This window comes from Paramisgurnus dabryanus, chromosome 2 (assembly GCF_030506205.2).
Source record: "Paramisgurnus dabryanus chromosome 2, PD_genome_1.1, whole genome shotgun sequence".
NCBI classification, from domain to species: domain Eukaryota; kingdom Metazoa; phylum Chordata; class Actinopteri; order Cypriniformes; family Cobitidae; genus Paramisgurnus; species Paramisgurnus dabryanus.
The window spans coordinates 49,781,200-49,925,378 of record NC_133338.1 but is presented as its reverse complement, the minus strand read 5'-3'; the positions used below and the strand labels follow the sequence as shown (position 1 = coordinate 49,925,378).

The window sequence follows — 144,179 nt, the reverse complement described above, 5'->3', positions numbered from 1 at the left end:
TATATATATTTTTTTAACCTTAGCAAAACAAATTTTATCAATTCAAGAAGATAAGAATTGTTCTTGTTCGACTGGCTGCCTGGAGTTGTTGCAAATATGGCCACCGAGTGCAGAGACTTTCCTATAAGGGACTTTGGCAAAGGTGAGCTTCTGTAGTTTTGTTTATTACCACTAGATGTCGATATTCACCAGCAGGAGGAACTGGCTTTGGCCTTACAAAATCTTACTATGTGTACTGTGACAACAAATGCATGACTGTTAACAGGATGCATATAGTGTAAGATTACATTTTACATTTCTACAAATAACACGTGTCAACTAAATCTGTGCAAAACAAACAAATCTATATTTAGCACTTAGTTAGGCTAACACTGAAAATTGACACTGACATTTGTGTCAACATTTTCTGAACAACTTTGCCCTGCGAGGAGATAAGAAATAAACAAAGAGCAGACGCTCAAAGCAGAAGGTTATCTCTCTGTGACATCCACAAAGTGAAAAGGTTCAATAACTGTTGTTCCTAGTCAACATAACAATGTAGCCACATGCCAAAATGTCAAAGACAAAATGTTTTTCAGGTTTAATATCGTTTTCCAATTTTCATATTATTTCCTTTTCCCCGTCTGCTTCTTTGTTGATCTTGTCATCTAATTCTTTTTTATTTAAAAGCATTTCTTATGTAATCTTGCTTGTAGTACACTACCGGATATGTTTCATGTCTTTCAAACGACATGTGCTACTCAATCCAATTATGTGATATAGGGGCATGCGTTACAGACCCTTTTAAAACAGAACAGTCTTTGCTTACGCAATTCCTGAAACTAGATATCCAGTTGAGAAGCATTTGGCTCAATAATGCCAGCTAGATGATCTGTTTTGCATTGATAAGTGGTGTGTGAGCCGTCCAGCATTACATGCCTGGAGACTGCAGAGAAAAAATCGCTCCGGTAGGTCACTGTTATGGAAATATACCTGTCTCTCTGTGAATTGCATGAGTTGAGCACATTGCAATCTGTACAGCTGTTCTTCACATACAGCAGATTAGACATTTAAAGGGACAGTTTAGTTAAAAATGTAAATTTATATAGCTTTATTTACAGCATCTGTCTATATTCATGTTTTGTATTGTAAGGTAAAGAGCAGTATGAATATTCTGCATTGCGTCTCATTGTGTGTTATGAACTGGCTTTTTTCATTATTTTGTATCTCTGTGGTCCACTAATAGTTTTTTCACATGAAAATGTCATAATTAAAAACTAATAGGCTTTTTTCTACCCTGCTTATAACAGTGAGGAAAACAAATAAGCGATTCGTCTTAGAGATTAATAATATGAAAAGTGCTGTACAAAGTTACAGAGATCCTTAGCAACGTGTGTATGTCCTTAGCAACACAAATTATCAATGATAATATATTAAGTTTATAAAAGATCTTTATGGAACATGATCTTTACTTAATGTCCTAATGATATATGGTTTTAAAAAAAGATAATTTTGACCCATAAAATATATTGTTGGCTATTGTTACAATTATAACCTTGCGATTCTTGACAGGTATTGTGGTCCAGAGTCACATATGTTTTCAAAATTACATGTTTAAAAAGTTTGAAAAGGCGCAGACTACAGATTTGTAAAACTTTGGTTGTACTATCAATGGGAAAAGTAACACTCTGCCGATAGAAGTCCCGCCTTTCTTTAAAGAGCACCAATTATTCACAATTTTACATTTCCTTTGGTGTGTAGGTGTGTATTAGTAGATGTTAACAATATGCAAAAGGTACAAACCCCAAAGTAAACGATGATGCGAGTTATCGTCTCCAATGTAGATCTCTTTTCTTGGACTACAACAAACACACAGATTGTAGGCAACAGTTTACTTCCTGGAATTGGTGATGTAGAAAAGGCCGACATTATCATAATTCCTCCTGCATGGACTCAGCTTAGTCATGTCATTTTTAATACACATGATTTTTATAATCCTGTCTACTGTAGCCTATTGTTATCATTTCAGTCCATTGTCTGTTGACTTTAGACAGCGAACCTTAGGAGTGACATAAAGTCACTCCAACACAACAGCAATGTACAAGAGTGAGAGCATTAAAGGACATGTGAAAGATGTGATTAAAAATCAGGGTTATTCCATTAAATAATCACTTTCAAATTGTTCCTAAAAATTTTCTTTGGAGTAAGCCTATTCAAAATCGAAATCTTTTTTGACATTTTTTCATATTTCAATTTTTAGTAAATAAATGCAAATAGAAACATAATTTTTTATTACAAAATTTGGCAGAAGGGTTTTTTGGTATTTGATAGAATGAAAAAAATGTTTTTTACATAAACACATACCAATAACTGTACATTTAGATAAACTGAAATGTCTTTAAATGGTCTCTATTTTTTTCTGCGGCTGTATATTTTACTTTCAAAGATGTAACTTTTTAAAGGTATTAACCTTGAATAACACTAAAGATAAAGTTTAAGCCTAAAAGTCCCCATTTACATCTTTCATTTTAAATGTTTTTTTTTCTGTTTAAAATGACACCTATGTGGTTTGGGTTGTCTATTGGAAGCAATGACATTTGTCGTTCATCTACAGAGGTACCACCAAGTGTACCTTTAGCGACTTTAATGAGGCGAAAGGCATGTCACAATGCATAGTTTTCCTGTTATTCTGCATTGATACTATCATGTTTAGAAAGGTGGTCCTCTGTAGTCATTGGTAGACCGTAAGTTGCAAAGGGTTGAGAACCCCTGTTGTAGTGGACAGTGCTCCGACATATAGTGCAGACACACTTTCGGCGACCCAAGTTCGAATCCCGGCTCGAGGTCCTTTGCCGATCCAATACCCCTCTCTCCACTCTGTACTTTCCTGTTGTCTCTTTGAATACTGTCTATCAAATAAAGGCCAAAATGCCCCAAAAAACTTTTAAGTATATATTTTATATAAAAATATATAAAAATGAAAATATTTTAATATAAAAATAAAGACGTAAGTCTACTTTTGATCCAATTTTCAAGTTCAAATCACAAAAATCAGGTTTTTGCAACCCTTTAAGTGGTTTTACCAACAAACGCCATTATGTGTCACTGATTTTCTGCACACTCTTAAATTAAATTAAAGGCGGGGTGCATGATCTCTAAAGCCAATGTTGACATTTGAAATCCCCTAACAAACACGCCCTACTCCAATAGAATCTGGACCTTCTTTTGATAGACCCGCCCCACACATACGCAACACAGGTAACGATGTCGTTAGTAGACACGCCCCTTACTGGTGATTGGCTATAAGTGTGTTTTGGTAGTCGGCCTGACTCTCTTTTCCAAAGTGTTTTTCAAAAATCATGCACCCCGCCTTTAAGAAATTGCTGTCACGGCATTATTATTAACGCAAAAATATAAATATGAAATAAAATATGAATATGAATATATAGGTTGTTAAGATTTTTTGTAGATTTATAACAGGATATAAATATATACAAATTAATATTTATTCCTATATAAATAAACTGTCATAAATGCTGTTGAAGTATTGTTAGATCATTTTAGCTCATGCATTATAAAAGATTGGTCTTTAGGTGTTCAGCAAGTGTACGTTTCAGTCATCGTTGTGTTAATTTATCTCTATTCATACATCAGAAACATGCTGTTAACAGCACAATGTTTGGTCACTTCAGCTGGAAAGTATGGATTTGACCTTGAGGTACAGCAGATATTTTCTCTGTAGTGCTTTAGCGCAGCAGGTGTCGATGGCACAGAACCAAATGCGAGGGAGGAAGGGGGGAGTTGCTGTTCCTGACCTGGGCCAAGGTGACCTCAGCAGGGATGCTGTGAAAGGCACCGAGGCGGCCGGAAGCCATAAGCCATGATGTGAGTCTCAGCAGAGCGCTAAAGCTCTGTGTCTCTATGGTGTGCTTTTCTCACTGTGCCGCCCTGCGGGGTCTCACTGAAGTCAAGGGAGAAAATAACAGATCAAACACATCTACAAAGGCCTCCGGAGGAACAAAAATACTGTGTTTCAAACATACCAATCATAGTATTCTCAAATACTGGCCTTTCTATGGGCTAACCTTACCTGCCGTAAACAATTACCTTTACTGAAGGTGTTGATAAGAGACTGTTAGGCATGATTGAACAATATAATTGTATTATTTTAAATTTGTATAAATGCTGATATTATGATTCTTAAAGGAATATTCAATTTTCTTAAAAGAAAAATCCAGATAATTTACTCACCACCATGTCATCCAAAATGTTGATGTCTTTCTTTGTACAGTCGAGAAGAAATTATGTTTTTTGAGGAAAACATTGCAGGATTTTTCTAATTTTAATGGACTTTAATAGAGCCCAACATTTAATACTTAACTCAACACTTAAGAGTTTTTTTCAACGGAGTTTCATAGGACTCTAAACGATCCCAAACGAGGCATAAGGGTCTTATCTAGCAAAACGATTGTCATTTTTGACAATAAAAATAACAAATATACACTTTTAAAGCACAACTTCTCGTTTAAATTCGGTCGTGATGCGCCAACGTGACCCCATGCAATACGTCATGACGTCAAGAGGTCACAGAGGACGAACGCGAAACTCCGCCCCAGTGTTTACAAGTGTTGAGAACGAGGACCGTTCCTACGTTGTTGTATGTCAACTGATACTAATTAATGTCTTTGTGTTAGTTTATTGTTTACAATGGTCCGCAAATGTGCGTTTTATATATGTAACACGTGACCTCCCAACGTCACTACGCATTTACGTTAGGTCGCGCTGGAACGGATTTAGACGAGAAGTTGTGCTTTAAAAGTGTATATTTGTTATTTTTATTGTCAAAAATGACAATCGTTTTGCTAGATAAGACCCTTATGCCTCGTTTGGGATCGTTTAGAGTCTTTTGAAACTCAGTTGAAAAAAACTGTTAAGTGTTGAGTTAAGTATTAAATGTTGGGCTCTATTAAAGTCCATTAAAATGAGAAAAATCCTGCAATGTTTTCCTAAAAAAACATAATTTCTTCTCGACTGATCAAAGAAAGACATCAACATTTTGGATGACATGGTGGTGAGTAAAATATCTGGATTTTTATTTCAAGAAAATGGATATTCCTGTAAAGATGACGCACATTCCTCTTTTCATATATATTAGGTCTACTGGATTTTTTTGTTGCTATAAATAAATCAAGTGTTAATAAGGGTTTGCATCCCTTCACGATGGCAGAAAATGGCATGTTTGTGACACACGTATTGACCTGAAAATGTAGGTCAAGAGCTCACAGACCGACCCCTCGCTCTCGTTCACCAAACTGAAAATAATACGACGAGAATGGAGGGCTGGTTGTGTAGCGTAATCCGAAAGCTGTTCGATAGTTTTGTTTTTTATAATGTAAAGCCATAGGGCCAGGTTTGCTAAATGGCACAAATAAGTGTGAGAGCGCAATTTCAAAAAAGAAACCAACACAATCTATCAAGATTAGCGTACACTAAGTGTCGCAAGTTAGCGTACACTGTAAAAAATGACATCAACGTATATTTTTATGTTACTTGAACTTAACAAATTAAGTTCAACAATTTCAACTTGTTTTTCTAAGTTATGTCAATGAACATATCACAAAAAAGTTGATTGAATTGACTTGCATAATTAAGTTGTTTAAACCTTAATCTGCATCTCTTTAGGCTTTATAAATATAATATATGTGACCCTGGACCAGTCTTAAAACGAATTCACACTTTGGCCCCAGAAAATTTCCATAAAATTGGCAGAGAGGCTTCTGTGTGAACACAAACACGTCCCGTAAATGTTCTGGGATCGCTCCCATAAAGAGGACGTAGTACCATTGGCGTAACAATAACAGAAAGCATTCTGTGGAAACCAAACGCAGAAACACGCCATAGTTTTCTAGGCTGATATGGCTAGGAACAGCCTTATCTCATGAGAAATCAAACATATTTTGAGTTGGCTAATTCGTATAAATTCATACAAAGTTAATCGTGCAAAATCGTACCATTATCATTAAAAACCCCTAACCCTGCACGTAACCCCAACATCACATGGGTCAAGGCAAATCGTACCAAAACTTACGAATGTGGTCATAGGAATTCATACGAATTAGCCAATCTAAAAAATATGTACGAATTCTTGTGAGATAGCGTTGCTAGGAACTATACTCTCATTCTGCTGCGATAATCAAGGACTTTGCTTCCGTAACATTGCTGCAGGAGGCGCAATGATATAGCAGGGGACTAACTTTCAATAGCATGGGACTATTTTCGGGCAATGCGTGATATCATTGCACCTGCTGCAGCCATGTTACGGCAGCAAAGTCCTTGATTATTACGCCAGAATGAGAGTATAGTTCCTAGCCATATCGACCTAGAAAATCGCAACTATTAATTTTCCATTTGTCTTAGTACAAGATTTAGCTACAGAAGAGTTTAAATAGGAAAAATATCCAAACACTTTGGTTATTTTTTAGCGCGATGCTAATGGTCTAATCAGATTCAATGGATTGTGCTCAGCTATGCTAAAAGCGGTAGCGCCAGACCCAGAGATCAGCTGAAAGGATTTCAAAACTGTAAAAATCAAATGTTAAACTCTAGGAGAGCTGGAAAATGAGCATATTTTTAAAAAAGTGTCCCTTTATGATCTTGTCATAAACTAAAATGCACACACAGAAATCACAGATTATAGCAAACTTAAAGGCAGGAATTATCTAAAAAAAACTTTTTTACACATTTGTTTAAACTGTCTTTATATACCAATATATATAAGTAAAATGTAAGTACTCTGAAAAAGAAAGTATTAAAATCGAGTGTCTGTAGACCTCTCACGACCTTAAACACAGCTCATTTTTCCATTCACTCCACCCCCTCCCTTCTGGGTTTCTTCTAAAGCCACGCCCCCAAAACACATGAACGGCTCTGCTGGGAGAAGCATTTACCTCAGACGAGCGGAGAGGAAGGAGCGCGGTGCATATAGTTACATCATGTCACAATCACATGTAATAATACACCTAACTTTATAACCATGAATATAAACAAATAGGATGGCTTTTAGTACTCACTATTAAGCTAGCATATCGATACTGGTAAAGTTTAAAATATATTTTGTTTGATTCGGTAACAAACGAGCTAGTTATATTTATAAGACAAAGCTAAAAACAGATTGCATTGATACAAGTTTTTTTATTACCATCAGTTACACTGTGATGAAGATGAATTTCGTGGAAAATTCATAACATATAAGGTGTTTTGCATGGAAGAGTTTCCGTGATGAAAGCATTGTTGACTCTGATGAGGACTAAACTCCGGAGACAATACCGCTACCGCGTAGTCGACTCGAGGGAAAGTCACGCGATATTTACTCTCGTTTGATTTCTTCGTTTATTCCTTTGTTTGTCTTCGCTGACTGCATATGCAGGTACTGTGAGTTCTGAATGCTCTTTCTCTGCCGTACTTTTGCTCTTCCTAGAGTACCTCGTGCACGTTCAAATCAATCGGGTGTGCGCATGTGTGGGCAGATCCCATAGCAACAGGGGTGGTGCCATGGTCGCGAGAGAGAGTGACAGTCGCGCAAGCCAATCATTTATTTCATCCCGAATGGAAATAATTAGCTGTGTTTAAAACAGTTGTGAAAGGTCTACAGACACTCGAGTTTTATATTCTCTTTTTCAGAGTACTTACATTTAAATTATGTATTGCTATATAAAGACAGTTTAAACAAATTTGTAAAAAAGTTTTTTAGATAATTCCTGCCTGTCCTGCCTTTTAAAATGCTGTGTAAAAAAATACGCTACATGTCTTTACAGGATCTTTACGGTTGGTGTGTGTGTGTGAACGCATGCACAGATTCCAGAAAATCATTGGCAGTGTGAATAACCCCAAAATCAAACGATCCCGGACAAATCCCGGATGCATTCTCTGTGTATTTTCCGCAATATCCGTGTGAAAAGGGCTATAGGTCGCACAGGTATATTTGTAGCAAAAGCCTAAAATACATTGGATGGGTCAAAATCATTGCCAAAATCATTAAGATATTAAAGCAACACTATGTAGTTTTTTTACCTTTAAATAATGTCTCTAAAATTATTTCAGTGATAGAACAACTTTTAACTGGACAAATTGTACTGTTGCTGCAACCTGAGCAGCCTCCTAGCTGCTACAAGCACACTCTGAAAGTGGCGGTGGAGGGTAGGAAACACAGCCCCACGCCTCCCCCTGCCTGCAGAAGAGTGTCTGATACCAGGCACTGTTGTGCTTTTCAACCACATGGGGGAGCTGTAAGCCATTTTTACATGGAAACTACATAGTGTTGCTTTAAGTAAAGATAATTTCCTAATGTAAATATATCAAAAATGTATTTATCATTAGTACCATGTGTTGCTAAAGACTGCATTTGAACAACTTTTTTCAATATCTTCAGTATCTTAGCCAAATATTGTCCTATCCTAACAAACCATACATAAATGGAAAGCTAATTTTAAAATAAAATGACCCTTATGACTGTTTTTGTGGTCCAGGGTCGCACACACACACGCACACACACACACACACATATATATATATATATATATATATATATATATAATGATGCAAATACCAGTAAATTGATGAGTGCTAACCTTGTGAAACCTAATGCAACTTGACACAACACTTAAATGTGCATTCATATCATACTTCATTGTCTATGAGGATTCCTATGTGAGAAAATGACTTGTAGCCACAATCTAAGAGAAAAGACCATTGTGTGTCACGGAAGAGCAGTGGGTTTGTGTTTCGACATAGTGAAAGAGTGGACATTTGTGTGTATGATTTTATAAAACATAGCTGCATGGAAAATGTCTGTTTTAATGATGGCCCAAGGCAAGGCTGCTGTCCATTGTGCTTACTGTTTGCATGGCTTTGTGGCAATAATTTTATCAGAAGGAAAGAGAAAAGGCTTAAGAGCTGAATGGGGGTCTGTGAGGGAAATCTTCTCAATGAACTAAAGAGTGTGTAAAATGAGTTAATCAGCCATATACTGTTGCTAAATCTAATGATCACGACTGGAAGCGTGTAATGGAACTACACATTATAATACAATATGACCGCATTTAAAAATGCTATATGAAAATGTTATACTTTAAATCTCTTTTGGTGGATAAATTGCTCCTGTGTAGCTTAGTGGTAGAGCATTGCATTAGCTGCGCAAAAGGTCATGTGTTCAAACCCATTGATAACAGATACTGATGTGTACCAGGTAATACTGTAAGTCACTTTGTATTAATAGCATCTGTCAAATGCATAAATGTAAATTTAAATGATGCTGTCTTTTATAGTTAATAAAATAACATCTCTATTTATCTTCTCTCACACTGAAACCAAAATAGCAAAACTAATCTGCATTTAATGTACATTTACAGTACATTTATGCATTTGGCAGACAGTTTTATCTAAAGTGACTTACAATGCATTCAATCTATACATTTGCTTAGTGTGCGTGTTCAATGGAAAGCAAGAATAATTGATTTTCTTACTGTCGACGTTTACCAAAGTGCACATACACTCTTGAAATGAAGGTGCTACATGAAGCAATAGAAGAACCATTTTTGCCTGTAAGGTTCCTTAAAGAAGATTTAATATCTAAATTACCTTTAGGCATAAAAATGTAGGAAAATAATGTTGTGATTTTGTTAGAGACCAAAAATGGTTCTTCTATGGCACTGCTCTTAAAGGGGACATATCATGAAAATTTGATCTTTTCCATGTTTAAGTGCTATAATTGGGTCATCAGTGCTTCTGTCAACCTAGAAAATGTGAAAAAGATCAACCCAGTAACTTAGTTTTGGTAAACTCTCTGCAAGCATGTGAAAAAATAGCTAATTGAAATCTGGCTCCCCTTGTGATGTCAGAAGGGGATAATACCGCCCCTTAATCTGCACTATCCAACCACAGAGCTGCCATTTTGTGCGGAGATCAGCTCATTTGCATTTTAAAGGACACACCCCAAAATGGCACATTTTTGCTCACACATACAAAGTGGCAATTTTAACATGCTATAATAAATTATCTATATGGTATTTTGAGCTAAAACTTCACATACGTACTTTGGGGACACCAAATATTTATTTGAAATCTTTAAAAAGTATTGTGAAATGTTCCTTTTAAAGGTTCAGTGTGTAGGTTTTAGCGTGAGATTGCGAATTGCAACCAACAGCTCAGTACTTCTTCCTTTCGAAACGCATAGAGTAGCTACACTGTAAAAAGTTGGATCAACTTAAAGGGATAGTTCTGCCAAAAATGATATTAAACCCATGATTTACTCACCCCCAAGCTGTCCGAGTTGCATATGTCCATCGTTTTTCAGACGAACACATTTTCGGAAATTTTAGAAAATGTTTTAGATCTTTCAGTTAATTAAATGTGAAGTCACGGGGTCCACGACCTTCAAGTCCAAAAAAAAGTGTGTCCATCCTTCACAAATTAAATCCAAACGGCTCCAGGATGATAAACAAAGGTCTTCTGAGGGTAATCCGCGTGGTGTTGTTGTAGAAATATCCATATTTAAAACTTTATTAACGAAAATAAATTCCTTCCGGTAGCGCCGCCATCTTAGACTCCTCTGTATTCAGGAGAGAGTATTAGCGTAGTGTATGCACTTTTCTTAGTGACGTATGACAAATTCAGAGGGCGGGGGCACAGAGCAGCAGCAGAGTAGCCTCCGTAGGCTGCGTAAGCTCTCATCCTGAATGCGGACGCGACTAAGATGGCGGCGCTACCGGAAGGTAGTTATTTACGTTAATAAAGTTTTAAATATGGATATTTCTACAACAACACTGCCCGGATTACCCTCAGAAGACCTTTGTTTATCATCCTGGAGCCGTTTGGATTTATTTTGTGAAGGATGGACACACTTTTTTTGGACTTGAAGGTCGTGGACCCCGTGACTTCACATTTAATTAACTGAAAGATCTAAAACATTTTCTAAAATATCCGAAAATGTGTTTGTCTGAAAAACAATGGACATATGCAACTCGGACAGCTTGGGGGTGAGTAAATCATGGGTTTAATATAATTTTTGGCCGAACTATCCCTTTAAATTTTTCACTTAAAGTATTTTTTATTTAAACATACAGTATACGTTTTTGTAAGTGTAACCAACTGAAGTAATTTTTTTAAGTTGGTTCAACTTTTCACTTTTTACCCCGTATGGTAGTCGCCACAGGACAAACATGTCGTCTGAGACAACGTAAAGTGACGAAACGCGCTCTGTAGAGCAATTTGTCCATTTAGGGCTACTGTAGAAGCATGGCGGCGCGAAATGGCGACTTCCATTTCTGTTAAGGGGACCGTCTGTGTATGTAGATCAAATGTCTCATTGTACGGTAATAAAAACAAAACAGTTCATTATAAAAATAGTTATGTATATTGTATTGCATTCCTTTCAAAAGATCCTTCTAAACGTTACACAATTCACCTTTAAGATTCTCTTGTAGTGTATTTGTTTTTACTAGCCGTTTGTCAGGTTTGACACACACTCTTTTAGTTTTGGAAGAATGAGCTGTAAGCTGACCTCGACTGACAGTGTTTAAAGCATGCTCGAATCAGCCATGGGAAGATTCAGTGTTGATTAAAAACCGGATGTCGATATCTCCGGGGATCTGTACCGATAGTTCTTCTGGACTGCCTCTCACAGAGCCGTTCAGGAGCATTGCTTTAGTGATTGGCCGGTATCGACGTGGCCGCCGGGCAGATGGAGACAGAAGGGGTGTTGAGAAGATCGCCTGCGTGAGAACTGGTTAGGACACCACATGTGCTGATTCACAGGGTCAATTAAATGAAAGATTCAATGGAAGAGCAAGATTTAATCTATAAGCATTTAGCTCTAAGTAATCTGTTAATAGGTTTGAGAGTTAGACATCCTACGGCCACAATAGGAAGCACATTAATGATACTTCTATTCGTGGGTGTGTAGCATGTTATGTAATATAAAACATTATTTTTAATGAAAAACATAAATCAACATGTACGAGCCTTACAATCAATTTTTTCCTTTTTTTCCAAGCTGAATCAGATTTTTGATACAAAAAATATGTAAGGACTTGATTTTGACCTTCAAGAACAGATCGTGAGAAGAACATGCAGCGAAAAGGCATTAAGGCCATCAACTAAATGAATCAAAATTAATGTGCCAGCCAAATACACTAAATGTTCATCTTTTTCTGTTTTCGTGAATATTGCACATTGTATTGATCGAAGGTCTTGTAGTTTTTTGTTAACTTGGACGTGTTCAGGAAAGAATACATACGATTAAATGAGACACTTTAAATAACCTCCTCCTGGTCGGGCCAATACTGCACAACTGACCTCCAATGATGATAAAATACACAGATTTAAGTGTTGTGTGCACAAACCAAAGATGAACCGTTTCTTTGCTGTTAACTTATTATGTTACATTTTTACAGATCTTGTTTTATTTCAAATATTTGCACTTTTTTGTACATTTTGTTTGGTTCTAAAAGCATGCTGGTAATTTTTTTTACCTGCTGCTTACTCATAATTTCAGACCACTATCAGATTCAGACTGCCAGACCATTTGCCCATTCAAGTATTTTTTTTTTAACCATAATGCATAGCGGATTTTTCATGTGCTTTATGTACACATGCACTCCTTCCTGCTTTCTCATTTTTCAGTAATTTAATTTATTGACTCGGCCAGAATGTTATGGCAAATACAGATCAGCAAAAGCAACACAGAGTACGGCACATTTTGTTTTCTTCTGCTTGTAACTCATTAATGTTACAAAGAAATTTTAATGAAAACTATAATTTGCTTTTTTATTTAAAAAAAAGACCTATCTGTGAGCTTCATCATAAAAAAATAATGTGCCCTCATAATCTGTAATCAAAAACGCAAATCTCATTCCCTCCTTGAAACGAAAGGTGTGTACGACTTCATGCTGCACTGCGCAGACCGATCGGCGGCATACCCATAGATATACATAATAAAGGCTAGATGTCTCTTTCCAGCTGCTCGCCAATAGAGGTCGACATCCGCACCTGGCGGCCATCTTGTCACAGGCAGCTCGCTCACTTGTAACATTGGGTGTGTCTCAATCAGCTCCCTTGTTCTCAATCGCAAAATCCTTCCAGTACACTGAAACGTTCGTTCCCTAAAAATTCCCACAATGCAACGCAAAAGTCAGTGAGCATCGATTGTCCCTTAAGCAGCCACGTAATAAGTGAACAGTGTCCCAATGTCAAGTGAGCTATGGTCCTTACCAGTGCCCGAACCTGTGTACATGATATACTGATTCACGACCTCGGGATCTAGGGAACGACTTGAGACACAGGGATTTAATGTTGCATGCCCTTTTTAAGTAACCATAGCTTACTCAATTTTCTACTGATTTTCAAACAGTTTGGTTTGTTATAAAAGTCAGAGATGTACTTATGATACTGCATACTTATGAATAATGTTCATGAAATATGTTCAAGCATGCAGAATTATAGCCACGTTAATAACGTGACCATTTGTAAATCTGTCAAGATTTCAGCGAGATAAGAGTATTTGGGCCCTATTTTAACAATCTGAAACGCAAATGCGAAGCGCAAAGCGCAAGTGACGTTGTGGGCGGATCTGGGGCGCTGTTGCTATTTTCCCGGCGGGAGATATAACTCTTGCACCATGCAGGCGCAAATCAACAAGGGGTTGGTCTGAAGTAGGTTCATTATTCATAGGTGTGGTTTTGGCGTAACGTCAAATAAACCAATCAGAACGTCATCCAACATTCCCTTTAAACGCAAGAGCGCAAGTTCCATGGCGGGTTGCTATTATTATGACGGATTTACCAGGCGCACGCCAGGAGCGGTTCACAGCCGAGGAGACCGACGTTCTTGTAAGAGCAGTCAAAGACAGAGAAGTTGTTTTGTATGAGAGAAACTCGCCCAATCAGCGTCGGTTAATCAGGCGTGAGAGGAAATAGCCACAATTGTCTCATCAGCTGGCATCCCCATCATTGCGCCAAGCGCTACATTGATGTCAGGAGACGGGGGAATCCCAAGCTTGCCAGCATAAATCGGGCACGCCGTGTAACGGGAGGTGGATCTGCCTCTACACAGGACCTGACGCCAGCAGAGGACATCGCTGCGTCCACCCTCACCGCTGAAAGGGTTTGGGGGCTTTGAAATCGGACCCAAGAAACCCAAGCAAGGTCCAACCCCAAAGTACACTTACAAAGCTATACACAAAGCTATGCACGCTATACATTATGGTCAAGCATGCGCCCTTAAAATAGCATAATGAACCACGTGCAACGCGCCACTAACTAGTTTTTTTTGGTCAGTGGCGCAATTGTTTTTTGAAACTGCAAAATAGCATCAGGGATGGTTTGCGCCGGAACACGCCTCCTTTTTTGCGCTGAACCGCCCAGGGAGCGCAAGATCATTCCCTAGTTTGCTGACGTGTGTCTGTGGAGGGAAAAGGCTCTGTGTGCCGGTGCAAAATACGAATGATACATGAGTCACTGACAGAGTCAATTGCGCTGGGTGCAAGATAGGGCCCTTTGTGTTCGTGCAGATCACTCACCTTACATCAGGTACCACAGAGCACGCCGGAAAGCCTGCGTGTTACAAGATGGCCGCCGGTGATGAGGTTAAAGCTCCGCTATAAGATATCTAGCCTTTATTATGTCTATATCTATGGGCATACCGGTTAGACATTTTGCCTGACAAAGGCTGGTGCTAAAGGCATTTGACTGTGACGTATGGTTTTAAAGTACTGCAAGAGTGTTTCGAGAGTAGTAGCTGGCTCAGCTGGCAGCAGATATATACACTAGATGTTGCCAAACTTTATTGGTATTTTATGTTTCCCATTATTTTTGCGTATACAGTATAAGCAGCAATCAAAATATTCGATATACAGTGTTTCTTGTTGCAACTTTAAAAAAAAAAATTTGTTTTAAACAAATTCACCATTTAATTCACTTCATTCGTGGTAAAATAAAAGGCAACACAGCACACACGTCACTACGGCAAGCAGCAGGACTTGACGGCTCCCTCGACTGCAAGCGGCAAACCTCGCCAATCGGTCTGCGCAGGGCGGCATGAACTTGAACACACCTGAGGTGTTTTTCAATGTCAAGGAAGGATCCTCGGAAGCCAGAATTTCGAGGATGCTACGTCATCGGCATTCGTCGAAGGACTGTTCAAATGTCAAGGATCCTCGGAATTTTAACTAAGGACTGAGTCAAAAATATCCCATATACAGGAAAGGATGCATATATGTAGCCTTCACACTCTTTGCCCTCTTCGCGCTCTTAAATCACCCATTCTGTTTCATGGCGACTTTGAAGCACAACTGTGCCTATATAATATTCAATCTTATAGGGATTCTTTGCAGTGATGCATCAAATTTGATTTCACATTGATCTTACTCAGTCAATATTAAAGATATTAAGGTCATGTTTTCACAGAATATCTTTAGATTATGTAGGATGATGTTATGTATCACCAAAAATGACTTTAGCTGGGTTTTCACAGACTAGGTCACAAATGTAAATGTATCTAGTGTGGCTGGCTTTGAGCAACACATCATCTTGTGGTGAAACATTGTAAACCTGCAGTGACATGCCAGGCAAAGAGCGGTAGCGTGTGTGTGTTGTGTTTCTGAGTAGCTATGCAGTGAAGTGATAGAGGATGAACACCAGAGCTGTTCTTCTGCCAGCTCTTTACTGCTGCCGCTGGTTAACAGCGCTCCGGTGGGCTCAAAGCAGCTTGGGAGATAAGGAGGAGAGCGGCTCTTTGGCTGCTGTCGTGGACTCGGGCAGCATCTGCTGAAGCATGCCTCTGCCCGGGCAGAATCGACAGCGGAGACGAGGGACTGGTGGGCAGACGTCCATTAGGCCAATATCCTGGATCCCTGCTCTGTTTGATAGATTCACTCCTGAGGCTGAAGCATCCCCTTCCGAACTTCCTAATCATTTTGTTTGCCTTTTATCCTGGCTCTCCTGATACACCTTCTGAATTAAGTTATTCCTTAACCATCACATGACTGAACGAGAGACTTTTAATACGACTTAGAATCTTTATTTACATTTATCCTTATGCACGCATTTTGATATTTGAAACACAAATAGTAATGTTAGGGAGAAAATTTCTTTTCGATATAAGGATCGTTGTTAAACTCTTAAAAGAGAAATTAGCACCATAAATGTAAGATGATACAAACAGTGGCCGCCGGTGACTTCTCTTCCAAGGGCCATAAATTCAAAATATGTGTTCGCTGCGTCATGTCAAAATAAGTGCCTGCTGCACACACGTCAAAATTGTTTATGATAAAAGAGACACTCATTAACACTAAACTCTAATTACAAATAAGATTAAGCAAATATCTGGCAAACGCGAGCGTCTCTTTTATCATAAACTCCTTCGAAGCGTCTGCAGCAGGCACTTATTTTGACATGACGCGAGATGCACATAGGTTCACATGATGCGCCGAACACATATTTTGACATGACGAACCACATAAATGATGGGCTAAATACATGTTTTGACAAGCTTTGTATCGCGCATCCTCGAAAAAGAAGTCACCGGCTGCCACTGGACACAAATTAAATAGAAAAAGTATATAAATAAAAGTTTTTTGGGAATCTCTAAAAAAGTTATGTTTTCCTACCTGTTATAGATTACTTTTAGGTGAACATGAACATTCAATAATAAAAAAAAAACATTCCAATCAGTGGATGTATTAATTTGAAGGTCATAAGAATTTTTATTTTGTAGTGATGATTGTAAGGCCCAGCTTTATAAAAAAAATGTATTCCTTTTTTGGTCATGCGATTTTATTACTCTGTCTCATTGTGTAGCTGTTCAAGAAATTATTTTTGAATATATGTTTTTGAAAAATTTGAAAAGATAATGATACAACATTGACACAAATTTGAGTGCCTCCAAAAAGTATTGGGTCACTTAAGTGTGCTCACCATATGTAACTCTGTACCAAAAAAAACAGTCTAAGTCAATAATTAGGATATTACTTAAAGATCATGTTCCATGAGGATATTTTGTAAATTTCTTACTGTAAATATATATAAAAATCATTAGTAACATGGGTAATATGGACTTCATTTGGACAACTTTAAAGGCAATTTTCTCAATATTTAGATTAAAAAACTAAATTTAGGAACAAGACCACCAGTTTAAGATTGATGTTAAAAATTGTGTTGTTTTCATTTGTATTGAAATTGTTATTTTTTTAATTAAAACATTTAAAAGTTGTTTTCTTTCAATCATAGAAGTAAGGGTGCATTCAGACCACCCATGGTAGAGGCGTCAAGCGTGAGTGATAGTAAAGTGAATGTAAAGACGCGTTGACGCGCGTCTAGAGGTCTCTTGGTGCAAATGAGGCATTTAGCATGGCGCAGTATACTCGTATAGGTTGCGCGAATATAGCGTGACTGGAGCGTTGCCACGGGAAATGCGCTTGTTAAAAAATGTGAACTTTGGCGGAAAAATGTGCCGCATTAACCAATCAGGAGCTTGCTCTAGTAGTGAAGTGATTACAGAAAGCAAGCGGAGTCGCAGAAGTCCCTCCCATGATGTGAATTTCCGCGTGAATGTCTCGATAACTAGAATTTCACGCACGTCTTTCACGCGTGAATGAAGCGAGTAAACTCAAAATGTTCAATCGGCAAACTAGACACGGTAGACGCAAATTTAACGCCTACAAAGCGGCTGTTGTGAACCCAGGGTAAGAATAGCAGGCTTTTAATTGATATAAATTGGTAGCCTACATGATCTGTGTAATCTCAAAAAATTATTATTAAATTATTGCGTCACGCATTGCGCTGCATTGCGCCAGGTGTATGATAGGGCCCCATATGTTCAACTGTGCAAGACAATCAGATAAAAAACAACAGTATATGGGTCAGTTTCCAGGGTTTAAATTAATCCAGGACAAGAACATAGGTAAATGTGGACATATAAGTAGTTTTTACAAACAAACCTCACAAAACAACAAAACTGTTGTGCATCATGAGACAAAACAATGGCACTGATATATGTTAAAATATGTCAGTGCAATATGTTTTTAAGTTAAGACAGCTCAAACATGCATTTTAGTCTAAGACAAAGATAAGTCCTGTCCAGGAAACCGCCCATATATCTACTGTAACATATAAATCAATTTAAAAAACATACTTATTTTTGCTAAATGTTTGTCTTAAATTGTTTGTGTGTTTATTGTTTGATATTTGTTTTTCTAATGCAGTAAAGTTTCAAGAGTGGCTTACACAGTAAGTGCCCAAAAAGACTTTTTGATGGCACTCTAGTCTATATCTCATTTATCAGACCTGAGCAAAACAAATTTCTATGAAAATCATTTATTAATCCATTTCTAATTAATGTTCGTGTGACAATGGTTTCAGCAACAATGTGCACTTCTGTTCAATGAGGCCTATTGTGTTTAAGACATATTTGCCTCATTTCAAGGATTTTTGTGAACCTTCCGTTGTACATATTTCAGTTCTTCTTGGTATTTTTCCTTTGATTTTCCACAGAATGTCACTCATTGACGAGCGCTGAAGTACCGGGGTAGTCATGAAAAATTGCAGGTTGTCTGCCTGTTGGTCCTTTTTCCTTAAATTGCAGGCCCGCTTTACACTCAGTCATATGAAGTGTTTGGAAAAATAATGTGCTTCATATCATATACTTTGTCTGGTGTAAAGTGCAGGTGTTAAATGCGAAACGTGTGTTTAGAAGAATCTGCAACAATCGCCTTTCGATAAACCTTTGTTCTGATGCATTTTCTGCCACCCCATTATGACTGAAGGAAGGAGATTAAGTGCAGTGCGTCTTCATCAAATAGTTGCTTTTCAGGGCCAAAATAACCGAGACCACCTGTGCGATCGAGCGTCCGGAGATGCTCTGAATTGTGGTCTTCTTACCATTAGCTGTCGCCACTACAATTACCTTCCTTTATAATATCATATAAGTTGAGCTTGTTTCAGCATCGCCGTGCCAGAACTGCTGTTTACTCCCAAATACAAAGGGGTGAGGCACGAAGCCTGCGAAATAGCGGATAAATGCTTGACTCTCACTGGCCAAGCATCTGATCTGAGCTTGTATTGATTTGTACTAAAGATCCTGGTCATTACAAGTAATTGATTCCACCATCTAAACAGTGTCTTTAGAGGCCACGGGCATTTAAACCCACCAGAGTGCATTTTACAACATTTCACGGTGAATTAATTTCTAACTTTTTTAACTTGCGTGTTAAAAAATATATAGGCCAACTGTGATGTGCTAGCAAGCTTTTTAGTAATCACTTAAGCGGACGTGCCAGGCGGATGCCAACTGTGGGCAGTGTTTCTTCAGCTAAGCACTTTGGTTGCTATGATACTTTTTTGTCTGTTGTTGTGTTTATCAGTCGTTCAACGGTGCACTGGTTGGTTGTTGAAATATTTGTCCCACCCCTCCTACACTGATTGGACGGCTGATCAAAAAGTGATATTGATGAGCTGAGCGTTTCACCCAAAATTGAATATTTTTAAACTCTGAACAAAACCTGCCAGCTGCTGCCATTTTTAAAAGCGCTGCACTTCGATTGGAAACAATTGAAAACATACGCCGGCCGCAGGTGAAAATACCTTGGTGTACACGGCCCCTTATACTACCAGTTGTATTACTGGATATTAATTGGTCAATACAGGATTCCAGTTGTGCTAAAACACACAATATACACAAAACAACATCTTACAACATCTGTTTTGCAAGCTCCTGTGTTTATCACTACACAGTACAAACAAATAGAGACCAACTATTAAACTTAACACACAACTTGTAAACTGTCAGACAGTAAGGTACTGCGAAAGGTACAATTTTGTTCCTGGAACACAATTGCTCAGAGGTATTTTTAAGAAAGCCACACTGACAGGATAAAGTCAATAAGAGAGCCACTTTTACAGCAAACTAAGTATCAAGAGCTACATCCAGTCATAATAAATAGCATGTCTGTTTATCAATCCGTCGTCCATGAACATACAATATGCAATTCAATAAATATAAAAGGGGGAAGCATTATTTATAATTTTTCAGTCAAATATGTAACTTAGACAATTATAGAGTAACTATTGTCCGATTCACGATTTTATATTACCTTTGGTGTGTATCTAAAAGTTTCTGGGAGGGGGGCCTCGAGGACCAGGATTGGGAAGCACTGATGTAGACAAGAGGGACATTATCATAATTCCTCCCGCTTGGATTCACAGCCTGTAGGTTAACTCCTGTTAGCATTGCATTGTAAGCAAATCTTCCAAACATGGTAAGGAGCATCACATTTCTGGCTGACGTCAGAGGTATTCAGGCCAATCACAACGTACAGATTACCTGTTTTCCTGGACTATAGGTCGCTCCGGAGTATAAATTGCATTAGTCAAAAATGCCTTTTGAAGAGGAAAAACATATATAAGTCGCACTGAACTATACATTGCGTTCATTTAGAAAATTATTTCACAAAATCTAAGCCGAAGAACAGACATTTAATCTGGAAAGGCAACTTTTTCAACTAAACAATAGCAAAATAGGCTGAATAGGTGTCTGTACATGTTAAAGTAACATAAACAGTTGCCGTAAAACTTCAAATAATAGCCGAGTCCCAAATAGACGCCTGTCTCTTTTAGACGCCTGGTGTGACGACAGGTTTGGGTAAATAAACGCCTGTCTCAAATAAAGGCATCTGATAATAGCCGGGCTTTCAGTCTTTTGTCATGCATGCACTCCCGCCACACATTGTATTTCTCTCGCGGAAACACTATTTATCATATTTAATATGCTGCAGCGCCCAAAATGTATCTGGCCGCACTGCTCTCTCTATCTATCAAGCCCATCTTCCCTAGAGTTCTAGTCGAGCGAGCCAATACAAAAAAAAAGAGAGAGAGGCTACACAATAGCCAATCAGAAAATAGCACTGTTGTATCTGGGTAAGATTTCACGCAACAACCAATAAAAAACATATCCTTGTTTGCTTTATTTATACTGCCAATAATTTAAGACTGTTGTTATTACACGAACTACTTTGTTAAACACATTCAAATTAAAAATAAAACGTAATATGTGGTAACCTCCTGCTGTCATGCTGGAACAATTAAATTAAAAGCCTGTCTCTTATAGACGCCTGTCTCTTTTAGATGCCTGGTGTGATGATAGGTTTGGGAAAATAAAAGCCCGGGCTATTATTTGAAGTTTTACGGTATTTACATGATACACGAATAGGCTAAATTAACATGATAACCCAAATCAAGTCCAAAAAGGTCCCGAAGTCATTCCGCATCACTGAATCCATTGAATTACATAAATAGAGGGGCAGCATAGTGGACTCTCGTGGCTGTAGATGGTAATGGTTTCTCTTGGTTCATATGAAATAATTTTGACGTATAAGTCCCACCTGACTATAAGTTCCAGTACCCGCCAAACTATGAAAAAATACTATGCGACTTTTACGGTAGCTGGCCAATCAGGGACACAGCGCTTTTCAGATCAATGAGCTTTGTACAAAATCAGAGCGTTTGAGGAAGGCAGGATATCTGGAGCTACGGAAATGTACGGTATGTGGAAAATAATGTGTTTTTTAACCATACACCACACAAACAGCTTGTATTATACCCAGGGGCGCTGCTAAGGATTTTGGGCCCCATGAAAAGAATTTTGACAGGGCCCCCAACACAGCTGAGATTTTTTCATATTAATTTATATAAAATCATGCGCTTTTATGGTATTTTGACTGATGGGGTGAGAAAATTTTACTTGAATTAAGTGTTTACACTGTCAGAAAAAAAGTACAAAACTTTTTTGTCGCTGGGGTGGTACCCCAAGGTATCCTTTTGTAGCTTTACAGGTAGATAAATATAATACAATGTTGTACCTTTTGAGGTACATTACTGTTCCTTAAGGATCTATTGTGTACCTTTAAAGGTACAGTTAACTGTTTTGTACCCCTAAAATTTAACTGGTACAAAATTGTTCCTTAAAGGGACACTTCACCCATTTGCATTAAGCTTTGTATAGTTAGAACCCCAGTCATGTTTTTGAATGGTCATGCATCATTTCCTCAGTTGCCGCTGAGACAGGAGAAATACAGATTTCAGTGTTGCACTTCCTTCTTTCAATGATGTAAAAATCATCATTTTGCATCATTGAAAGAAGGAAGTGCAATATCTTTGTTGAGGGAGTGAGACTACAAACACCCCTTTTCTCTGTCAAAAAGGGAACCAAATTCTAAATGTATGTTACATTTCGACTATAAATATGACACACTTTCAATAAAGATTAATGTTTCTACGGGTGAAATGCCCCTTTAAGGTACACAATTGGTCCTTAGGGTATAATATTGTACCCCATCAGGTACAACATTTCAATGTGTTGTATACCCATAAAGGTACAAAAAAGTACCTTTTAGGGTACCACCCCAGCGACAGAAAAAGGAACAACTTTGTACCTTTTTTTCTGACAGTGTAAGAAAAAATAAATCTTATTTCACATTTTTTTTCTCACCCCATTGGCATATAATTTTGATTGTTTTAAGGACAAGTTCACTTAAATTTGTATATTAATTTGTATTAAAACTAGTCTTATTTACTTTGGTTATTTTGCTCATCAAGAAAAAGCATCTTAATTTAAGAAAACAAGACAAGACAAAAATACTAAGTAAGAAAGTCATTTTTTGCAGTGTTATACTATTAAATATTTTTTTAGCACCACAATTTTGGGGGCTTCTGTGGGCCCCCTCTTAGTTGTGGGCCCGGAGAATCGTCATTGTTTACCCCCCCTTTACAACGCCCCTGATTATACCAAATACACAAAATAAAATTTTTAGCAATGAAATAGGGGCACTTTAAAGCCACAATATGTAAGATTTTCACCATTAGAGGTCGCTATTATACAACAACAATAACAAAGGCGAAGCTTAAAGGTATAGTTCACCTAAAAATGAAAATTCTGTCATCGTTTTCTCATCGTCATGTTGTTCTAAACCTGACTGTATGAATTTTTCTTTTATCTGATGAACACAAAATAAATATTTTTATAAATGATGGTAAGCACACAACTGATTGTAACCATTGACTTCCATAGTAGAAAAACAAATATAATGGAAGTATTGTGATAAATGATGAAGAAGATATTTTGATAAATGATGGTAAGCACACAGTTGATGTGACCATCATTTTTGTTTTTCCTACTATGGAAGTCAATCAGCTGTATGCTTATCATTGTTGGCCGGTGACTTCATTTTAAGGGCGAAGCTCATCACAACATGTATTTAACCTAATCATATGTGTGGCTCGTAATGTCAAAATATGTGTTTGGCGCGTCATGTGAATCCTGTGCATCATGTATATTGTCAAAAATGCGTCTAAAGGGTTTATGATAAAAGAGACGCTCGCGTTTGCCAGATATGACGTTATGAAGGAGCGTAAAACGATGGGAAATCTTGTTTTCACCATCCAGAGATGAGTTAATCACACCCTGGGTCCCAATCTGCATACCATTCATCCTAAATAGTATTTAAAATTGGTACAGTATGTCCCAAATCATAATATGTTAAAGAGCACCTATTACATTGCTAAAACAACAGTATTTTATGTATTTGCTGTAATACAATGTGTTCGCGTGGTTTATAGCAACAAAAAAAATTTTTTTTCGAAGGGTCATGAAAGTTTTCTAAATAAAGTGCTTTTTTATGTTTGAGTTAGTGTTTTGTAAACATAAAACATGTTTAATATATGTAATTTTACATGATTCATTTTATTTATATTGCACGGCAAGCACTATAGAAAAATAGGCTAACCCCTTTTTTTGTTTTCCCACTGGTTTATTTCACACACAGTTCCTAAAACATAATTTGTGCCATTTTTTGTAGCCCTTTGTCACTGATCTAATCAGCCCTCACATCTGGTTTTAATCATATTTAATGGAGAAGTTATGCCAGAAGCTGTTTCCAGTTTAAGATACTTTCAAGATTTAGGGTTTGTTATTTTATTACATTTTATCACAGAGAGTGTATGATGATTTATGTTTTAACATGTCCTCCATTTAAACAGTAAGTGACATGTGTTGGATGGACAGTCATTAGCTGTGTATCTCCCTCAACTATATTTACTCTTCTTTGCCCCTCTTGCATTAACCTCATAACAGGGCAGCTCTCAGAGACAAGGACAACACAAAAGAAGAGAATATGATGAGCCGCTTTCAGCGGGCAGGTCTGTCGTCGTAGCATGTGTGGCTAATCCTTTTCTGGCAAGGATTGGCTATTAAACCCCGGCCCTTTCATTTCTCGAGCAACATCAGCAGTGGAATATGATCATAGCTTTATTTGCTGCGTCTCTGCAGTGTGGGATTGTCACAGTGACATGCCTGTGAGTACCAGGAGGACCATCAAAGGCAGTAGCCATTGATCCATATCTTCAAACACTGCATTACAGAATTGAATTAAAGAGACATTTAGTCCACAAACATTTGGACATCAAAAACCTCAGCTGTTGCCTGGAGACTGGTGCTTGTCCTGCTTCTCAGACTGAACACAGCAGTGAGTGCTTACTGTAACATACTGACATCCCAAATCTAAGCCAACATGTTCCCAAATCTCAGGCAAAATAATTTATTTAAAGGGCACATATTATGCAAAGTCCACTTTTACAAGGTGTTTAGACATAAATCTGTGTTGGCAGTGTGTGAACACAACAACCCTCAATGAAAAATCAATCCTCTCCTTATTTTTTAATCCCCAATAAACCAAAGAAGTCTCATATTAGTCATGCTGTTTTGATTCTCTTGCTAATGTGACGTCACACTGATTAAGCCCCGCCCATGACCACTGACTGACTGGTTAATTTTGCCCAAAGGATTTTCTAAATGTGTTTGAAGGCACACTTTTTTGAAAATATACTCATTTCCAGCCCCCCTAGAGTTAAACATTAGATTTTTACCGTTTTGGAATCTATTCAGCCGATCTCCGGGTCTGGCGCTAACACTTTTAGCAAAGCTTAGCACAATCAATTGAATCTAAATAGACCATTAGCATCGCGCAAAAAAAATAACCAAAGAGTTTCGATATTTTTCCTATTTAAAACTTGACTCTTCTATAGTTACCTCGTGTACTAGTGCCCTTAGTAACTTTCAATGGCAGGGGACTATTTTTGGGCACTGTGTGATATCATTGCGCCCCCTGAAGCCATGTTACGGCAGGAAAGGCCCTGATTATTACGCCAGAATGAGAGTACAGTTCCTAGCCATATCTGCCTAGAAAATTGCAACTTTTAATTTTCTGTCGGCCTTCGTTCACAATGTAACTACAGAAGAGTCAAGTTTTAAATGGGAAAAATATTGAAACTCTTTGGTTATTTTTAGCACAATGATAATGGTCTAATCCGATTCAATGGATTATGCTAAGCTTTGCTAAAAGTGCTAGCGCCAGACATCAGCTGAATGGATTCCAAAACGATAAAAATAAAATGTTTAACTCTAGGGGAGCTAGAAAATTAGTATATTTTAAAAAAAAGTGGAGGGGCCCTTTAACTCTTTCACCGCCATTGACGAGATATCTTGTCAATTAAGAGAAAACGCTTCCCCGCCAATGACGAGATTTCTGTCTTTCCGCAATACCGCTCTTATCCACCAGGTGTCGCCCTTCCGCAACTTTTTAAGCCCGGAAGTATTGCCCTATGGCAAGCGGCTGCATGTCCGTGTCTGTTTTAAAGATCACTCTGAATGGGATCTCTCCGTCACAAAAATGGAATTATCTCTGCTTTTTGCTCAAAATGTGGTGTTTTTGCAGAAACCTACCCATATTCAAAAGCTGATTACAAAAGAACCACTGAAGGTAGGATGAAACGTTTTTTTTTTTGTTTGAAAGCAGAGGGTCTGTTCTTTCATTTGGTATATTGTATGTTTATATATTTAAAGAAGAACATTTTCTGGAAGGCATTAAACTTTGGTGAAAATCATGAAAAACGCTGGCGCTGGCTGGCAACTTTTTTTAAAAACGCTGGCGGTGAAAGAGTTAATGTGGCTGAAGATACTATTGTCTCAGACTGTATTTATTAGGAATCAGATCTATTTTTAAGCACCCACTTTCTGTTTGTATGAAAGTGCGGCGCTGTAGCTCATTTGCATTTACAGGTACAGACATAACAAGGCGCGTTTTTTCTCCCACCCAAATAGGTGCATTTTGGACACGACATAATCAATAATCTGTGGGGTATTTTGAGATGAAACTTCACAGACACATTGTGGGCACACCTGAGACTCATATTAGATCTTATAAAAATGTGCATAATATTGGCCCTTTAACTTTTGGTTCTTGCAGGGGAAGCATTATTGTTATTATTGCTCATTCTTGCAATACACCCCTGGGTTTGTTTTATATTTCTCTGTGACGCTATTTTATTATATTGTCACTATATGTGCAATTGTTTTTTTTTTGTTCATTATTTATTAAATGTTTTACTTTTTATTGTCACTATACACAATACAGAGATCCTTACAGTGTAGTCACATATATTCATTATTCTGTAAACATTTGCTTAAAAGCAATCCTAACCATACAAATTAAACTTTGGCTATAAACATGAATGACACTTGTATGCAGTTTTGTCACAAGCTTTTATCCAAAGTGACTTACAGTGCATTTCATTTAATAGTTTACCTCAAAATTAAAATAAGCCTATATTTTACTCATCCTCAGGCCATGCTGCATATGACTTTCTGGTTTCAGCCAAACACAGTCAAACGCAGATATTAAATAACATCCTGGCCTTTCATATGATTAATACATGTTATAAAACGGGCAGTTCTGGTTCTTCATTCTGATTGGTTGAAACGCGTTCTAAGCCGTGATAAAATACACTGGTAACCTCACGGTTCAGACCACATTACATAAGTATCACTGCGCCACTAATGCTGCGTACTGATTTATGAAAATAAACACCACAGTCTTTAATCATATTTTTATTTGTCTACAATTGTACAATTAATGGCGAGATAAATGTCAATAAATATTGTTGAGTCATCTCGTCGATAAAGAGAAAACGTTGTCGGAAGAGTTTATAACTCAAGTTCATACGTCCGCTATTATCCACTGGGTGGCGATCTTACCCAACTTAAACACTGACGCATTCACTCAACACTGAAAACACAGCGTGTAAATTTTGATGGCTCAATCTGATCTCTTACAAAAGTTCTTCACAAATATGGAATTATCTCCGCTTTTAGCTAAAAATTTGAGAGGTGATAAGAGAACAAATGAAGGTAGGATGAATGAAACGGTTTTTTTTGTTTGTTTTTGTTTGAAAGCGGATGGTCTGTTCTTTCATTTGATATTTTATGTTTATTTAAAGAAGATAATTTTTCTGCAAGGCATTAAACTAAAACTGGGTGGCAACTTAAAAAAAAACGCTGACGGGGAAAGAGTTCAGCATGCTTCCAAGCATATTCACTTCAACAGTTGATTAAATTAGATGAATGGTGATTTATAAAATAAACACCACAGTCTTAAATCATATTTTCATTGTGTCTTTGCTGCATCTCTGTTGGTTGGGAACTGCGCTCTGTTTCAGTCACACTTGATTCTGAGGAACTACTTTGTTTGGCGGAAGAGTAATATTTGTACTAATATAATTACAACTTATTTGTGTTTTATTTTATAAAATCCCGCTAACTTTATGCATATGAAGTAACCGTTTTATAAACGCAATAAACCCCTTGAAGCGTTGGGTTACCAGTGCATTTGATAACAGCTAAGGGAGTTTTAGGCACTCCGCGAACGCCCCTTAGCTGTTATAAAATGCACTGGTAACCCACTGCTTCTCGGGGTTTATTGCTTTATTTTATTACACCTGAAGTGATGGTTTTTTATAAGGAAACATTTATGTTTTCCACTTTATAAACTGCAGCCGTACACGTGTTCACAAGAGAGTTGATCCATCATTACAAAAACCCTTTCACTGTAAAAAAAAATCTGTAGAAATTACAGTATTACTGGCAGCTGTTTGCCAGAAACTTACTGTAGATTTAAATGTATGTTATTTACTGACAACAGTTTGTTCAAAGTTAAATGAACATTAAACATTAACAAGTCTTTATACAGAATAAAACTAAAATAACAGCCTCAAGCATTCTGGAAACCAAAATCTAAAGGAAAAAACAGAAAAAGGTTGTTGATGATTTCTGGTTCCCATAATGCTTTGCATGAGGCTGTTATTGTATAGTTTTGTTCAATTAATTCAAAGACTTGTTAATATTTAATGTTCATTTAAAGGCGGGGTGCACAATTTTTGAAAAACACTTTGGAAAAGGTAGTCAGGCCGAGACACACTTGTAGCCAATCAGCAGTAAGGGGCATGTCTACTAACCGACATCGCCTGGTGATTTAAAATATCAACATTGGTTTTCAGAGATCATGCACCCCGCCTTTAACTTTGAACAAACTGTTGCCAGTAAATAACATAAATTTAAATCTACAGTAAGTGACTGGCAAACAGCTGCATAACTACAGCATTACAGTGTTTGTTTTACCTCAGAATATATATTTCATAACTGTATGGATTAGTTTTTGATGGATTCATGCACTTTTGGAGCTTTAAAAATGGGGCACTATACAAAACTATTAGAAGAGCCAGGACATTAATATAAATGCGACTGTGTGCTGATAGAAGAAAGATCTACGTAAAATAAGCTATGTTCATTTTGGGGTGACCCATTCCTCAACATGAATGATACATATTCTCATCACATTTTCTAGGTTGATAGAAGCATAAGAGACCCAATTATAACACTTAAACATGACAAAAGTCAGATTTTCACATATAAGTTGCAATCACTTACTTTTATAAGCAATTTTTTCGGTTGTTGATAAAACCGGTGAAAATGATCATCGATACATAAAGACTTGATTTTGACCAGTAACCAACCAACACCCATAACCACACCCTGAACCAACCCGAACACCCTAGCATCATGCAGCAGGTTTTGCACAGGCAAACAACACACAGAATCCTAACATTTAGTTACTTTTTTGAAGAAAATAGCCTCCGGTGTTTCACAACATCATTAACATAGATTTGTTTGTTCCACATATTTGATTAACCTGTGAACTTTAGATGCAGTCTCAAGATATTTGCTGCTTTTGTTGTGCACCAAACTGATTTTAATTAAATTTTGATAACATTATTACCCTCGCACAATTATTACCCGAGTATTCGCCGTAGGAATTTGATGAAAAGCAACATCAACAATATCAGGCATTTAATCAACATTTCTCACAAATGAGCTCTTTGTTTTAAAGTAACCGCATGAATACACAGTTTTTCTGGCTCTCTGATTTATTCTTTTATTTGATGACCATTACCAAACACATTCCCCGAACACATTTTTTGTTTTCAGCTCGTTATTATTCACTCTTTTTGTTTTAAGCTTTTAAAAAGATTTTTGTTCACAAATGCAGTCTGTCATGGGGTCACTTTCATGCCCTCCAAATAAACCCCAATTCTAACCACAAGGTGGCGACACCAAGTGTGCATTCAATCTAATATTTTAACTGGAATGCATCCAATACAATACTGAAACCCTTTTGTAAACACTCAAATGCATTTTAATTCAACGTGCAATTCATGCCCAGCTGGACGCAGTTTAAAACAAATTTTCCACGCTGGCATCTTCTTTAAGTTGCTGCTGTGTTTTTTATATTTAATTGAAAGTGCTTAATTGCAAAGTCATTACCATTAAAGAGACGCACGTAAATCGGATAAAAACAGCCCGCTGTGGTGGCTTTGATTTAGGTAGTGTCCCCCCCGCACCGCTTTGATTGAAATGAAGCTCTGTGTTTTTATCAGTGAATGTTCTGGCTGACGTAGCTCTTATCTCTTAAAGCTGTGTAGTGAGGTTTTGAATAGGCCGAGTGGAGCTCTGTAGTCAGGTCTGATCTGCACCTGGCCCTCACAGGGGCCCCTGATTAGCAGAGGGGTCACAGGGCAACGGCGAAGTAAACTAAACCAGAGCCGTACCACCTTGCCCCACCTCTAGACCCCTGGAGCAAAAAGCCTGACACAATCCAGCCTTCACGGTGCGCACACACACAAACAAGGCCTTTGGGGATTCAATTGGCCACATTAGATTACAGCGCTGATAATAGACATGGAGGAGGTAAAGCTGGGTTCATATAAACACCTTACTTAACATTTTAGATTTATTTTGAAGGAAGTCAGCTATAAACATATAATAATTTGCATGGTTTACTAAGGCTCATACATTGGAATAAGTATTTAAATAAATCTGGCAGTGTTATAGACACGAAAAGCATCTTAAATTGAACATTTAGAGTTATGCATCTGGCAAACTTTTTAATCCAAAGTGATTTATTGTGCATTTAATGTATACATTCTGTAATCTCTGTGATCAGTATGTGTTCCTTGGGTATCGAACTCATAACTTTGCGCTGCTACAGCAATGCTCTGCCAGTTACAGGAACATCTTAACTGTGTGGCTATTATTTGTGTCATTATTTTTTGGAGTGATCGGATGAACATTAAAGGTGTGACCTGAGTCACATTTAAAAGGACCAGAACACCCTAGCAACCACATAGCAACACCAGGTATACTGGTATATTTAGGTACTTAAAAAATTATAATATATATATATATATATATATATATATACACACATATATATACTGTAAAAAAATTCCGTAGAAATTGCAGCTGGGTTGCCGGTAATTTACCGTAGATTTAAATTTATGTTTTTTACTGGCAACATTTTGTTCAAAGTTAAATGAACATTAAACATTTACAAGTCTTTGTCTTTACAGAGTAAAACTAAAAAAACAGCATCAAGCAAAACATTCTGGGAAACAAAATCTGAAGCAAAAAACAGAAAAAGGTTGATGATGATTTTTGGTTCCTTGAATGCTTTGCATGAGGCTGTTATTGTATAGTTTTATTTTGTAAAGATAAAGACTTGTTAATATTTAAAATTTATCAAACTTTGAACAAACTCTTGCCAGTAAATAACATAAATTTAAATCTACGGTAAATTACCGGCAACCCAGTTGCAATAACAATGTAATTTCTACATACTATATTTGATTTTTCTCTGTGACGCTATTTTATTATATTGTCACTATATGTGCAATTGTTTTTTTTGTTTGTTCATTATTTATTAAATGTTTTACTTTTTATTGTCACTATACACAATACAAAGACTTGTAAACGTTTTTTTACGTGGTCGTTTCAAAATCGATTCTTAAAGCCCACCAAATTTTTTTTTCATATTTATTTCCGCAAACATTGAACGTAAGATTAACGTTAATCTAATTACAAGTCTTCTCCACTAGATGTCACCCTCTTTTTATACCTTTCGCAATGTTACCAAGGAGCGAGAGGTGAGCCTGTCAATCATTCAGTCTTTATTGTAATATAATATTCTAATGTAATATAATATAATATTCTATATAATCTATATTCATTGAGTTGAATCGATAATCGGGTACGAAAATCATCCCGAGAATCGCAGTTGAATCGAGAATCAAAATCGAATCGATAGCTTGTGAATCGATTCTGGAACATCTGAATCGATACCCAGCCCTATTATATATATATATATATATATAAAGTTTCTAATATATATGAAGAGTTTCTTTGCAAAACGAGATAAATCCGTTTTTTAACATTTTTGTCAAAACATGTTTATTATGATGTTATCATGTTATTATTTTGTTTTATGGTGCTACTTAGCTGTATTTTGTAAGTTATGAAATTTTAAATCAAAACAAATTTAATTGATATTAATTGGAATGCACAACCAAAAAACAAGATTTCTGAAAAAAAAAGGAGTTATCTCGTTTTGCAACAAAACTCTTCATATATATATATAACGAAGAGTTAACATGAACTAAGATAAATAAATGCTGTAGAAGTATTATTTATGTTACTTCTTGTTAAAGCAAAATCCATTTTACCAAAATAATACATTTCACATTAGGCCTATATTAAAAGTTTGTATATTTTAAGAGACTTAAGCAATTCCATCTTAACAATTATACACATGTACAATAATAAAACAGACGTGGACCCGCGAGTTTAGCAGGTTATTTACACCTGCTGTACCACCAGCACCTTTCTGACACAGGCACTCTCAGGTTTCTGCTGTGGATCCGTCGCTTTGTTCTCAGGCCACACCCAGTGTTAATTCAGGTGAGCCCTGTTTGTGCGCACTCGGTGTACGAGCATATGGAGAGGTCTGAGCGTGTGTTTTTGTCTGTCTGGAACATGGGGGTAGACACCTGAGATTGTTTTGGGGTAAACAACTTACGCCCTCTGAATTCGCCACAGCCCTCTTCTCGTGCCTGTTGCCATGCCTGAGGGCTTAGTGTGCTGGTGCAGGCACCGAACAGAATATTATAAGAGAGCATTGGATAATTGTTTGTTCGGGGTTTAGATCACTTTCGGTTGTTGTTATTGTGTGTCTATAAAAAGTAAATTTATAAAGCTAACATGTTAAAGCAAGTCGTCATATGCATAATGTAGTTTCATAACTAGGCCAAGGTTGACTGTATTGCTTGTGATACATCAAACTGTGGTTGAGTGATCAGCCTCGGGCATTTCTAGGGATTGCGAGAATATTGCTCAATTGTACCTTGTATGAAATTGATTGAATCAGATTGCAGAATGCTGCACGAAGCTGGAGTGCTTATTGGTTTCTCAAATGAGCCACTTTATCATTTTATCTGTGTCTACCTCAACCAAGCCATCATGAAAAATATCATCCATACATTTAAAGACGTCCTGTGTGGCCCTTAAATCATTTGTGACGCGAACAGGTATGCGTTTTGTCATTATTTACTCACAGTTTCTTTCAAAACTGACTATACATTTCATGAGTATGTGCATTTAAGAGCAATCAAACCCATGGCCTTGGCATTGGTAGCGCAGTGATTTACAATTGCAATAAGCCTTTTGTAATTAATTTGGTGTGTAAAGACTTATGCACTTGTTTCTTAAACAAACAAACAAACAAAAAAAATATAACTATCTAAGAATAACAAAACAAAAGCACAGATATATGTTCATTATTCTTAGCAAACGACATTTCCACCCGAGTTCACGGACAGATTTTCATGTGGCTCCCTTCCACCAATCCAATCTGCTAGGGCAGCACGGCTCTCAGATAAGGCAATGAAAACAAGCATTGATGTAAGGCTATGAAGCCATTTACAGTCTGCTATTATGCAGGGATCCTTCGCTTAGCCTTCCTGGATACGCAGAGCTAATGTTTAACAAGGAGCTTGTGAAACCCTTCTGGCAGATGACCCATGACGGTGAATGAATCACTGCTGTGACTATACTCAGGTGTTGGATCTCTGCACCTATCCGAGGGGGCCGGCTGGCTCCTCCAGGGCTAGCTGTATTTACATAGATAAGCCTTTCCTTTTGATGCTTAATAGTTTGGTATTGAAGGAACAGACACCATGCATGCGGAGGAGCAGCAGCAGAAGATAAGATAAGCAAGCCTTGAAAAGCAGACACGCTGCTGATATTACAGATACAGCACGGGGAATGAGAATAGCGTTATATAATATCATTAAGCAAAAGACAGTACATTTTAAAGGTTGCAATGGTGATGTTTGATATATAGGTGAAGTTTCAACTTTATTTGTTTTAATCAAAAAGGTACCTTTCCATTCATTCTCCGAACCCACTCGTCCTTTGCATTGAGATGTCCAAGCGGGATAATGATTCATTGGGGCAAACAGGAATTGTAAAGCACTGTCAAAAGAAGACATCCAACATGAATGTAACAAAGTTTTACGAATTTCACAAAGAAACAATACATCCAGTTTATTCATCTTTATTATTGTTGCAAATGTAATAGCAATACAATTGTGCATTGTTTATGTTTGTTGTGCATTAGCTAATGCTAACAGACATAAATATATATTGTAGCTGTATGTTTCATAAAAAATTATCCTAGGCATTGCTGTGAAGAACCCATTTTGAACCTTTATTGTAAGAATGTAAGAAATGATTTACTTTTATCGAAATAAAGTTCCGCCTCAAATTTATAGGTAACTTATAAGCTCCTTTATTACATTGGACTAATAAAGTAATATAAAAATATATATATAATGATTTTTTTATTAGAAATACATTTATCATCTATTGAAAGTGAGAAAGTGTGACATATTAAGCAGACTCATTGTAAATAAGTAGGTTAGAAAGTATAAACAAGCCAGTGCTCTCTCTTATTGGATGATGATTTTGGACGTGTCCTCTGAGGTCATCCCCATGGATGTGGTCCCTCCTTCCCGGAGCAGCTCTGGGATGGATGACGCCACCCTCTCGCTCCGCCCTGCCGCAAACGCGACGCTCGCGTTCATTTCATTCCTGCTCTCATTCCGAGCATTCTTCACATCTCTATCGGTGCGTTCACATTCCCGGGCGGCCCAGAAACACGAGAATAACTTTACACAGTTCGCAAAGAAAAAAATATTAACTATATAATCCCACACTAGAAAAAACACCAAAGGGGCCGAACTTAAAATTTGATATATATAAAGCGGACCTTAAGGTAAGTTTAAAGCCCATAACGGTATGCGAAATGGTTTAAGGTGAAACGTATTAAGTTGGCGAGCAGATATAAACTGTAATGCGTTATTGTACAATTTAATAGTCACTGTACAAGAGGGGTCGGGCTGAAAGTATGTTTTCAATGGGCTTTTAGTTCGACGCTGCAGCAACAGGGTGCTTTCACTTTGTGCACCGACACACAGCGCGAAAATCTTTCACATTTTTCGCATTTTTGCTAAAGGAGCCCGAGCTCGCGCGCTCGTGCCCCGCCGCAAGTCCCGTACGTGTACACCAGAAACGACAAGCGTCATTTTGGGGGACATTTATGGACATTATTGCATGAACATGATTTTGGACGAGATGACGGATCCAAATGTTGCTGTTTTCTTCTCTGTAGTTGGCGCCGCGCGGGTCCTCGCAACATTTTCGGAGCGCTGCAACAACATAGCGAGGAGAGAGAGACTTGTTGCGCGCGCGTCTGTTGCGTTTATTCACGAGCTTCTGCGCAAATCCCACCCGTGAGTATACATTTGAGTTTTATTCTTTGCATTTGTCTGACCTCCTTGCATCTTTATTTTGTCATTAAACTGTCGTTGTATTACTTAACAGGCGCTGAATGATTAAATTCCTATTTAACTGGAACGCACGATGCTTTGTATTTTAAAACGACAACTCTTGCTAAAGTTCAGACTTAGTTCTCTCTTAGACTAAAGAGACATCTGTTAACCCTTGTGAATACAAAACAACCTATTTATTTATTCAAACCCGATGTATTTGTATAATCCCAGCTGTTGTTGACTTTGTTTTCAGACGTGTCGGATTGTTTCAGAAAGGTTAACATGGTAGAATCTGGCCGCTATTCCTCTGTCATTTCCTTTGTTGGGATCGCCCGCCCTCTTTCTTTATGGAGTCATGTTGGGCTTCAGGGTAATGCGTTTGGACTTTAATAAGCAATAATGTCAATACGAGTTACAGTGTGTTATAAAGTCAGTTATTAAAAATGCCGTTTCGTCACAAAGCAACGAAACTAGTGCGAATTTGTAACGATAAGAGTTGGGCGGCGTAGCTTAGCCTAGCATCACAGACTAGCTTTCCCAACTCTCTCCAAGTTTTCTTGCTAATGCTGCTGTCAGTTAATATTTTGGCATGGGTGAAGTGTCGCTTAACTGTTTATCTGTTGTTTATGAGTGGTTTAGAAATAATAGCGTAAACTCAGATATGGACCTGTCGCTTTTTTCCTCAGCTTTAACGTTAAGTCGTTTTGCACTCTTACCTTCAGCTGTCCAAAATGATAAGCCTTTGGATCATATGCTTATAATCCGAGCTATTATTATATTCAATTTTAACATAACATTTAATAGGATTTAGTTGATTATTATGACTCTTTTTTTTACAAAACGTACTGTTAGTATTATTGCAATTCTGTTATTAGTATTACAATAAGATTTTAATATTACCCATTATCATTATCAAATAAAGAATGAATAATTACAGAAATCTTATGAAAGCTTGCATAATAGTTTAGATATCACATTTAGGGTTATTAATACTGTATTCAACCATTTTTGGATGGAAACTCATTATAACTGTGCCAACCTGGCAAATTGTTGAATTTTTTGCTAGTTGGCTTTTTGTGATAGCATATGTCTGTTTTATTCACATAATGCTTAAAGGCATCACAGCATACAGTTACAACGGTCTTCTATTCAGGTAGAAATAGCTTTTTTATGTAACATCTGTCTTTTTATTTTGGAAAACAATTTGCAGTTGTTTAATCGACTTAAAGTTTACGTCTTTGAGACTGCTGCCCCTTGGACTGCTGTTGAAACAAGGTCAAGTGTTGTTTTACTGTAAAAAAAAGCTTTTCTTGCAGTTAATTATTGTCTCATATTTCACATCGGCTCTTTGAAAAGAAGGGTCAGAGTGACACAATGTGTTGTTTGTTTCTTCGAACTGGTCCATTATCATATACTACAGTAAACAGATTGACTTGTGTCAGATGTAATGTTGCAGTGATGTTGAAAATAGGAATAACAAAACTTGCGTTGTCTTCAGTTTTGTGCTGTGCGTAGACCTGTTAAACATGACCCCGTCTGCCTATTTGGATTAAAAATATTGATTATTACCTTGCATATGACTCTTAAGTCACGTTGTAATGGTTAGAAAGCTAAGCAACAGTATTTGATAGGTTATTTTTATGTGAAAAAATAATATAAACAGTAAAAAGTTAAAAACCTGAAACTTGAGTATTTTATTATAGTATAGGCAGTCCTGCATCATATAAAATTTAATGATGTATAAGGCATATGATGTAAAATTATGTTGAATATGTGGTATGTGTGATAAAGTTTTAAGTTGGACAGAGCATGACTAACATTTTATTGTTTTTTACTTCCAAGAGGTGTTTAACAATAGATAATATGTCAGTCTTACTAAACAAAAGTACAATTTTAAAATGTGTTCACTTCAAAATGCCTTTAAGGGAAATCCCATGTTGCTGCCCATAAATAATGTATTTGAATCGAGAGGCAAAACCATTAATTTCAATACTTTCTGTTTCACTGGTGCTCTTGAGCGTGGCTGAGGATGAAAGCCGCCTTTCAGTTGTGAAATGAGAAGAGAATAGGTGCATTGCTCCGACATAGTGGATTGGGTTACCTCTGGGAATGGAGGATTGTGGGGGAATGGGAGCGCACAGAGAGAACCTATTGTTTTTCCTGTTGCTGAGCTGGGGAGGAGTGTGTGTGTGTAGGGCTGTTGAATTGCAGAAGGCAAACAGTGTTGTGCTCAAGTCGACATCTGGTTTAGTCCCTTACTGCACCTGTAAGGGAAAAATGCAAATATGAACGTTTGCTCTTGCATTTACTGCTTAGGGAATCCAGGCTAACTGCCGTTTGTCACGCCGTGCCCGTCATTTGCTGTCGAGGCCCGGCTTTTGTTGTGCCAGCAACAGGCGGCAGTGGCACCATATGGCCCATGTACACTTCAGATAAGATATCTGTTCACTTACCTTTTTAAATCGCTTCATGTTTGTGTCGCTAACTTTTCGGAGCCCAACGTTTTCTAAAAGGATGAAAGTCAAATACTCTAAGTAGAAATTGTAGTCTGACTGACATCCTGATCGGGAAACAATAGGATTTCCTTGGTTTGTATTTTTTATTTTCCTGTGTGGGTTATTCGCTAACAGTCCATTTTACGGAATATGTAAATTATGCAAATTGCGTATTTTTGGTACTTATAGTAGACAAGGTAAACTTTGTGCAGATTTTTATGGGATTACCTGCCGTCCCAACATCAATCAGATGTTTTCACAGGTTAGCCCTCTTCCCTGCCAGCTGGAAAAAATGCATCATTTTGATGAATCGTTTTAGTGTTTGTTTTGAATAATGTTTTAATGTTTTAATTTACACCCGGCACGTTGAATTAAAATGAAAACAAACGTTGGGCATTCAGAAAAGCATTGAGCTTTGTCCGGCTTGTTTTCTCGCACATGTTGATGCTTTAATTGACTGCATGTGATTTACGTTCACTCTGTGGGCAGCATGGAGCAAATAGGTTTATAATGGCGATACAGTATGAAATAGAGTTTACCTCAACAAGGCTACAACCGATATGAATGGACCGCACGAAAGTGCCTTTGCCACTTGTAGAAGCAGCTAACTCACTTTTCTCTCATCTGTGGTTATGGGGTAATGTGAACTACCAAACTCTGCTGGGACACAGACCAACACAAACAGCCACGTCCTGTGTGTTTTACTCCTCACAGGCATCATTTCCTATTAGAATCTATCTGCGGTCAAACAGGAATCGGGATTATTGCCGAAAGGGGGAAAAATCAAAGTCGTGGAAAATATTGTACATTTGTGAGGTCCTTGGAAGGTCCTGGTTTCAATGACTGACATAATAGCAGGGATATGTTAAAAAAGAGATGTCATTTTATATCTTAAGGTAAGAAAAAGGTGGAAAAGTAGAATGGTTAAGTTTTCAATCTTTTCTCGCAAGCGGATTCTTTAAAAAGTGGAAACAGCTGTTATTAATAAAGCCTGAATTGATTAGACGGACTTTTTACACAAACCCGAGTATTAGTCACTTTTTCCTGGTTGATAAAACTCAAACAGATGTATTTATGGTCTTTGGAAGGATCCATTGTTTTTGTTTGTACAATACAATGTTTTGAAGAAAATTAATCACATACTTTGGATAGAGAAAAAAGAACGTGGCATAGTGGACGAGTTGGATATTAACATCTGTTTGATCCTGTTCAGCCCACCACCCTACCGCAGGCATCGAAACAGCAGCTTCTAAGATTACAGTTTTATGAAAATCTGAAAACTCTTAATGAATGAAGTGAAAGCAGTAGTTTATTAAAACATCCCAAAGGTACATATGTGTGGACCACCAGGATGGGTATTGTAGCAATAACCAACAAATTGTAACCAATGATTTTTGGCATTAAAATGAATCATTTTGACCAATAAAATGTATTGTTGGCAATAGGGCTGAGCAAAAAAAAATCGATTTTTCGATTAATCGTTTTTTAAAACGTGGTCAATTCAAAATCGATTCTCAAAGAGCAGAATCGATTTTTTTTCTTTCATATTTATTTCAGCAAACATTGAACATAAGATTAACGTTAATCTAATTACTAGTCTTCTTCACTAGATGTCACCATCAAATCATAGGTATGGAAGCATTTTAGATTTCGCAAGCAAGACGACGACGACAATGTTGTGGCTTTTAATTTCTTTTTATTAATTAACCACTTGTAAACTGCTGTTCACAGTTCTTTTTTATTAATATAGTATTAAATCTATATTCATTGAGTTGAATCGAGAATAAAAAAAACAGACCCGAGAACACGAATCGAAAATTGAATCGAGAATCGAAATCGAATCGATTTTAAGCTAGTGAATCGAAATCGAATCGATCTGGAACATCTGAATCGATACCCAGCCCTAGTTGGCACAATACATTGTATGGGTCAAAATTATTAATTTTTAAATAATTTAAATTATTATTAAAATTACAGATATTTTTTACATCCTACCATAAATATAATATCAAAAACTTATTTTTTTTTACAAAGGACTTCATTTTGAGAACTTTAAAGGTGATTTTCTCAATATTTATATTTTTTTGCATCCCCAGAGTCCAGATTTCAAATAGTTGTATCTCAGCCAAATATGGTCCTATTCTTAAAAACTTTACATCAATGGAAAGCTTATTAATTCATATGATGTATAAATCTCATTAAAAATTGACCCGTATGGTTTTGTGTTCCATGGTCACATATTGTTTCCAAATGTTTGTAGCTAATGGTACAAATTAGGACATTTTTAAAGGATACTGCCGCATTGACAGCTGGGGTACATACAGTATTTTGACAATTTTTCTAGCAGTGTGCAGTTTAGGGTGTAAATCGGACAGTTCATTGTGATACGATACAGTATCGATCATCTTCGCCAGCGATGTGATACTTGCCGATACATCAAACATTTGTTCAATGTACGATTCGCTTTGATTAGATTCATTTATCAATTACTTTAGTTAAGCAGTTACATTTTTAATAACTCACTAATGCAACTTAAATATATAACATGAACATTTAATTAATCTCTTTAAAAATTGCACAATCGTTCCCAATTGGAACATTTACAACAAAACTTTTTTTTAAATAAATAAAAATAAATAAATAAAATGTCACATAAAACCAAGCTTATGATGGCAACAGTCAAAGTCTTTAGTATTTCAGCTGGTGCTGGCAAAAGTTTTCTGCTGTTTGTCCAATTCATTTTCCAAATACAAAATATTTCCAAACCCACGATTTGCGTTCGATAGCAGTCACAACGTCTTCTGCCTCTTTTGCTGTGTTTTTCGCTGCTGCATCTTTTTTGTTGCTGCATTGCATTAACCTGCTGACGCTTTTTTTAAGATTAATTACTTCAATTTTACAAACAATCAAGGCATATAATTACAACAATAAATATATAGTCCGCCTAACTGTGCGTTTACTCCAGACGCGAAAGGGGCGGCAAAAATGCGCTATTCGTGAAATTCTAGTCATTCGAGATATTTACCCGTAAATTCACGTCATGGGATGGGCCTTTATAGCTCAAATTTAGTAAACTTACCAGGTTGTTCAACCTCCTCAGTCCTCACTTTTCCAAACAAGATCCTTTTAATTCCTGTAAAAGTACGAAGATGTCTCATGTAGTGATTGCTTTATATTGTTGTTTTGTTTTTCTGCCTCCGCTCGCTTCCTGTATTCACGTCACTGCTCGAGCAAGCTCCTGATCGGTTAATGCAGCGTGAAAATCTGCCAAAGGTCGATTTTTCAACTCTCACGGATCACGCGACAACGCTCAATTCAAACACGAATCGGACGCAAATCATGTATTTGGAAATATATTTTGTATTTGGAAAATTAATTGGACAAACAAATTGGCAAAAAAAGCATTTGCCAGCACCAGCTGAATCAAGACTTTGACTGTTGCCAATTGCCATCATCAGCTTGATTTTATGTAACATTTTCCCCTCATTATTACATTAAAATACAATAAAAGTGTATTTTTTTCTTAGTTTGTTGTTGTAAATGTCTCAATTGGGACAAAGATTGTGCCATTTTTAAAGAGATTAATTAATTGTTAATGTTATGTGCCCTTTTGTGGAAATGCGTAGATGGACATTACATCAAGGAATGAGGACGCAAAGAGTGTCAAAATAAAGGTACCTCATAACGGTGTTTAATGTGTGGCATCATATATTTATTTTTCAGATTAATTGATAAAAAGAGCTTATTGGCTATGCCAAAACATCAAAAAAGTAGATATTCACCTGATTTTTTCTTTTTATAGATTATATCTGAAGCTATTTTTTTATCAATCTGTGTGGTTTTCCCTCTTTTTAGATTAATCACAAACACCTTGACTGTTGTAATTCATGTTTGTTAGTAATCCGTGTCTATCTGGAGTGTGAAATGTAAACATTGCCACCATGTAAAGACCCATATTCACACATTTCCAAAAAAAGTTTCACAGATAATAGAAAAAAGTTGCTGTCTATCCAGCAATTACTTACAAAAATAGCTGTAGGACATTAAATCACTACATGCTTTTTAAACTGAAGCATTTTCCCAGTCAAATCAAATCTCAAAGACAAATCTGTTATCTCTTATAGTCTCTTTACTGACTCCCCTTAGCTTCAGAACAAAAAAATAATAGTTGTGATTCGGCTGTGTTGAAGTTGAGGACTAATCGACTAACAAGGTGAAACAGTTTGTCTAGATTAAATAGTGTGTTTCTTAAGTAGCAAAACTTAGATTAAAATCACTACACCCAAACACGTGCAGGCAGTTGTCGTTGTTCAAAATTAAAAATAGTCCCTTGCTGTATTTTATAACATATGTAAATCCCCCCTAAGCAGTGCGTCTGAATGGGATAAGATGAACTTATATTGGGCTTTCTTAGCACGCACTATCCAAACCAAACCGTGGTTTGGTTAATCGCGCCCTAAACGGCTTGCATAGGTGGGCTCGAGCGCGGTTCACTTGGGCTTAGTCGTGAAACTTGCAATGCGATCACTCGCCTTCATCTGCATTCTTTAAAACCTTCTGCTAATGCGCAGCAGGGTTACGTGAATGTCTGAGCTGCACACGCAACAGATCAACTAGAGATACTGGTATCGGGTATCGCCCTCGATACCACATTTTCTAAAGTACTCGTACTCGTTAAAAGTCCCCCGATACCAGGGATCGATACCACGGTCTGAGAAATGTCTATGTTTGAGCGGCGTGTAAGGGGTTAATGCCTCTGGTGTTGTCCAAAGAGGCAGAGTTTACAACAAACTGGAAAACTAGTCCCTTGTTTTTTTGTTAAATTATATGAGTAAAGCTGTTACCTGTAAATTTAAATCATGTTTTTTATTAAGTACTCGGTATCGGTATCGGCAAGTACTGAAATGCAAGTACTCGTACTCATACTCGTATTCCAAAAAAGTGGTATCGGTGCATCCCTTAGATCAACTAAGCAATATGATGGCATATGAGAGGGCTGTGTGTCATCGCACACCAAACGACTACAAACACAGACTTAACATTACGATGGGTTCCAGTGTACAGTGCATGCTTTTGGGGGAGTAGGGAGGGGGGTATCGTGCTGGGGCACGGTTTGGTTTGGATAGTGTGAGTGCGCCCTTACTGTTTCAGCCAATTTACCAACTATTTTTATTTTAAAAATATAATTCTGGACATCATGATGCTTGTGCATTTCAGGGTTGATAGCTCATATTTTGTCATAAAATTATTTCTATAATGGACTTATATTGAATAATGATCTGACTTGTATAACATTCATTTACTAGTTTTTAAAACTTTGGGATCTGTGTTGAATTGTTTGCTTGCAGCCTGAACATGACCTAAGGTAAATTGATTCTCCAGGGGAGTACGCGAGTGTGGTCTGCTGTTTAGTTGTATCAACAAGGCCTTGAAGAAGTTGAGGTAAATTGCCACCAAAATGAAAAGCTGGCTCCAGGCCACAGACGTCATATGTGCTTCAGAACGACTGCCATAAAATGACTATGGAGTGCACTTCGGTCCTGACGACCAGAATTTGCTTTTTGCTCTTAACTAAAAACAGGAAAAAAGCTCTTGTTTATTAAATCAAACTGTTGCACAAACAATCGTCACTTAATCTATTGACTCTACAAGTGATTATTAAATGCTCAGGAGCAGGTTTTATATTCGTTCTATTTAAAAATTGAGCCCACTTTAGTTATACTTTTAATTGGAGCATGATTTTAAAGTGCTATTTTTATTAAGCATTAGTATGGAGGAGACTTCTGCTGGATTCAAGAGGCTTTTTCCTCATCGTTATGACTAGTATTAAAAAAAACCTTTAAAGTCATTGCTTTTGAACCTAAACCAGATTGTGTAAAAGTTGATACAAACGGCATCTAAATGGTTTAAAACAAAAGCAGTAATTGGTATTCTTCTTTATTACGGTCTTTATATCTCCCACGCATCTTTAGTGCATTAAAACATTTACATTCTTTTTAAAGCAAGTTTTTCCATGGCCAGAGACATGTGAAAAGCAATCTCTAATCCATGAATCATTACATGAGTCAGTTCCTGAAACCGCCATAAACGTCCAAGTTCTTGGCCACAGCTGAAAGCAGGAAATCCAGGCTTCAATAACTTCCTTTCCCAGACCCGGCCAAACTAGCGGTTTAGTGTGCCTTGCTTCTTACTAGCAATAGGAAGATGTACGCTCATGGAACAAAGACACCCAGTCACTTCATTTGCTGAAACTGTTTATAATTTGTGGCTTGTATTCAAATGTCGAGCGTCCAGGCTCCCTGGCACCATATTCGATGTTCCTGCGTCGTAATAAATCCCTAGCAGTGCTTTCATTAATTGCCACTGTATTGTTATCATGAGCAGTGTAGTCCAGGCAGATTCCCTCTTCCCTGGAGCTGGCCTGGATTTACAGAGGGAATATACACTCTTAAGAATATATCTCTGAACATTAGTATGCAAAGTGGGCCTTTTCAGTGAGTTTACAATCTTGCTGCAGTGAAACTTAACTTTGTAAACAGCACTTTACCTCTTCGGTTCCTTTTGTTAATACTAACCATCTCAGTTATACTGATAATGTCACTTGTAGGACCCTATGAAATCAGTTTTATTAATTTTCAAATTCTGTCTTTTGCATTTTTTAAATTCTGAATTCTGGTTTTAATGGTTACATAAAATTTTTAGTAATCAAAAAGCATATCTTATTAACTGAAAACAATAAACGAATACAGTTTAACCAAAAATTATTGAAAGTTTTATTTAAAATTACAAACAGGCTTTCACTACAACAATGCTACTGACAAGCAACCAAATGCTTAGTTTTTTCTTTTAATCAAGACTTACCTTGTTTTACTTTTCAGGCATCTGTATTAAATGTAAATATATTAGTTATTAGAAATTGTCGTCACAATCTATGACTTAACATTAGTAATAAATACAAATAAATCGCTGCACACTCCTCACTGTATGAATTAAAGGGGCCATGTCACAAAACTTTTTTAAGATGTAAAATAAATCTTTGGTGTCCCCAGAGTACACATGACGTTTTAGCTCAAAATACCTTATAGATAATTTATTATAATTGGTTAAAATTGACACTTTGTAGGTGTGAGCAAAAATGTGCCATTTTGGGTGTGTCCCTTTAAATGCAAATGAGCGGATGAAATGCAAACACTGATTGCAATGATAGTGGTTTGTTTCAATTGAAACTCAATTGTGCTGTGAATTATTTTCTCTTTCTCTCTGCACTAATTGGCTGTGCTTTGGTTGGATAGTGCAGATTAAGGGGCGGGATTATTATAATCAGATCTCCTTATGACATCATAAGGAGAGCCGAATTTCAATGACCTATTTTTTCAGGTGCTTGCAGAGAATGGTTTACCAGAGCTAAGTTACTGGGTTGATCTTTTTCACATTTTCTAGGTTAATAGAGGCACTGGGAACCCAATTAAGCACTTAAACATGGAAAAGTCAGATTTTCATGCCAAGGCACCTTTAAATGTGCAGCTGCAAAAGTTGTTCAGTTCAGAGTATTAATTGATTTTCAGGTTTGGTGTGTAATGAAGATTTCTGACATAGAAAGCAGCAGGCTTAATTTTCACTTTAAGACTCAAGAAGACAGCTTTAAGACTGCACGGTTTCAACAAACTGCTAAACATCCATCTGCTTATGTTCACTTAAACAAGAAAGAAAACTCAGTGATCATGCGTCTGTTGACTGCCGGTGTTGATGCTCCTGTGTGCGCGCTTCGTGAGCTCTCGTATCAAGATGTCAAGAGCGTCGCATTTCGTCCTCATACAGTTGCACACGTGTACAGTATATTCATTGCAGTGGAGGATCCGCTGCTTTTCCTCATTTTTCTTGAATTTGTACTGTTAATATACTTCAAAAGCACGTTCACGGCGGATGTGGGAAGAAAGTAGTCTGTACCTTTTTTGTCTTCTCTGTCCTGGGCTTTGACGAAACCTGCCTTGCGCTCTAATGAGGCAACGCTTGTCAATGTTTGCAATGCATGACGAGAAACGGACGTCCCTTTCTTTACGTCCAGCATTACACAAAAGGAAAATGTTTTTGCGCATTGCTGTCATTTTATTTTCCAATTAATGAAACTACGTCAAAAAACTAGCATTTGAAAATGAATTTTAATGGGTTTTTAAAATGACTGAAAATATGCCAAATTCCGTGATATGTTGCATTGTACAGTAAATTCCATTTTTATACTTTTATTCCGTGATTCGGTCCGTATTTTCCGTATCGTGAAAATCATAGGGTCCTACACTTGCTATTTAATCTTGGTCAGTGTTATAAATTTATATTCATTATTTTAATGTTAACTTCTTTTTTGCTTCCTAAAATGTCATGCTGGGAAAACATTGGGGTAACATTTGGAAGAACCTTTGACTGGATGGTTCTTTAAAGGCATCGCTGTTAAGGATATAAAACCCATCAGATATTTAAATGATAAAAATAAATATGACTATACTTAGAGGCATGTATTGAAATTTTATAATTGAGGCTTGAAATTGAATTTTTTTTATAGGCTATAGGCATTGATATTCCACAAACTCTGATGCTTTTTATTTACACCAATTTTAGATAGCCTGACCTGGCAGAGTTTTACTAGCATGTTAGCGCAGGGTCTGCTGGACGGGCCTCATCTGGTCACCGCTGTTCATGAGGCACCAATAAACACGACGCATCCCTCTGCCGATGGATGACAAACAAACAGCGTGTCAGAAGATTCCATGTGACCTTTCCACCATTAGAGCTCTGGTGAGAAAAAGTGATTTATGACAGATGGAGGTGCACTCCAAACAGACGCTGTCTTTGACATGCTGGGACTTGTGAAATGCAGATGGCCTCTCCGCTCAGCGCTGCCATCTCATTCCTCATGCCTCGCCGCGTGTCGCTCGGCCTCTTATTATTTGCAGCTTTAATTGCGTGTGTTTTATATCCAGTATATCTCCTGTTCTTTAACACCTTTGTGAGATGAAATGGTGGAATTTGTTGCATATTTTGATGGATACGCTTTTTATGAGGTCGCCCTAAAGCATGATTCGATCGTTTATTGTTTTACTTTTTGTCAAACATAATTTTTATGTTTGTACACTTGTTTGTAGCTATAGTTTTCAAAATATTTAACATGCTGTCGTTATTTGTTTAAGCTGTTTAGTTAAATTTAAAGGGATAGTTCAGCCAAAATTCTGTTATCATTTACTCAGCCTCATGTTGCTCATGAGTTTTTTTTCTTCTGTTGAACAGAAAAAAAGATATTTTCACTTCCATAGTAGGAAAAACAAATACTATGGAATAGCATCAGCTGTGTGTTACCATCATTTATCAAAATATCTTCTTTTGTGTTCAACAGAATAAAGAGACTCTCATACAGAACAACCTGAGGAAAGTAAATAATGCAAGTATATTTATTTTTGCGTAAACTATCCCTATGAACTTAAATGAAAATAAAAGTATGCTAATGGCGGTGTTCATTATTTCACAAGCTGTAGCCACGCAAGCTTTGTTTAGGGAAAAGACAATTTGAAATAAATAATTTGCACTGATAATCTTTCCTAAGCTCTTAATCTCATTCAGTTTCTTTATTCAAATATCATGTAGCAAGATGTCTCACTCCAGGTTTGATATCTTTTGGTTTTCACGTGTTTCATATTTATTAGAAATCTACTAAATTTGCAGATTAACAGTTATTTTTTTTCTTGTTCTTACACAAAAATTGTATGGTTTGACTAAGTTTAAGGCAGTGGTCATCTGCGAGTCTGTGAGTTGCCCGCCAAAGCACATTCTAATAATAGCCTCAATTTTAATATTTATTTATTACATATTTTTTATATTAGCTTAGCTTCTTTGTTTAAATTATTAACATTCAAAAATGATAAAACGCATCAACAAGTAAAATAAAATAAAATCAACAAGTAAAACTAAAAAGCTTTTGATTAGACTAAATAAAAAAAGTAGCCCTCCGGATCGTTCAGGGTTTCCCGCAAAAAATTTGTTAGTTAAGGTGGTAGGGTTGTGCAGGTGGGTGGACCGGGGGCGTGACAATCAAAGGGGTGTGGCGTATGCGTCATAATAAAAATATTTTTATTTAAAGCAATCAAATAAAACTCAATTTTGAAGAAACTATGACAGAAAATGAACACATACTAGATTATTAATGAATTAAATGTTTTATCAACAGTAGGGGTGACCCCGAATAGTCGAAGATTCGATGCATCGATAGGAGAAGCCTGATTCGACTACCAATCTCATAGTCGAATCGTCGCAGATGTGTTATGAAATGAGGATCATTCAATTTTGGCCGTATGGGTGCACACATTATCTGATTTCACATATAACAGCTTTCTCACAATATATTAATATACTTCATATTATGATAATGCTGCAAATAATATGTGAAGTAGCAGCTTTCAATAAATATTTTTAAAATGCGTTAATAAATCCAACAACCCCTGTGACCGGGCTTCACGTCCACAAGAGGTCTCTATGTTAATAAAGCCTTGCCTCTTTGTTTCGACATTTAAAAGACAAAGCTGGCAAATTAAACTATGACTTTCGTTCTTTTATAATTTCTATATTTTATTTTATTTATAAATCACTTTGGGTTATCTGATTTAACTATTTGGCTTGTGTTTTGTTTCCGTGCACTTGAGGCATTTTGCATATTTGTTCTTCACTTTGTTACTTCTGACCTTATTTTATTAAAAAAATTATTTATTAAAAACGTAAATTCCGATCTAATTTAAGTATGTACATTTTGGATAGCTTTTCGTTGTATCGATGTTGCGCTATTGCGTGCTGGCCATGCTTGCGCATGTAATTTAGCCGAACGGGTTAGGTGCTCTGCATGCGTCTCATATTTAGGAGTTCATCAAACTAAACATTAAAAAACGGAGTGTAAGTTTTTAAAATTTATTTAAAACAGAGTGGTTATATTGTCTATCTTAAAGTTAAACTACTACTTTTTTTTCGGTGATGAAACGGAAATTAGTATCTGCACCGAACCTATTTCTGCCTGACACGAATGTCTTTCTTGTGATTTAATATTATGGTCAGTCGGTGTTCACTTTCAAATGATAGCAAAGAGATTCCTGAAATAAATAAGATCATCCGGTCTTTCTGTATCTAAAGTGAATACAGAGATGATCAAAGTCAAAACAAGAAAGCAGGTATTTCTGTGCTAAATAATAACGCGTAGTGTCTATAAAATCATTAATTTCAGTGTTTTTCTTGTTATAAATTAAAGTTTAATGAATTGTATATAAAGATTAGTTTTTATCATTTACAGTCACAATCACAAATTATTTGTCATTTCTCATTTGTCGGGTTTTTTTGGTCATGACTGCTTTGACGCGCTATCTCCAAATTAAATAAAAACACTTAATTGTAGCCGGAGTTTCCAAGGCAGGATAACCTTTGTTATTTTTTTAGGTTTAGTTATCAAATGTATTTTTGTGTGATGTTCTGTAGATCGTGGCTTTAAAATGTTATGAGGAATAATTAAACAAATGTTGCCTTACATTTTACCTTAAAAAATATATATATAAATGCATCCTCAGTTTTGTCTTCGTTTATTAGGCTACTTGAAAGACAGTTTTGGTCACTTTATCAGACAGTTGTTTATGTGTGCTGCTTGTGAAAGAAAATAAAAGTTACCAATTTGTACCTGGTCTGGCCCCCTCCCAACCCATGCACACAAACATAGATGATTCGACTATCGGTCGACTATGGAAAGATTCGAAAATTCTGATTCGAATATGTAAATCCTTAGTCGAGGACACCCCTAATCAACAGGCTAATTATCCTTCAGACAGTGACGGACCATGTCTTTCTCTCATTTCGGCCATGTGGCGTTTGGTGGATTTTTTTTTTGGACGACCTAGTTAAGGTGGTAGGGTATCCCAGCTTAGGTGGGCCACCCGAACTGAAAAGTGCTGCGGGAAAACCTGTCGTTTTATAATAATGACAGAATTAAAATTTTTAGGTGAACTATCCCTTTAAGCTTCGGGGCACATAATGGGACTTCCACTCCATGTACAATGAGTGTGACTGGCCAAACGTTGCACCTGATTGTGGCGCATTGGAGGCAGGTGGAGAAAGTCGTTTTGACAGGCCCTGTAAATCAATCCAGTGCTCTGGCCAGCAGAAATTGATCCCAAAGTGGCCTGTAGATGCAGCACCAGGCGGTTAGGATTTAGGCCTCAGGTTTGAGTTGGATGCTATCAGAGGGTCTCGCCGCATCCAAGCTCGCCAGTTTAAAGAGGCATGAAATAGACGCTTGGGTCTTGCCAGCAGGAGAACTCCGTCCACCCCGCTGGATCACTGCTGTGTGTTTTGGGAGATTGGTCGTGAGAGACTCTATCATTGATTCATCAGCGCGCTGGGACTTTAGATTTATTCATGAAACCTGGAGAATTGTCCAGATCTATTGATTTCACTTTCTGTGCTCGCAGAGATTCTTGTGGAGTTCATGGACTTGTGAAGAATTTTAAAGGCATTCATAATAACCTTAACGCAGCTGTTTAATTTCAAAAATGCTTTTGTACATATGAAAAGATATTGCGTTATACGCAACTGCATAACCAATTAATGCCTGACATGCCATTTTGATGGAACTTTTGAAAACTATGAAAGTGTTATTATGCAAATAATGTTAATGAAATTCAAATGGTGCCTTTTAATTTTGATTTAAAAATTTGTTAAATTATCTTTCAAGGTTCATGTCTTGTATTAAAGTCGTTTCGTACATTCCAGCGATAATGAATGTGTTAGGATGAGGAGCACAGCGCGAGGTATCTCACTTATGTCCCGCCGACACGAAAATGCATAATTTAATGCTTCGTGTTCCAAACAAGCATACTTTGAAATACTTCAGACATTACTGAAATGATTAGCCAGAGAAAATAATACGCAATACGCGGTATTTGGCAATTATGCTGTAATTATAGTTCTCGTTTTGAGGCCTTAAATGCTTAGGGTCTTTATGGGGTCACTGGAAGTCGTTCAACGAATCATTATCGCACATTCAGAGATAACGGCACAAAAAAGCCACACAGAAAATTACGTTTCAGACCTCTCATCTTCTATTTCATTACCCCCAGCCCTGCGTGATGCCTCAAATTGGTTCTCTTCATTTAGGGAGTCGAATTCCTGCTTAGCAAGAACCCGAGTGGTTTATGTAATCCGTCGATAAGTGTCATCTCCCATCATGCCTTGTCACAGCCATGGGCCGCTCTCACCGTGCCATTCACTTGCTGCCTGCTTCCTCCTTTATCTCGCTAATAAGACCATTTCCATGGTGCTGGAGACGAGCAGATAGGAACATGCAATTATTTGTTAGGGCTGAAACTGTTTCCACAGGTGACATTCCGGTCTCTTAGAAAGCTGTGATAATTAGTCTTCTAACAGGCTGTAGCACACTAGATTTCGCCTTTGACGGACACGTGGCCAGATGCGAAGATGGAGGAAGACGATCTGGCCAAAGTTAGCCAGACACTTATCTGGCACCTGCGGATATTCTAGAAGGTTGCCTTCGATTTCAACACCTGCTTTTAAAGTTCAGTCCCCTAAGAAATTATTTGTGATGAATAATGAAATTACTTTTTAGGTTATGACCTAGTTTTATGAGGGTTGCCATTAAGGGTTGTAGCTGCAAATCTCATAATGTGATTAAACTACATGTTAACAAACCAGATATCTACTTCTTAAATATTTTGGATAATTTGATAGTGCTTCCAGCTACTCTCAATTCCATTTAACGCATTCGATCATGTTTAAATCCATGAATAAAGTGTGCATATTCCCTGCAGGTTTTTGCAGACTTCACAAGAATCTTTTGAATATCATAATTATCCACAGTAATTTAATGTAATGACAAGTGAATGCTGATGTAAATGAGTATTCTGTATTCAGCTTATTTACATGCTTCTAATGGCTGTATCGTATGTGAGAGCAAGAATGCATGAGACTCAGAGACTACACTACAAACGGCACTACAAAATAGATGCACAAGCACAAATATGCTATTGAAATGTAAATTATAATCATAAAAGAGTAAGCTTTTGGAAAACATTAATTGGGATTTCTAACCAGTATGTGATTTATGCTAACAGCACATTGAATATACTTTACATTTTTTTTTTTACATTTTTATGCATTTGCAGACGCTTTTATTATTTAAAGCGACTTAAAGTACATTACAGGGCTCAAAATTAACTTTTTTATTTGGTAGCACTGGTGCTCCCAACTTTAAAGAGTTAGGAGCACCAGCAAAAATATAGGCGCATCCATCCAAAAATTAAAAGGCACCAAAACTACAATGTATATGTTAATAGATTTATTTTATTAAAAATAAAACGCCACCATGGCCAGCATTTAAAATTTGGTCTTCTATTTATTTAATTTAATTTTTTGCTGCATAGATTCCAAAATTAATACCCAAATGCTGTTGAAATAGTATAGCAATAATAATTTAACAATTACAGGTAAAATGATTAAGATTACAATAGAAAATCTAGCAAACACGTAAAACACTGATTAACTGGGACATTACAAAAGTGACCTTAATATAGAAGGCTAATATATATATATATATTGGTATTGATAACTGCATTAACCAGGATGCTATTACTACTAAATAGGCAATGTTTTAAAAAATACTATAAAAACATACCATCATTGTCGTGTTCCACATCATCGTGGACCACAAGGATGTTTGTCAGATGTCCATTCACCAGCGCATGCGCACATACACTATTAAACACTCTTTGACAGACAGGTCGGTGTCTCCATCAATAATGAACACATTTGTCATGACACTACTTGTGTTTTTGGCACTTTCGCCATGTATAAGCAAGGTATGGCGCTTAAAATGTTTTGATTCCGCCACAACGCCGTTTTACAGGATTTACAGTAAACACAGTGAGTTACATTGAGCCATTCTCATAGCGGAGACACTCGTAATCTTTAAGCCACTCTCTCCGAAATGTTTAACGTCAAGTCTTATTTTCCGGTGGTGGAGTCGCATTTGAATCCGGATCGTCGTCATTAAGTACAGTAGTAACATTGGCTGTAATCGGCTCATTCTCGTCATGCTCCCGTTTCGTCTTTCACATTTTCGCACTTCACGTACCAACGTAGCACGGCAACAAGGAATGACTGACGCTCATATTAGCCAATCTGCGGTCTTCATTAAACGTAAGAACTTAATGGTGAAATTTGATTGGTTATGTAACGTTGGAGAGAACACTGAACCTGGGACAGCAGCACGCAGCATCACAATCTAAATCAAGTCACACCACACAACAAAATGGGCAGTCGCACAAATGCTCCCAAATATATTTTAAGGTCGCACAGATTAAATTTCGGTCGCATATGCGACCAAAATAGTCGCAATTTCGAGCCCTGCATTACAAGGTATACATTTTATCAGCATATGTTCTCTGGGTTCGAACATATGTCCTTTCGCTTTGCAAATGCAATGCTGTACGACCGAGCGATACAAGAATGATAGTGTGAAACATTTTCATTTTTATAGTACTATGTATTTTACAATAATAACATAACAATAATAAAAGCCTAATCTTGATCTCTTTTTAAAGAAGATGGTTTAATAAGTATTTTTTTCAATGAAGTGTCTGAAGTTGTAAATGGGTCAATGACGTGACGTTAATTATTTTGTGTCCGTATGGTTCAATTTAATGTAAAAGGGTTAAAATTTCAAAATAAATTTGCAGATTACTTGCATACATTCTCTTTTTGAGGACCAAGTCTAAAATTTCTGGTTTTATTTAATTCTAAAAGAATATTTGCTGGATAATTGCAAAAATGTCAATGTGGTGTAACCGGTCTGTGTCAATTGGTATAACTAGTATTTTTTTAAATGAAAATATAAATATATTCATAAAAAATGTGGAATAAAATAAAATCATCTAGTTTAGTGTAATATGATTTTTTTACATACATTTTTACATAATTTGTCAAAGATTGTTTAGAAAGCAGAGCTGTTTTCAGCATATGTCAGGACAAATATTACAAAAACAATTCAAATTTACATTTACATTTAGAAATAACTAAAAAAATTATATATATATATATATATATATATATATATATATATATATATATATATATTTTTTTTTTTTTTTTTAATGATTACGTTTACATGCCATCAAGGTGGATAAAATATTTAATATTTCTCATTCTTTGGCACAATTGGCGGTAACACCATTTGACATTTTCAGGTCCAGTCTTAACTTTCATAAAAATGGTGCAAATGTAATTTTTTATTGCATGAAATAAAAATTTCAGGATAAAAATCACAAAAACAGAGGCTTTTGTGACACTTTTATTAGATTTGCCAACAGTGGGCCACTAGGTGTCAATGGTTTGCTGCATACTCTTGTCACAAATTTATCAAATACTGTCACTGTATTGCATATTAGTCCAAAAATATTTAGAAATATAAACACTGCATTCTTAGAGCTTTCCAATGATAGATAGTTTAAGTTTTTTATATATTTATAATAGAATATGCATTTCTATTGGGCCCACCTGTGGGTCAGAGACATTTCTTGAAATTACTGTTTCCATGTCATGTTTTTTTGCAAAACAGGGGTAAACTATGAAAACTACACTCTTAGAGATTTCAAATTATATATAGTTTGTTAGGTTTTATTAGAATTCAATTGCAAAATATTGAAATAAACCTCAGTGTTTTGCTGGTGGAACGAGTGACCGTTAACCGCATTTTTAAAATTGTATGCACACTGCTTTCATAAATTAATCAAATTCTGTTCCTCGGTCTCTCTGTGTCACCTCTTACAATTTCTTTCTTCCGCATCCTGAGTTGTGGAGTTGCTTAGGGAGAGAGAGCCTTTAATGGCATTGAGTTGTGAGAGAGGCTTGTTTGGGCACATCCTGGCTCAGATCTGCACGAGTATTTTCAGCTCCTCTCTCACACAACACAACATAAATGTGCTGACACAAACGTACATCCAAACACAAAGCACTCACACATACACACAGAGGTAAAGCAGTGATAGAGGAAACCTTGCACATTTAGACTACTGTGTGTTTAGGGCCTTAGGGCTCCACAGGGAATTGTAGTTTGATTGGCAGTAGTCATATACAGTCTGAAGAAAAAAGACATGAGAATATCTAACAATAAATCCATGTTTTACCAGTTATTTATTGTTTAAACATATTCAGATCACTGTTGAAGGACAGACTATTTGTTGGATTGATTCTTTCATATAAGCAGTGTTTTCATACCCACACATACAACAAAGCCTAAAACACATTAAAGACAGTAAGACTTTAATTCTTTATAAAGCATCAGCAACATTTTGCTTACTTTAGGATGGTGGTTGGCATATCTTACTTTGTCTTGGAAGAAGATGTGTGAGATATTGAAAGTAAAAATAGGAATCGTGTTTTCTGCGGGTTATTATGTGCAAGTGAGCACTTCATTTAAGGTGCAGGTGCTTGCATTGTTTGAATACCGAGAAGCACTTGTTTCTCCATTATAGTGTCATTTTTAATTAATCAAGATTGAGAAGCGCCCAGCTACATCATTGTTGCCAAAGTGCATTTTGTCAAGGCTTTTTGTCGGTGTGTGTGCGCTGGGTGCCGCACCGTAAGAATATAACTCTTTGCCAGTCATTCTTTAGTTTGTTTGATGGTTAGCATTAATAAAGGTTTTACGTGAAGTAGGGCTGCACAATTTATTGAAGTCAATGTAATATTGCAGATAAGCAAGTCGCAACAGTTTGCAATAACTGAATGATTTGAAAAAAAGCATTCAAAAAGTTGTGAATAGAAAAAAATTGTTGTAGCAAAGAGACGGCACACAAATATTAGTGCATGTCTGTGTTCTGACATGTGGAAGATGATCAGCAATTATTATGTTATATAATTTTAAAATATATTTTAAAGGTACAATGTGTAACTTTTAGAAGGATCTCTTGACAGAAATGCAATATAATATGCATAACTATATTATCTGTGGTGTGGTTTATAAGGCCTTAAATAATAAACTGTATTGTTTTTATTATCTTAAAATGAACCATTTTACCTACAAACACGGCGGGCCCCCTTACAAAGAAGTCACTGACATGTTTCTACAGTAGCCTAATACGGACAAACTGAGCGCATTTCGTCCCTAAGATGTCTCGGATGACGACACGTTTGTCCTATGGCAGCTACCGTAGCTTTTCATTGCGTTTCGTAATTGATGTTGGTTCAATTCGCAATCTTAGTGCTAGATACCGCTAAAAACCTATACTGTACCTTTAATAAAGTTCAAATTAACAAAGAATTATCGTATCGCATATTGTACGTTAAATTATTGCGCAAATCACACTTTGCATATTCTTTCAATATTGTTTAGCTCTAAAGTCTAGTTGTTGCAATTTGTTTCATCAATTTGTTTTGTCCTATGGCAGTTACCGTAGCTTTTCATTGCGTTTCGAAATTGAGGTTGGTTGCATTTCGCAATCTTAGTGCTAGATACCGCTAAAAACCCATACTGTACCTTTAATAAAGTTCAAATTAACAAAGAATTATCGTATCGCATATTGTACGTTAAATTATTGCGCAAATCACACTTTGCATATTCTTTCAATATTGTTTAGCTCTAAAGTCTAGTTGTTGCAATTTGTTTCATCAATTTGTTTTGTCCTATGGCATGCTACTGTAGCTTTTCATTGTGTTTCGAAATTGAGGTTGGTTGCAATTCGCAATCTTACCGCTATATACCCAAAACCCATACTGTACCTTTAATAAAGTTCAAATTAACAAAGAATTATCGTATCGCATATTGTACGTTAAATTATTGCGCAAATCACACTTTGCACATTCTTTCAATATTGTTTAGCTCTAAAGTCTAGTTGTTGCAATTTGTTTCATCAATTTGTTTAGTCCTATGGCAGCTACCGTAGCTTTTCATTGCGTTTCGAAATTGAGGTTGGTTGCAATTCGCAATCTTAGTGCTAGATACCGCTAAAAACCCATACTGTACCTTTAATAAAGTTCAAATTAACAAAGAATTATCGTATCGCATATTGTACGTTAAATTATTGCGCAAATCACACATTGCATATTCTTTCAATATTGTTTAGCTCTAAAGTCTAGTTGTTGCAATTTGTTTCATCAATTTGTTTTGTCCTATGGCAGCTACTGTAGCTTTTCATTGTGTTTCGAAATTTAGGTTGGTTGCAATTCGCAATCTTACCGCTAGATACCCAAAACCCATACTGTACCTTTAATAAAGTTTAAATTAACAAAGAATTATCGTATTGTATATTGTATGTTAAATTATTTCGCAAATCGAACTTTGCATATTCTTTCAATTGCATGTAGTTCTAAAGTGTAGTTGTTGCAATTTGTTTCATCAATTACAATACAATTGATAAAAACGATTCGAAAAAGAATTTAAAAACTACTTTTGATTTTACGTTGTAACAATGTTGTTGTTATGAGTAACATTGTTATTTTGCACCTGTAGACAGCCCACATTTATGTATGTTTATTAAGAACATATTTTATGTATTTTGCCAAATTGTTTGCTGTTGTTTTAAACTACAAAAGCAATAGGACACATAAGGCCATGTTTACAATGACTTTAAAGTTGGTTAATTAAGTTTTAATTGTCTTCAAGTATTGTCTTTATGAGATACAAGTTTGGGTTTCTCTTTTCACAATAACTAAATATAGTCTCAGCAAATATCTGCCTTCTGTTCGTATCCATTTAGACACAATGTGCAAGAACTGACAGTTTGGTGTAAAATATTTGTAAGAGCTCTTAGACTAAGACGGGTGACCTGATGCAAAATATCCATTAGAGCTGCTCTTATGCAAAATAGTAAGCACATTTTGTACACGTTTTTGATCGCTGTTAAAGTTGCGAAGGATTTTCCTGCATGGTTCTGTCGAATGACGGCTTCATTATCAATCGGAGGTGAGGCCAAAAGATAAAATCATACTTCCATTTATCGTGTGTGCTGAAGTAATCTAATAACGCAGAGCTCTCGAACTAGGCGGAAATTATCATTATATTTCAGGCCTCATTGATCCGGGGCTCCCATGAGAGATGTTGCATGAAATAGTGGCAGAGGTAAATCAGTTACGGTGATGTATCGAAAGTTGAAACATCATCTAGGGACTCCAGCCATGTAGCGTGATTAGGCTGTTTTAAAGATATTGATTTTCTTTTACTTGTTTGTGTTAATTTCTGCTTATTTCACACTCAATCTGGGGAAGGTCTGGGGAAGGTCAAGCCTGTTTCTTTTGAGAATGAATGCAAACCTTTGCAAACGGTTCAACCCCATCGTGTAGCCTCTGTGGTGTGATACGTCAAGTCAGCTGGTTTCTCATCCCTATCCCTATCTAGATTCAGTAACTCCTCTTTCCATTACCATCAAAGGCAGAGTAACCTCCAATTATTGTAAGTGGAAATGTAAATTCTGAGTAGATCCATTTGGTTTGATGATATAATTCTGTGAACTGTAAGTGGTTAGATGTTGCCTTGGTGCAGTATTGCATGGAGTGTTCATCTTGTGCAAATTAAGCTTTAATCGTTTTCACATTTTTCTAGCAGAGATTAAATAGTATGTTGAAAAAATGAGCTGTAATTGAAAATGCATTGTGCATGATCAGTAATGTTTGTAGTGTGTTTTGGTAGGTTCTGTTACTGTAACATATCCTAATTGTTTTATTGCATATCTCTGCCTTTGGATTTGAAACACATGATAATCTGTGCATTTTGGATTTTAAGCGTTATTTAAATATAAAAAAAATAAAAAATAAAAAAGCAACACTCGTTAAATAAAAATCTTTCAAAATATTCTTTATTATCATGAAAATACCTAAAACAATTTGAAGAACAGTGCATAAATATTCCTGTAGACATTTCCTGGAATAGCATTTGTAATACTACTTCTTCTGTAGCACAAAGGGAGTTTCTGCCTCAGAGCGCCCCCTGGCGTTCGGATGTGCCGGGATTTCACCGTAATTCATTCATTGAGAAAACGCACATTTGCACGGTTAATCGTTACACCCCTAATATTCATAATGTCCAGAACTTTCAATGAATGTGATTTCTTTGTAGGGTGAGATGTTAGGACAAAAATTGATTATCGGCCCATTTAGATCGCGGGCGACTAGCAGTAACAGAGCGTCATGATCTTACTGTACGGTCGTTCACACCTCTGCCAACTTGAGCTTCCAAAGAAGTCGCCGCCTGGTCAAGGACGTTTGTCAAAAAGTATGTGGAAGCTTGTTGACGCTTTGGCCACTCTGAAGTCTGTTTTCTCTGAACTAATGTTTTGGTAGGAACTAAGGGTGTCACGATTTTAAATCGAAATTGATCGAAATTAAGTCACAACCTTGAACTTCTAATAAAGAAATAGAATCGTCAATTCTGTCCTGACCCCATGTCACGACTAACACAGCAGGGCATCTCCGGGTTCAAGGTCAGATATTATATTTCATAAAAGTCTAGTCTAAACATTTTTAATTCTTAAAAAAAAAGAAAATCGAGAATCGAATGAAATCGTGACCTTAGAGTTGATAATGTAATCCAATCAAGGATTTGGAGAATTGTGACACTCCTAGTAGGAACAAAAGTTTACATCGTATGTTTCTCTGGAATCAGCCAGCAAAGAATGTCTAGGCTATATTCCGATTGGTTGCTGTCGTTATGCCGCTGCTTGAAGCTCTGTTCCATAAAGCGCTCAAAACGCGACACCGATGGATTTGACGCTTCTTGCAGCCGAGAGAAGCCAGCTTCCATTGTAAATGAATGACTTCCGGTAACTTTGGAAGCTCAAGTTTGCGTGAATGTACAGTTATTCATTTCACTGGAAGCTTGGCAATTCCAGGGACAAGAGTGACAGTGACCGTTAGCGACAGGAAGTGGGTAGAAGGTAGTAATGCGACAAAGTTGAAAAAGTTTAAATTTATGCAAATGATGAGCGCCTTCCAGGAGCAACAACCAATGAGAGTGAAGCAGTGGACTTCACGTCATCCGTCTCTCGTCAGTTACTGCAGTAGACGGTACTCATTTATTTATAACATCCAAAATTAGAAACGCCTTCTAACGATATCATTGAAAGAGTCGAGCAACACAAAGCGAGTAAGTCGCTGATGGTGTGAACGGGGCGTAACATGGAAAAAAAACCTTTTTGTTGTGTGTGATGGCATTGTGTCGCGTTTAGTTAGAACAAGATGTTACTAACTTTTCGACGCATTTTTTTTTATTGACCTTGAGCGGCGTCTGTGCCAGGACTGGTCGTTTCTCTGAACTGTGATCCGTTTAAGTTTCACAACAGCTTATTATGAAAACAGCATTTAAACATGACTTATTGGGGTATAGTCTCACAATCTAGTCTGACGGTAATAAAAGCGTGTTTTTAATGTGCAAAGTACTGACAGATTGTTCATCTGACAGGAAGCTTCGTTTCATCAGGTATGTGCGTGTACCATATTTTTCCACTGGCAGCACGACTAACATGGCAGGGCATCTCCGGGTTCAAGGTCAGATATTATATTTCATAAAAGTCTAGTCTAAAAATGGCATACCAACCTGTTCTTTAAAAAAAGGTAAAAACCGATAACCGAACCGAACCGTGGCCTTAGAATCGAAAATGTAATCGAATCAAGGTTTGGAGAATCGTGACACCCCAAAAAACTAACCCATCAATTCGAAGAAGTAACTTTGTATAGGGAAATCAAACTCCAGCATGCACAATAGACGCGTCCAAACATTGGCTTTCAACTGGTCCACCTTTGGAAGAGGAACTGATGGTGGATATTTTTCACAAAAGACTCTTAGTTGCCATATGGGATCCAACACCATTAAGATATTTGTATACTTGTATCTACGCTTAGCTTTTGGGCTTTAACTCCTAAACTGTGTTTTAAACAGCATCCGATAGTGGGAAAGTGAATGCCATTCGAAGATGATGCATGTTTGCTGTACTTCTGGAAGTCATTACCACTGTAGTTCATTATTCAGATAGAGGGGAGTGGGGCAGAAAAAAGGCCCAAACCATTTAGTGGTCAGAAAAGGGAGGCTTTTTCCCTCTCTCATCAGTCTGTGAGTCTGTTCTGCCATGTCAGCATTCAACACACAAAAACAGAATTCAGTAAAAGCTCCCTCCGCTCGCCCAGAGCGCTTTTTCCCCCCTTTTTTCCAACAGCTCGCTCCCATCCCCCCTCGCGAGCTGACATTCTAGAAGAAACATATGCTGCGAGTCCCACATCACAACAGCTCGTGCTGTTGCCTGAATGAGGGCAGGCCGGGAGAGGGGAAGCTGTCAGGAGGGTGGGGGGGTAAGCAAGGTGGTACCCGAAATAATGGGGGGACACTTTAGGAATGCTTGTGAGTTCTGTATGTTTGAAGTACTCGCTGGATTTTTGAGATTGTTATAAGTAGGACAAAGTACAAATCTTTTTTTATATACCTCAGAAAACAATGCAGTAAATGCATTTCCACTTGTGGATATGTAGTTGCTGCTGAGTGCCTTAAACTAAATAGTAAGAATACAAAAAGACTACACCTAACCTCAACACTTTACAATAAGGTTGTAAAAGTAAACATTACTAAATGCATTAACTAACATGAACAAATAATTACAGTGAGCAATATAGTTTTTCAGCATGTGTTAATTCTTGTTAATGTCAATATAGTGCATTAATTAATGTTATACCACAGGCCTGTTGAATGTTTTTTTCTGATTGGTTATTAAGAAATGTTCCATGGATGTTGATTATTTTTCTGTAAACGCACACCTAACCTGTCAAATGTCTTAAAATGACCACCAGAGCAATGTTCGTGGTATAAGAAGATTATTGACTATTGACTTTGAATTATTTGAAAACAATGCACACATGCGGTGTAACGGCACTCCCGCTTTGCATCGTGCTGCATTAACACCTCGGGTGTTCATTATTTTCGAATAATTCAACAGCCCATCGTCAATTATTCCTTAAGTTACAATGCTTTATTTTATAAATGTATTAATAAATACAGAAATTAGCATGAAGTAAGAGATTAATAAATCTTGTAGAAGTATTGTTCATTGTTAGATCAAGTTAGCTTATGCATAAACTGATTAGGGGTGCACGGATAAATGCCGATAAACACTAATAATACGTGGCCGATGACTATTCTGAATCGCATAGCCGAAATTATTCACAGCTATTTCATGTACTGCGGCATTTGATCAGTAAGTCCTTATCTATCTGAAATCACTGTTTGTTTGAGTCATTTATTACATGCATTTGAAAAAGCAACACTCGTCAAACATAATCATTAAACATATTCTTTATTATCATGAAAATACCCGAAAAGGTTTGAAGAACAGCAATATAAATATATCCTTGAGCTATTTCCTGGATGGTGTATGGTTCTTCATCTGCAGCGCATATTGAGTTTCTGCACGAGAGTGCCCCCTGGCTTTTGGATGTAGCATCATTTAACCGTAATTCATTGAGAAGCATAGCAAGCATTATCTGCCGATATATCGGTGCATCCCTAAAACTGTTAAAATGTTAACGAATGCAACCTTATTTTAATGTGTTACCTAGAAAACATTTAGCAAATTGAAACATTGAAATGAAACGACAAAATCTCCAAAGGTAAAAGTTGGGTTTCATTTGTTTTCATTATTCATTTCATTTGCTACGAATATGATTCCAGTATTGCCCTGGATGCTTGCAAGAAGGGGCAATTTGAAACCACACAGCAAAGTTGGAATTTTTTGGCGTTTTTACAGAGAAATAAGTCTGCAATTTTACGCTTTTTATGCAATTTTATGCAGATGCCAGGTGGTTTTGGGAAATGTTTATGGGTAGACCTTCTAGTCAGAGACGTAATTTCCTTAGGCAATTCGATTTCAGTTACGGCAATTTTTGATGCAAGTTTTCAAAATTAATTCAGTCAAAACTTTCCTTAATGAAAGATGAAACTAATTCAGGGCAGCTTGTGCACACTCACTTCTTTTTGGATTTTTACTTTGCGCCTCTAACAATTAAGCCTCCACTGATTTGAAATGTGAAACTATAATCTAAACAGCCATTTATTGTTTATTCATTCCATGCATTTAAGCTAATTTAAGCTAACTCACAGTGTACACTGCATTATCAGGCTCACACCATCTTAGACATAAAAATTTAGCTTTTTAGTCAGTAGAATTTGACATTTGGCTTATAGTGGGAACCCTGTAAATAATAAACTGTTTGTTAATACTATAAGTCATTTGTGGATAACTTGACTTTCTGAAGAGTGTAAACACTTCAGCGCTTCATTCATGTACATCTTTAAAACGAAGATGTGGATGAGACTAACTACAGCTATGTGTTTATTGACACTTTCAGGATTCACCGTAGTTTGCTCCAGGCTTCGGCTTGGAGGTCTCAACCGCCATCATTGATCCCAGCAGTTGGAGTGGCAGTGAAAGTTCTGCCGAGGACATCGAGAGGATGAGCGACTCTGCGGAAAAGCCGCTTGACAATGACGCAGAGGGGGTGTGGAGTCCTGACATAGAGCAGAGCTTTCAGGAGGCTTTGGCCATCTACCCACCCTGTGGACGCCGCAAAATTATCCTGTCAGATGAGGGCAAGATGTATGGTAAGATGACTGTTTACTACAAAACTGCTTGATAGGGCAAAGACGATCCATTTCATAGCAAACTCAATTAGTCACTGAGAGAAACATGCAAGATGACCGTTTTGTGGATCGTGGTGTTGTGTCTTTCTGTCTGTGTTATAAGTTTTCATTGCCTTTGTTTTTCATTGCCCTGTCCACAGTAAAAAAATATATGGGTGAAATATTTAAAGTTCCTGTTAGTCTTGAAAATTGTTTATAAATGTTCGAAATGTATTACTGAAACATGCCACAAACACTGTAAACTATTTAGTTCTGAATTGAAGAGTTGGATTGTTAAGAGTTTGGACAGTTTTTCCACCATTTCTGAGTTTAAAAAGTTTTTTAAACGGTGGCTCGATAACGCACATGTGCATGGCCTTGCCCCTAACACAATCACGAGCATCCATTTCAGATTGAAGCGGTATTTGAAAATTGAGAGAGATGGCAGCTTTCCTGTGAGTGGGCGTTGTTTCAGCGCAGATGGCGGACACGCCCCCAACGAGAACAGAGAATCCTGCCTGTTTTTCCAAGATTTAGTTTATTTTATTCACTTGCCATTTTATCCATCATTAAAATTTTGTTGGATGGTTAATAACACATTTTTTCTGTGGTGTGAAAAACTCCGTACACATTTAATATGTGACTTGACAGTCAAAATTGACCTGTTTTTAAAACGTATCTCAGGGTTCCCACAGGTCCTTGAAATCCTTGAAAGTTTGTGAATCTGGGGGAAAAATGCAAGGCCCTGGGAAGTTTCTGAAAATATAAATACATAGATACAGGTCATTGAAAGTGCTTGAATCTATTTTATGCAAGAAGTTTTCTGGAAAAAAACTGTGTAGTGTAGGATAATATCATAAACATTCGAGACTTTAAGCACACGTGCTAAACTGTTCGCTTTAAAAGCTTATATATTCTGTATGTGAATGTTGATTCATACCAAAATGCTTTTTTGCATAGTTGTGTTTGACACATGAAAACGTCTCGGGTTACGTATGTAACTGTTGTTCCTTGAGAAGGGAACGAGACGCTGCGTCTCCCTTGCCATACTTTCTGCGTCCTTGTAACGTCGTCTTTGGCAATATTCCAGATAGTGATATATTTCCTGGCTCCCGCGTCACCCTGTCTTTGTCGTTAAGCCTCACCATTGGTTGAATTTGATAAACACGTTCAGACGCACTTACCCCTGGTGTCCCCAAAGTGTCACCGCAGTGACGCAGCGCAAGTTCCCTCGAAAGGGAACTGTAACAATGTATCTTAAAAGGTAACACAATGTAACCTTGCTCTCACTTGAAATGTGACCTCACATTTAGTCCTTGAATTTGAGGGTATTGGACCTGGAAACTCCTTGAAAGGTCATTGCATTTGAGGTTATCTAGGGTGTAAGAACCCTGATATCTGGTTTTATACTGTAAGTGATTTATTAGTGAAACATTATTCCAGAGTATAAAAATACCCGTATATACTTACCCGTTACAATCAATTACTTATGGATAAAATCTATATTTTTTTATTTGTGATTTTCCTTTCATTTGTATCTTTATTAATAAATTATTTTTGATAAAATCATCTCTGACTACCAAAAAGACCTTAATTTGGAAATACGTCACATTACAAATGTAAAATGTCATAGAAACCATTTCATGTTGACTCTGCCGTAGACAGAAAAAGTGCGTGTGGCCGAAAACTTGTTGTTTTGCACCTGGTTCAAGTACACCACAAGTGTGTCACATGGCCCAAAGCTGATGTTCTTCAGCACTCTATGTTTGAATCGGTCCCAGAGGTGAAAGCTGGAGGTGAGAAGTGAATTTTGGGCTCAGAGGAATCGGGTTGTAGTGAAGGGGCGGAGCTCACGAGCATAATTGTCAATCAGAACTCTCAGCCATTGCGGGTTTCTGGTGCATGAGGCTTCTGATTCGTTTGCCTGTTGTTCAGTAGTAGGAGTGTAAGTAAAGCAGCCTGAACTATTAGTCAGGAGCAGATGGTACCATGGCTGTCACCAGCTGTGTCACCCCCCCATTCCTGGCTGGGTGATGTCATGGAAAGAGGGAATATTTTCTTTCCGCAGTGTCTCTTTGGAGCTTGTCAGTGTCAAGTGAAAGCAGAAGACCCTCGGGCCATGCGTTTGCAGCTGTCATGTGACCCCTCTGGCCAAATGAAATGTAAAGTTTAGGAGTAGCTGCGAAGCTTCTCAGCTGGCACTATGGAAAGCGTTTAGGGCCACACTGACGCCCAGCACGCCCTCTGCTGCTCTCAGACCCACTTTTTTCCACTTTTATTCACTCTCTCTTTCTTAAGGATTAAAGCATTAAAATAGATTTGGCTAGTTTTAAATGATTTGCTACAAAGTTTCTAGTTTGTATTTCTTGTTTAGTAGTCTATAGTTGTTTTTTTGTGAAAAATGACAACATCAGTCGTTTACGTCAGGGGTCGGGACCCACCTGTGGATAAGGTGGGTCACAAAAGTTGCTTGGCTGTAGCGGTAAATTACACAAAAATTACTAATGACAAGCAATGACAATAATTTTTATATGATATACCATAAGATATTTTGATAGGGCAATTAAACTTACATTTCATTAATAAAATGACAAGGAAAATAAAAAACACAGAAAAATACGTGTTTTTCTCATATTTCAGTCCTTCCAGAAAAACACAGTTTTTTGTGATTGTTGCGGGACATAAAAAAATCCTTGACGCTTTCTTAAAAAATGTGATGTTATATGCGGGATATTTATGTAATTTTATGCAATGAAATTACAGGAACTTGCAAAAACTGCGGGAACTGTTTGCAGCTTTTGCAGCTTTTCAATGATGTTCACGTCACTTCATAACGTTCCCATGGCAACAGGGGACATGACTGCGCTTGTGTGAAGTAAATGCAACATTTTTCAACTTTCTGCTAAGATATATGTGATTTTTGCTACGAAAATGCGGAGATTATGAAATCATTTAAGCCCTGCATATTTTGCGCACGGAAATCTGCAATTTATGCTGCGAAAGTGCGGCATATTTGAAAAAATGCGGCCCCTGCATAAATACTTTGGCTGACTATGCGTTGAATCATGCGATCGCATAATCGCGTTTTTCAGGATGGCCTGATATTTCCTGAGATTTCCTGAAATTACACTTATTTAAGTTTGGGAACCCCTAATTAACGTGATTGTACGGATTCTTTTTTTGGGAAATTTGTAATTGTAATAATAAACTTTGGGATTGATCTTTGTAATAATATCACTGTATAAATAAAGTCCTGTGTGAAATGCAGATGTACTTCTCTGGTAAAGTGCACAGCTTTAAAGAGGTTTTATTGATTTTTGTATTAAAATGAGACTAAAACACCAATTAAAACACCAAAGAATTTGCAGTTATTCAAAGTCCGCATATGCAATTAAGTAACATGAGTAATATTAAAGGTAGGGTAACAGATTTGATCCTGAAACATTTTTAGTTATGCTGGTTAAAAGTCTCCTCACATCCTGATAGCAATCACTGTGTTAAGTTGTTTAAATGTATTTGTAAAAATTTATGTCATCTGTGAAAGGCGTAGGACCAAAAAATGTTCAACAAATCATAGATTTCGGTCCGAACGGACGTTTCCTTTTATGTCCCTCATACTAAGCGTAATTTGAATTCCCACTGCGCAGCGAGTCCACGCAGATACCATACGTCATCGGCGCGTTCACATGCGCTCTGTCTGTAAACAGCGAGAACACCAAACTTTTCTGCTGAATTGACAACCTACACAGGAGCAACAAAACTAAATGCATCTTTTATAACAACAACAGCAAAAACTGCCTGGATCAGCAAGAGCAAAAACCCAAATTAACATCTGTAACTTTACTGCTTTACCGCGAGATGCAAACAGCTACAGGAGGCAAAGGGTCTGAAAGGGTCGTTGCACTGTTTATTTTGGTAAGGTAGGTACGCGATATGTTTGTATTGAGATGGATTCAGATATTCTACTTTGATGAAACGTTGTGTTGCTTATGAAATTTGTGTTCGTTTACGGATTAGCATAACGATATAGTTACTACGTCTACACAATCGAACGTGTGCTTAAACTAATTCTGATGTAAACCAGTTGTTTATTTTGGTTTTTTTGGAAGTGTTATTCACTTTGTACTGCAAAGTTTTCTCACTGGTGAATGAGACATGAGACGTGACCGTCTGATCTGTGCGTGTTCATGTGTTTGGAAAGAGGCGTGACTTTGGAGAGCGATTTGACTTGAGGGTGGGATCGGGATTTCATTGCTAGGCGGCTACCGTTAGCATTTTTCAAAATGTGTTACCCTACCTTTAAGGTAAAAGTTTGTTTTACTTTATTTGGGAGTAGCAAAAGAACAAAATAGCTTTTTGGACACCAACAAACCACCAGATTTTCAAATGGTTTTTAACAGACAACTTGTTTTGTGCGCAGTGGATTGTGTGATTGTGGATTGACCAGAGGTCAACTTAACCAGCTGTTTGTGGTGTCCGGTTTCATGTTTACTCAACAACTTTGTCCATCATAGCCTTAGGAGTATTGTTTCACAGCTGACCACAAGAGCCAACAGAAAACAGTACGCTGTCATGGATCACTTTGTTACGGATGTACGGTGTTACGGTGGACTAAAAGCCTAATCACTTAAATCCTGCAAAGTTTAAAATTATAAAGCCTAGAAGAATAGGTTGTTTCAGTTACTTTTCATATAGAGACCTCAAGATTGTTATCTTGGGCTTTTAAAGTTAGTATATTTGCCAGACCATTTGCTCAGTCAGTTGATATTGGGGGTGCATTTATACACCAAAACATGTTCGAATGGTATACAAACTCAATTAGATAAAATCTTTTTGATTATTAAAATGAAAATAGTTATAATGAATATCTCTTACAAAATTGTTGCTAAAAATGTATTTAAAAGTTTATTTTTATAGTTTTGATTATATTTTTGAATACTAAGTTAGCCCTATTAACCTCATTTTAAAAAGAACTTGTGTGTATATGTGTGATGTTTACAAATGTTTTGGCAATGTGAATGCTGTGTTCAAGCCAGTAAGGCTTCTTTGAATGTTAAGTCTTGAGCAGAGCACTGAAAGGCTGCATTTGGCCTTTCACTGATGAAACAAAGTTTGGCGGGACTCGAGCGAGCTGAAGGCGGCAGATTGCGGCTGCCCTCTCTCCGAGTGTAGAGTCGTCGTATAGCATCGCCTTTCAGTTCTGCAGCTGTCACCGGGTCCCGTGCCAAATCCGCCACACCATGAACTGTGACCCGCTCGTTCACTCAACCATTAACAAGGGCCGCTACAACTGTCAAAACAAGAGGGTGCGTCTGTCAGTGGGGTTCCAGGGCAAATTAGAGAAACATTCTTGATTGGTGTTTTTTTTTCTGAATAGGATTTGGTTAATGGGCCGTTTTTGTATACAGTGTTATTTTGACTCTTGGGTTTTTGTGTGTGTCATTTGTGGCTAATATATACAAAACAGATAACAGTCCAAGGGCTGACGTGTTTCATTACGTTGTTTACTGTCAGAGAATTGTACATTTTTATGATCACATTTTTATGTATTTGGCTGGTGCTTTTATCCTGTGCAATGTACCGTAAGGGATCAAATCCATGACCCTTGTGTTGCTAACACGATGCTCTACCAACTGAGAAACAGGAATACTGTTATTATAGCGTTTATTTTAAAATTAAAGTTTCTGCGCCAACACTAAATTCACAATACATAAAAAATCACAGTGTTTACACTAAGGGGCAACCTTTTGGTGTCTGTCGTAATGCCAACATGGAAGTGACTTACCGTGGTTTCACACCAGCCGCATTTGAAGCGTCAAATTCGCGTTTACCACGTCTAGTTTGCTGCTTGAACATTTTAAGTTTACTCGCTTCATTCACTCGTGAAATTCTAGTCATCGAGACATTCACGCGAAAATTCGCGTCATGGAAGGGGCTTCAGCGACTCCACTCGCTTCCTGTAATCACGTCACTACTAGAGCAAGCTCCTGATTGGTTAACGTGACGCGCTTTTCCGCCAAAGTTCAAATTTTTCAACTTGCTCGTTTCCCCCGGCAACGCTCAATTCGCCCCATTAGCGCGAACTGGAAGCGTGAATGAGGCAGAATCGCGTCTACCGCATTGCGCTAAACGCCTCATTCGCGCCGCGACAACTCCAGATGCGCGTCAACGCGTCTCTTTTCATTTACTTACGATGCTCTACCAACTGAGAAACAGGAATACTGTTATTATAGCGTTTACTTTTAAAAATCAAATAATAGGTCCTTTAAAATTAAAGTTTGTAATTTCTGCGGCAACACTAAATTAACAATACCTTACCTTGGTTTCACACTAGCCGCGTTTGAAGCGTCAAATTTGCGTTTACCACGTCTAGTTTGTTGCTTGAACATTTTGAGTTTACTCACTTCATTCACTCGTGAAATTCTAGTCATCGAGACACTCACGCGAAAATTCGCATCATGGAAGGGGCTTCTGCGACTCCTCTCGCTTCCTGTAATCACGTCACTACTAGAGCAAGCTCCTGATTGGTTTACGTGACGCGTTTTTCCGCCAAAGTTCAAATTTTTCAACTTGCGCGTTTCCCCCGGCAACGCCTCATAAACGCCTCATTCGCGCCGCGAGACCTCCAGATGTGCGTCAACGCGTCTCTTTTCATTTACTTACGATGCTCTACCAACTGAGAAACAGGAATACTGTTATTATAGCGTTTACTTTTAAAAATCAAATAATAGGTTCTTTAAAATTAAAGTTTGTAATTTCTGCAGCAACACTAAATTAACAATACCTTACCTTGGTTTCACACCAGCCGCGTTTGAAGCGTCAAATTCGCGTTTACCACGTCTAGTTTGCTGCTTGAACATTTTGAGTTTACTCACTTCATTCACTCGTGAAATTCTAGTCATCGAGACATTCACGCGAAAATTCGCGTCATGGAAGGGGCTTCTGCGACTTCACTCGCTTCCTGTAATCACGTCACTACTAGAGCAAGCTCCTGATTGGTTTACCTGCCGCGTTTTTCCGCCAAAGTTCCAATTTTTCAACTCACGCGTTTCCCCCGGCAACGCTCAATTCGCCACATTAGCGCGAACTGGAAGCGTGAATGAGGCAGAATCGCGTCTACCGCATTGCTTTAAACGCCTCATTCGCGCCGCGAGACCTCCAGATGCGTGTCAACGCGTCTCTTTTCATTTACTTAACAGCGAAATCACTCGCGCTTGACGCCTCTACTACGGGTGGTCTGAACGCAGCATTAAACGGCAATTACTGGCTCCAAAGGGAGTCAATTCCCATAGACCCCTATGTTAAAGCACCGCTATGTTTTAGCACCCAACTTTACATCAGAAATAAATGTTTAAAACATGGGACAAAGGAGGTGAATTTTTTTGTAACTCATTCGATGAAATGATATTTCGCAGTGGCTTCATATAATTGCGCCTGCTGCACCCATGTTACAGCAGCAAAGTTCCTCGATTATTACGCCGGAAATAGAATATAGTTCCTAGCCATATCGGCCTAGAAAATTGCAACTTTTCATTTTCCATCGGTCTTGGTACACAATGTAACTATACAAAAGAGGCAAGTTTTAAATAGGAAAAATATTGAAACTCTTTGGTCTTTTTTGAACGTTATGCTAATGGTTTAATCAGATTCAATCGATTATGCTAAGCTATGCTAAAAGTGGTACCGCCAGACTCGGAGATCGACTGAATGGATTCCAAAACGGTAAAACTCGGATGTTTAACTCAAGGGGAGCTGGAAAATGGGCCTATTTTTTAAAAAATTGGAGTGTTCCTTTAAAGCAGGATGGCAGAAATTATTTTAACTCTTTAAACTCCCATCTTCAAGGTTTTCTTTAACATTCCCAAGTGACCCAAGAATATTTTGACTTGTCTATCTGTAATGGTTCCCATGGTGCTTTAATGAAATGAATCTCGCAGTCTGTTCTTCAGAATGCCACGGGATCTGATGAGATCCCTCACGAGTGGTCCTTCATGCTGATGAAGCACCGTGATTGGCCGGGGATTCGATGATTATTTTTGTTTTAGGACAGCGGACAACCCGATGGCAATCGGCTCTCTAATTGGTGTCCAGCAGCCTTTAGCCTTTATAAAATGATGACCGCACGTCTCCTACGAGGCGCAGGTATTTTGATGCCACGAGACCCGCGGGATCGCACATATTCACCGCACATAGCTCTCTGCAAGAGACGCCGTCCTGAGCACCCTTAAGCCCTTTGTTCCCCCGGCTGAATGCAGTTAATTAGCAACAGTCACTATAGCAACTGCCTCTCACTTCAAAACAATGTCTAATTTTTGCAGCGAAGCTTATCATACTGTTTACCTGATGGGTTCTCCAGCGCCCTGAGTTGCGCCGGGGCTGGCTCCCCGCCCAGCCTCAGAGGTTAATTGTGACGGCGGTGAAAAACATCACAACAGCTGCTTTGTGATGAGAGTTGCATGAAAAGGGCTGTAAGAAAGTGGCGGTCCCCTTCAGCCAAAAGAAGCGAAGATGCAGCACTTACATAATTCACCTGCTTTGCGAGCCTCCATTCAGCCCGCCCTGCGTGATTGCATACCCTCCGGAGTATACAAATGAACACATGACCAGATGTAAAATATGGCACGAAATGCACAATAGGACATTGAGTTCCAAGAAATTGCATTTAATGGGTGTTATTGTGCACGCAGCAGAGCCTTAAGTCAATTTGGTAGGAATAACGCCAAGCAGCACGCGCGCTCTCCATAATGCAGACCCGTGTTTTTATGTCGAGTATATAGAAACTCGCAGTTTTCTTTCACACTGATTTGGTATTCGTTTTCTGACAGGTGAAAGATTTTAGGAGATTTTCCTCAGCTTGACGTCTCGTATCAATTTATGTGCTGACCTAGAAAAAATTATAAATGGAAAGAAGTGGGAATCTTTAGCTAACTCACGGTTTGATTCAGGTGAATTTTCAGCATCAGGGTAGGAACTGGTAATGCCAGTCACTTTGGGGTTTTCAGTCTAAGTGCATCTTGCTTTTTGTGGTTGATGTCGTTGTTGTCTTGATGCTATAATCGTTACGTTATTTACTCAATCTTGTCTATGTTACCTATTCTTTCTTTTCAGTCATTATTCGATGCAAAGTTTTAACACTATTAGGGCTGTCACTTTTGAGAAAAATCTAATTCGAACGGATTTCGAATATCATGCAATGTATCCGGATATATTCGAATATCTAGGCTCCGCCCCGCCCACGCGCATCAAAAACCCACCGTAATGGAGATTCAATCACAAAATTATTAACAGTGACAGTCATAAACAGGGTTGTCTGGATTACTTTTTTACTTAATGTTTGAAACAGCAGGTTATCAACTTATGAATAACAAACTTATATATATAAAAAATGATTCAGATCAGTTACAAACAATAACGTGACAACTTAAATAGCAGCAGGAGTATATAGGCAGACGCAAACGGAATTCGCGCCCGTCATTGACAAGCACACATATCCCGCGCTTGAGCGTGTTTGTGACCAGAACTGTCATTGACAACAAGCACACATACAAAGCCTATCCCGCGCGTTTGTGAGCCGTCATTGATATAGATTCAATGATAGAGAGCACAAACCCTTTGATACTTGAGATGAAATTAAACTTACCACTTTAAGCAGATCTCATTTGTCGTCAATGTGACGCGCAACAGTCAGCACATGATCATTTCAAATCCGTTTACAAGACAAATGCTGTTGTTGTTTAATATAAAGTTTACATTGCGTTGTAAAAATTATGAAATTATCTTCATACATGCTAATTTCATAATGCGAACGTATTAACACAAGCTTTTTATTCTGCTATAATATTTAACACTATAAACAATATGTCATTTTATATACAAACTATAATTCTATCTTGACATGCACATGAGGTTCATTTTGGTCCCATTTGATTCCCTCTCTTGCGCACAGTTGCCGTCGTCGGTCTCACTATCAGCATTTTTACTGTTACGAGGTGTTACTGTAAAAAATGCGCTACACATGGTATTTAAAAAACCGGATGGTTTATTTATAGTTCGAATACGGATATTTCACGTCATGTTCGAATGCATATTCGAATATCGAATAAAAAGTGACAGCCCTAAACACTATGCACAAGAACTGCGAAACTTGAGTATTTAATACATTGTGGCATGCGATCCCATGTAAATATTTTCTTTAAATATAGGTAACCGTATAGGTGACTGTGAAACTTACGTAAAAGCTATAAATATGTGTATGAAGAGCTCAGATGCTAAATGTTTTCTTTTGAGTTGTTCCCATAGAACAACTTTTGCTTTAAGGGTGGCAGACGTTTAACGTATTCTGTCATTTCAACTTTAACTAAAGGATGAAAGAAATTTAAACCGTTCGATAGCTGATATGCTGAACCCGTTTGCCGGAGTTACCGGTGCTATTGTGAGGCCTTTTTTGTTTGCCATGTTATTACAGATATGCAGTGTGCTCAGTCATCTCATCAGGGCCGAACTGTCGTCTCCGACGGGCACTAAGTGGCACTTGGTTTGCAGGGCTGCCGTGGATCATTTAGGCCTAATGAGCGAGCCTGGCCTCCCCCGTGGGGCTGCCAGTGCGCTGTTCCCAGACCTGCCTCAGCGGCGGCCTGCTTCGCGCTCACACCGACGGCGCACCCTAGCTACCTGCTGTGAGGATAATGAGGAATTCTGGGATCCGCTCAGGTCTCTGCTTCATGCATTCGCTCAGAATGGAGTCTGGAGAACTTTAGTCCTGCACACACCTTCAATATAATCCCTCGCTTTTGTTTGTGTGCCATTGTAGCTTTGACATGCCGCGGTAATTTTACACCTGCAGGAAACACATTTCCGATTACAAAACGAATACATTTTACGCTGTCAAAATGAGTCGCATGTATGGCCTGGGTTTTCTTTTTTGTGCAGTAAACAAATGTAGGTACAGCTTTTAACCTTTGGTTAATACATACAGTAATTTAAAATAGTCTTATTGCTTTATTCTTAAAATCTCAGTCTGAACCCTGTGCCCCCCGAATACTTTGTTCTTGAAGGAAACGGCTGCATTGATTTCGGTACGTATAATAGAAGCCAGAAAACTAGCTGTGCCTTTCTCTCTGCGCCTTGCAGGATGTCTTCATTTTGCTGAAATATTTGGAGTGGTTTCTAACAAAGTAGATTGAATTATCATTCATCCTGTCCTCTTAAATGAATTTTTTGACTTCACAATAAAATTGAGGAGTGCTGTTCTCATTTTGTGATGTAAAGACAAAAATATGCACCAGAAATAATTGTAGAATTATGTTTAGTTGGTAGTAGCATTATAAATCAAAAAACAGTTCTGAATAAGCTTAAATTTTACAAATGATAAATACATTTTTGATATATTTATGGTTGGAAATTTACAAAATATCTTCATGGAACATTACTACTTAATTTCCTAATGATTTTTGGCATAAAAATATAAAAAAATAATATTGACCCATTCAATGGAATTGGCTATTGCTTGTACATATTATACATATATTACATAGTATGGTTTAAAGGGCACCTATTATGCAAAATCCACTTTTACAAGTTGTTTCGACATAATTTGTGTTGGCAGTGTGTAAACACAACCACCCTATGATGAAAAAAATCCACCCGCTCCTTGTATTTTAATCCCCAATAAATCAAAGCAGTCTCATTAGACATGCCGTTTTGATTCTCTAATCAATGTGAGGTCACATTGATAAAGCCCCGCCCACTTACAGTCCTGCATTACCATAGTAACACCCTGAGCGAGTTGTACTCTGTCCACTACATATTATTGTCTCATAAATATGTATAAATCAATCTATTTGAACTGAAAGAGCTCATTGTCTGTTTGTAAGAAAGTGAGGAGCTGTAGCTCATTTGCATTTAAAGGTACAGACATTAAAAAAGTTTTTGCTACCAAATATGGGCATTTTGGACATTCTTTAATTAAAGATCTGATTATTGGAATTATTAAGACGTTCTTAACCATTCTCTCCCCTAGTCAATGGATGTTTGTCAGGGTTTTCAAACTGGTGGATGTGGATTTTATCTTAAGTCCTTCTGCTTCTGTCATACTTAAAGGATTAGTCAATTGTCTTAAAAAAAATCCAGATAATTTACTCACAACCATGTCACCCAAAATGTTGATGTCTTTCTTTGTTCAGTCGAAAAGAAATTCCATTAAAGTCCATTAAAATGAGAAAAATCCTGGAATGTTTTCCTCAAAAAACATAATTTCTTCTTGACTGAACAAAGAAAGACATCAACATTTTGGATGACATGGTGAGTAAATAATCTGGATTTTTTTTTAAAGGGGGGGTTTAATGGTATTTCAAGCATTCTGACTTATTAACACAGTTATAGAGTTGTTTCCTCATGCTAAACGTAGGCAAAGTGTCAAAAATGCAGTTGGGCGTGTTTCAGAGTATTTCTGTGCCGAATGCACTTCGCCAGGGTTCGTACAAGTTTCGGCTAATTTTTTTCGATTACGGTTCTAACTGACGTTTCAGGGGTTTTCGATACGTATCACTTCTTTATATGGGCTTCCGCCGGAAAACTTCCCCCGGAAAACCCCGCCCAGCCGTCAGTCAGCGGGAGACGCTAGAGCTTGCTAACAGCTTATCACGCCACTCAGCTTTGTTTAATTTCAACAATGGTCAACAATGGCACAACAAGAAGTGTGTTTTTGGATGTAAGGAGAAGACATCCAGCCTTATGGAAACAATGGATATAGTTTATTATCCGGATTAGCAGCGGAGTTTTGTGTGCGTGTTTGATGCGGTGGATTTTCATGACGAGTTACACGTGGTAAGTAAGACTTCTGTGTTATGTTGGAAATAGGCGCGTGTATATTATATAAATGACACGAACATGTAGTGAATCATAAGTTAAAACAGTGTTGTATAGTGTTGCATGACTCGTACTCGCTCCTCCCGTGTTATAACTCCTCCTTCTTCATTTTTTCGTACGTTATCGGAAAGATTCGGTAAAGCTAATCTTTCTTTTATAAATCTGATTAAACTAAAGACTCTTCAGAGATATAAAGGATGTCATACTACTCCATAGGTACTCCAGATTAATATCAGAAATGCAGAAACAGCGTGTGTTACGTGAGCTTTAAGAAAATGGACTTATCCTTTAACAAAGCTAATTGTTAACATCCTTGATGGGGCTTGTCAGCACCTGAAGAATTTTAGTGTTCAGTTGGACCCAGTTATTGAGATGTTGTAAAAACACATGCACCTTTTAGAGACGCGACACTGTTTGTATTGATTCAAGTTGATTTTCAAGGGAGGTTTTCGATGTCTTTACAGCTGTAGGATTTGTGGTTCGAACATGTCCAAGTCTTGACCTTTTGAGTTGTTTATATGACCCTGGGCTTTAATGCTGCATGTCCGCACTGGTCAGACTATCTCAGTTTCTGCCAGGTGAAAAGAAGTACAGCCCAAAGTGTTTTAGGTTGTCTAGTTTATCTCATGCTTGGCTGACCAAGTCTGTAAGCGAACTGCCCAAGGCGTTTAACATTGATGTTTGTTGACCATTGTGTGACATGATACTAATGACAGCTTCTCCGATTGCACAGCTTGTTTTTAAGTTCAGAGACCAGGGGCATAGACATTACATATTTCTGAATGATCAATGTAGAATTAATAGACGTGGAATAAAAAAATACAATAAACAAAACATTACAGAAATATTTTTTCCCAGTTACAATTATGATCATTTTGATAACTACCTTCATAAAGTTTCAATCATACTGAAAATGAAAAGTTGGTACAGATCCCGTTATGTCCTTAAAGTAAATCTTCCTGTTCAACAGATTTATCTGCGTTTCTATGGCATGACTGTAGAGATCTGTGGTTAACGTGAGCTTTTCTCTTCACTGTTAAGCACTAAATCCAGCTTAGACGCTGGTCTCATATTTCACCTCTTCAATTGGCTCCTTTTGTTTGAGTCGAGCAGGAAGCTCTGCTCCATTTAAAGATACAACAGCATTTATTGGGTTACACCAAGGGGCAACCTTCTGATCTCTATCTTTAAGCCAACACAGAAGTGACTTAAACTGCAATTCATGGACTGGCCACTAGAGACTGGCTCCAAAAGGAACTCAATCCCATAGATCCCACATGTTTATTATGCCAAACTTTAAAGCAGAAATAAATGGATTTACAGCCTGGTACAAAAAGTGTTTTGGTCTATAGCTAATTTTGCCCTTCATGACAACTGTGAGGGGGGGGTAAATCATCCTTTTAAATGATAAGTCTTAAAGTTATGCATAGTTAAAGGCGTTCTAAGCGAATCTGCGAGACGTTAGTTTTTGTTGACGTTTGAATTGTTTTCAAACAGACGGAGCGTAGCTAACTCCTCCCCCTCCCTTCCGTGCTTTCATGAACGCGCCCAACCCCCACCCCTGAATCCTTTTTGTCGTTTATTGGCTGGAACACTTTGTTTTGTTTTGTGGTGCTAGTTTTGGCCACTATGTTGTTATTGCCGTTTGTGAAGCCTGGGCTGTCTACAGAGATCACGTTTTTTTACAGTTTGATCAGCGGACAGGCAGCAAGCAGATAGTGAGGAGATGTTTGCTGTATGTAACAAAAAATGTTTTATGGTCTAAAACGCGTCAATTCGCTTAGAGCGCCTTTAAGGGCATGGCCATTTGAGTGATGGGCGAGCTAACGTTGAGCTAGGCAGCCATGGTTTTAGCAACCAGCCACTTCAGTTTTACCCACGTCCCGCCTCTTTACCAATTTTTGGTTATCCACAACTGATGCGCAGTGACGCGATGCCAAGATGGCAATGGCAGGCTCCGCCAATAATTGGCTTAAAAATGCTCACAAACCTATTGGTGACACTACATCCATATTTTTCACAGTTTATGGGATAGACTTGTTCAGAATGGATGCCTGTTGTATAGTATACAATAATTACTACAGTTTACCTATAGTTTTGTTTTTTTAAATAGCATGTGAGAGTTCATTTATGCAATAATGAAGAAGTTATTTTTAATTGTAGAATGTATTGGGTTATTTGGTGTTTAATGTATTACTGTATACCATAGAATTGCCAAGTATAGGTGTAGTCACATTTACATTTAGGCACATTAAGGCCGATATATCGGCCGATATTTGACATTTTTTAAATATCGGCATCCATTTATGATGCCAAATAAATAGACACCCAGAAAACACACTAAACCCAACATTTGACAGACAGTAAAATGACCAATCATTATTTTTAATGTGACATTGTGATGTGTTAAGCTTGAAGTAAAGCGTTCAGTGCACACATACTATTTTGATGACGAAATTTGGGTCACGCACACTGTACGCGGACCATCGGGTATGCGTAAAAACTGATTTTTACAGCCGGATTTTTACAGTAATTTATAGAGGCAATTTTGTGTTACTAAACTTTCAATTGATTTTTAAAGTGGTATGTGTTGTAATAGAAAAGCTATTGGGTTATTTGGTGTTTAATGTATTACTGTATACTATAGAATTGCCAAGTATAGGTGTAGTCACATTTACATTTAGGTACATTTAGGCTGATCGGCCGATATTTTACATTTTTTTAAATATCAGCATCCATTTATTAGGGATCGACCGATATGGATTTTTCAGTGCCGATGCCGATACAGATTTTTGTTTCATCAGCCTAAGCCGATGACGAAACAGGCTGCCGATTTTCTTGAGCCGATATTTGGAGCCGATACTGCTTTTGCTCACTCAATTTACGTCATAAAAATTATGTAAAAAAAATGGCATGTTGTTAAAAAGAGATGTTATTAGTTTGGACAGTTCTTCCATTTATTCTAGTCTAGGACTAGTCTAATCCCTGCCCTGGAAACTGCCCCATAGAGATGAGAAATAAAAACCCGCTTTGTTCAGCTATGATCAGCTGTTAGGCTGAGCTTTCAATGTTGTCGTGGTGTTTGGTTGTGTTGGTTGTTTTTAGTCACATGACCTGCAATCGCTTGTGGCTTCCAGCACTCTGTCAGTAAATAATGGCGGAAAAAATTGCCGAACACGGAAGCCATGTATCGTCTGATGCCGATAAACATTAAACTCGCAAATATCGGACTGTTATATCGGCTGGCCGATATATCGGTCTATCACTACCATTTATGATGCCAAATAAATAGACACCCAGAAAACACACTAAACACAGACAGTAAAATGACCAATCATAATTTTTAATGTGACATTGCGATGAGTTAAGCTTGAAGTAAAGCGTACAGTGCACGCATACTATGTTGATGACGAAATTTGGGTCACGGAAATTGTACTCGGACCATCGGGAATGCGTAAAAACTGATTTTTACAGCCATATTTTTGTAACCGCGTGTGCTTTGTTTTATGGAGCTAGAAGAGTCTCAATAAAGATAAATGCACACACTACATTCACATATGCACACACAGGATTCATAAATACACACGCAGGATACACAAATGCACACAAAATTCACAAATGCACACACAAATTTAAGAAGCACAGAAGATTCACAAATGCACACAAAATTCAGAAATGCACACAAAATTTATAAATACACAACCAATTCAGAAACCCCACGTGGGGTGCGTTCTTGTGATTGGCTAAAACAAGGGAGATATCTAATTGGTTGCAGATCATTCCCTGTTTAAAAAAAGGCATTTGTGTGTATGCAGTAAAGTTCACAGACCAAAAACAGTTTGTAAATCAAGATATATTTGTGTGTGCATCAGAAATACATTTCTGAATCTTGTCCTGTGCATTTGTGAATCTTGAGTGCATTTGTAAATGTTGTTTGCATTTCTGAATTGGTTGTGTATTTATGAATTTTGTGTGCATTTCTGAATTTTGTGTGCATTTGTGAATCTTCTGTGCTTCTTAATTTTTGTGTATGCATTTGTGAATTTTGTGTGCATTTGTGTATCCTGCGTGTGTATTTATAAATCCTGTGTGTGCATATGTGAATGTAGTGTGTGCATTTATCTTTATTGAGACTCTTCTAGCTCCATATTGTTTGTGTAGGTTGCACATGTGCGTACAAGAAAATTTAGTATTTAGCCAAGGAGTTTTTTTCGAAATGTGCATGCGTCGAATGTCTGTGTACACGTACAAGTCAAATAAACTATGCAATGTTGTGCGTTCGACCCTTCGTACCGTATCAGGTTTTACTCACAACAACACTCTAGCTTGCAGAAAAGATTTATTCATTATCTGCATCAGCCATCAAAACTCATCATAGAATCCTAATACTAGTGGTTGACCAATATATGTATTTTCCGACACTAGCATTTAAGCTTTAATTGCAAAAAAGTTTTCAAACTGGTTTTCCAAACCCTCCATCCATCTGTAGTTGTTTAAGCAAATAGGTGATCTCACTTTATCTACTGCTGTGGTGTGCCAGTCTCTGAACATCTATCAGAAAGTCTGTTTAATGTCTGTTGAATGATACTAGAATATGATTTGGCACCGGAGCAGTTCACTTAAAACATCACTTGAACCCAGCATTGCAGGAGATGGAGAGGGGAACTTAAAGAACAGGCCCATCTGGGTCATGAAGTTTGGCTTTTCATTTACACGTATTGGTGACTGCTAACAGGTTTCTCTTTATGTTCCGTTGTGGAATTGATCCTGAGAGATTGAAAATATTGATTTAACCCTGTTTCTTGCTCTGAACGTGCGTGTGCGAGGAGGTGCCAGCCACCGGCGTGTTCACACGTCCGCGGGGCTGGAGCAGGAGTTTTCTCTGCTTCTCTGGGGAGCCTTGATTACATCGAGCAACTCCAGCATATCTTTCCATTGTCCAACCATCCATCTTCCACTCCCTCGCTCTCTTAACCCCCACAACCAGGCCTGCCTCAACAGTAATATATGTGATGATGTACTCACCGCCCCCTAATTGATAGAGTGATTCAGCGGAGTACTCGCTTTAATAATTGGTCCTATGGGAGCTCAAGCAGACCCTGGGAGGATGGGCGTCTGGATGCTGGGAAAGTTGAGAGGAGTTACACACCGTCCTCCCCCGCTGCCACCTCGCTACGTGGATTTACAGTAGGTCGTCTAGCGTAATCTTTTCTGTCTCTGTAAAGTTCTGGGTTGTGACCCACAGGTTTCTGCGGGTTTCCATTACTGACGTCCTACGTTAACCCTGACGTGGTTTTCTGATTCATGACCTCCTGAGGTTTTACACAGGTCACCAGCGGTAATTTATTGAGGCCATTTTATGTTACTACACTTTCAATTGATTTTTAAAGTGGTATGTGTTGTATTTAAAGGCAATGTAATGAGAAATTAATTGATCGGTTGTCAAGTCTTTGTACCGGTGATAAGACAGATTATCTATTATGAAGTATTAAATGCTGCATTACTAAATTGTAGTTTTTGATTTTTGGTGCTCTTTAACCTGATAAAAGGAAATTGTAATGAAATGCTCTTCAATGAATTAGTCTGTGTGAATCGGAAAGCCTTTGTAAATCACATGAGACGCTGAGGTAGAAGTTGAAAGTGAGAAATGGGAGCCATAAACAACACAAGTTCTTTAAACACGTAATATCGAGTAAATGTATTTTATTTTGTAAGAATAAGAATAAGATACGAAAGACGTGAAACTAGCACATTTATGTATATTTTTCCGACAATGGAAATTACAAACATTACAATATTTGACCAGTATTTGACCAGTTAAAATCACGTTATCAAGAGTTTAATCAGACGCACGTGGGTTTCACGGTTAAAGGGACATTCCACTTTTTTGATAATATGCTCATTTTCCAGCTTACCTAGAGTTAAACATTTGATTCTTACCATTTTGGAATCCATTCAGCTGATCTCCAGGTCTGGCGTTTTTAGCGCGAAAAAGAGTTTCGATTTTTTTCCTAGCCATATCTGACTAGAAAATTGCAAAAAAAAATCAGTCTGTCTTGGTACACGATGTAACAACAGAAAGTCAAGTTTTAAATAGGAAAAGTATCAAAAACTCTTTGGTAATTTTTTTAGCGCAATGCTAATGGTCTAATCAGATTCAATGGATTGTGCTAAGCTATGCTAAAAGTGCTAGCGCCAGACCCAGAGATCAGCTGAATGGATTCCAAAACGGTAAGAATCAAATGTTTAACTCTAGGTAAGCTGGAAAATTTGCATATTTTCAAAAAAGTGGAATATCCCTTTAACTTACTCGTCTGAGCAGAACCTAACTTCAGTCTCTGTTTGTTTAACGGTCTGAATAGTTGCTAAACCATACTCTGAAACAAATACCTCATCAAAAATAAATGTTTTGGTTTCTTAAAGACGAGGGAGGACGGCGATCATGGATTACCGCTATTTATTTAAAGGGAGGTTTGGCAGGCGATCTGTAGTTTGTATACATTATAGTAGGGCTTTTATCTTGTTACTGCTGAAACCGTCTATAAATGGTCGAATCTGACCCTTTGAGTTAAATTTACATAAACATTCATGCATTTGGCTGACACTTCATCCAAAGCAACTTAGGACCTGTTTGCTCGAGGGTGAAAACGTAAAAATATTTTATCGGATGCGCCTTTTGTTTACACGGCGTTACCATTTTTGGGGCTTAAAAACGCAAAAAGTGAAACCACCCTCCAGAGTGAAAATCTTAAAAATTATCTACCATCGTGTTCCCATCTAAAGGGTAAAAACGCAAAAGTCTGCTCACGGTGGCTCTCGTCACGTACGCGTTTACGTCACAGGCATGGGCCAGTTCAGGAAAATACCAACAAACATATCAGATTATTTCCATACGTCGGACCTTCAAGTTGTCATAGCAGCTCTGATAAATATACAGCAGTTGTATGAAATATTCACAGCTAGTATTACTGATCAGCGAAGCCGCATTAATTACCTCCATCAAATTGTTGATGCGCCAATTCGTCGGAGGCAAACCAGACAGCTTTGGACGAGACCTGGGAGAACATGGAAAAAGGTTGTACGCAGGCGTGTGGACTGGTGTTCAGGGTTTTCCGCAGAAAATGTGTTAGTTAAGGTGGTAGGGTTGGGCGGGTGGGCGGGGCCAAGGACGTGCAATCAAAGGGGCGGGGCGTATGCGTCATGATGAAAATTTAAATATATATATATATATATATATATATATATATATATATATATATATATATATATATATATATATATATATATATAAATTAAATAAATAAATAAATAAATAGAATATTTATTTTTAATGAATGAAGTGAGAAAGAGCACTCAACAATTATATCTAATCAACAGGCACGTGAAACCTTAGCAGGTTGCTCAAACATCAAAATCACCAGCTAACTTACTTTAAAATTAGAAGAACTATAGACTAATACAATAACAGGCTTAAATAACCCCAAAACATAAGTCCACTTACAGTTCTCACAGACACGTGTTTTATCAACTGGCTATCCTCCAGACATGACGGACCACGTCTTTATCTAATTTCGGCCGTGTGGTGGCGTGCACGCTCGTGGTGTGAAGCGCGTCCGCGCTATTCTCCGAGATGTTTTATCAACTGGCTACTAATCCTCCAGACAGTGAGGGTCCGGACCACGTCTTTCTCATTTTGGCCGTGTGGCGTGTGTCCTCGCATGCGGTGTGATGCGCGTACGTGCTATACTCCGAGATGCACTTGACAGCCTTTTGTGCAGCGATTTTTTTTTTGGGACGAGCTAGTTAAGGCGGTAGGCTTTCCAAGCTTAGGCGGGCCACCTTAACTAAAATATGCTGCGGGAAACCCTGCCATATCTAAAGATCTCATATACAGGTATTTTCACTGTCTGGTTTGTGCATATCCATACTTGTTCGTTTTACATGCCTATATTTTAATGTATGAATAAATACAAAATACAATGCATACTATATCCTTAATATATCTAAAAATAAATAAATATCTTTTGTGCATTTTCACTTTAACTTCCACTTTTTTAAACTGTGCTGAGCATTTAGTAAGTGGAAAATGTGTATACATCAAAAACAATCTAAACATAAATCTGAAAAAAATTTAGCTACCGTGAAAAATACCGTTACTGTCTAATAAAATGAATAATTCCTTGAAATGGATTTTTGGTCATACCGCCCACCCCTAAGTTGAGCTACAGAAACATTTCCGCCACTTTCTCTTACTGTGGATGGAAGTGATGGTCTATTAACTGCATATGTTTGTGGATCCTTGTTACATAGCAGATTTCTACTCACTGTTGAACAGCAGCTCTCTGGATGACAGTGATGGAGTAGGGTGTATTTTTGGTTAGCCATAATAGAATCAAAAACATTAGTCAGGTCTGCTGGCCTGTTTGTTTGTCATTTTTAGACCATTAAGCATACATATTAAAGGCAGCTACAGTATGTACTTTACATACTGTAGGATACAAATTTCATCTTCCTCTTCGTTCTTATCCACTGTCAGTCAGTGTTCACCCACAAACGGCCGATGAATGATGGGTTCAAACACAAGCTGCTATTTCTACATTAAGGTTAAATGCTTTTGAATATTTTTATGCTCATTGAGGATTTGCTCATAAAGCATAACCATATCTATATGAAGTTGGGTAGACAAAGCCAGAAACCTTGGCTGAAGTGTAGATTGGAATAAATAAAATCCTTGGAAGATTAGATTTGAAAGATTAAATGCGATTGGTGTACCTGTGCCCTGGTGAGAGACATTGTACGTTATTGACATTATACAACAGCAAATGAATGCCTTCTTATGAGATGGATTTAAATGCTTTTTTAAAAACCGATATTGTCTGGTGGATTGAAAAGAATTCTTAGTATTTGCATGTCATCGATTCATATAATATATTATGCAGCCCGCTTTTGAATTCTGAAAATATGCTCTGCTCAGAAATAAAGACAAGCACATCTGAAAAAACCTGCCATGGTTTCTGCTGCAGCGTCGACTAAACATGAGTCCTTTAAGATTTCTCACAAAATTCTTCGTCATTTTTAGTCCCATATAAGAAGATACCGTGACAGAATTTTTATATAAAAATATTTATTTGTGTTCATTAATATCCCAAGTGATTTAGCTAAAGTCTCTCATTTACTGTGTATTTGGGATTTTCTCTGTCTATAATTAATTAGTAAACTAAAAACATACCTGTCCTCAACAAAATATGAAACCGTTTGAAAAATCAAGCATTATAGCGAAACATTTTCTGAATAGTGTTAACATTTGTTTAAGATGTTCGTTGTTCGGGTTTTTCCGACTATGCATGAGGGAGCTTTAAAAGTGTGGTGATTGTCTACACGCAAGTGTGTGTTTGTTAGGTCCTGGTTTTTCAGCAGGTGGCAGATGGCCTAAACTCGACCACTCTCACTTATACGCTCATTAGGTCACAGTGCAGAATAAAAGCTTGTGGTCTCAGCTTGTTAAAGCCACAAGGCGAGTCAAAGGACAATGTTTTGACCCAAACCCTGTGTAATGGTCACATCTAGGGTGTGCCAACTTGAATTTTATCTTGCAGCGTTTCGGTAAAGCCTGAGACCCTGTCATTAACTTTATAGCCACCTGTAAGAGCAAGCTGGTTAGCATGAGTCAGATGTTGGTGGAGTTAACGGCTCTAAATGGATTACGGATTTAGGATATGCATGTGTATTTTATCTTAAGCATGACGAAATCAAATAGAATATTTATGCATGGTTAACAAAGTAAAAGTATATGGGTAATAACCTTATAAAAATAATTTTACTATTTATTGAATATGTTATTGTGTGCATATGCAATAACCAAAGTCCAATCTTTTTTTGAGTTTGCATGCTTCATTAACTCAAATTATTTTTTTCTTTTTGAATAGTTGTTAAAATAAGTTCAGAAGAAACTTTTCCCCATACCTCAAGGGGATTTATTTGGCATACTTGAATTTGGTTCTGCGTCACCTGCTCAACTTTCAAGGCACAATTTGAGCCCTTTGTCTCCTGTCTGTGCGCTTCAACTCCTAGGGAGCAGTGTTTTTGGATGCAGTTGTTCTTGGGTGTAAAAGGCTTCCTGCCTGCCTCCCTTTGCCCCTCTTTGTCCCTTCCCCCATCCAAGCCGAGCCAGGGACCCTCGGACTGAATGCCTCCATATTGTTGGTTTAGTCTATTGTGATGCTAATGGCAGCCGGAGACCCTCAAGTCATCTATCACGCGTGACAGGGAAGCAGGGTCTTTGTGTCGTGTACTCAACACAGGAGAAGGACTGCTGTCTCCACAGGTCTCACCGGGAACATATCAAATTCAAGAAATAATGTATGCTTTTTGTGGTCGTATCTTCACAGTGACAGTACTGAGGAACTCTACCCCAAATTATGAATATTTCACTTTGTACCAGTCTATAAAGACTAACTCCCTATGTAAAGTACATGAAAGTCATATGCAGATGTACACCAGAACTATATCTCTCCAATATATTTGTTTATATAATTCTTTCAGGTGCTTTTAAATAATAAGTGTGTTTGATGAATAAAAAATGTTTGATGACTGATTAATAACGGATGATTGATTCATTTCTAAATGACTGATTATTACAAATAGTTTACTTCCTCTTTGGTATTTTACGAATAATGTTTAGAATTTATTTAACAACCATACATTATACATGGACATTATCCAACTTATTTTATGGCTACTTACCACACACACTTTAAAAAGATGCAGCTAAAAGTTAAAACCACATGGTTTTACCGGTATTAATGTAAAGCTGCTTTGAAACAATTAACAATTGTAAAAAAGCGCTATATAAATTAGAATTGAATTGAATTGAAAAGTTTTGCAAGTCAATTCAACCTACTATTTTAAAGGGGACAGAGAATGAAAAAACCCTTTTACCTTGTCTTTGTTGAATAATGGTAGTCTACCCGCATTCAAGAACATACAAAAAGTGCTAGACATGCTAAACATCTCAGTCTCATAGAAATTCCTCTTTTAGAAATGTCAGTCTGAAAACGGCCCAATCTGAAAAACTGATGCTTATGACATCACAGGCATCTCACTGCCCCTCCACTTTAAAATAATTGGCTACATTTTTTGAGTGGCAGCAAAGTCAGCCAATCAGTAATGAGATTGCTAGTTAAGCCAGTAGGGGGAGCCAAGTAGGTGCAAAACCACTTGTTTAAAATCCCCCACCCTAATAGAGCTATCTGAGAGAGGTTTTTAGGAAGCTTCTAAGGCATTACAGACCCAAACAAAAAAATTGTTGTCTACATGTCACATCACAGAACAAGGATAAATACCCCGTTCAATCATTCTATGTCACCTTTAAGTTTTTTTTATTAAACTTTAAAAAGTTTACATAACTTATAAAAGCAAATTGAAATTGTTTAACTTCATTTGTTAAGTTAAAGTAACATAAAAATACTTTTTATTTGACAAATATTCTGCATCTAAATATGAACATAAAATATTGATATTTGTTTCCTGGAGGCTTTAGGCCAAGAGTTCAAACAAGAAAAACATGCATTTAGTTTAATTATTTAAAGGGGACACACCATAAAAATTTGACTTTTTCCATGTTTAAGTGCTATAATTGTGTCCCCAGTGCTTTTATCAACCTAGAAAATGTGAATAAGATCAATCCAGTAACTTAGTTTTGGTAAACCATGTGAAAAAATAGGTCACTGAACTTTGGCTCCCCTGGTGATGTCAGAAGGGGATAATAGCGCCCCTTAATCTGCACTATCCAACCACGCCACTGCCATTTAGTACAGAGATCAGCTCATTTGCATGTTAAAGGACCCGACACACCCAAAATGGCACATTTTTGCTCACACCTACAAAGTGACAATTTTAACATGTTATATTAAATTATTTTTATGGCATTTTGAGCAAGAACTTCACATATGTACTCTGAGGACACCAAATATTTATTTGACATCTTAAAAAACTCTTGTGAAATGTCCCCTTAAATTAAATTATTATGCAAATTTATATTTCATTTATTTGTGATATTAAACTGCCTTAAACTGAGTCGCAGTCCCTAGATATAAAGCTGTGTTATTATTTTTAAGTGTGCATAACAAATCTCAGAATGTCGCCACTGACCAATCAGAATCAAGCATTCCATAGCGCTGTGTAAGAATTGTTGTTAATCATCTCTAGGATTGGCTTTTTTATATAATATTATATATTTGTACTGTATGCAAATATGCATCTAGGGGTGGGCGATAAACCGGTAGACTTGATTAACTGGTAGAAATTTGTCAACCGGTAGATATTTTGGACTATCATCTCTATCGAGGTTACGCGCCCATGTCACGCTCCTGTGCTCCTTTGGTTACGAAAACGTAACGTTTGGTAACGTATTTAAGCACCACAGTTTTACAACAAGTTTTTTTAAGCCATTGAAACACAAACAACAGATCTGCGTGTGCTCTTTCTGTGTGTGAGGAGCGCGCATATACACACACACATATATATATATATAAAATGAATTATATCGTGATAGAAGATTTTGGTCATATCGTCCACCCCTATATGCATCTGTTTTGACAACTCACAAATACAGATTTGGTAAATGATAGATTTGAAATGGGAATCCATTGAAATTAGCTCCTGGTCTCTTACTGCTTTAACTCTACAGCCACGATCCAGCATCCGATGACATCATCCCCATCCAACCAACCAGATGTGAGTGCGGTCAGGCCTGAGCTAAACAAATGTGCTTCAACAGGAAATGAGCCCTTTACAAGTTCGGAGAAACAAAACCTGATGTGTTTTAGCAATCAAAGAACATAACCAAAGCCATTAAAAAGCTTTAACACGGCATAACTATAAATGAGGACAATGTTTATTGCATGAGGTCTGAGCTGAGCTGCATGATTTTGCTTTGATTAATTCATCTTTGCTGTGACATGCTGGCAGGAAGGATGATGGGTCTTTATTTGCTTCACCCCCTTAGTGTGGAATCAATGGCAATTTTATGCTGTCTTTTTCAATGATATAACACACTCCTGCTGTAGAGACTCTTTGGCTCCTGCCGAGTGCTGTCTGCGAGGGGCTGGAGGATGCTAATGGATGTGCTGGTGGTGATGGTTTCATCCCAGTTAGAGCTGTCAAGTGGAGGGAGCTGCCACATGTTGCCTCACCTTGCTTTAATAAACTGGTAATACTAACTTAAGGTGATCGCATTAGTCTAAGATGATTTAACAGCTCCAAACAATTTTGACCATGGTGGTCTGCATGATTAAAGTCTTGTCATTGTTACTTTTGACCCTGTCAGACATGTTGTGCCTAAAAATATTGGGGATGACAACTGACTTGGAAGTAAAACAAAAGGTTTCCTTTATCTGTGACTGCTTAGTCGATTTGGCAACTATAAAACTACGAAGAAACGCTCACTGTGCCGAGCCGAATAAAAGCAGCCAGGAAACCGCATCCAAGCGAAAGTAGTGTGATGCAGCTTTGAAAGAAAAAATGAATGTGTGGTAAAGTGGGCCAGCGGGGGATCGTGGGGTGTTTGGGGGAATTATAGCCAGACCCAGCAGCTGTGTAAACCTCATCACTTCAAGGAGGGGATGCAGGGGCCAGTGATGGACGCATGTAATGAGAGGATGAACTTTTGTGCCAAGACTGTTAATTGTTTTCCTTCCGCTAATGTCCAGCACACATCAAAGACACACCCTATTCGGAGCAAACCATCACAATGGTGGCTGTCTCTGAATAGGGTGTGTCTTTGATAATTTGCACTCTGGAGGTGCGATTGTAGCTGGACATTAGCTAAGCTGGAAGGCGATAAAAAGTGTGCAGTGTGCATATCTGTGTAGTCTGAGCAGGGGGAGAGGAGTTTAATGACTAATTTAGGGAGGGACCACTGATGGCTCTTAGTAGGAAGCGAGGAGGGAGTCTGCTCCTCTTTCTTCAGAGGGAGTTGGTGGTGAGGGCGGAGGTGCATTCCTAATTGAAAGAAGAGTCAACTCGGGGACAGTCCTAAAAAGGGGGTGCCACTGGGCCCCACTGAGAGTCCTCTGCTGTTTCAGGAGCTTTTGATATGGATTTGGGTGTCTTTGAATTTAAGGGATGCCTTTTCTTACTCAAGAGGGGGAATACACACTTTACTTCCAAGCCGGTCTCCTGTGCTCTGCTTTTGGGAGAGCCGGGTCATAAATGCCTAATCCTTTCCCTGCTGTTTTGACTGACAACCGGAGAACTCCTTCAATGGAATTACATCCTTTCCGATCTAACCTCCTGCTCTGCTGTCAATCTCTCTTACCTCTTTCTTTTTTACTTCGTAAAGGGCCTTTAAGACAAAGTGCCTAGACCACTGCCTAATACTCCAGCACAGATGGTGGCACTAATTCACAGAAAGATATTTCTATTGTGCCAACGGACATTCAACACCAAAGAAAGATGAATCTATAGATGGTAATGAATGTAAAAGTCTGGCTTTCTCATCTTTCTTTAGTTTTACGAAATCTTTATGCTGAGCTTTACGTACTTGGCTTACATTTATTTTGTGGCTGTTTGCAAATTCAGGTGTATTCCACCACCTGTAGTACATAGAGTAAATCTCCTTTTACATTAAATGTTACCATTAAACTATAAGAATGCATTTTTCTTTATGATAAGATCATAAAGGAGAGTGTGACACACTGTTCAGTTATGCTGGTCAGCGCGGATTGTGACAAAGAGCTAAACGCTAACTTTTTGTTACGACCACACACGCGTCCTCATTACATCACGCCTCTTATGCTGAGTTTACACCAACCGTGTTTCAGACGTCAAAATTGTGTCTACCGCGCCTAGTTTGCCGCTTGAACAGTTTGAATGCATTCAAGCATTGGTTGAACGAGTGACTCCGGACGGGGCTGCCACCACAGTAGCAAGCAGGCTCCTGATTGGTTAACGCGGCACGAAATTCCACCAAAGTTCACATTTTTCAACTCGTGCGTCAGCCGCAAATTCGTGTGAACCGCAAAATGCACAAAAAGCACCATTTGCGTGTACCGCGCACAACGCTCAATTCACGCCTTTCGCGTGAACTAGACGCGCGAATGAGGCGAAAACTCGTTTTCCGCGCCGTGCCAATGCCTCATCCGCGCCGCGGGACCTCCAGACGCGCGTCAACGCGTCTTCACAATGACTTAACATTGAAATCACTCGCGGTTCACGTCTCTACCACGGTTGGTGTAAACGCAGCATTACGGTATTGCTTCTGCCTTTTGTTCACACATGACACGTTCCTTAAATGTTATGCCAATGTTACTAGTGGTGCTTTTCCATTGCATAGTACCCCACGGTTTGGTTTAGTTTGGGTCGGGTCAGCTTACTTTTGGGAGCTTTTCCATTGGGTGCAGTATGTAGTACCCAATACTTTTTTTCGTACCACCTCGGTTGGGGTTCCAAGCGACCCGAGCTGATACCAAACGTGACGCGAAAACACAGTTGATCACTGATTGGTCTGAGAGAATCGTCACGTCATCGCTATAATGTAAAATATTAGCTTTACCTCAATGCTAGCTTGCGCTGTCTCGAGCAAACATGTTGTCATCTGCTCTGCTTTAAGTTCCCAAACTCCCATTTAGCGATGAAAAAGATCCACAGGTTGAGAATCAGTGAAACCATAACAGTTTTTTCCAGACTTGCAGTTTGTGGCGGAACATTTGCGACGAGCACGTCAGCATTATATATGCTTAAATGCAACCTAAATGAGGCTCCGCGGAGCGCCGTCGGCTGACGCCGCGGGTGTTTGTACAGAAACTGTCATGTGAGACAGAGGTATATATGTGCAAACATCTGTTTGTGGTGGTCAGTTTTAATTTTGTGGCGAACTGAGAAATAAATAACTGTATGGGAATACATTGACGCTCTCACTTGTATGATGTCACAGCAGGCAGCGCAAATATAACGACACACCTATAATCCCTCCCACTGCGAAGTGATACTAAACTCGATGGAAAAGCTAACCACGCCAAAGTGAGGTGAGCTGACCCTACCCAAACTAAACTAAACCGTGGGGTACTATGCAATGGAAAAGTGCCATAGGTCCTTTACAGGAGCAATCCCAAAACATTTACGAGACATGTTTATGTTCACACCGAGGGGCAACCTTCCGATCTCTCTGATGAAGCCAATACGGAAGTGACTTGAACTTGCAATTCATTGACTGGCCACTAGAGGCTGGCTCCAAAATGGAGTAAGCTCCCATATACCCCCATGTTAAAATGCCCAACTCTACAAGAGTAAATAATGTTTACAGCCCGGTACAAAATAGATTTTGGTCTTTATAGCTCATATTCATAATATCTGTGAGGGGGTGAATTTTTTTGTAAATCATCCGTTTAAATAATATTAAGCCTTAAAGTTCTGTACAATTAAGGGCGTGGCCACTTGAGTGACGGGTGAACTGCCACTGCTGTCACTAGAGTCAAGCTAGGTGGGCGTGGTTTCAGCAACAAGCCACCTTAGCCACGTTCCGCCTCTTTACCCATTTTCGGTTATTTGCGAGTGATGCGTGGCCAAAATGGCTCCACAGGCTCCGCCTACTATTGGTTTCAAAAAAGCTCTTCACAAACGATGTCAAGGACTACATCCAAATTTTTTACAGTCTATGGTCACACAAAAGGTTTTCTCCCGATTTTACGGACATTTTCTGGAATCAAAGTGCTGTGTTGATGGGGTTTTAGAAACATGTTAAGAAAACATTTACCGAATGTTCATCATGACGTTCCTTTTAAAGGTAAAAATAGTTTATTTGTCTTTTAAAACTGAAATGTCATTGTATGGAAACATTTGTAAAATATTAAATGTGTGTCATTCTCTTTAAGCTTCAATGATGTTTTAACATTGTTTTTTGATTAAAGTATGCTGATTTTTGTTAAGTCACGCTCAGAATCATATTAAAATCACAAAAAAAAATGGATGGGGTAACCCTTCAACCCCCCCTACACCACCCCTGTGCTCGCGACACTGTCACCTTTTTTACTCTGAGGAGTTTGCAAGTCTGAAAAATAAGACCATACAGACTTTAAACAGCATGAGTGTAAATAACAGAATTTTCATAGTTGGGTGAACCATCTCTTTAATAAGAACTGGGGAAACTTAAGTGGTTCACAAAGCCATCCATGTGTTCGCCTTTTTACAACTGTAAAACTGTTTACTTTAAAAACACAAAGTATTTCCATTTATTAACGTCACGGGGGGCAGCTTGTTTCCAGCTCTTTCTGCACTTCCAATATGTGCTGCGCTTCTTTTTTGTGACTCCATCTTGCTTTGCCAGTGTTGTTTTGCACTGCAAACGCAGGAAAGAAAGCGTGCTGGCCAAGTCCTGCTGAGCTGGGTTTTTTCAAGGCATTGAAAAGAATGAATTATTCAGCAGTAAGCATGCTTACAGCTGGCCGTTTGTGAGCTTTGATCTAGGAATCAGGCGTCTGCATGAATGCCCTTATTGTCATGTTATGTGTACACAGTGTGTGAATTATTGAAAGTGGCGAGGCTCTGGCTTCATCTGGGGGAGATTACAGTGTTGGCATGCTGGGGGACTGGGCTGAAACAGAAAATCCCAAGATGCCTTTTTATTTGTCCATGAGGCCACATGATCTCCAGTAGTTGTTAGCCTTAACATAATGTTTTACGCGAGGAAAAAGAAGCTGCCCCTTCGTGCATCAAGCACGCCCGTTAGAGTCCCACTCTTATTGGGTGATGAGTTTATCCCTATGTTGCGAAAGTCACAAAAGAGTCTTCGTAGAGGGGTGTTTCTGTATTCATATGACCTTTCTAGCCCAAATTTGTTTGGTATGGCTAGGGTTGGGGATGTTAGGGAAAGTTTTTTTTTTTTAAATACTGGAACTGAATGATTTCATGACTTGCATTTTTTGAATGTCGCATTGTTCTACTGATGTAAAACATTTGTGTAAACGCACCGAGAGAGAGAGAGAGAGAGAGAGAGAGAGAGAGAGAGAGAGAGAGAGAGAGAGAGAGAGAGAGAGAGAGAGAGAGAGAGATTCCGTTTCACACGACAGGTGTGTCTAATCGCTAAAGCTCAAAAGAAATTACTCGGCCCACCTGAACATGACAAGCCCCCCTCCTAGCACACAGCAGGTGGAGGTTGCAGCTTTGCCGTCTTTATGTGTGCCCATTTCACAAACAACAGACCTCAGGCCAGCTTCCGTCATAGCCAGCCGGCCCACTCCACGCCCAGAACACATCTGCTGCCCTTCCACTTCAACTGTTTCTTTAAATATTAATTTTTGGTCTTTTTACCCGACAGCATAGCGAAACAATGGGATGAAAATTGCATTTGTTAAATGAGGATTTGAAATCTGGTTACCCTTGGTGTCAGGGTTCCCACGGTTCCTTGAAATCGTTGAAAGTTTGTGAATCTGGGGGGAAAAATTCAAAGCCTTGGGAAGTGCTTGAATCTATTTTATGCAAGAAGTTTTCTGGAAAAAAATCCATATTATTCCCTATGTAGTGTAGGATAATATCATAAAATTTCTAGCATTTTAAGTACACGTGCTAAACTGTTTGCTTTAAATGCTTATATCTGCTGTATGCGAATGTTGATTCATACCAAAATGCTTTTTTGCATAGTTGTGTTTGACACATGAAAACGTCTCGGATTACGTATGTAACTGTTGTTCTCTGAGAAGGGAACGAGACGCTGCGTCTCCCTTGCCATACTTCCTGCGTCCCTGTAACGCCGTCTTTGGCAATATTTTAGATAGCCATATACTTCCTGGCTCCCATGTCACCCTGTCTTTGTCGTTAAGCCTCACCATTGGTTAAATTTGATATACACATTCAGACGCACTTACCCCTGGAGGCGTCCCCAAAGTGGCACCGCAGTGCGTGAATTCCCTCAAAAGGGAACTGTAACAATGTATCTTAAACGGTTACATGATGTAACCTTGCTTTGACTTGAAATGTGTCCCCACATTTATTCCTTGAATTTGAGGGTATTGGACATGGAAAGTCCTTGATAGGTCCTTGAATTTGAAGTTAACTCAAGCCCTTTTCACACAGATATTCCGTAAGATACACGGGACAGGCATCCTGGAATTTTACGGGACTGCTTGATATTTTATTCATTCACACTGCCAAGTTTACACGGCATCTGATGGTCCCGGAAAGACACGTGACATGTTGAAAGTCCCGCCCTCTCTTCTACGCAGCGTCTGAAGTTTGCATATTATTTATTATTTCTCTCTCCAGAAACAACTCGCGTGCATTTTTGTTTATGATAAGACTACAAAGGAGCGCGTGAATGCACAGTTCTATTCTGGTGAATGATCTCAGCTTCAGAGTGGATATTTGACAAGCTCCCTGATTTCTGCTTTGATACAGTTTTCAGACATTTCTCATCGTGATTGTTTATATGCATTTAAAACCCGCATTTTGAGGAGCTGAACAATATATCTCGTTGGGATGACATGCGGGTATTTTCGTTTATTATAGCTCAAATGAGCACGTGACGCGATATTCTTTTATGCTGCTGAATGATCTCCGTTTCAACGCAGTAAGTAACGAGCTAACTTACCTGATATCCGCTTCAGTCTAGTATGCTGACATTTCTCGTAGTGAATGTTGTAAATCCCTGATTTTAAAGAGTTGAACCAACTTCATGTTGCCATGACACGCGCGTCCTCACTACGGCACGTGCGTCATTGTTTATACGTCTCATATATCATTTCCTGATAACTGCTTCAATCTAGTTTGCAACATTTCTCGTGGTGAATGTTTATATACATGTTAGTTTGCAACATTTCTCGTGGTGAATGTTTATATACATGTTATCTCTCGTTGTAAGGAGCTGAACCATAACTTGTGTTGTGATGATGACGCGCGCGTCCTCACTTCGACACGCCCTTTATGGCATTCTTGTTCACACAGAGGGTTACCCGCGTATCTTACTAGGTCCTCTTTCCGGCAACGATCCCAGAAGATTAACGGAACGAGTTTTTGTTCACACAGACGCTTGTCTGGCAATTTTACGGGTATTTTCTGGGACCAGAGGTCTGTGTGAATGAGGTTTAAGGTGTGGGAACCCTGTGGATCTGGGGCCTAGTGGTTTGTAACACTGAGCAGTGTGGCTCATGTGGAAGATGTGAACGTTTGAGTCTGGCTGTTATTGTGTTATCGTATGAAAGGAAATATTTGTCCACATTGCTTTTACTTAATGCAAATTATACTCTCAGCAAAGTACAGTCCAGTACAGTTCCAAACTAAATTGGGGGGACATGTTGTAAATCGTGGCTACATCAGTTTTGCGGTTGCCTGTTAAAAAAAGCTAGTTTTATTACATGGGCCTCAAAATGAAACAAGGGCTCTATGGCAACCACTGGCTACAGTTGGACACATAATTAAAGTGGCTCCTTACCTATAATTTGCGTAATAGTTTTGGGGTGGCGGTATGTTATTAACATATGAAAAGGCTAAGCAGGGGTCATTGTGCCTTGCATCGGTAATTAGAGCCGAGCCGAGGGTGCAAGAATGTGTAGAGCTGCCATTAATTGAAGACCACCACAAAACCATGCTTTAATTATTATTTAGTGAGAACAGCGTTGTGTTAAATGAATATGTTTCCTCCGCCATTACTCGTCGTAACCATATGAATGTCTTTATCCGTTTCTTTTCATAGCTTGAGGCTTTGAAGAAATTGGGATTAAATTAGATTAAACTGAAAAGCTGTAGAGTTCTCGGGCCATTTTTATGGTAATGGCGCACACGGCCATGTTTTCATTTAAATTAGCCGTGTTTGTTTGTCCGCCTGGGGAGGGACCGCAACACGATGCTTAGAAATTTCGGCTTATGCATATGAATACAAGGTCATGCATTTCTGCTTTGATTAGGGTAATTTAAGTATTTTGTTTGGTGCAATTTTTACATATCTGATTAGTACATTTTCTGTAAAGTGGTGCAAGTTGGGAAAGTGCCATAGAAAAGAAATTTAATTGACGTTTTGTTTTTTCGTAGGACGGAACGAGCTGATAGCCAGATACATTAAACTCAGAACTGGAAAGACGCGGACAAGGAAGCAGGTAAGAGAATGTGTGTGGTCTTGCATGCACACTGCTGAGCTTCGGCATGAGGATCGTTTATAAAACGTCGCACATAGAGATGATACAGCAATAAAGAGATACTCTTACTCATTAGGTGGGCGATAAAATAAAAAATGTATATCATCATATCAATTTGAATTAGATTTTTGATAGATGACTATATTGAATATTCACATTTGTGACCCTGGACCACAAAACAAAAATCATACGGGTCAATTTTTCTGAAAGCTGAATAAATAAGCTTGTTAAGATAGGACAATATTTGGCCGAGATACAACTATTTGAAAATCTGGAATCTAAGGAATAAAAAAATCTAAATATTGAGAACATCATCCTTAAAGTTGTCCAAATGAAGTCCTTAACAACACATATTACAAATGATAAATAAATGGTTGATATATGTACGATAGGAAGTTTACAAAATGTCTTCATGGGGCATGATTTTTACTTAATATCCTAATGATTTTGCCATTCTTTTTTTTCAAATTTTGACCCATACATTGTATTTGTTGGCTATTGCTACAATATACCCGTGCGACTTCTGACTGGTTTTATGGTCCAGGGTAACATTCCTGAAATGCAAATTTTTAATAGAAAAGTAATCCGGAAATTACAAATTGTAATGAAATAAATTTAGATAAACTTTGCAGCGATGTATAGAAGAACCACACTGTACATTTTTCAACTTAAATGTTTAAGTGAATACTTAAGGTAAAAAATTTAAAGGGGCCATGGCATGAAAATCAGACTTTTCCATGTTTAAGTGCTATGATTGGGTCCCCAGTGCTTCTATCAACCTAGAAAATGTTAAAAAAATCAACCCAGTAACTTAGTTTTGGTAAACCATTCTCTACAAGCACATGAAAAAATAGGTTGTTGAAATTTGGCTCTCTTTATGATGTCATAAGGAGCTCTTATTATAATAATACCACCCCTTAATCTGCACTATCCAACCACAGCACTGCCATTTAGTGCAGAGAAAGAGAGAGAGAGAGAAAATAATTCACAGCACAATTGAGTTTCAATTTCAACAAACCACCATCATTGTGATTGCATTTCATCAGCTCATTTGCATTTTAAAGGACACACCCAAAACGGCACATTTTTGCACACACCTACAAAGTGGCTATTTGAACATGCTATAATAAATGATTTATAAGGTATTTTGAGCTAAAACTTCACATATGTGCTCTGGGGACACCAAAGTTTTATTTGACATCTTAAAAAAGCCTTGTGACATGGCCCCTTTAAGTTGAGAAAAAAGCTTAACATTTAAACATTTAAAAACTTTTTAGGGTGTTACCAATTGAAGTAGTTTTTCAAATTGATCCAATTTTTTACTTTTTACAGTGCATTTTTTGTTACCAAAAAAAACATTCCAGTTAATGTCATTTATACCTTTATACTTTAATAAACTCTTGTAATATGATGGGCACCTGTTGCTTTTGAGCACGTGTGGCATAATTTTGTATAAATGTAATTGTTACATTAAAGTGCTTTAAATGTAAAATTGTTCTTATTTTTTGACGTTTATCGCCCACCACTCCTTATAAACATATGTTATACTCACATGCACGCACACGCATATCGTCACTCATGAAGGGTCGTGGGGCTTTGCAGCATGCTTAGGCTGGGTGTGATGGTGCCACTTTAGGAGAGAAGAAGCATCGGCTCCAGGCTTAGCTAGCAGATGTTTTATTCAGCTGCACGAGAGCACGGCGCTAAACTGCAGCTGTGGCCGAAAACACTGAGTCACACATTAGCAAACGCAATGCATCACTATTTTAAAATGTGCATTATAACAAAATAGACAGATGTTATTACATAGATGACCTGTTCAGTACTGAAATGTCTGTTTAAATATATTGATCTGAGTTTCTCTCTTTGATATGTCATGTAATTTGATTTATACAGTGTGGTTTAATGTTGCTTTAAAGCTTCATTGAGCGCTTAGCTCTGTCCTAAAGCTCTTATTTGTTAGATTTACTACAGCGGACAGACAACATAATACAAGTCACTGTCTAATGTTAAATGTTCTGTGTGCATTTCAACTTGAGCTCTGTGGCATGAAAAATACCTTTTCGTTGTAAGCACATTATAGTTTTTTGTTTCATTTTGTAAACCAAGAAATAAATATGTAATTAATTGATAGAATTGCAAAGAACCTGTTGACAGAGCTCAAGTCCAAAATATTCCTTAAAGTGATATTACAGAGTATCCCGATTGATATGTTTCTCATTTGCGACCCTGTCTGTTAAAACCAAGCTAAAGTAATTTCGGTAACACTTTCAATGAAGCCTGTATTATGTCAATATGAAATTTAAAATGCTTTACAACTTTCACGATCTCATTCCTAACTTATAACGATTTATCTGTTTATTAAACCTTTGACAGAAATCTTATCAGAACATTGAAATATGCATGAGTCATTATGTAAAGTGTTTTTTTTTAAACTGTGTATTGACAATACTTGATTGGTTTACAGCTGTCTGTCTGTAAATACAACAAAGTAAGTAGTTTACTTTACTTTTTTTGCAAACTTTGGTAAATTTAACATCTAAGGAAGCCTCTTTAAAATGCTTATTTTTTGTTTTTAAGGAAAATAAAAATTAGTTCACCAAAAGGCATTTCTTTCTTCTTTTATACTTCCATTAAAAAAAAATGTGGGTCAGATATATACCTGTCTAGGTGTGTTCTGCAGGGCTCCAGACTGCCCCCAAATGGTGGCATTTTGCCCCTAAAATTTGAGTGTGCGCCACTGAATTTTACATCCAGTCACACATGTGCAACCAGTAAATTTGACCTTTTTTTCCAAAAGTGCACAATAAAATGTGTCAATGAATTTGAAAAAAACACATTGTACTTTCTGCATCTATCATTAAAGTATTTATTAGTAATACAGTGGAAATTAGTAGAAATGTGAATATTTGGTTAGCATGTTGATTTACGGTGTGTGCCCCTACATTTTCTGGTTGCGCCCCTAAAATTTTCAGTTGGGGGCCACTGTGCTCCTAGTGAAAAAAGTTAGTCTGGAGCCCTGTTCTGGATTAAAAAAGATTGGGAAACCCTGAAGTATAGGTTTCAAAAAGCTCTTTTCAACCCCATAGTATTATTTCTTTTTGCATTTAATATTTAAAATATTATCAGAGAAGTACTGGGATATAATAGTTTACAGCTTACATATAAACACTGATGTTTACAGGGTAAACACCTTCGTTTATCCTGTAAAAAAACATATAGTTAATAATGAGTCATTGAATCTTTCAGATTGAAAAAAATGATTCAAAAGAAATTAAACATTTTTAAAGATAGTGCTGCAATTCATATTTTGTCTCTGGTAATTCTATGTAATTTTCTTTAGTTGGCATTCAAAATCGTGGGAAAATCGAGTTCTTCATTTAAAATCTAAAAGATCGGAATTCAAATTTTTTCCAGGATCGTGCAGCCGTAGGAACTATGTGGACTTCATCATATCATACTCTTAAAAGTCATAGCCACACATAATGTATTGTGACTGTTATAATATAACATATTATAATGTTTATTATAAGGCATTATGATGCATTAAGGATGCCCTTATAATGTATTATAAATACAGGCTTCAGAAAAAGTGTTATCGTAATTGTTTGTGATTTACTGTTTTCTGTGACCTTAAAATATCTTTAATATTGACTAAGCAAGGTCATATCAGAGTTTGAAATTAAAACGATTGAAATCAAACTTACTGATAATGAGACTTTAGCCTGGATTTCACAGACACGGTCACATTTAGTCCTACAGCATAAAAAAATGCAGAATGCTTATGTTGACATTTCTCCGACTCACAACAAAGAGTCCAGAAATCGACCCGAACGTTTAAGCATCACTCCCATTCTGATTTCATTCGGCTAAGCCTAAACCATTTGTTGTAATTAATTTGGAAAGGTCAAAGGGACCACTTGCGGTGCTGAGATGTGCGTAAATGCGAATTTGCCGGGCTAGAGAATTAACAGTGGCGGTCCTCCCGAGACCACCGACCTCATTAACACACCGCGTTCAGCATGAGGCCCGTTCAACAGCCACTTATGTATGATTGGCCTGATTAAGACGAGGAACTCCATCCACATAACCTCTAGTGGCAGAGATCCGGTACAGCATCACTATTAATGCACCATTAGTACATAATTCATAAACAGTACTATGACTTAGGTGAATATGCAGAGCGGCGGTTACGGTGCCCCGGGGCCCGCGCGTCCGCTCACGCACTCCTCCCCGAAGAATACTAGACGCGGCCATTCTCATTCAGAACACAAAAAATCACATCTGCGCTCTCCTAATGTGCTTAAGACGCCTGCATACTCCTTAATCGTCTCACTTTAGCGAGGCGAGCGGGCCGCAGCGCCGGGTTAGTCGTCGGCTCGCGCTTGAATGTGCTTTAACGAAAGTACACCTCCTGTGATGCTCTGCTTGTTCAAAAATGTCAATGAGTGTTTATGGTTTTCTTTTCTTTTTGCCCTTCTTATTTTGTGTTGAAAAATCGGAGGTGTCTAGTCACATACAGGTCTTAGCAAGAAAGAAAGTTCGAGAAATCCAAGCTGCCATCAAGGTACGTCTGGCTCTGCCCTGTTGCAGGGGGGGCTTTTTATCGCCATGGTTACAGGCTGTTCCTTTGTTTTCCTCCCCTTCCCCACCCCGCAGGTGTCTAGTCACATTCAGGTTCTTGCCAGAAGGAAATCTCGTGAGTTTCATTCCAAGCTAAAGGTATGCGCTTTCTGCTTTTGTGCTCGTGGTTGCCATGCCTCTCACTTCCTGTTTCCTTGTGATGCACGTGGATGCCCTGTCGCTCTAATTCCCGTAACCTAGATGGCTCGCATGCAACGGCCTGTTTAACATGCATAATTCAGCATCCCTACCCCTCATCCAGTCCCTGATGTGGATCTTTTTCCATGCTCTCAGTAGATGTCTGTTTTAATGACCGTTTTCCCTCCTGCGTGTCATTGACCACTAAGTGTATGTGCTTTGAGGTTTTAACGCCATACGTCTCACTAGAAGAGTGCAGGAAACAAAGCATATGCTTTAGAAATGAATATGAATGAGAAATTCAATGCTCTCTGGGGAGTAATGATAACTATTACAAGTCTGTTTCGTAATGCAGTAAAAAAAGTTTTTGCGCACCGAGTTGGAACTGAGGTTTTATGAATCCCTAAATTTTCCACCCCTCTAATTTTAGGGGACTGTGAGTATTTTTAGAAAAGATCACAGCTGATACGTACAGTACTGTGCAAAAGTCTTAGGCCGCCACATGTAAGTTTTAATGACCAGTTATATTATTTTTTTTTTCACTTTCTTTATTAAGATACAAACTGAAAATTTAGGTAAAAAAATTTCTTTAGACTAATGTCAGTATATAGTGTGACCTCTTTTGACACTAAACACATCTTGAACTTCTTTTAAAGTCCTGAAGTTATTAAAAAGAATTCCTAAAAAAATTAAGATTTTATTTCATTTAGGTTTAAGGGGGCGTGTACACCAATGCGTTTTTTTTGTATTGTTTCCAATGGAAGTGCCGGGCGCTCAGCATTTTTCAGAATTGAAAAATGTAACACTTTGGTTAAAACACTCAGCTTGTCAATGTCACTTTTCACTCGACTGTCCAATCACAGTGGAGGAGGGGCGGAACAAATACCACAATGGCCAACTGATACATTGTACAACGACTGATAAACAAAACAGAAGTATCAAAGCAATCAAAGCGCTGAAAAAAGTGCTGTTAAGCGCCCACAGTTGGCATCTGCCTGGCATTTTCATCCGCATTTAAATGCTTTTGTGTACACGCTCCCTTTAAAAAAAGTGCTTTACACTTAAAGGCGCAAAAGAGGATGTTTTTCGCCGACTGAGAATCCAAAAACGGTTACTGAGTTTTTTAAATGAGCGCATGCGTAAGAACAGCCCTCCCTCCTTCACGGCTCATTTCTAGGGAACGCCTTCCAAAACTTGTGCACGAATATTTGAACACGAGTGTTTGTTTACCACCGGCATGTGCTGTGTCACATCAGTGGATTCATTATGTGAAATAATTTGATAATAAACAAATAATATGTTAAAACGTTAGATCAGTCGACGCTACTCCCATTTCAACTAGCATGTAGGAGACTGGTCACTGCCTTACAACTACAGTACAAGAACAACGTCAATATACTTGAATAACAGTACAACAATAATTATTCCCCAATAAAAAGAATAATCACTGTTACCTGTCGAGAAGAATTGTGCGAACTGCGCGTCTGTCTTGACACCTCTCTGTTCCTTCATTGCTCTCCAGCGTTGAAATGTTTCTCCAATAACGACTCTGTTTACATTACGTTCTTCTGACAATTTTCTCCTATTCACAGCGGCTTAAAGAAGTCTTTCTTTTGCGTCCTCCTTCGAGTTTCTTCTCTACCGTGGTGCAAATTCGATGAGGAAAGCAGGATCGACAATGAAAACAAAACGAAACTTAAGACGGAGTTTCATGCACTATGCGCATGCGTCGCCTGTGTTTAGTTACTGGAGCTCGCACGTCTCTCACAAGGATGGTAATGGCAGTGATTGACAAGCCAGAGGGCCAATCGCTTATGCGATGACCGCATGAGAAATTGGCTGATGTTTTTAAGGCCCAATCTTGTGCACAGATGACGTATAATAATATTAATACTTTCAATGCTTCTAATATATAGTCTTTTATCATTTAGTAAAGACCGTTTCAAGTAATATTGCAAAAATGTATAAAACAAACATCCTCTTTGGCACCTTTAAGCTTATATTTTTATTTAGTTTTTTTAATACTGCTTGCAAATTTCATGTATTTTCTGGATTTATTCTAATAAAGACTTGACTGAGAAATAATTATATATCTGACCCTAGACAACAAAACCAGTCATAAGTCATATGGTATATTTGTAGCAATAGCCAACAATACAATGTATGGGTCAAAAAAATATATTTTTTATGCCAAAAATCATTAGGATATTAAGTAAAGACCATGTTTAATGAAGATATTTTGTAAATTTGCTACGGTAAATATATAAAAAATGTATCTATCATTAGTAATATGTGTTGCTAAGGACTTCAACTTTCAAATGAGGCGATTTTCTTAATATAAATTTTTTTTGCAACCTCAGGTTCCAGATTTTTAAATAGTTGTATCTTGACCAAATTTCGTCAGATCCTATACATCAATGGAAAGTTTATTTAATCTCAATTTCAAAACAATTATGACTGGCTTTGTGATCCAGGGTCACATATGGCCATTATACCATTGCTAAAACAACATACCCAATGGTGACCTAAAAGGGCGTACACACCAAACGCAAATTGAACGATCTCTGAATGTAGATTATTTACAAAGTCAATGCAAAGACAGGAATAGATGCAAACTTGAACAGGTCAATGTGAATGACGCAAATTAAACGGCGCGATTGCCATGAAAACACACGCTATTCGCCTCAAACGCGTCTTTGCGCCAGTTAAAAAAATTAAACGGAAGCGAAAAATTTGCATGACACGAAATTATATCCCACAAGTAATCTAAAGCGAGGAACGCAATGTTTTGCGTTTGGTGTGTACGTGGCATAAGACTTTTAGCACAGACGCCATACAGACATCTTTATAGATTATAGTGAGTCATAGATCAATGTAGTATATTTTTATATCAAATGATGAATTAAATAATATTTGAATGTTGCTTTCTGCAAAATCTGTTTGGCAGTACTAAATCAAAATTCAGCATATTTTGTTAAAACAAACTAATTATATGACTAAAGAAAACCTCAAAAGCATCATGCAGTTTGTCGGTCTTCTCAATGTTGTGTCTGCATGGGTGCGATGTATGTTCGGTGTGTGTTTCTCATGCTGGCAGTTTGCTTTAGCTGGCGAAAGAGGCTGAGAGGTCAGAGATCAGCAGGATTTCAACAACACGAGCGGCCACATGACCGCCGGAAACCGCGCTAGGGTCTAAGTGCCGCTTTGCCTTTATTTTTCCCAAAGTTTAATGAGGTCACCTGTCCTCCTCAAACTCTCCGAACTAGAAGTCTCGACCAAAGAGGCCCATTAGAGCTGCCGCTCAGATGCTTTTTGTGGCGTTTCCCTCTTTTCTTTTTCTTTCTCTTGGCTTTTCCCCCCAATAACCCACTGGCCGTCAAACACTTTCCTCCTGCCGCATTAATGAAACTAGTGAAATCACCCCTCCCGATTCTGCCCACCATTTCCAAACGTCCCCCCGGTGTGATTCAGCACCGCGTAAACAGCGAAGTGTGCTGCATATAATCACCTTACATCAAATCTGTCTCCTCCACAAAGGATGCGGCCTACTAAAAAGGAGGTCTTTTGTGGAAGGCATAATCTGATAATAAATTGACCTGTCATTTAAGATACATCTGCAAGGGTCGTTTCCTAATGTCTGTGTTTACAGAAAAGACCTCGAGGTTGGTCTGACTTCTCTCTCTCGCCTCTTGTTTCTTTCAGTTGCTTTTTTCCGAGGTAATGACTAACTCCTTTTGACCGGCACACTTTTCCATAGTTCCCAGTTTACTCGGATAGATTAATGACTCCCCCATTTGTGTGTGAGAGAGCGTGCGTGTAGCTAGTGGAGCGTCTGTGTGCGTTTCCGCTGTGAATGCCTGGTCTTTCAGGGACACTGGCGACTGCCAGAGTAAAAACAGCCAGCTTTTGTATGGATCTCTTATCTACTCTCATCTAAAGCAAATTAGAAATCAGGAATGGGGAAGAATTTGAGCTCCCTTCTGTCATTTGCACCGTAGCATTATAGTAAACCTGTCCAGTGTGCTCTTATCTGAGATATGTTGACTGAAATGACTGTCATTATGGTGCTACTCTATGAGCTGGTCTGTAATGAAACCCAAGCCACAGTGATCTCAGAATAGCATATTATCAGCCATGAATCTTCCCTAAAGATGCTTTTTCAGTTCATTTTATAGTTAGTTTTAATTTTAGCTTCAGAGATCTTACTAGATGCCAGTGGCGGCCGGTGACTTCTTTTTTCGAGGGCGCACGATGCGAAGTTCGTCACAACATGTATGTAGCCCATCATGTGTTCGGCACATCAAGTGAACCTATGTGCATCAAGTGTTTTGTCAAAATAAGTGCCTGCTGCAGATGCGTCTAAAGGGTTTATGATGAAAGAGACACTCGCGTTTGCCAGATACTCACATAATCTCATGCGTAATCAGAGTTTACTGTTAAGGGAGTGTCTTGCATGTATTCTGTGAACGTAAGCGTCTCTTTTATCATAAACGGTTTTGACGTGTATGCGGCAGGCATTTACCGTAATTCCTCAAATAAAAGCCGGTATTCATATAAACGCCGGGCCTCTGATAGTGCCCGGGGGCGTGATCAACGCGGACAAATAAAGACCGGTCTCAAATTAAGGCAGGGGAAAGATGAGTGCCGGGGGAAATGAGTCAGAGCTTACTTAGCTTACTTACGCCCCATGTGAATGCACCGTAAACGCCTCGTCCGTTTGGTGAGCTTCAGTTTATACTTCAAAGCTTTTTAAGCGCAGTGTGAGCGCAATCGCGCCAGAGCGCGTTTCAAAAGGAGAGACGTCAACTGCGCAAGCACTCACATTCATCTGCCTTCGTTAAAACCTTTTAATGCGCGCAGCAGGGCTAGTGAATATCTACGGTGCACACGCGACAGATATGGGTGTCACGATTCTCCAAATCTTCGATTCGATTACATTTTCGATTCTGGTGTCAGGATTCGATTCGATTTTCAATTTTTTTTTTGGAAGACAAAAAATTATATGCCTTTATTTTTATATTTAGTATAGTTTCACATTAACATGCACATTGCGTGCTTTTCCTTGCATGGGGGGTTGTGGGCTTTACTTTACGCGAGAGAGCTTGTAGAGAGAGGAATCCTTATTGCACGCAGATGGACTTAATGCGCGCGTCTTGGACTCCTATCATCTGAAATAAAACCGGTGCGTCATAAGCAGCTGCGCTTCTCTCTGTCTCACGTGCAAGCGCTCTCGCATCTCTCCATAGTCTAAACATAAACTAAACTAGTAATCATTACGTATTTGTTAAGTTTTATGCGTTTCATGCGAGCTGGGGCAAACTATACCTTTTGTTTAAAATATAACCCGCTGCATCTTGGCGGCTCTCTCGTGCACGTGCAGAGAGCTGCGCTCTGTCCGTGGTCAGATCACTAGGTAGTAATCCTGTTTATGATATGCATTTCAAGGAGTTGTAGCAATACATCCCTGGTGTTTAAAATATAAATCGCGTTCCGCTGGACCGATGTTTTTAAAGGCATATCTGAGAGGTTTATTTTCCCCACTTGGCAAGCCGACCGGACGTGACATGGGGGCATGGCATCATCGACGATCCCATTTTTTAATTCGAAGTTCGAGGTTGTGACTTAATTTCGATCCCTTAGCGTGACACCCTTAACGACAGATCAACTAAGCGATATCATAGGGATGTGAGAGGGCTTCATACGACTCTGAATAAAAAAAAACACAGACTTAACATTACGATGGGTTCCAGTGTTAAGAGAGTGCTTTACCTCCTGCTTTGCTCAAAACAAATGCATTCTAATGACGAAAGCGCGCCCGGGCTCAAATTGATAAATGTACAATGTGAGTGCGTGCATGGAGTAGGGAGGGGGGATGATTGTGCTGGGGCATGGTTGGATAATGTGAGCGCGGTGTTATCTCCTAAATGCATTCAAGTTTATCATAATGCACAGCTGCCAATAGATGGCAGTAGCTACACTGGATGGGTCTCATTTAATGCTAGTGACAGACTTTTCAACAACCTTGAAAAAAAATTACGGTTAAAAATGAATGATCTCTATCCACTAGAACGCTATCGCTTTTAATTTAACGGCTAACTTAAAACAATTATTTATCAAACAGATGGAATTTGAAATAAAGGCCTGTCTCTAATAAAAGCCTGATTCAAATAAAAGCCTGTTACCTTTGGCAGTTCAGGTAAATACAGGCCCCGGTCTTTATTTGAGGAATTACGGTATTTTGACAAAACACGTCATGCACATGATTCACGTGATGCAACAAACACATATTTTGAAAACACGAGCAAAACACATGACACTGAATACATAGTTTGAATTTGCGCACTTCGGAAGACCAGTCACGAGCCGCCACTGCTAGATGCTTTTATCCATTTTTGGAAAAATGGCTCAGTGGGTAGCACTGTTGCCTCACAGCAAGAAGGTCGCTGGTTCGAGCCCTGGCTAGGTCAGGTGGCCTTTCTATGTGGAGTTTGCATGTTCTGCCCGGAGTATCCGGGTTTACTCCGGTACTCCGGTTTCCTCCCACAAGCCAAAAGTGTTTCGGGAAGTAACATTGAAAGGCACTATATTAAATAAAGATTATTATTATTATTATTATTATACACATGCAAGTAAGGTGAATTGACGATACCAAATTGCACCTCCCCAGACCTGTGATGATCCAGTTCTCACCATGAATATAGCCGTGGATAGCTATAAAGAAAGAAACATTATCCAACATTTTTAGTCATTGTTTTACAACCCTGCTGAAAAGATCAGCATGGTTTTCATTTAGTTAAATCCAAAATTATTTCTTTAGTAGTTTTTTGTTGCAATTTTTCCTTAATAATAACGCAACAAATGCACGTTACGGTACAACCAGTACATTTATAGTGCTGTAAGTACTAATTAAAAACAGAAGATTGGGAATATAAACAATGCATGGTATTCTTAAAATGTATGCTGGTGTTGATGGTGGTTAATACGGGTATGATACTGGTCTGGCTCTTGGACCAGAATCATACACCGTTCACCAGCATAACTCGCCATGTCTGCAATGAAAGTTTTAATGATGTCACTTCAAAATGACAGATGTCAAGTTTGGGTTTTTGACTAAGTACATTTTGCTGTTTTAAAGGGATAATTCCTCCAAAAATGAAAATGCTGTTATTATTTTTTAATCTTTATGTTGTTCTAGACAGGTATGAATTTTATTTTTCTGATGAACACAAAAGAAGATAATTTTTTTGATAAATGATGGTAAGCACACAGCGATTGTAACCATTGACTTCCAAAAGTAGGAAAACAAGTATTATGAAAGTATTGTGATTAATGATAAAGAAGATATTTTGATAAATGATGGTAAGCACACAGTTGAAAGTACACATTGAATTCCATCGTATTTGTTTTTCCTACGATGGAAGTCAATGGTTACCATCAGCTGTGTGCTTACCATCTTTTATCAAAATATGTTTTTCTTTATAAAATAAATAAATGAATACAGGTTTAGAACAACATGACAACGAGAACACGATGACAACATTTTCATTTTTTGGTGAACTATCCCTTTAAGCTAGTCAAAAGCACCAACACATCACTATCAGATATTCAACATACACTGGTGATTTCAGCAGGGAAAACTGTTTTGTGTACATTTCTAGACAAATCTTGCATACTCAGAAACAATGTGAATGTTGAATTTATCAAAAGTGCCAGTTGAAAACTTACAACGAAACCTTGTTTGTTTGCGTTTAGGTGACAAGCGTGGTAAGTACGAGTTCTCAGTGCTGAATGTGCATTGACGTGTCGCTCGTCTGGCTGTGCTTGTCTTTTGCTTACCCTGTTGCAATACACCGTAGCAGATGCTAAACACCTGCTTGAGATCTAAGCCTCTCTGCCTCTCTTTCTCCTTTATATTCACATTTTAATGTAGCTACTGCCAGCATGTTCATGTTCAGCCTGTGCTCATAGTCTTTTCACCGCTGCTATGCTCTTTGTTTCACATGCTTGCAGTCAGGACATTTGTCTGATACACGTGTTTGCTATATAGTCACTTTGTAGCTTAAGCATATACATTTCAGTTCAGTTAATTAAATAACATGTTTTAGAAATTCATCTGTGATTAGACGTCTTCAAACGTCTTTGTTCAGATTCAAGCTCCAATTGTAAAAACCAAGGGAGTGGATGTTTAAAGGAGATGCATTGGTGTCCTTCAGCCCTGTTCTCAACGCATTGTAATGTGCTGTTTACTTTATTTGCTCAGTTTGAAGCTCTGGATTGGAGCTTTTAGATTAAAAACATTACAATGTAGAAAAGAAAAGTTATGTTACTTTAAACCTTTATTGCCAACAGACACGATGCACATTACCTTTGGAATAATGGATAACATCAATATCACTTCTCATAAACATTATAAAAACATTATTATATAGCTGTAGCACATTTCTATTAAGATCATCATCTTTTATGCCTTTGAAGAGTTATGTTAGCATGTTTTATCTATCTTTTATGTAATGGTGTGGGTTGCCTTAACTTTCTTTATGTGTATGTTAACTGCAGGGGTGAAACAGTTCGAATTTCTCACAGTTCATGTTCGTATCACAGTTCTATGGTCAGTTATATATATATACAGCCGCCGAAAGTTTATTTCAGTTTATTTACTATTTATAGGTATGTGTTTAAGTAAAAATTATTTGTCAAAATTGTATTCTGTCAACTACCAACAACATTTCTGCCAAATTCTTAAAAAAAAATGTATTTGCATTTGTTTACTGAAAATTGAAATGGAGTAAACATTGTTAAAATAACCAAAAAAGATGCCTTGTTTTCCGATCTTCAAAACCGCTGAGAAAACAAGTTCAAATTAATTTCTCAACAGCAAAATATGAATATTTTTACATGTATTTTAGGAAACATTCACATCTTTAATGGGTTTTGCCATGCTCTCAATCTTTAACATTTGCTTTTGGGTGACTTAATGTCATTCCCTATGGAAGGTATTTTTGGTCTTTTTTAAATTAATTAATTAAATGATAAAAGAAAACCCACTGATTAACATTTAATTTGCATACAAGTTGTAAAAGAAAATGAAAAAGAAAATGAAAACCAATAAATAAAAGGGAACAGAAAATTAAAACTGATCTTTACAATGATGCTTCATCACGTTGAAAATGAAATAATTTAATTAAATTTTTTAATTTTAATTTTAACATTTAATTTTCAAATTTGGGACATATTTTGTGATAAAAAAATTTATTTTATCATTTAATTAATTAATTTAAAAAAGACCAAAAATACATTCCCTAATTCCCAAGGTTTGCTTTTGTTGAAATTCACTGGACTGAAATTATCACAATACATCTAGAAATGATGATTTAAGTCTCTTATTTTTTTCTGCAGCTGTATGTTACAGATAACTGCTATTTTTCAACCTTGATAATAAGTAAGATCACCAAGATCACTAGTAAATTGATTTTGGGAAAACTGTAAAAATGCTGGCTTTTTTTCTGGTTGGGTAAAATATGGACAAATTACAAATTTAAATCAACTTTAAAAAAAAATACATATTTTAAAACAACCCACCATTTTGTGTAAAAAATTACATTTGTCTTTATTGTACCCAAGCCAGCATTTTTTTTTCTTTTTTTAAAGTAAATGTTAAATAGATGCATTTACACTAGTGATCTTAGATTTTGGACCCCAGTGCGTACGTTCATGAACCGTGGCACCGAACCTTTCTTCAGAACTGTTTCACCCCTAGTTTGCTGTGTTTATCGCCGTTCTGAGTATTAAGCTCTTTTGTAAATGCTACTGAAGGATCAAAGCGTGAAGGACAAAGCTCTTCAGAGCATGGCCTCCATGTCCTCGGCTCAGATTGTCTCTGCCACGGCCATCCACAACAAGCTGGGTCTGCCTGGTATCCCTCGCCCTGCCTTCCCGGGAGCAGCAGGGGTAAGATGCCCTCCAGCACCCACCAATCAGTGCACTCACTTCAGGCACACGGATGGCCACTGGGCCGTCTGTGGCAGGATCAATCCCATTACACACTCTGAAATCTGTGCCCACATCACCTGACCACATCTGATAAGAGCACCGATGCCAAACTCAAGATTAACTACAACATGGCACATAGTACATCATCTCGTTTTTTCAATCAGCATGTGATAACTTGTGTATCAAGAGCGTACAGATGGTGTTTGTGAGTGTGGATAGGCTGTGTTTTGTTGTTTATTTATATTGTTTATTTATAATTAATCCTCTAGTTTTGGCAAGGCATGATATCCACAGGGCAGCCCGGATCGTCCCAAGAGTGAGTTTAAATTTCTGATATGAAAGACCTTTACAGAACTTAAAATGCATTTATATCAAAGTATTTTCTTACTTCATAATCTTCAAATTGCTTAATTTTGGTTTTGACCACTAATTTGCTCTCTTTTTTTATCTACATTTGTTCTAGCATCAAGCCATTTGTCCAGCAGGCATACCCAATCCAGCCAGCAGTCACAACTACAATCTCGAGTATGTCAGTCACCATCAGCCATATTTTTATCATTTTAGATTCAACAATGTGCTCATGTGTTGTGTATTGTGTGCAGGCTACGAGCCCCCAGCAGCACCAGCACCCACAGTGCCCGCCTGGCAGGGCCGATCCATCGGCACATCTAAACTCAGATTAGTGGAGTTCTCGGCTTTCCTTGAACACCAGAGAGATCCAGATTCTGTGAGTAACACCATAAAAAATGAGCCTGTTTACTTCATTATAAAAAATGAAAATTTTGCCATCATTTTCTCACTCTTGTGTTGTTACAAACTTGTATAAATTTCTTTGTTCTGATGAACACGAAGGAAGATATTGTAACCAAACCGATCATGAGCCCCATTCACTTCCATAATACGAAAAAAATACTATGGAAGTGAATGGGGCTTATGATGGATTCTTCCTTCGTGTTCATCAGGACAAATAAATGTATTCAGGTTTGTAACAACGTGAGAGTGAGAAAATGATGGCAACATTTTAATTTTGGGGTGAACTGTCCCTTTAACTATCCCATTTAACGCTGCAGCACCATTTAACCATTATTTACCTGTCTATTTGTCACATACCACGTGAAAGCTAAGATTCCCCAATTTTCAGTGTTGGTGGTGGCCTAAGACTTCTGCACAGTACTGTACATATTGAAAATTGTAAAAATCTTGTAAAAGGGTCATTCTACAAAAAAGGTGGAAATGCTTGTCCCTTGCTTTTGCAGACCCCTTAATCATTTAATTTGACCCAATAATCCCATAATGATATATATTTAATAAATATAGACTTCTATTTCACCTATAGATTAAAATGATGAGAGAGTTTATTTATTTAAATTTCTTTTTTTTTCTTTTTTAAACTTTTTTTTTAATGTCTGGTCCTGAAAATTGCCCTGTCCCTTTGATCATACATGTAAGTTGAACTGTGTACTTATTATTTAAAACCATGTTTTTTATAAAACAAATCTAATTTACATTTACCTTTAACCCTAAATGAATTTACTACAACATTGAAATGGTAAAAAATACACTATTAATATGAATAATATCAAATAAATGAACATTTTTTAAGTTTTATCATATTCATTATATATTATTATATTCTAATTTTGTCATTTGTGTTACATTGTGTCATTGGTGTTATATTATTTCATTGGTGTTAAACCAAGTTTTGGTGTTATGAATGTATTTTCTTGTACTTTCTAGTAATATTTTGTTGTTGATATGGGATGTAAGACATTGTTGATATTTCAGTCTATGCATCAAAGCCTTTTTGGTTGAATATTTTTGTTTCTGTTGGTTTTAAAGAAAAAAGTCAAACTAAGAATCAAATAATTTCATACAATGCTGGGTAAAGATGAAGAATTTAATTAAACAAATATTAATAATCAATTATTTTTCTTGCTGTTGTTATCATTCCTCTACTCAACCTTTAACTAAATACACGAGCTGTAATGAGAAAAAATATTGAGTATCAACATTAATGTTGTTTAAATCACAGGTAACACCAAGGACAAATAAATGACTCATGGATTCTTTATCAAAATGTATTAAAAAGTTAAAAACAGATTAAGCTCCCCGTTTTGCGGATTCATAGATTTGACAAGTTAATTAATGCTATTAAAGAAGTTTTGGGTATGTTGAAAGAAGTTCATTTAAGCAGATTTCCATCACCCGAATTCCACCTTTTCTGTAGAATGACCCAAAACAGGTTTATTTATATGATGTGCATGTCCAAAAACCAGAAAAAACATTGAAATAATTTTACAGGGTTGCATGCTAAATACGCTTCAGGTTCCTCGTCAAATTCAAACTCAGAATTCATCACGCGCCAGCATCCAAAAACTGAATTTTTTTCGATATGTTATAGCTTTAAAAGGTATTTAAAATAGGGTGGTTATGATTATCTTGTCAAAAGCTGAGCTACATAACTGATAAGCTGTTATTAAAATTTTGGAGATGACATGAAAAATATCTGTACGGAAACAAGAACCAGGCTGAAGTCACAATATTACACCTTGCCTGGCACTGACCTGATTGTCGCTCATGTGATTTAATATTTAGGTCTGTTTTTACTTTTTAATGATAGAAAAGAGGTTCCTGAAACAAATAATATAAGAATCATCATGCATTACTGTGCCTAAAGTTAACACAGAGACGATCAAAGTCAATGTTTAGCAAGCCAAGTTCTGGTATTTTTGTGCAGAATAATAAAGTGTAGTGTCAATAAAATCATCAATATAAAATACATTTCAGTATTTATCATGTTACAAAAAAATGTAGATATTGTGTAAAAAAAAGCATAGTTTTTAATCACTCCTTCCAGAAAATTGCGATTATGATAAGTTTGGTGTGCGGTTATCAGAAATGAATGCATACCTACGGAACATTTCTCAGCCAATCAAAATACAGCATTCAACAGACTCGTGGTATAATAATTACTAATGTTTTACTAATAATTACTCTTGTAACTCGATGTAGCCGAAAGCACTACACACATTTAACATTGCCTTTATTGTGCATGTATGTGTGTGTGTGCATGCCATTTCAAATGATTCAAAAAAAGTATGTAGTATCGGATCGTCTGGTATTGGGATCGACCGATACTCAGAAATGGATTGGTAATGGAAAAGTTGTATCAGTGCATCCTAGTCACAATTAGATTATTAAGGAATTTAATGGCCAATATTGTAATAAATGTTTAGAGCAAGTAACATCAGATGAGAATAGCTGGATACTATTATTTTGTAGTATGCTAAGAGTGAAAATGTTAAAACATATTTTTCCTTTTTTCTGAATATGAACTCCTGAGACCAGGTCACATATTTTTTATTTGCCGCAGATGGCATGGCAGCAATCCATCTTTGTCTGTGCTATTCAGGGAATTTTGTTTTGTTATCGATGATGCACACAACTGAAGCCATTTATCAACCATTTACCAGAATTTTTAAAATTGTTCTGTATTAACAATGAAGATAGTCAGTTGCTGTATATAGGCAACATCATACAAAATTGCACCTGTTCATCTTTCCCAAGAAAAAATATTCCTCCTTATTCATACATGTAATAATATTTGACTAATATAATATGGCTTTCTGTTCCAAAAACACGACTACTTTCTGCACAATTGCCCAGCGAGCAATTTTTCGTTTAAATAGCCAAACACAGCCCAAACGTCTACGCTAAAAAAATGCTAAATATGGGCTGTGATTGGAGATTTAATAGACGTCATAGCCCAAAAATAAAATAAATAAAACAAAATAATTAAAGGAACAGTATGTAAGAAATTGATATCAATGAATCATAAAATTGCCCTGATATGTCACTAGACATTAAGAAATCATTTTCATTTCAAATACTTATATCACTGACAACAGTGGTCCGGCCAGGATATTTTCATTTAAAAATGGAAGTTGCAGCACTCAACTGATGTTTATGTTGTCATGTTGTGTATTGGCCACCAGTTGGGTGATTGCAGTACCGGTTTTGGCCACAATCCTACATACTGTTTCTTTAAAACAGTTGAATTCACAATGATTAAATAATCGTCTCAACGCAATTGTTCAACCTCATTGCGATGATTTCAGATCACCGTAATGACTGCACATCTCTCTAAAAACACAAGGGGGAGCTGCAGCGCCTGTATAAATGAAAACGTATCTGATGGCACTCTTAACTAACAGTGAAACGCAATACATTGCAAAGCCATTCAATACAGATGAAGAAATACAGTTGACTTTGATAAGCAGTATGAACTGCCAGGAAAAACATTAATTTCCAAAACAGCAATTCTAAATTTAAGGAAGTGAAGGATGCTATTGTTAAGGATCTGTAAGGAATTGATTTTTTGCAGCCACTAAAGATATGTGATCTAATATGACCTTAGTAGGATTAGCTACTATTTAAGGCCGGTTCTGGTTCAGTTATTTTGATTGCATTTTTATTTTCAGTTATTTTACATATATCTTGTGTTTTACTGCGTATGAAGAATTTTCATTTTGAAAAATATATGCATTAAATAATATCTTTTAAAATATGTGTTGTGTGTATTAATATTTACTGCCATGTATACCTTGCACAATATTTAATTTAAATAAGTACAACAAAGTGTGAAAATTAATTCATGAACAAAAAAAGAGAATTAAATGCCAAAGCAATAAAACAGACACTTAATCTTGTAAAATTTGTAACCAATTTCAAGTGGGTAACTCAAAGCCAGACTATATCAGGACATAGTTAACCTAGACAGTAAAATGACAGCATCTCCTTGCTGGCAGTGCATAACAAGGTATATATTTTAATCAGTGTGTGTACTCCCTGGATTTAACCCATGACCTTTAAAAAAAAAAATTCAGAAACATTTTTTTTTCTCTGTGTTCTCTCTGCAGTACAACAAGCATCTTTTTGTGCACATCGGTCAGACAAATTACTCTTACAGCGATGCCTTGCTCGAGTCCGTGGACATTCATCAGATTTATGACAAATTTCCAGAGAAGAAAGGAGGACTGAAGGAGCTGTTTGGCAAGGGTCCTCAGAATTCATTCTTTCTCATAAAGTTTTGGGTGAGTACATTTCTGTGGAAATGAGCAAAACCACCACCAACACCACCAGAAAAGACGCAATGAACACATCGTAGTGCAACAATTCATCTAGAAACAATTATGATATTTATTTTTACACGTATGCAGTTTGTTGTGTTATGTATGCTCAGCCTATGGTCGGGTTTCTACACTAATGCGATCGAAATTACCACATGTCTTGTTTACCACCCATACAATTCCCTGTTTATCGCAAATATTTATCCACCGGGTGATTGCATGCATGAATAATTGTTCGTTTTACTAAAGACGCCTGCCACTTTAGTTGTAAAGACGCTTTTCTCTGTGCGTCCAAACCGCCGGATATATTTGGCACGGCATAGCTGAAGAGTCCATGATCAAAGCTTTCACTTATTCAGTTTAATATTTCAAAACAATTGCATGACCTGGTTGCTCCCCTAATAGCTATTCAAACAGGCATTCATTTTGTGAAATGCTAACTAGCGGCAAGCAACAAAGTGGGCCACGGCGTGGTCGGAGCCGGGCTGTTTGAAGTGACAGCAGGATCTGAATTTCAAATGAAACTCTGGATCTACACAATAATGCCTCGCTTGAATATGATGTGAAAATGTAGCAGGCTTGTCTTAATGAAAAGAGAGTATGTCAGAAATGAATTTTTCTTCTCCTGGCTTTAATACCAGAATGAACAGCGTGGCACAAGGTTGAAATAGATGACAGCGAGCTGTGTGCTATCTTTTTTTTTTTCAAGCGCATGCAACCTTTTCTGTACTTTTTTATAGATTAATATCTGTAGTTAAATGTCTTTTTTTTTTAAATCATTTTTTCACTCACCCACATGTTTAAGATTTTTCTCATATTGGGAAAAGGACCATCATGCTTTGAAAATAACAAAAAACTTTATATGACTGAGTTGTATAAATTAAAACGTTTAAGTAGCTATGCTTCTAATCTCCACTAGATGGCAGTTTTGTGCTGAAACCCAATGTGTTCAGTTTAACACATTTGTGATATTGTCTCTGAAAACCCAGCTCGAGTCATTTTTGTTTTCTACATAAAATCATCCTACATGTAAAGATCATTCTGTGAAAATATAACCTTGATATCTTTATTATTGACTGAGTAAGGCCATGGCAAAGATTCAAATCAATGTAAACTCAGTGATTGAAATCAAACTTTGTTGCTCCTAAATTAGATTATATCACATTTATAAATAAACAAGCTTGCGTTTAAACATCAAATGTGTGGATACTTAAAGCTGACGTCTCATTGGTTCTCAGGCCGACTTAAACTGCAACATCCTGGATGAAACTGGGGCTTTCTATGGAGTGACCAGTCAATATGAGAGCCCGGAGAACATGACCATCACCTGCTCCACCAAAGTTTGCTCGTTCGGCAAACAAGTTGTGGAAAAAGTAGAGGTAAATGTACGGTTAAAATACAGTATTTTACATTTGAGTTGCAGTTGTAACAGCTAAAGCAGCGATGTGGTTTCAATAAGTAGTAAATTTTAAGTTGCTATTTTATACTTATGGTGACTTAAAGGGATAGTTCACCCAAAAATTATAATTTCATTTAAATTATAATTTACTCACATTACTTTGTTATGGCAAACACAAAGGAAGATATTTTGAAGAATGTTTGTAACCAAACAGATCAAAGGCACCATTCACTTTCATAGTGTTATTTTTTCCTACTAGTATGGAAGTCAATGGTGCCTCTGATATATTTGGTTACATTCTTCAAAAAATCTTAATTTGTGTTCAGCAAAACAAAGTAATTAAAGCAGATATGTATCAACTTAAGGTTAAGTAAATAAAAAAAAATTGTGAACTATCCCTTTAAGGGTGTTCTTAAGTTTCCTTAAAGGGACACTGCACTTTTTTTGAAAATATGCTAATTTAAAAAATAAAGAGTGTCCCTTTAAGAGAAATTGAAAAGTAGCATCCCAAAGCGCTTGACATAAAAGATTAAATTTACACTTTATATAGTGATAGATATCCCAACAATCATGGTAATACCATGGTACTTTTTGTCTTCTGTTTTAATTTCTTCTCTCTTTCCTTTCAGACGGAGTATGCTCGATTTGAGAACGGACGCTTTGTCTACAGGATAAGTCGATCACCCATGTGTGAATACATGATCAACTTCATCCACAAACTCAAGCACCTGCCTGAGAAATACATGATGAACAGTGTCCTGGAGAACTTCACCATCTTATTGGTGAGTGTGGCTGTCTGTCAATCATTATGTTGAGGTGTCGTCTCCTGCAGAGGGGAGCAAAACCCTCTTTGTAACCAGAATTAGGGCTTTATTCTCCTCAGTAGTGAGGGTCTTTTTGAATGCGCTGGTGGGTGTGGACTTTGCTGTGCTCACTTCCTCTTCCGTCAATTCCTGCTCCTCTGTGTTTTCACTCTCACCTGCTGTTATTTGTTAACATCACTTTCAGTGACAGTGACGATGAATGCATTTGTAGTGCAAATGGTTCATTAGCCGGGTTTTTCTTCACCCTGATGTTATGCGCATTTTGAAGTATCGCATAAGAAACGAGTGATAGAAGTTGCCAGCCAGCACAAGCATTTTTTATGATTTTCACAAAAGTTTAATGCCTTCCAGAAAATGTTCTTCTTTAAATATATAAACATACAATATATAAAAAAATGAAAGAACAGACCCTCTGGTTTCAAAAAATAAACAAACATTTCATCTTACCTTTATTTGTTTTCATGATCTCTCAAATATGAGTAGGTTTTTTAAAAAATACAACTTTTTTTGGGGCAAAAGTTGTGAAGGACTTTTGATAGAGATCAGATTCAGAGCGAGGATCAAAACATACATTGAACTGTTTGTCCTAAGGGAATACTTCCGGGTTTTATAAGTTGGGTAACAGCACCACCTGGTGAATTATAGCGTAAATATGGATTGCCGGAATAACTCGTCATTGGCAGGGAACTGCTTTTTCTTAATTGATGAATTAACTTGTTTATGGCGGGGAAAGAGTAAATTCACAAAAAGTTTTTATGCTCGTTTGAGGTGTTTTTATGTGATGAAGAGTAAATGTGAATAATGGGAGATGGAAATAAATTCTGATGTAGCGAATATTAAACCCACATGACTGATCATCTAGTTTTTTTCGTTGACCTTGTTTTTCTCATATATGGGGATCAACGTTGTTTCAATGCCATTGCTGTTAGTGCCTGCATCAAAAAGTCTGCTTTTTTTGCACAGCATTAACTTTGGCAATTACAAGCTGCACTGCTAGTAAATTTATAACTAGCCCCTTTGTAACTACATGCAGTTTTGTCTCAATTTTCTAAGCGTGCCTTGTTATATCTACTTTTGATTACTATGTTACCCATACCACTATAATTTGCTCAAACAACTTAATGGAAATTCAGCTAATTCGCATTTGTTTGTTTTTGTTTCTTTGCCATTTTAAAAAGATTTGCTTCACGTTTGGCTGGAAACCTAGCTAATGACAAAACAAGCTCTTAAAAATATATTTTTTTAAAATGTATGTAGGGGAGACAACCTAAAGCTTTTTTGTTTTGGCTCAATCATTAAAAAATATTTGAGTTTGATTAATTATATTATTACACAAGCAACACACACATCTCTGCTACAAATGACCATTTGAAGTTTGTTTCTAGTACTTACAATTCTTGGACAATTATTCCAAACGTGACAGAAGTGCAAACGTTACAACTTACCCCATAGGTGGGGTTAATTGTAACAGGCAGGGGGTTAGTTGTAGCACTTGATAAAAATTAAGTTTGCAGGCAAATATTTCAATACTATTTTATACTTGAAGTGGATATTGTTTATATATCTGTCTATTAAAGATGGGTATCTACAATATATTTATCCCTAATCTACAAAATCAAATTCTGAGATAATGAAAATCAAAGTCTGATTCTTTAATTTCATTATGATTTCAATCTTTGACATGACCTTATTCAATCAATATTAAAGATATAAACAAAAATAAATTTGTCACATGATTTTTGATAAGACAGGCACATTTATTTTGCTGGCAGCCAGCAATCATTAATGTGTAGCCTATTTAAAACAACGGCAAGAATTAATCTAACATTAGTATTTTTTTATATCGTAAGTGCTGAGGGGTTAGTCGTAACACAGCATTACGATTAACCCCGCTGGGTCAAAATATTTTCAAGCCCACCAAAAAGTTTCTAAGAGCTGCAGACATATTTCAAAACGATGCTATGTTTTAGTCAACAAGACACTGATTAATATGACATAGCATGGGATTTGGTATCTTACACACCCAACTCAGAAACCGTATCATAAAAGTATCATTATTAGCTTATTTAAATTATTTAGCTTAATATTTTTATATATTTTTAGGGACATTCATAGCAGTTGCACCACCTGACCTCTGCAATGATTTTACACTTTACAGATTTCTACTTGGATTCTGGTATCAAATTCAAAAACATATTTATAGTTGTGTGTAACAATGTAGAACTCATTAGAAGTTTCATTATTTTGATGCAAAATGAGTGTAAATTTGACATAAATGGTACAGTAATTGCACCTCTTACCCTTGTGTTTCAGGTGGTCACAAACAGAGACACACAGGAGACCCTGCTGTGCATGGCCTGTGTGTTTGAGGTGTCAAACAGTGAGCACGGAGCCCAGCATCACATCTACAGACTAGTGAAGGATTAAAGCGACTCTTTCACATACAGCAGACTCTCAACCTCATTACTGTGGCAGTGCCTCCTCAACATTCACTCAACATGATTTTGTCACATTTGGGTGATGCTTTTAATTATATATATATATTTTTTTTCCCTTTAATAACGTGTTTGACGTTTAACTGCGGCTGTGAATGGCGGTACAGTTGTATTATGTTGTTTTAAACCGGACAGGAATGTCGAAGATTGCCGATCATCACTCGTTCGTAGGCTGTACATATAAAGAAACAGTATCATTTAAGGGTTGGGTTTGAGTCAGACAACCTCATTTAAATTTTTTTCACAACTGATAACAGATATTAGCCTTCTGTACATGATATACGTCTGTCATTTGTATGGAAGCGTATGGGTGTAGATAATCTGTGCGTGTGTACAAGTCTATATACCTTCTCACATATTTGTAGATTTTTCCCAAAGAAAAAAAGTGTCAGATTTATTAAAAAGAAATCTACTGTAGGTGTCAAAGAAAAATATCCTGCATTCAAAACATCACAAGAATTCAGGGAATTCATGAGCCCAGCCCTTAAAAATATTCATTATTTTCCACTCTTTTTTTTTTCTGTCGACATCCCAAGGAATAACTGCACTGTGATAACCGAACTTTTGACCAACCTGTGTCTGTTTTCCCATAAGTCACCTGCAATAAATCGCAGAGAATTGACCCCTTACTGTTTCCTGTACAGCTAAACGCCTCCTACCGTCATGCTTGTGTATTTCTAAAACAAGAAGCACTGTATTAACCTACCAGGGGTTGACGGATGATCTGTCAACTTTAACCCGAGCACTTGGATTTTTTCGCTGGAGATCTACGGATAATCAGCAAGAGACGCACAGAAGATGCCACATTTCGCGAAGCCCATCCGTGACATCACGGAGCAACTTCTATTCGGATTTAGTCGTGTAATCAATCCCAGAGTTCCTTGCTGCCTTTGTCATTCCCACACAGCCCACGTCTCCGTGGCCTAATCGTTTTCAAAGACTGCAAGCCTTAACGTTTGTGTGAACTCCAAAAGATGCCACTAAAGCTGTGATTTCTTTCCTAAGCTGGAAGATTTTAGTTCGTGTCACGTGTTGTGAAAGTTGTACAATACAAAACTGAAAAAAAAAAGTGTAACAGGACAAGCACAGTGCCTTAGTGAACTTGAGGAAACGACACTAAGATTATATGCGTCATCTTTATAAACGGAGCGCTGGCCGGTGTGCACATTTGGTTGATCTTTTACCACATCTCTACATGTAAGACGTATACCTAACTATCCAATCTTGCCTTTCAATATCCGAAAAGACCAAAAAGTTATCGGAGATGCATTTATCTCCTCTTTCTTACCTGCACTGTAGCATGAAAGTGCCTTCGGTTCAGACGTTTCCAGCTTAGAAAAGACTAATGTTATTATAAAGATTACCAGAAACCAAATAAATGGATGTAGGTAAAATATTCACCACATTGCCTTCATATAATTTTATAGAAGAATCGACATGGGCTAGTGAGTGGATATGTATTAAAAGTGTTGTGTAATAATTATTGTCTGCATTTCATTTCGGTGGATGTGGCAAACTGTATTTGTTTTTTGTTTTTTTTTTAGACCTATTTGACACAGAGCTACTTGTACGATTGCTATGAAATTGATTTTTAAGCCATTTAATGTATTTTTTCCTTTATAAGTATACTAAACACTATATTAAGTGATGTCAAGGTGTGTTACTCCTCCGAGCTTAGGAAAGGTTATAACCAGGCCACGTGAAAAAATCCTTGATGGATAAAAGTTGGCTTTCACCAAATCATCATCTTCACTACATAATTTATTCGTACTGTTCGTTTAAGTGGAAGCGAAGTTAGATTTACAGCTCTGTATGTTGTAATGCTTAAAGTATACTGTGGAGTCAAGTGTGCTCAAAATGGCAAACGGTGTTGTTTTGTGTTCTCCCTCCCTGCGTCCTTTGTTATTGTTCATGGTTCATAAATGACTTTTAGAGATCTTCCTGTGTTGTTCTACATGTGCGCGATGGTCTCGTGATGACGTCAGTATATTCTGCACCCGTTCGGGTGTTTATACTGTTACCGCTGCTGGTGCATTTGTTACGTCTGTCCCTCCTTAACAGTGCCCTTCACTTCTCTAGGGATCCGAGAACTGATGCCTTTAATATGATGAATGTTAAACGGACATTATTTTGCTCGTTACGGACACTAAACGATGATTTTAATGGAATGTGGACTACAGTATGTCAGCGGTTTAGCTTATATATATATATATATTTTTGAATTGTTTCTGTTTTGTCTATGTGTGTGTAGGTACTGGTACCTCCTATGTTCATTACCATTTAAGATGTTGGCTTTAAAGTGAACTTTTCTCTAGTTCAGATAGTATCATTAAAGATATCGAGTTTGTGTGCAGAGATTTTTTGTAAAAAGGTGCTTTGTATAAAATATATTCTGGCTTTTCTTGGTACAAAGGTGTGATATCTTTTAATATCCCAGATCGGAGCAGGTCTGACAGACGAGAAAATAAACCTACTATGTGTGTGTTCTTTATCGCAACTGTTCTGTCTTTGCTCCGTAACATTTTGATGCCTTCTTGATAAAGTGGTAGATATTTTGTAGCTTTCTAGATACTTTGTATGTATACGATATTGAATAAAATAAATAATTAAAACGCACCTTGTCTTTGCCATGCATTTTTCAGAAAAAAATAAACAAAACTTTTCACCCTAAACTGTGGCTGTCCCGTGAGCGGGACACCTGAGTTTACTTCAGTATTTTAATTATATTTTTTATATTAATAAATTCAACTATATATCGTTAAAAAGGTCTAAGAATATTCATATTTCAAATTTTTTTATCAGTAATAATAATGCAGTGACAGTAATTTATTAATTTTATATTTTTTATTAATTATATTTTTTATATTAATAAATTCAACGATATATCGTTAAAAAGGTCTAAGATTATTCATATTTCAAAACATTTTATCAGTAATAATAATGCAGTGACAGTAATTTATTAATTTTATATTTTTTTATATTAATAAATGCAACTATATATCGTTGAAAAGGTCTAAGAATATTCATATTTCAAAACATTTTATCAGTAATAATATTGCAGTGACAGTAATTGATTAATTATATATATATATTTTTTTATAAATTCAACTATATATAGTTAAAAAAGGTGTAAGAATATTAATATTTCAAAACATTTTATCAGTAATAATAATGCAGTGACAGTCATTTATTAATTTTATATTTTTTATTAATTATATTTTTTATATTAATAAATTCAACGATATATCGTTAAAAAGGTCTAAGATTATTCATATTTCAAAACATTTTATCAGTATTAATATTGCAGTGACAGTAATTGATTAATTTTATATTTTTTATTATTTTTGTTATAAATTCAACTATATATCGTTGAAAAGGTGTAAGAATATAAATATTTTAAAACATTTTATCAGTAATAATGATGCGGTGACAGTAATTTATTAATTTTATATTTTTATTAATTATATTTTTTACATTAATAAATTCAACTATATATTGTTAAAAAGGTGTAAGAATATTAATATTTCAAAACATTTTATCAGTAATAATAATGCAGTGACAGTTATTTATTAATTTTATATTTTTTATTAATGATATTTTTATATTAATAAATTCAACTATATATCGTTGAAAAGGTGTAAGAATATTAATATTTCAAAACATTTTATCAGTAATAATAATGCTGTGACAGTAATTTATTAATTTTATATTTTTTATTAATTGTATTTTTTTATATTAATAAATTCAACTATATATCGTTGAAAGGGTCTAAGAATATTCATATTTCAAAACATTTTATCAGTAATAATATTGCAGTGACAGTAATTGATAAATTTTATATTTTTTATTAATTTTTGTTTTTTTATAAATTCAACTATATATCGTTGAAAAGGTCTAAGAATATTCATATTTCAAAACATTTTATCAGTAATAATAATGCAGTGACAGTCATTTATTAATTTTATATTTTTTATTAATTATATTTTTTATATCAATAAATTCAACTATATGTCGTTGAAAAGGTCTAAGAATATTCATATTTCAAAACATTTTATCAGTAATAATAATGCAGTGACAGTTATTTATTAATTTTATATACTATATATCGTTGAAAAGGTGTAAGAATATTAATATTTCAAAACATTTTATCAGTAATAATAATGCAGTGACAGTAATTTATTAATTTTATATTTTTTATTAATTGTATTTTTTTATATTAATAAATTCAACTATATATCGTTGAAAGGGTATAAGAATTTTCATATTTCAAAACATTTTATCAGTAATAATAATGCAGTGACAGTAAGTTATTAATTTGTGACAAGAGTATGCAGCAAACTGTTGACACCTAGTGGCCATTGTAGGTAAAACACTTAAAGTGGTTTTAAAGTAAACACAAACCTAATTCTTTGTAAAAAAAAAAAACATTATATATAAATTATCTAGTTTATTGCATTTTTATTTATTACAATAAATTGAAACTGCTTAAACACCCCCAGACACTTGAAAAACTATAAAGTTTCTTTAAAACAAGACCAAGATTAGGCTTTTAGACTTAAAAAATGCCAGAGTTATATTAATTTGAAGGTATACATCACCTTTTTACCCCCCCCACACACACACTCAAAAAAGGCTGTGCCAATTAAAAGGTTAAAGGTCACAACTTTTAAATTGGCTTTGATTCGAAGTGAAATTGTTTTACTAATTTACTCTCAAGCATAATGTGTAGTGTCACCAGTTTGTTCCCAGGGTTTGGAAAAACACAGGAAATTCCCATCCAACAAGATTTTCTCAAGTCATGTGTTTTAGTGATGATGTTTGGACTTACAAATAATCATAAAGATTGAATGTGACCACAGTTTGGGCGGTCTTTGTGTCCTTCCACCTTCATGTCATGGGTGAACTATCCATTTAACGTCCTTTTTAAAATGTACCATTCACAACCTTCATGGCTTTACCAGTAGCCGAAGTAATAAAACCATTGAACACTAGAGGGCGTGCAGGTCATCATTTATGACATGTTGCAATAATAATAATTAACAGCAGGGGTCTCCAAAGAGGTGTAATGAATTTACTCTAAAACTGTCAATGTGCAACAGGTGACTTTAGTGCAGTAGTTCTCAAACTGGGGGCCCTGAGATGGTGCCAAGGGGGCTCAGTTTTAGGACATTATAAAAATACATTAATTTATCATAAATTCTGTGTAATTAAACCTCAGAAAAATAATGCTACTAACAAACAGCACTACATTGTAATTAATGTGAGTTTGAGAACCACTGGTGTACAGAACTAGTTTTAATTCTTAGCGTATCAGTGGACCTAACATTAAGATTATGTCTTCATAGAGCAGATTATATATATATATATATATATATATATATATATATATATATATATATATATATATATATATATATATATATATATATATTTATTAATAAATATATATTAATAAATATATATTAATAAATATATAAATATATATATATATATTAATAGATATAGCGTTTGATTTGGAATATGCATTAGTAAATGTTGACATTAACATGAACTAATAATAATAAATGCCTTCCTTCCTAAAGTTCATGTTAACTAAAGTTTTTTTCTGTTCTAAAATAAAGAATGAGAGTGTTTGTTACTTTGTATGAGCAGGTAAATGAATATTGTATTAAGCAATATTTTCTGTCAAACTAATAAGACAGATCGTTTTTTTCCATGTAAAGTTTGCTTATTGTAAATCCCGTATATCTTGTAATGTAATAGTGTCGACAGGGCGCTAGAGGGCGCAGATGCGCAGTGGTGGAGCTTGAATACCTGCTGTGGTTCAAATACAAAACTACACAATTTTTTACCTTCAAATAAACTTGCAGAAGATCTTCATCCATCATAAGACCTGTTTCAGGCATGGCATGCAGTGAACTTTGTTTAATAGCGATGTAAAACAAGTTTTGGCAGTGGGTAACTTAGCTTAGCAAAACTGCTTGTTTATCCAAATATTGAACAGTCGTCTTGGAGACGTCACACGTTAACGTTTAATTAACGAATCGTGTTTAATAACAATCAGAACATTGACTAACAAAGGGCAAATCTTAAGAATCTGTAGAAAGATAGTGTAAAATATATGCAAGCAGAGCTTTGCAATTACTTTCCTTATGATCCGTAAGCTACTGTAGTAAAACTTAAGACGTTGAAGTGAGCTCGCACACTATAGAAAATGCAGCATGAAGTTTAAACAACCTGGTTTTGCAAGTCAATATAACCTACTATTTTAAGTTTTGACTTAAAAAAGTTGGCATAAGCTTAAAAAACGAGTTGAAATTGTTTAACTTAATTTGTCAAGTTAAAGTAACATAAAAATATATGTTGATTTGACAAAAATGCTGCATGTTTTTTTTCAGTGCATCAATAAACGCACAAATAGTAAAAAGAAATCATAAATGTGTTTTTGAAGGAGGAGGAGGAACACATATCGAACTATTTACAACTATTTACAACATGCCAAAATTCATTCAGCTCATGTTTTATGAATAAAACAGCATATCAGTAGTGTTGTTCAAAAGCAATTTCAAACCATCACATGTTAACATGGATGCTTGCCAAAATCCTATTCTTTATTATTTTGCATTATACTCTAAAATTTTTATAAGTTCAGAAACATCTGTTTTTTATTTATTAAAATTATTAATGTCATAAAAAGGAACAATGCAATGAGAATTATTAATATTTTCAGTGTAAAATAAAAAATGCAGGGCCATATACAATACAACATTATATAATATATACAAAGGGAAAAAGTTGTCAATTTATGCACTAATATCATATTTGTAACTATAATATGTTGGTAATACATTATAGTAACGCATATTTATAATGCATATTGTAATGCATATTTAAAATAAAATTAACAAAACACATGAAAAAATACTGCAGTGTAATTTAGCATAAAATATAGTAGATAAATAGTACCGTAATTATTACACTTTGTCAATGTATGCTAATGTAATCGGTATAAACTGATAAACAGAAGATATTGTATACTTTAATATTTACTTTGGTAAGGTTCAAAAACTTACAGAACAATTCTAATATTAACTATAATTAAAATGTAATGAATGTTGTAAAAAATAAGTGATAGTTTATGTTAGCTAATAAATTTACTAATGTTCATTTCAATTCAATTTTATTTTATATAGGGCGTTTCACAATTAGTAATTGTTTCAAAGCAGCTTTACATTAACGTTAATAGCCTACATAAGACTAGTTTATTGTGATGTGTTACAATATTTCAACAGATGTTCAAGTTAGGTAGCTAATAGGAAGAGTGTTGGAGGTCACGTGATCAGAGGAGAAGCGCAGTCCCGTCTCATTCACTCACTCAGAGACAAACACATGAGAAGTCACTGGAGCTCTTATATTGCGCTCTTATGAGCAGCAAAACCAACACTTTTTCCGTCAATTTTTTCATGCTAAAATATTTTTAGCATACTCTTTTAAAACTCTGAGCAGTTTTTATTTTACCTGAAATAATTTCCTTCACCAGAAAACTTTCATAAGTGTGAGGGAGATGGAAGCGGAGGAAAGTAAAATATCAGTGTGGCTTTGTCGAGAAGAGAAGCTCGTGTCGGGTTTGTCAAAGCGCACGACCTGCGCGGATGTGATCCGTGTGTTGCTGGACGAACAGAACCTGGCCGAACTCTCTCTGTCCGGTTCGCCTCGGTCCTACTGCATAGTGGAGAAATGGCGAGGATTTGAACGCATTTTACCCAACAAAACCAAAATCCTGCGCCTGTGGAACGCGTGGGGAGACGAGCAGGAAAACGTCAGGTTCGTGCTGGTGAAAAACGAGGCGTCTGTGTCCAGCAGCGGGCCGCGGAGCGCGGAGGCGCGCGTGGTGCTCAGCAAGGAGAGCCCGTGCGCTTACAAGGGGACCGCGCGGGTGACCATGGCTCTGTCCCAAGAGAAGCAAAGACGGATTGTGAGAAAAGCGTTCCGAAAGTTGGATAAAATCAACAAGAAAAAAGCGCAGTCCAAGAACGTATCCAAGGACGCATCGTCTATGGAGAAGATGGAGACCATGGTGCACCTGGTCATCTCTCAAGATCACACCATCCGTCAGCAGATTCAGAGGATTAAAGAGTTGGACAGGGAGATCGACAGGTACGAGGCCAAAGTGCATTTTGATAGAATGAAGATGCATGGGATAAATTATGTCCAGGATACGTATTTGGTGGAGTCAAACCCAGATAAAAATATACTTGGTAATGGTGACAAAATGAGTTCGGCTGAAGCCCTTGCCCAGTTTGAGGTATACACTGAGAGATGTGAGGAGGTGATTAAGCTCCAAGATGATCTAGCTGAGCAAGAGGCTCTTATGGAGAGCATTATGTCCGAAATCCAAGAGGAACTCAATCAAAGGTGGATGAAAAGAAGACAAGAGGAACTTTCTAATAAACACCCCTGTGAGGCATCTCATAGGGTTGCAGATCTGACTCAAGAAAGCGATGCAGTATCCCCCGAAAATGAGCTGGTTTTGGAAGAGGAGAGGATCAGAACCCAACTAGACACGAGCTTGTACATCGGCCTGCGGTTGAACACGGATTTGGAGGCTATAAAGAATGATTTGGAGTTGACCAAGGAGATATGGGATGTAAAAGAAAACGAGCTGATGGATTTGCTGAAGAAGGTGAACTCTGTGGATTTTGAAGAGGACATTGAGGCCGATGTTGCGCTGAAAGGAGAAACGATAGAAACTGAACAACTGATGGAACTGCAGGGAGACAATGTGTGGGTCGAGCAGGCAAGAGGGCTTTCAAAGACATGTAACATTAATGATGACGATTCAGATACGGGACTCAGTTCGATGCATAGTCAAGACTCGGATAACACGACCATCTATGAATCTTTAGTGTAAATCTACTGAAGTGGGAAGAGTTCAGGTTTCTTTCCACCTTTTATCACGACAGCTTGTATTCATACCAACAGGATAACTGAATGGTTAACTATGCACTTAAAGTTGTTTTCATGCTCATCTACAATTATCAGTGTTAATTTAACCACACTGTAAATATGCAGCTTTTTGGTCAAATCAACATATATTTTTAAGTTTACAAATTAAGTTATGTCAAAACTTAAAATAGTACGTTGAATTTCCTTACAAAGCCAACTTCATGCTACATTTTTACAGTGCAAAATGAAGATAAGAATATGTTATCTCTTCAAATGTATTAAGATTTGTGCATAATGTGCACCAAATATGACCTATATGATTTAGTTAGAAACATCACTGCGGTGATTGTTGTAATCCTATAACACCAAAATTTTGGACCCCAGATTTTAAAAATGACGATAAGTACAGTATTAAACATTGGATAATCCATGCTTACAAGTGCATTTCAAGAAAACAAAATCTACAAAGCTGTCACTGGGATGACACCCTTTAAAAAGGTTGTAATATGTAGTGTTTAGGTACAGATGTGCACCTTTGAGGTACCAATATGCACCCTTTAGAGTACCGTCCCAGTGACAGCCACAGACAGTGTGGTCTTAAAGGGACAGTCACCCAAAAAATGAAAATTCTGTCATAAGTTTCATTTTTTTCTGATAAAAAATATTTTGATAAATGATGATAAGTACACATTGTACAAAAAATCTTTGCTGCCTTAAAATGTTTTGTTAAATCAACTCAGATTTACAAGTCATTTCAACAGCGATGAGTTGTCACAACTTATAAAATATAGTTGAGAAAAGCTCAACTTAATTTTATAAGTTATAACAACTCACCTGTATAAAAACTCATCTCTAGTCAAGATAAATAATAGTAAGTTGAAATGACTTGTAAGTCCGAGTTGATTCAACAAAACATTTTAAGGCTGCACATTTTTTTTACAGTGCACATCTACACTGAAAACAATTATTAATTCAATTTTTTTAAGATAAGTGGTTGCAATCAATTTTATTTAAGCTACATTTAAACAAAAGTTTTTTTTGTTTTTCTATTTTTTGTTTAAATGTTTAAATAAATTGATTGCAACCACTTACCTTAAAAAATTGAGTAAATTGAATGAATACATTTTTTTCAGTGTGATTGTAAGCATTGACTTTCATAGTAGGAAAAAAAATACGATGGAATTCAATGTGTATCGTCAACTGTGTGCTTACCATCATTTATCACAATATCTTCTTCATCATTTAGTAAATTACTTCCATCATTTTTGTTTTCATACTATGGAAGTCAATGGTTACAATAAGCTGTGTGCTTACCATCATTTATCATGTTGGACATGAGGATGAAAAAATTATGACAGAATTTTAATTTTTGGTTGAACTATTCCTTTAACAAAAAAAGTAAAAATAAACAGGGCTATTAGTGTAAAGCTTTTATAAAACCTGTGTCCTGCAAATGAATTATTCTTACAGATAAATATTACAAGACAGTCTAGTCAGTTTTTATGTTATGATAAAAGTTGTGAAGGTCTGAGTTATGGTGCTTAAAATGTGCCCATGTGTTGTTGTTAACCATGACAGATAAGAAAGACTGTAAAGATTATCTTTATTTTGAGCTATCTGCATTGTTTACATACTGTATTAATGATTTAAAGTGGACCAATAGACCTTACATTATCAGAGCATTTTTATAATACTGTACTATAATAGAGGACCCATATAGTTTAGTATTGTATGACCAGATGTAAATGTTGAGATTCATATGATAAAACAATCAGGATATATGATGAAGTAAACTATTGTGCAATGCTTTTTTTACGACCTGCTACATGCACTGTTTCATATTTTACCCCCCGAAAAACAAAAGATGTTTATCAACATAAACAAAACCATGTGTAACGATAATACTGTTTTCGGTTTCTTCCTAATCTCACACAAAGGGGTACGTTGCAAGTGTTTTATGTGTTTCCTTGGTTGCATTGTTGCGACACCATTGTTCAGACCGAAAGGTAACTTGCTCTGAAAGGGTAACTGTGGGGGAACAGGGTAGGCAAGTCGATGGCTTAAATCTTACGCAACTACATGTGCCGTATCCTGGCAGGGAACAATTGTGGAGGTACAAATTTTAAAGAGCACTGTGAAAGTAAGGCATTTACAAAACATAGTCAGATAACCGCCTTTCACGTTTTCATACCTCGGGCACGCAGGAGCAAAACATCACAACCACAAAAGATTTGACTCGCATAAAGGCAAAAGACTTCAGGCTCATTCAGGAGATATTATTGAACCCTATGCCAGTTTGGCAGGGTCACTGCTATCACGCTTTACTGTGAATAGCCTTTAGCTGAGACTAGAGGAATCCTTTTGAGACGCAGGTGCTGTATTACATACAGGAGGTTGTGCCAATTGTTGTGCTTTACCGAAAGACATTTGGTCCTTTCTTTCATTGTGGTGGTTCCTGGAAGCCTGCTTGAGGTTTCATGTTGTCAAAGTATTGCAAAATACTCTTAAAAGTTGATTTATACATATCTACACTATCTAATAAAAGTATCACGAGGATTTTGTAGCACAAGTGTATGACTCAACAGCAGGTGGACTTATTTCACTTTATTTCTCATTCTGTTATAAGGAATTGAGCTATCAATCAAACATACCAGTAGAGGTACATGTACTTTAATACATATGTGTGTTTGTGGCAAAGCACCGCCACATAAACAAACTGTTGATTGTACACGATGTTCAAGTGTTTACCGCAGTATTCATCATTACACACGTACACCAACATTACAAACACATATTGTTTAACCAGTTTCGCATAGCCATAGATTGGAAACATGTCAGTGCTTTTAGTTATAAACATGAACCCGAGGGAAGTTTCATTATGTGTGTTGTATACGCTAGAGGCTTTTGGGCAATTATGTTAGTTTGCAAAAATCTTTTGGCACACATTAGGTATCACAACAAAGAACAATCGTTCACTTTTGAAAACTTGCACAATGTTACTGTCATAGAGATTAATCGGTTTTAATGCACTCCCTAATTTGGATTTAGGCAGATAAAAGCTGATATTGAAAACTAATTTTAGTATAGAGCCTTTGAGTTATTGTAATTTGAGCAATTGAATGTGGTTATGCTGTTATACACGGATATGTGACCCTGGACCACAAAACCAGACAAAAGGGTCACACTGTTAACCTAGATATTGTCTTTACTTAAACAATCAAGTAAACATCACTTAACATTTTCTGTTTTGAAGCCAAAGCTTAAAAAAGTTTAGTTGATTTAACTTTTAAGCTTACAAAATCCATTAAACTAAAACATTCAAGTAAAATGAACTTAAAATTCATTCACACCTGAATACTTTTATTATTTTCTGCTTTTTCACAGAATAAAAGCTGATAAGAACTTTCACGACTCAAAAATTTGTTAATAAAATGTCATAAAGGTTTAATCTCGTATATTATTGATGTTGGTTTGTTGTAAATGATAATTTTGTAAAGTCACCGTTCAGGTGATCATTGTTTCCCTACATGAACCCTGTTCAGGACATTTTATTGTATTTCTCTCCACAGTACTGACAATGCATGCCAAAAACATGTTTATTCAATGATTGACTTAAAGTCAGTCATTAATTTTGTGTTATAATACCATTTATAACATCAAAAGTAATATAAAGTGATACAAACTAAAGTTATATGCAACGGGTTTCCTCACAAATTTCTAGTAATTTCAACTAATCCGGGTTAAGAGTGCAGGAATATTGGAAGAAATTAAAACATTAAGTCTATTCAACTTAAAATTGTTGTTAGAACAACTTATATCTTTAAGTAAACTTCACTTTCACAGTTTTTAAGTAATCATTACTTAAATTATTTAGGGCAACAAGTTTCCTTCATTTATTTTAAGTAAAGTCAACATATCCGGGCTTAAAGTGCAATTGAGAGCTGAATAAATACGGATAGGACAACATTTAACTGAGATACAACCGAGGGTGCAAAAATATTGATATATTTAGGGTAGGACTGGACATTTTCAAAATATCTTCATGGAACATTTTTTTAATATAAATTTTGTCAAAAAAAAGAAAAAAATATTATTTATATATGTGTATATATATATATATATGTGAATATATATATATGTGTATATATATATATATGTGTATATATATATATATATGTGTATATATATATATATATATATATATATATATATATATATATATATATGTATATATATGTATATATATGTATATATATGTATATATATGTATATATATATATATATATATATATATATATATATATGTATATATATATATATATATATATATATATATATATATATATATATATATATGTATGTATATATATTAATTTTACTTAAATAATTTAAATTCAAAATTTTAAATAGTAGGTTGAATTGACTTGCAAATCCAAGTTGTCATTTTAATGCTAAATTTTTTATAGTGTACTTTATCCTAATGACTTTGGTATAAAAATAGAAAATAAATAGAAATCTCATGTAAGTCTCCACTATAAGGTTTAATAGAGATCTTAACAGTATCACAAACTGAACTCAGATTTGCATGCATGCAGCAACAATGTGAAAACTATTTAAGATTTCAATATAAACCCAACTATTTCTTATCAAATTTATCCAAAACCAGGCTAAAACAATCTACATTATACAACTATCTCATTTCTGTTTGTCCTATAAGCAGTTTTACAAAGTCGCTGAACCATTTCAAAACAGTATATACTTTTCTTATGGTCTTCCCGTTAATTTAAATAAAGTTTATTTACCATTCCAGTAGACATAAATTATATAAATTATGCCAGTCTTAAAGGGATAGTTCACCCAAAAATGTAAATTCTGTCATTATTTACTCACTCTCATGTTGTTACAAATCTGTATAAATTTCTTTGTTCTGATCTGAACACAAGGAAGATATTTTATCATGAGCCCCATTCACTTCCATAGTATTTTTTATTCCTACTATGGAAGTGAATGGGGCTCACGAACAGTTTGATTCCAAAAATTCCTCAAAATATCTCCTTTGTGTTCATCAGAACAAAGAAATGTATAGAGGTTTGTAACAACATGAGAAAATGATGATGACGGAATTTTCATTTTTGGAGGAACTTTTGTTTTCACTGCAAATGATCGGAAATGCTATGCTGTAATTGTTTTAATTCTGACACATTTAAAGTAAAGTACTCTTATAGATACACCCTCCATATACATTCAGTGTTTGTTTTGCTTTTTCACCTTTTTAGTGTTGGACTAATGTCGAACACTAAACTATTTCCACATCTTAAATAAGGGGTGTGAGATTTAAAGATGGCCACACAGGTTCAGTGTGTATGGGTGTAATGAAGTGGAAAGGAATGTAACCTTTTGGTGGACTGAGTCAGAATGACTCCAGGTCAACTTCTCCATCACTTCCACTCACTATGCTGAATGCAATCTGAGCATGAGATGTTTTTCATAGCAAATAAAACTTCTTGTAATCTTTGGGGTAATCTCAAACTGTGCTTAGATTTGCCAAAATTGTCAAAGTCTGCTTTTAGAAGTTATAGATATGTGATCCTAAACCACAAAATCCAGGATAAATAAGCCCATTGATGTATAGTTAGGATCTATTTAACTGAGATATAACTGTTTGAAAATGGAATGTGAGGGTGAAAAAAAATTAGGGATAATATTGAGGAAATCGCCTTTAAAGTTGTCCAAATGAAGTCCTTAGCAACTGCATCCACTAAATATCCACATATTTACGGTAGGAAGTTAATATATATATATATATATATATATATATATATATATATATATATATATATATATATATATATATATATATATATATATATATATATATATATATATATATATATATATATATATTATCCTAATGAAAAAAGAAAAATGAATAATTTTGACTCATACAATCTATTGTTGGCTATTGCTACCTGTGTGACTTAAAGGGCACTTATAGTCCGATTCACGATTCACGATTATACATTTCCTTTGGTGTGTAAGTGTTTATTAGTACATGATAGGTACAAACCCCAAAGTAAACAATGACGTGAGTTATTGTATTCAACGTAAATCTCTTTTCTTGGACTACAACAAACACACAGATTGTACACTGTAAAAATGTCTGTATAAATGACAGTATTACTGGCAACCAGCTGCATAATTACGCAAAATTTTTACAGTGTAGGCAACAGTTTACTTCCTGGGATTGGTAGTAAAGACCGACATTATCATAATTCCTCCCGCTTGGACTCTCAGCCTGTAAGTTAACTCCTGTTAGCATTGCATTGTGACCGAATCTTTCAAACATGGTAAGGAGCGTCACATTTCCTGCATTTCAGGAAGAAAGGGAAACCTGGAGCTACAAAAATTTACGGTATGTGGAAAAAATTTGTTTTTTAACCATAAACCACGCAAACACATTGTATTTTACCAAATACACAAAAGAACAAAAATAAGTGCACTTTAAAACTGGTCACAGGGTCTAGGGTCACAAATGTGTATGTGATATAAAAATATTTTTTTGCATTCCTGTAATTTTTAAGCTTAATCAAATTGGTTTTACAACTCATTTCAACTTACTATTTAAAATTTTGACTCACTTTAACTTATCAAATTAAGTTAAGCAATTTAAACTTGTTTGTACAAGTTAGAGCAACTCATCACATAACACAAATTTAAAATAGTACGTTTAAATGACTTGATACACTGTAAAAAAGTGAAAACTGCTTTACCTAAAAAAATATTATTTAACTTAAAATTACAAACTCAAAAATATTTTTTGAAAATTACTTATTTTATATTTTATAATTTATATAAAATATAAATTAAGTAATTTTCAAAAAATATTTTTGAGTTTGTAATTTTAAGTTAAATAATATTTTTTTAAGTAAAGCAGTTTTCACTTTTTACACTTTTTACTTTTTATATTAAAAAAAATTCAACTTACATTTTTTACTTGAAGTAAGACATTAGTTTAGTAAAGTTTGGACATTACCAATTGAAGTAAGTTTTTAAGTCGATCCAACTTAAGGCAGCAAAACATGTTTTACAGTGCATTTATTATGAAATTCTAATCCACATAATGTCCTAAAATATAAATATTTCTCGTATTCAAGAAATATTCAAAGAAACACTAGACAATGTAATTGTAACAAATAAACAATCCCTGAATGTTATTATGGGATAAAACCAATATTTTATCATGCGTATGCCTCATTATACCATGGGTCTGTTGAATGCTGTATTCTGATTGGCTCAGAAATGTTCCGTGGGTATGCATTAATTTCTAATAACCGCACACCTAACTTGTCAAATGTCTCAAAAATAGGCACCAGAGCAATGTTTGTGGTAACCGTGGTATAAGAGGAATAATTGACTCCGGTCATTTGAATTATTTGAAAATAATGCACACCTGCGGTGTAACTCCGCTTTGCGTCGTGCCTCATTGTGTCACAAGGTGACGATCTTTTGGGCGGAACCGAAAGTCGGGAAACTTTGGTTCCGCCCGGATGTTTCCGCCCAGACCGGGAAGAGGAAACACCGGACATCCGGTAGCATCGCGAGGGCTGTAATCAGCGAAATAGAGCGCAGCTGTGGGCGTTTAAGAGAAACGCCGGTTGATTGGAGGATTACAGCACACAGAGGAGTATTTTAGAGCAGTGTAAATCACAGTTTGGGTGTGTAGTGTGTGAGTTGAGGTACGGAGCTGTGCTCGTCCGGTACACGTTGGCAGTTGGTTGCACTTTCTCTCTTTCTCTCTCGTAGTTCTCCGTGGATGCTACCGTAAGAGGAAACCCTGTGGGTAGAAGAAAACAACGATAATTGTGACACGCTTGGAGTAACCAAGGAGGAAGGAAACGAAGCAGTTTGTAAACTATTTACCAAGAGGACCGCTGTGAGTATTGGCTCTGGATTTAACTGAAATATAACTACTAACCTGTGTATTATCGAACGCCTCCAGGAAGGCGGCCCTACCCCTGATCTAGCGTGGTAGGTGAGCCGCAGGAATAAGTGGATTTAGCAGCCGTAGCAGCAGAACCAAAAGCTCCGGCCGTAGTACCATCGCCCCCATCTGGCCTTAAGCGAAGTGGAGGACGTCGGGCGTCTCGTGTGTACACTTGTAGTGTGGTGGGTGAGGCTATGCCATTTTGAAAAACCTTTCACGTTGAAGTGGTGCTGTGTATTTGCTGTGGGTTGCTGTGCAAGTGCTGTGTGTCTTGTCAGACGTACCCCGCGTCATCCCTTCTACTGAGGAAGAAAGCAGAGAGGCTGACGGTTGTGAGTAACACTAATTATTGTATGCTGGGTGCGATTCAAGTATAAAGTGACGGCGTGGGCTTTGGAAGTCGCCCCGTCTGTGTGTCGACAGTTACAGAGTGTGGCGGTGAAGACTTGGAAGCTGGCAGCGCGTGTGTGAGTACAACCTCGAACCTGTATATTGCTATTTTACCTGTGTGTTCTATCTTGTGGCAGAGCGAGAGGCGAAGCAGTTCCGCCGCCCCGTGGCCTCTACAAAGGGGCGCCCCTGTCCGGTATTCGATCGGCCTACGGGCATTGAGGATAGGGCAGCGCTCGGCCCGGTGAGACGGTGTGACAGTTCGCCCCCTGCTGATCAGCGCATCCGCCGAGAGGGTTTTTGCCCCCGGCGACCCCTAGGAAAACCATCGTCATTTGCCTTTCTGTGCAGGCCCGCTGTCGTAAGCCCGCCCCCGTACATGTCGATCACAACGCCGTAGAACGAACTGTGGACAGTCATACATGCCCCGAGCTGTAAACAGCAGAGAGGTGAGAAGTATCCGAGTTGCACTAACTGTGTTATTGTGTCCAAGCTGCCTGTAAAGGAAGAGAGAACGAGAGTGAACGTCAGTAGAACGAACTGTGAACAGTCATACATGCCCCGAGCTGTAAACAGCAGAGAGGTGAGAAGTATCCAAGTTGCACTAACTGTGTTATTGTGTCCAAGCTGCCTGTAAAGGAAGAGAGAACGAGAGTGAACGTCAGTAGAACGAACTGTGAACAGTCATACATGCCCCGAGCTGTAAACAGCAGAGAGGTGAGAAGTATCCAAGTTGCACTAACTGTGTTATTGTGTCCAAGCTGCCTGTAAAGGAAGAGAGAACGAGAGTGAACGTCAGTAGAACGAACTGTGAACAGTCATACATGCCCCGAGCTGTAAACAGCAGAGAGGTGAGAAGTATCCAAGTTGCACTAACTGTGTTATTGTGTCCAAGCTGCCTGTAAAGGAAGAGAGAACGAGAGTGAACGTCAGTAGAACGAACTGTGAACAGTCATACATGCCCCGAGCTGTAAACAGCACAGAGGTGAGAAGTATCCAAGTTGTACTAACTGTGTTGTCGTGTCCAAGCTGTCTGTAAAGGGAGAGAAGAGACGGGAGTGAATGTCAGGAGAGTGACCTGTGGAAAAGAACCATACTTACCAAGAGCTATCAGCAAACTGACCGGTGAGGACGATCCTAGTCCCGGTTAAACGAATCTTCGTGTCCCAGTCGAAGCCTGTGGAAAGAAACACAAAGTGGAGTGAGAAGAGAGAAGAGGAGGGCGCCACGGATAGCGGAGTTGGCAGGAGCCTGTGTTCCCCGTCCCCTCCCCCCTATATCTTGGTCACCAGCCCCTGGAACCCCCGTTGCCCTCTTCCCCTTTCTGCCACTTTTCCGTGCTGTGGTCTGCCTGGAAGGCAGAGAGGCAGCTAGTTTTAATTGCCCCTTTCCCCATTCCCCCAGTTATTTTAAATATTTAAATAAAGTTTGTTTTAATACTTACCTGCTCTCGTGTTGTTTGGTCATTGGGTTGGCTTTGGGGACCTCCTCGAGGTGGAAGTTGAGAAGGGGCGTGGCTTTAGGTTTGGTAGCCAGCCCCTAGCCGTGACAGATTTTGGCGTAGTCGGCAGGGCTCCACCTCGAGTTGAGTAACCAGGGTCGCCCAATGACCGACAACGCGGGGCCCGCAGCCCCACCCCGTGCCACGTCCATCATCATGGGTAGCCCATGGATGCAGAAGTATGGAGGAGCGGAGTCAGAGGTCCGACTGACAGAGTGGAAGGCCCAACTAGAATATTTGGCCGACCTGCAGGGCCTCAGCGCCGCCCAGCGGCTCCAGTTTGTGTTAAACTCCCTAGAGGGAGAAGCCCGGCGAGAGGTGCAAGCCGCCCCTGAAGCAGTTAGAGCCACCGCCCAGACCGTATTCCAGTTTCTCACTGAACAATATGGTGACCACACCCCTGTAGCTGTCCTTCGGTCCCAATTTTTTAACGTTAAGCAAGGCCCCCGACAAACCATTAGAGCATTTGCCCTGAGGCTGCGGGAGCAGTTCACCCGATTACAGGCCCGACGCGACCATGGGCTGGGAGACGGGGAGAACCTGTTACGTGACCAGTTCCTCCTGGGGATGAAGGAGGGCCCCGTGAGACAGAGCCTGCAGGTCCAGTTTCGGAGGGACCCCGGGCTCACCTTCGAAGACCTTAGGAAAGAGGCATTGGCCTTGGAAGGTGACGAGGTCGAAGTCAGCGAGGCTCCAGTATGCGCAGCGGTAAGCGAATTGGCACCCACACCACCTGAGCGGGCGGATTGGAAGCAGGCCTTGAAGGCAGAATTGCTGAAAGACGTCCAGGAACAGATATCGGAGCTGTCTAAAGCTCTCCTGGGAGAGTTGCGCCAAGGAAGGGCGCGGGAGGAACCGAGGCCGGCCCCCCGAGAACGAACATACTCGGAGCGAGGCCGAGAGCCGCCCGGACGTCCAGACCGCTTTAACCGGCCCCGTTTTGAATGGGATGACCAAGGGCGGCCTATTTGCAATCGCTGTGGTAAACCAGGACATATCAGTCGCCAGTGTGGGCCTCGTAGGGCATCGGAAGGGGGTTTTTAGATCGGCCGGCCACAGTGGGTCGTGTGGCCGGGAACCCTCGGGAAGACCCCAGAAGAAATAATCCCAGGCACCAGATGATTGGGCATAGCCCAATAGCGGAGGTAAAAGTGTGTGGCAAGACAGTACAATGCCTGGTAGATACGGGCTCTCAGGTAACGTTGTTCGCAGAAAGCCTTTCACAAGAAATATTTGGGAAGGAAGGAGCACAAGGGGCAGAGGCCCCCTGGCTGACGTTGCGGGGCGCAAATGGCCTGGAGATCCCTTACGTCGGTTACCGACTAACGGACTTGGAAGTCCATGGGGTGCTAGTCCCCCAAAAAGGTGTGATCATTGTCAAGGACAGGTGTTTGGGTGCCCATCGAGCCCTACTGGGCAGGAATGTCCTCTCTGAATGTTGGGAAGAGTTGTTTCAGGCTAGGCCTGGCCCCAGGATTCCACCTGCCGAGAGGCCCAAATGGGAGCGTGTAGTTGCCGACTGTCGTCGAGTCCAGTTGGCCCAGGTCCGTAGAGACCGAGAAGAGGTAGGAAGAGTGATGTGTCGTTTTGCTTTGTCTATTCCCCCTAGAAGTGAGGCCATTGTGTGGGCGAGAGTGCCCCCTCGAGAAGTCGACCCTGAGGAGTGGGTATTGGTCGAGCCTCATGCAGACTGCCCTCAAGTGGAGGTAGCACGGGGCCTAGTGGCGGTCCGCCAGGGGAGAGTCCCCGTGAAAGTACGAAACGAACACCCCTATGCAGTCCACTTACATCGACACCAACGGCTGGCCCGACTAACGGCGGTCGCGCCCCATCAGGTGAGAGAGGAGAGAGACGTCAGTTTCCGTCAGGTGTGCCCCTCCGTGATTGAGGTGGCCCTGACACAGATGGATGCCCCCATGAACGACAGCAAGAGTGAGGTGCCGGAACATCTTGAGGGTGAGTCGCTACGAGGGAAAAAGTTGGAACCAGTACAGACGCAGAAGCTCCAGGCGCTTCTTCGAAAATGGCAGCATGTGTTTGCAAGTCATGAGGAAGACTATGGGTGCACCAGAGTGGTGGAACATCATATCCCGACTGGGGACGCCGGGCCGAGCAGAGAGAGATATCGGCCGATTCCACCTACCCTATACACAGAGGTACGCACACTCTTGCAGGGCCTGCTGGAGCGAGGCATTGTTCGGGAGAGCAGTAGCCCGTGGGCGGCCCCCATCGTGCTTGTACAGAAGAAGTCAGGGGCCTGGAGGTTCTGTGTGGATTATCGTAAGCTCAACCTGGTAACCAAGAAAGACGCTTTTCCCCTACCGCGGATCGAAGACTCCCTTACCAGCCTCACGCAGTCCGCATGGTATTCCACTCTGGATCTGGCCAGCGGGTATTGGCAGGTGCAGGTGGCCAAGGCAGATCGAGAGAAGACCGCCTTCACGACCCCGTTTGGATTATTTGAGTGGGAACGGATGCCCTTCGGGCTTTGTAACGCTCCGGCCACGTTCCAGCGACTGATGCAGCGCTGTCTTGGAGGTCAGTTGATGAAGTCAGTTTTAGTATACTTGGATGATGTGATTGTGTATTCCCCAGATTTCGATTCCCACCTTCAGCACCTCGAAGAGGTCTTCCAGGCCATGGAAAGGTACGGGCTAAAGCTGCAACCTGATAAATGCCATCTGCTGAGGTGAGAAGTTCATTTCCTGGGTCACGTGGTCAGTGCCGCAGGGGTGTCCGTGGACCCCGGAAAAGTCTCTGTTGTGAAAGACTGGATTGCACCCAAAACCGTGAGGCAGGTACGATCATTTCTGGGATTTGTGGGGTATTACAGACGATTCATCAAAGACTTTTCAAAGATTGCTAAACCTCTTAACCAGCTGTTGATTGGTACAGGGCGAAACCGGGGACGTGGGTCACCCTCAATCAACTGGGACGACCCTTGTGAGGCTGCGTTCCAGAGACTAAAGCAGGAACTGTTACAGGCACCCATTTTGGCATACGCAGACTTTACTAAACCCTTTGTTCTGTACACAGACGCAAGCAACCTGGGGCTGGGGGCCGTATTGGCCCAACGACACGAAGGAAGGGAGCGGGTGATCGCCTATGCGAGCCGAAGCCTCCACCCAGCGGAGAGAAACGATGCAAATTACAGCTCGTTTAAACTGGAGTTGCTGGCCTTGAAGTGGGCCCTAAGTGAAAAGTTTAAAGACTACCTTTGGGGTGCCAAGGTGACGGTAATTACGGATAATAACCCTCTGGTGCATTTGCAGACGGCGAAGTTGGGGGCCGTAGAGCAGCGGTGGGTAGCCCAGCTGGCCAACTTCGACTACCACTTGCAGTACCGACCGGGGCGCGAGCACACAAACGCTGATGTCCTTTCGAGACTGCCGGAGATGGACGACCCCGGGTGCCGGGGAAGAGAAGAGGAGAACAGCCCGAGGGAGGATTATATGATAGGGGC

General features: G+C 37.6%; 2 protein-coding genes across 10 annotated transcripts; both read left to right on the top strand.

Moving 5' to 3' along the window:
• Positions 1 to 34,384: 34,384 nt before the first annotated feature.
• Positions 34,385 to 124,511, top strand: tead1b (TEA domain family member 1b). Of its 9 annotated transcripts, XM_065261534.2 has the most exons (15): positions 34,385 to 34,576; positions 34,973 to 35,093; positions 63,038 to 63,290; positions 97,194 to 97,258; positions 101,802 to 101,864; positions 101,957 to 102,019; positions 109,811 to 109,822; positions 111,872 to 112,006; positions 112,318 to 112,364; positions 112,512 to 112,573; positions 112,651 to 112,775; positions 116,968 to 117,141; positions 118,416 to 118,556; positions 119,206 to 119,358; positions 121,714 to 124,511. In XM_065261534.2, exons 3-15 carry the CDS (start codon positions 63,143 to 63,145, stop codon positions 121,825 to 121,827), a joined length of 1,302 nt encoding a protein of 433 aa, XP_065117606.1. In that variant the 5' UTR covers positions 34,385 to 34,576; positions 34,973 to 35,093; positions 63,038 to 63,142; the 3' UTR covers positions 121,828 to 124,511. The 9 variants fall into 9 exon arrangements, with proteins under 9 accessions (XP_065117606.1, XP_065117608.1, XP_065117610.1 ...); XM_065261536.2 differs by lacking the exon at positions 34,973 to 35,093; XM_065261538.2 differs by lacking the exon at positions 109,811 to 109,822.
• Positions 124,512 to 129,287: 4,776 nt separating this feature from the next.
• Positions 129,288 to 134,185, top strand: rassf10b (Ras association domain family member 10b). Its single transcript, XM_065261643.2, has one exon. The coding sequence runs from the start codon at positions 129,460 to 129,462 to the stop codon at positions 130,804 to 130,806; it is 1,347 nt and encodes a 448-aa protein (XP_065117715.1). The 5' UTR covers positions 129,288 to 129,459; the 3' UTR covers positions 130,807 to 134,185.
• The last annotated feature ends 9,994 nt before the right edge of the window (positions 134,186 to 144,179 follow it).

What these genes read in the sequence shown, in the direction of transcription:
- tead1b (XM_065261536.2), top strand. Translation starts at nt 63,143, where the DNA reads ATGAGCGACTCTGCGGAAAAGCCGCTTGACAATGACGCAGAGGGGGTG. An exon ending in AGATGAGGGCAAGATGTATG is followed by an intron (nt 63,291 to 97,193) that starts GTAAGATGACTG and finishes GTTTTTTCGTAG; the next exon opens with GACGGAACGAGCTGATAGCC. An exon ending in AGAACTTCACCATCTTATTG is followed by an intron (nt 119,359 to 121,713) that starts GTGAGTGTGGCT and finishes CTTGTGTTTCAG; the next exon opens with GTGGTCACAAACAGAGACAC.
- rassf10b (XM_065261643.2), top strand. Translation starts at nt 129,460, where the DNA reads ATGGAAGCGGAGGAAAGTAAAATATCAGTGTGGCTTTGTCGAGAAGAG.